We start from the raw sequence: 121,896 nt of genomic DNA on the forward strand, positions 1-121,896 counted from the left end.
ATTTTAAAAATAAATTGAATCCAAATCCATTTTGTTCGAATCTTGGTGAATGTCTATATTTTTTTTCCTCGCAGAGCCTCGGTGTGGTGCTCTATGTGCTGGTGTGTGGCTCCCTTCCCTTCGACGGTCCCAGCCTTCCTGCACTCAAGCAAAGAGTCACTGAGGGGCGCTTCAGAATCCCCTTCTTCATGTCCCAAGGTAGCTTTTAATCACCACCACCACAGTGAAATTAGTGCAAATCAGTTCTTTGTCCTTGGTGTTAAACAAAAAAACTCACATCATTCCCAAACAATTTCCTCCAGACTGCGAAAACCTCATCCGCAAGATGCTGGTAGTGGACCCGGCGAAACGGATCAGCGTGGCCCAGATCAAGCAGCACCGTTGGATGCTGGCGGACCCAACGGCAGCCCACCAAACCCTGAGCCACACACTGACAGATTACAACTCCAACCTCGGGGACTATAGTGAACCTGTGCTGGGGATCATGAACACCCTGGGAATCGACCGCCAAAGGACCATCGAAGTGAGCAATCAAAAACTATCTTTGCGGCGGCAGCACGAGATTTAGAACATTGCACAATATGCCACCAAATGTGTCTGCATTTAAAGACTGGACTCGTAATCAATTCAAGAAGAATAAATGAATGCATTTCCATCACCCTACACCAGGGGTGTCAAACTAATTTTTGTCACGGGCCAGATTTTAGCTAGCTTCCCTTGGAGGGCCGTTAGGACTGTAACCATATGAAGTCAATAAGTTTATTCATGCTTACAGTATCACTCTTATTTATTACAAACGAGAATTCGAAATTTTGGTAGAAATTTTAGCAAGCATCATTAAAGTTGCTATCTTTGATTTGCTTTTGCGGGCCACATAAAATGATGTGGCGGGCCAGATCTGGCCCCCGGCCCTTGAGTTTGACCTCCTGTGCTGTACACAATGGACAGTTTCGATTCAGAGTTTATCAAGGTGTTGCGGTTGACGCTAACTTTACCATTTCGTCTTCAGTCTTTGCAGAGCAGCAGCTACAATCACTTCTCGGCCATCTACTACCTGCTTCTGGAGAGGGTCAAAGAGCATCGCAACCAGCAGCTGAGCCGTCAGTGCGGAAGCTGGAACCAACGGCAGAGGAGCATCTCTGACACCACAGGAGCAGAGGTGAGCTCTCTCCTCCTGCTCTGCGAAGAAACAAATGACTCTCATCCAAGTCACCGATGACGATTCTCCCCATTTGCAGCAAATCATCATGAAGGCAAACAACTTCAGAACGGCGGTCTTCCCCATTCCAAGCAAAAATGTTCCACCCATCTACTCGGAGATGGAGTGCGACCAAGGTGGATTGTTCCAGGTAAATGTCGTAAAAAGAAGGCACCAAACATGATCGCCATCCAACTTGAATGCCTTTCTAAACCGTGCTTCCCCTTCTCCAGCGCGTGGTCTTCCCGGTGGAGGCCAGCTTCAACAGGCTGCTGTGGAACCGCTCCATTTCGCCCAACAGCCTGCTGGAGACGAGCATCAGCGAGGAGGTGCGGCCCCACGACCTGGAGGAGGAGGAGGCGGCGCAAAGCGTGGGTCCGCTGCGGCCCCCCACCACCACCTCACGTCGGCACACCCTGGCCGAGGTGTCCGCACGGTTTCACCAGTGCAACCCTCCGTGTAAGTAGTCCACTACATTATGCCTCTTCTGCCTACTCACTCTAGGGACCCCCCCAACCCCCACACACACACAAAAAAATAAAATATATACTGTATATATGTAGCAATTATTACTTTTAGTACATACTGTATATATTGCAATTATTATTTTTAATATATACCTATTGCAATTATTATTATTATTAAATATAAATGAATAATACCTAATACCATTGGAATTAAATGAAATACATCAAAATTGAAGTATGAATAAATATATAATCGAATACTATTCGGTATATTTAACAAATAAACAAAATGAAATACATTTAATTATTTTAAATATAAAATATGATGAAATGAACTTTTATCATATAAAAATACAATTTCTTGAAATAAAGAATAATTGTGGGGAAAAAAATCATCCTAAAAAGTGAATAGAAAAAAGATGTTTTAATCAAGAACAAAAACAAGAAAATGTCTAAAAATAAAATCATAAAATCATAATAAAATACGCTTTTTCTCCAAAAAGAAAATGTATGTCAAAGTTAAAAATGTACACGTTAATCTGTTGTTGTCTAATCTTCTACAAGAAATGGTAAATATTTAGTGGCACATTTTTAACAGTCAAATAAGGCTCTGAAGCAAACTGCCGGGCCAAAAAAGGCAATGATGTCATGGCATTGCCGAAAGATCCGAACCAACCACAATATCTCACGTCATTCCCCTATGCAGCCCTTAGGGGACATATTTCTGGGGGATTGATATTTTTAACCAGCCCTTCAACTCCGGAGTTTTCCTTCTTTGGCATTTTGACTCACCAACTGCATTCATATGCAATGATTGATACGGACAGTCGAGGATTTAATGGACATTGACCTCAAAAGTCAGGAAATGACAGCGCACGATGTAAATAGAAATCGCGCAGTCGAAGAATACATGCAGAATGAAGTCACTCTTTCAATAGGAATTAGCCAACCAGTTCTCCGGCATGTATTTCTTTGCCATTTTTGACTCCTAAGCAATTTTGTCATTCATTCGAACAAATTCTCCCTTTTTCCTTGCAGGTATAGTTGTCAGTCCCTCTGACGGCGCCTCTTCTGACAGCTGCCTCAAGTCGTCCTCCAGTCCCACCACCACTCTGCAGGCTCCCACGGGTGGCGACGTGTCAACACCCCCAACCTGCGGTGCTAAAGAGGGGGGCCTCCTGCCCGCTGGCGCCCCCCTGGCCCTCTCCTCCCACCTCCTGCCCCAGATCCAGGGGAGCCTTCCTGCGGCCAGTTTCCAGGAGGGTCGCAGAGCCTCTGACACATCCCTCACCCAAGGTACCGTAACAGAACATTCAAACGGGGTCATTTACCCTCCACCCCCACCTCTTCTCTGAACCTGATTTTCGCTGCTCTCTCATGCCTGAACCTTGTCGGATCACAAGATGGTATTGTGTAACACATTCCCTTGCCTCACTGCAGGCCTCAAAGCTTTCCGGCAGCAGCTGAGGAAAAACACTCGCACCAAAGGGCTCCTGGGATTGAACAAGATCAAGGGTCTGACGAGGCCGGTGGCGTCGCCCCCGTCCTCCAACCGGGGCAGCCGTGGCTCTCTGGGCCCCGCCCTCTCCGAGCACCGCAGCATGCTGGAGGAGGTGCTGCACCAGCAACGGTGAGACGTGGAAAAAAAAAAGTTCTATTTGTCAGATTTCGAATTACATTCGCCAGACCAAATCGCAATCCGTAAAAACAATCCCAATATAGAGAGATGACTTTAAACAGTTAAACCTCATCAACATTTTCAATGTATTTGAACAAAGTATTCTGTAAAAAGCGAAAACAACAAAAAAAAAGGCAGTTAACTAATGGAAATAATCTCTCGTCATCAACCTTTCTGAACTGTACAGGCAATGTTTTAAGTAACATTTTAACATTCTTAGCTGTCCTACCAAGTATTAAAAAATATTTTTAAAAAACTGACCATTCGAAAAAAAAATGAAAATGGGTGGTTACTTATCTCCGGCAATTTAGAGGCAGATTCATCCAGGATATTTTTTGTTTCTTCTCCCTAAAGTACATCGCTAATTTCTTCTTTCTAATTTGACTCTTGTATTTTATTTTTTATATTCATGATTTTTCTTGGGGGGGCATGTTATTTGTGAATAGAGAGAGAGAAACATTAATCTCATGAGTGCAGATTATTGAGGGGCATTTTATTTATTATTATTATTATTATTTTATAAGTGTTTTGATTTTTCATGATAGTTTTTATTTCATTTTGACATTGTATTTTAAATGTAGATCATTTCAATCAGTTTTAAGTATAGATTTGTTCTTGTAGATTTTTTTTTTCGTGGACGGAGGCTTAGTTTTAATTTAGCCTTAATTGAGTTAAGGACATTTTTGCTATAAATATAGTTAGCCTTAGCTAATTTTATACATGTAAAATGTAGTTTCAATTAATGTTTTTTCAAATGCACACTTGTTTTTTCCAAATTAAATTGTTGGCTTTTGTTAACTATGATAACCTTGTTCCCACAGTGTCATCAGAACTCATTCAAACTGCGTTTTTTTTCCTTGATTTTTTTATTCTTTGTTTCGATTAGGATGCTCCAAATCCAGCACCAGCCACACCAAGCTCAGGTCCAGAATGCTCTGCCAGGACCCAGCCAGAATGCTCTGCTGTTTCTGTCCCAGCAGCAGCCGCCCTCTACTCCGCCTACTTCAGTATTCGCCCCTTCTACTTTGTTCGAGGCGCCCTGCCTCCTTCACAACAAGCCTCAGCACCCCATGCCGCCCCCTCAGCCGCTGGGCCTGCCTCACGGTCTCTGGCAGCACGGCCTGGAGACCGTCTCCACCTCTTTATCTCCCGTGGCCTCCGCCGCTTACCTCCTGGAGGCCCGTCTGCACATCAGCTCGCACGCCCAACACCACCACCACCACCACTACCCGGCAATGCAGCAACAGCCAGACGCCACGCACTTCGCCGGCAAACCCGCCGCCTGGGCCATGGTCTCGCCATCCGGAGCCGAGCCCGACATGCAGGAGCTGGTTCTGACCGGTCAGACGCCGCTGAGCAGCTGCGTGATGGTCAAGTAGAAAGAGTCGATGCAAAAAAAAAAAACAAAAAAAATGACGCAAGCTTCCTGCGTGCGCTTTTGTTATGATATAAGCTAAATGAGCAATAACCAAACTGTGCACAAGGTGATACGAGAAGCAATAACAGGCCGTTTTCAAAGAAAACGAAAACAGGAAGACAACGATCAGACACATGACTGGAGCGAGGACCAAAACATTTCACTTCCTTATGATGCGCTTCCCACTAGTCACCTTTTTTTTTTACCCTCTCCAGACACACTCTTCAATCAACGTACAACAATTATTATGTTGGATGAAAGAGATTTTTCTTTTTTGATATATTGAAGCTGTGCTAATGCTTTTTTTTTTGTTGTTTTTTGTTTTATCCTCATCAGCCTACAGTGAAGGAAAATTGTCTTTTTTGAGTGAGACAAGCACAACTATGTACCTTGCATCCAGTTTTTTTTTTTTGTCCCTTCAGCCTCAACAATAGCACTATGTGGACTAAAGTCTACCATCTAATGGGACACCCCTTCAGTTCTTCTCTGAATCTTAAAAAAAAATTCTGGGAGCATTTTGGGGGAGGCCCCTTTTCTGTTCACCCGATGCACAAAGCAAGGTTCGTTGGTATGGAAAACCCCAATCTAAGTCACACACCAGCTCCTATTTTTTGTTTGTTTGTTTCATTTAGCACATAGGAAAAGTTAGCAATACTAATACGCCATTGAGGCGATGTGGAAGAAGACCAACATAGGAGACTATTCTGCTCAATACTCCACTTGAGATGGAAGCAGGAGTTTAGAACATTCAGAAAGATTCTGACATCTCATCAAGGAAATTTCAGGCCATCCCCAAATGGCGGGAACAGTGCAATAGCTTCATGGGCACATTTACAGGTACTAGCTATGTAACCGAGTTACAACAAAAGTTGTTTGTTTTTTTTAGCTACCAAAGAGCCTGGCTAGAATCAGTGCTAGACACACTACTGAGTTGTCCACATGTAGCATGTTGCTCAGCCAAAATGAAGTAAGCTGGGGTCGCCACCAAATCCTAATGCTGCTTGTTGTAATAGCTTCTCCAGGTACGTTCACAGTCTAGCAATCTACTGTATACTGTACCCGGCAACAATGTTTAGAAGCAAGTGAATCATACTGTGTTAAAAAAAAAAAAAAAATGAATACGTTTTTATTTCTACTTCCATGTTGGAAAAAAAACATTGTAGTGTTAATGCCGCGGGTTGTTTTGCACTCACTACCAACACGTGTGCCTTTTTACATGAACAAACGTGCAATGTTTGAGCTCTTTGACCTTGCTGTGTAAGCAAAAGCAGCATTGCACATATTTCCTATTGCTGAAATCGGTCGAAGTTGCATTTGTTGTGCAAAAAAGGAACGGTCTCGAGCGAGCGAAACACTATGACTCTCGATGCAACATGACCCTTTTTTGATAACAATTTTGGAGAATAAGAAGTATTTCATGTCGATTTTTTTCCTGATTTGTTACTTGACTGACCGTGTGTGTGTTTGAGTGTATGAGAATGAGGAAAGATGTCTTTATTTATGTGCTATTTATTTAAATAAAGTTCACTTCCTAAATGACCTCTGGTTGGAATTGATTTCTCATCAACACAGTCATATGATGCATCGGCTGTGTGGTGCATTTGATTACATTTGTAGCCCCAAGACTTTTTCATTCGACTTTGAATAGAGGGAGAGCCAGGGGCAAACAATGTCTTATTTCCGTGATCCATTTTTTTTTAATAGTTAGATCAATATCAGTATGAAGTTGTGTGTTCCCACCTTTTCATCAAGTGGTGTGGCTGACAGATGTTTGTATTTATTAGCTCCGTGCATCTAGCATGAGAGCACGCAGCTTCATTTTCAATTGGGAGACATTTTAAAACTGCCAGGCAACCCAAGTTCAAACTTGACAGCGCGTGTTGGCAAACACATTCCACCGCCGTGATCTCATCCATCAGCCTATTTACATAACTTCTTTGGGAATGCATGAAAATGCGGCGATGTCTAGAAGTCATGAGATGCCACGGCGCGAGACATTTACATAACCAGTGAAGGTATCATTGAACACAGTGCAAGGTTCCGTATTTGAATGAAACGCCAAATAGGATGCATGGTGTACACAGAAAACAATGTATCTATTGCAATGCCTGTACACATGGCTGAAAAAGTGTGTCTGCAACTGTGACTCTCCTTTCCCACATGGTAAGTACAGTGAACCCCGCGTAACTACAATTCGATATTTGCACATTCACCGCTTCCTGGATTGTATTAATCATCTGTTACTAGCTTTGAAATATTTGCTGTTTTGTACTTTGGCCAAGGCAATAAAGGTATTACTTTGGCACCATCTTATGGCATCTCGGTGCCAAGGAACTACATTGAAGTGAGTTGAGGAGTTTCATTTGTAACATCTACAGGCAGTTATAAGGCCGCATATCCAATATGATTGTGTTTATACTGACCGGACACAAAACACAGCTAGCATCTGCTCAAAATTGCATTGGAATAACTCCACAAGTGTCAACATGGGAAGCAACAACAGAAGTAATCATACCTTGGAGAGCTGTTGCACACGTTTTAAAGGGAAAGTCAACTCTTTTTTTTTTTTTTGTAACAATAATATGTTCCATCTGGGCCCATGAGTCAAAATACGCTATTCTGAATAATATTTTTTATTGTGGGATATGAATTAAGCAGCAAATTCCATCCGGTTTTAGCCATCTCAGGGGCCGGCCATAATTTGAAGATATGGGGCTGCATGTTCAGGTAAAGGGACTATGGCTGTCATTACATCTTTAAAATACGCAAAAGTTTAGGTTGACTTTTTTTGGACTAGTTTGGACACTTCTTACTTAAAAAGTCACTTCAGAATATGACCACAATATTGAAATGGTGCTATTTCCTGAGCTGTGTGAACCGAATGTCCTGCTGAGCTTGTTTGTTGACTTTGCTGCGGCCTTCTGCGCGCGGCATTCATTCTCTTCCTGTCAAAGAGCTCCATTATGCGGCTTGACGCATGTGTCTCCTTCCCCCCTCATGTACGCTCAATTAGCGGCGCGCTTATCTCACACAGCTCTACGGCCGGCTTCCTGACAATTCTGCTTGTGTGTGTTTGTGTTTACAGCTGATGTTGCGTCATTGTTTTCTTTAAGGATACATACTACACCCTTTTTTCACATTTAAAATATATCTCCTAAGTGTCTTGATAAGATGTCTGTGGCATGCTCGAAACACGCAAACGATCAAGAATGAAGACATATCGTGATAGCTTGACTTACAAGCTGATTTTTGCACTGTGATGAATTTCATTTACTTGGATGTCAAATGAAATGAACTGAAGTACCATTAACCGGATTCAGATGCCCAAAAAAACACCACAAATTTGCTTCAGGCCATTTATCTCAGTTGAAGGTTACAAAAAAGAAAAGAAAAAGAGAGAATTTCATTTTGCATATTGAAAACAAACACATAGCCTCCGTTACCTTAATGCTAACATACAATGAGAAACACCTGTGACTTTGGCTTGCTTGCTCACGCGCAAGATCATGGGATTGGTCGTTACATCATTTTTAGTTGAGAGCAAGTGGCAGAATGTGTGGCAACAACCAAATAAAAGGAAAGCCCAAAGGGCCAAAAAAATTACTGTGAAATGTAAACCAAACTACTATCAGTCACAATCCACGATGCTGAGATACTATACTCAGAGTGGTCAATACAAACAGTGAAGTTCGCTCTCGACCCTCGTGAGAATAAGCGGATAAGAACATGGATGGATGGAGGAAGGAACATTGTGAAGAACAGTTGCGATTTGACTTCCCCTTCAAGAAATTGTTGGTAGTTCAGGAGAGCGGGCCTATCTGTCAAGCACGGTGCTCGTTGCAGAAAAAACAAATCAATCATTTCAGGGGGCTTTTTGCGTTCCCATCTGTCACAAAGTAGTCAACCCACACTTTGGGATGAAGTGCCTTCACCGACTTGTAATTAGCACGCTGCATACATCAGCTCACTGTAGCACAGTAATGAGACATGTAGGACAGCAGAGCACACACACACACACACACACACACACACACACACACACACACCGGGGCTGTCATCTGTGAGCGCTATGACGCACGTCGGGCCTCTGTTAATATTGCACAGCAGCTCCATGAGCATTCCATGACAGGCATTCCTTTCCATTATGGCTAGTGCCCACTCAGCCGAGCAGCTGCGTGCCAATATAGCTTCCCTTTGCAGATTGTCTTTCTGCGCTCTTGTTCGTGCGCCTCACCTTTCAGACGCGTAACTCAAACCGCCGGCAGGCAGCTGCGTTTTTAACACACCGCCGACTACTGCCAGCTCACACTGGGAGAAAATGCTTGTCAAAAGCTTCAAACCATTCCGCCTTCAAACGGTTCATCTTATTCAGGACATTTTCTATCTACCTATCCATCCATCTACATATACACACACATACATACTACAGATTCTTCAAATGCTCACATTTTCATGGTGACCGACTTAAATGAAGAGATATTTCAGTGTGCTGGAGCTTTTCCCAGCCGTCTTCGGGCAGTAGGCGGGGTACACCCTGCACTGGTTGCCAGCCACTTCTTGAGCATTATTTTAATTGTATTTAGTCTAATGTAGTCTGTATCTTTGACATGTTCATATTTTTCAAAATGCTTATTTTTTGTATGAATTCATCATTATTATTTATTTAAAAACATATTCAACACGTCAAAATGTAATTATGTATGTATTTTTGATGCCGTTTTTTGTTTTCTTAGCACATCCGCCTCTGTGTACAGAGGTCGTGGGTTTGAATTTGATGTATTTGATATATTTCATGAACAGATGATTTTATTTTGTGCAACCACTTGACAAAATCAGTTGACCCGCATTGGCTGGAAACCAGACTGTGACGTAATGTTGCATTCGGATGAGCACCGAGTGTCATACTGGCTGCAGGTTAGAGGTCTGTGCGAGGGTCTCATACTAAAGTGAGGGAGAATGCAAAGTCCTTTGGATCGACTAAATACCTAATACCTGAAACACATTTTAATCATGCCCAGCTGAAACTCCCCCAGTGGCTTTGTTTACCTGCATCGCATCGTACAAGGTCATCCTGACGTCATACGCGCAAGTGTGCAGGATGTCCATGTTGAATTGGTTTTGTTCCCCCCTAAGTGGGTCATGTGTCATGCTGGCACAACGACCCGGGGGGGACAAAATGAGTATTGGCAGCAGTCGAGATGAGTGGTTTGAGCTGGAACAGCCCATCATGGCGGCTCTTTTCGGATTTGTCGAGGTAAATTAAGCAGTCTGCGTCCAGAGATTGGAGTCTATTTTCTCCTGTTTATTTTCATTTTGTCACTTTTCCAATCAGCTCGTTGTGTTAAAGCTTCACCCTCCTGAGTTATTAACTTCCCCTTTGCACACTCCAAAAGTCCTCCAACTTGGAGTTTTTTCAAAATCTCACAAAACTGTCACAGTTTGGTCAATGTCATACATTTTCACAATCTATGCTATTGGTCAGTCCTCACGTGCGAATATACAGTACATTTTTTCTCTTACAAATTTTTGATTTAAAGGGCTTGCACTCAAATGACAAATAACAAAAACTTCAAATTAAGGGTATGTCCTTGCCTTTCTGCCCTTTATGGAGAATTTGATCATCGATGGCTAAAGAAAAAGAAAATGGCTTACGCTCTTTGACAATGTGAATCTATATATGCAACTAATAATTATTTTTAGTATAATCTGTGAATTATATTATTGATTAATTGATGAATTGGATATTTTAAAAAACAGGTTTTAATTTCCATCCCTTTATTCAAAAACAGGACATGATTTCTCATTAGCAGTGCAGAAAATCTACATATGGGAATGAATTATGATTCGATTATGAGTTTAGTCGCTCGTTCCTACCAACTGCTGTCAGGCTGCTGAATAAAAAATAGCAACAATAATATTATTAATAATAATTAAATGATGTGGAAAACAACTGTAAATAGCACTGCGATTTATCCATTTTGTATTTATATTGCACTTAATTGAACGGTGTTTGTTTGTTTTTTCTTTTTCTTTCTGCCTACATTCTTGCTGCTGGAGGCTGTGAATTTCCCCAGTGCGGGACAAATAAAGGATATCTTATCTTATCTTATAATTGTTGATTGTTGTTTTTCCAATGTAAAAGCCCATGTCGCAAATGGTTGCCAATGTCTTATTTTGAAAAAACACAAAGCTAATCATTCGGCTTTTATAGAGTACTACAGAAATCAGAGAATTACAAGTTCAAGTTTAACAACACCTTTAAATGATTAATCCCTTCACAAAAATAATGATCTACTAATTTAATTTTCATTTAGTAGTTAATCGATTAAACCTTGCACCTCTAATATAGATCACTGATTGTTCAGGACTGCTAATATAGCTCACCAAACAAGCCGGTGGAGTCAAAGCACCATTGGCTAAAGCCAAACGGCTGCAGGGTTGATTTGCTTGAATGCTCGCTTAAGTGACCAAACATGGTTCCTTTGCTGTATAAAGATTAAAATCGGTTTCTTATCACTTGTCTGCTTTGTTTTAAACACACTGCAGACAAACCCTATGATCATGCAGGCTGCAATCATGAGCCTGTAAAAAGCGAGCCAGTGAGCACGGCTGGATGGCCGCAGCTCTCACGGGGCTTTGAGCAGGAAAACCCGGTGACCCAGCTGTCTGCATGCATTGACGTAGGAGGTGGAAAAAAAAAAGGCTAATGGGGAAGATAGGGGCTCTCGGGATGGAAAATCCTGAGTCACCATAACAATTCTCCCAACACACAAACATGTGACCCTGCAAGGCTTTGGAAGGAGAGACATTTATGTGACAGTCATAAAACTCCACAATTGCTCCTAATTTATGCTCTGTCCTGCTCCTAATTTATGCGCCGACGCTGAATCTCCAGATAACTTCTGTATGCCGGTGTTGATGAACAAGCACGTTTTCCTAGAAACACACTTTTGCGATGCAATCGCTTGCTGTGGGGTCACTTTCATTCTTTATTGTGTTGTCCTTGTATTGTCTTATGTCCTTTTAAGTTCTGTCCAGCCCCCGGGGGCGTAGATCTGATTTTGGAACTGCAAGGGGGGGGGGCGGGGGGGGCAAGCTTACAAAAATAACAGTGGTCAATTTTTACAACATTTCTCATCAGAGATCATGGAAGAAATCTTGTCTTCCTGTTTTTATATGTTCCGTAAAGCTCTTTGTTACAGCTGCAGCTGTTGTGAAAGCGCTACACAAATAAAGACGTTTTGTATTGTTTACTAATAGTTTATGTTAGATAGGAATATTTTCAGTAGCATTTACAAATTAAGGGTAAGGTTCACCAACAGGTGGAATTTTTTTTTCTGAAATTCTATTCACGCATGAGCAACCGGTCAATTCTTTCCTGTCGTTCTCTGCCATGCCTTGTCCTGTTTTGTCCAATACTTTCAGTCATTTTCTGTCCGATCCTCTCTCCTGTCCTGTTTTGTCATGGATATGCTTGTCATGCTCTAACCGCTCCTTTTCTGTCCTATCCTCAATTGCTTATACGCTCCACTGTTATTTCCGGTCCTGTGCCACCCTGTCCTATTTGCTGCAAAAAAATGTCCCTTCTTCACAGAGTGCGGCGCCGCCTTCCCAGTCCACTGCCGCTGTTGTTTCTTTTGCTCTATTTTTCCTCCAGTGACTCTTTTTCCTCTGTCTGTCCCTTCTCAGACCTCATTCGGTCTGTCTGCATTTCCACGAAATATTCATACTCAATACAAAGTGGATCTCAAAATGTACTGTTACACAGCAAAACTGTTGCGGCATGAAAAAGCCTACCAATCCACCACCCAAAGCAATGAAGCGGTTGAACAGGACATGTTTAAAAACTTTAACATCAATTTTTAACATGAAAACTTATTTTATTATAAATGTTTCATGAATTTAGAATTGAGGTCGTTTGTGTGCTGTATGTGTTGAGTCGCAGTGGACTCCTCGGTCATCACAGCTCTGCGAATGTTGCGTAAGCTGGAGCTGTGCAAGGTCACCAACGAAGTGGGGGGGGGGGGTGGAGGGGAACCACACTGCAGACGTCAATAACCGGCAAAAATTGCAGATGAGAGAGAAAAGAGGCAGGCTGCAAAGAGAAAGAGAAATTTGAATGGCAGCCTTGACACCGGTTAATTTCTTCTTTGGATTTGTTTCTCCCACACAGCATCATGCTGCGCTAGCATCTCATCAAGTATTTATTAAGCCGCACTGGCTGCTGAACTTTAGCTTTCATCAACAGGAAAGCTTAAAAGTTCCCCTCAGAGACACCTTCAGGCGCCTAGTACAGGGGATGGAAATCATTTCTATGTTTACAAATAAAATAACTTTGAGGACCGGCTCTACAAAGCACGATAAACACATCCTTTTTATTATATTTGACGTTATAAAACTGAAATGGGTCCTTAAAGGTAGACTGGAGCTCTCCAACACGACGATGATTGAAAAACCCACTGCCAACACAACAAAGGACCTTAACCCAATTCAGTATGCATTTTTACCGCCTGAAGAGGAGACTGAAGGGAGAAACCCCCAGAAACTAACACGAACTGAAAAAGGCTGCTGTAAAGGCCCCGGAAAAGCATTTCAAACGAAGAATGCAACAGTCTGGTTCAGTCAATGGGTTGCAGGTGTAATGCAGTAACAAGTATGCCACCAAATGTGAAATGTTATTCACTTCAAGCTAATTTAATAATGTATGTTCCAATACTTTTGCTCACTTGAAAACCGGTTGGCTTCAAACAAAAGTTGCTCTGTCATCTTGATGTAAATGCCATGAAATAAAAGCGGGACTTCTGAATTTTTGTCTCATCTTCATATTCGATCGGGAAACCCAAATATCTTCAGAATACAACAAAAGCAAAGAAGTTGACCTTTCCATTCTAAATCTTTTGGGAGGGGACTGTATGCCCCCCGAATGTTGGTTTTCACTCAGCCGGGAATGTTTGTCAGCCTCCCACCCCATCCCACGTTCTTTTTCCGAACAATCCCATTTGCAAGCTACAAGCCATCTGTGAGGAGGACAAGAAATGTGAGAAAAGTAAGGAACAATAAACACAGTTAAAAGGTTATATTCAGATGGCTGGCACTCCCCTGAAGGAAATTCGTGTGACGCATGAAGACAGAATTCACACCAACACAACAATCACATTGTCTTGCATGTGTCCTTTTTATTAGTTGTTGTTGTTTTTGTTTTGTTTTTTGCTTTTATCTACATCTGTAATTCAATATGATTCTCCTGCGGGCTGTGTTTCGCTGCCTTTGATCTATACATGTTATTAAAAAAAAAAAATAAGCACATTATCTGTTGTCTCAATCTGCTGTGCTACAGGCCCTGAGAGAAGCTGTGACAGGGACACTTGATTTGTTTTGTCACAGAAATGTGACGTGTATGGGGTCTTCCCCTTGCCTGACTCCTCTATGTAGCCCTCCTTAATGAAGAATTCCTTATCTAGGATGAGCAACGATGTCAAGCTTGCAAGGTTTGTAGGCTAATGTGGTTTTTAAAGTTGAAAATGTCCAAAGCTCAGGACGGTTCATCTGCACTTGATCAAAATGGAAGCTCTCATTTTCCTTGAGTGAAAATTCGTTGGTCAGAAAAGAAAGACAAAAGACAAACTGGAGCTTTTTCAGATCAGGTTCGAGGGATTAAGGTTCAAGTTCAACTTTATTGTCAAATGTGCTCTATGTGCAACGTACAGCACAGATGAAATTTCTTTCCTCTCAACCACAGGAGAGAGAGGAGCCGCTGAATCTGGCACAGGGTGTCTTGATATTGAATGTTAGTGAAAGAACAAGGGCTCTATTGACAACGCTTTTGTACATAGCTAACATACCATTTCGATAAACGCAACAAAAGAATCAATGCCAACTGTCGCGCTGAGCATCATCTCTTGGTATGCGACGGGACGAAAATGATCATTTAATTCGCTTACCGTTTTCTCAATTGCCCCGCCTCGATCCAATAAAATATAACGCTACGTGTACTAGTGCTGCAATGGGAGTTGGCATGCTCCTTATATAGGGCCCTTTAAAGTAATTTCGAACACAGTCTTTGTATTGTTATTTCCAGCCAGCCAGACAAAAAGAGAGAAAGAAAGAGAGAGAGAGAGAGAGAGAGAGAGAGAGAGAGAGAGAGAGAGAGAGAGAGAGAGTGGAGCTATTTTCACCTTCTATTGAGCGACCCCCTCCACTAATGGACGTGACAATCAAGCTGCTATCAGAGCCGCCTCCGTGTGACGCAAGCTCCCAGACGCGGGGTCGTGACTGCAGGTGCCACGACTGCATGACGCCCCTCCTCCTCATCACCCACCCTAGCCGTCAATGATTTGGATAATGATGGCCTGAGGGCTGTGGGCATGTGGGGTTGGTGGGGGGCCGTGATAGGACAGTGGGACAAGAGGCCTGGGTGACATAAGCACCGGCAACAGAGCGCTGACGAACTTCCTGCTCGGAGCCGAGTGCCGTGTGAATGCCAAGGTGACGTTTGTGTCACTCGCGTGGACGTGTCACTCACACCCAAGTGCGAATGTGTGCGGTGTGAATGGATCACGTATCCCTGTGTCCTTGGTCCGATTAGAAACACAGTCAACCCATTTACATAGCACCACTGAAAGCAACACTATGTCACAACTCCTGATGACAATGACTTGAGGAATTCGGAGGAAGTCAAGGAAAGCAATTAACCCAGAATATACTGTATAACGTAGATTCATAACCTTGCAGCTTCTTATAGTAATTGCTGCAGTGGCGGGCCGTGCATTTCAACCGTAGGCCTTCAATGACGTCACATACATTAACACAATATAGGCTCGTCAGGCAGCACTTAATTTCAGGAGCATTTTACAACCATCAAGTATGCATTCACAATAAAGAGCAGGAAACTAAATTTACAGATATTGTCAAAAATAAAAAGATGATTTAAAAATATGCGCAATGTCGCAGTTTCATATAAGAAACCAACCACACAATAACAAACGATTCTTTGAAAATAAAATGAACAGATCATTTGCATTTTGAGAATAGGCTATACAACAACAAATAATTGAAAATGTTGAGCAGCTGAGATTGAACGAATTTTAGTGCACGAAGCTGACTACAATGAGCCATTATAAATTGCAGGTGAGCTGATTTTTTTGATACATTTTTGTATCTTTGTCATTTTATTTCGTGACCATTAATACTAACGAAATAAAATAACAAGAAGAAATCCATCCATCCATCCATTTTCCGAACCGCTTGATCCTCACCAGGGTCGCGGGGGGTGCTGGAGCCTATCCCAGCCGTCTTCGGGCAGTAGGCGGGGGACACCCTGAATCAGTTGCCAGCCAATCGCAGGGCACACAGAGACGAACAACCATCCACGCCCACACTCACACCTAGGGACAATTTAGAGCGTCCAATCAAGAAATGTAAAATAAAATTCATTTACTCACCAATGTAGTGCCTGTTCACTGAGCTGTAGATCTACGCGAGTGTCCCCAAACGTTTTTAAACGCACCGTAGCTTGTAAGTGCCCAGCCGAGCTCTGATGTTTCATTGCTGCCTTGGTAAAACAACTTCAATTGGTAAATCCAGTGGAAGGTCCGTCTTGAAAATTGTGTGGAAAGTAGTCCTGTAACCAATTCAACGTCTTCTCCTTCGGCCATTTTGGGTCAAAATGCAGCAACAGCTTCCTCTAGCAGGTGCTAATGCAATCACCAAACGCACACGTCCAGTGTCGACGTAAACCCTTCGAGCTGGCCCTGGTACGCAGACTCGTGATCTGATTGGCTATTGCAAACTGACTCTGCCCGTTCATTTACAGCGCACTGGGGCCTGCTCTGTTTAATCTGAAGGCCCCGAGCAAGTATAGTTTACCTGGCAACACAAGCTATCTGAAATATGATTGGTTAAAAACTCTACCATAATAAATAAGTTATTTATAGATTTAGCAGTCTGTGCTCCAGCATTATTGCTGGAGAGGCCTGGGTGACATAAGCACCGGCAACCTAGCATTATTGCTGGAGCACAGACTCGCACCCAAATACTACATTTGCATTTCTCATTCAATTATATGGGAGTGGAGCATACACCGGCGCGTTGACGCAGCATATCAACCCAAATGAACGTTTTTTTTCTTGAGTTTAAAAGGATTTATTTTAACCACCAGAATCCGGCGCTGTACCCTAGCCAACGGCAGAACCTAGGATAATTGTTTTGTCCTCTTTAGTCTAATTTTAAAAGGAATAATGCGAGCAGCTAAACACAACCAAACCTTGCACAAGCTCCATTGTAAATATTGGTGGAGGAAAAGGAATTTGAGCAGCTCAACTCAAAACACACTGTTCGAGCCGGCATGGTTTTGAGGACATTTGACCAGGCCCTACACATGCATCACATGCTCTGAAAAGTACTTTTTGTTTTCAGCCCTCACGAGACTCTTGGCTCCGAGGCGACAACTGAACTGCCGGTTTCTGCAATTATTCGCAGCAGGCACAGGAGTGCGTGAAAGGCCGGGAGGGAAGTGGACATGCGTCATCTGTCTGAATTCACATACGCTATTCATCACCACACACACACACACACAGACACGGGTTTGTGGTCATCGAATGATGGCACGTGTCTGTTCTCTTCTGCTTTTTTTGAGGGCGTCAAAGCAGAGACGGAAAGTAAATGAGGGAGGAAGGGTGGAAAATTAAACTCAAATCATGATCACATTCACTGACAATCACTTGTCATGGTTTGATAAGTATTTCGGCAAACATCTAATTATCGGATTGCGGGATGCCGTGTCACTGTGTGAAAGCACACATTTGTGTCCATAGGCTGGGTCATTTGTTACAGCGACAGGTGGAGAAGGTGGGAATTACTCTGTCTTAACACGACAGAAGCATATAAAAAGGTGCAAACGAAAGATATCACTCAATGGAAGTGCTGATTATCACAATTATAGAGCTTGTTCTGACCAACCAGAGGAAGGGAAAATGCTGACGTTATTCGAGGAGCAGTGAGCTGACCCTGTCGGGCAAAGTGTCACTTACCAGCAATTTACGGCTTACTTTCTAAACAGGATGTCAAGGTAGGAAAGGGGAATAAGAAATTCATTCTCATCTTTCATTCCACATTTTCTACCACTCGTGTGTCACCCAATATCATACAGAGAAAACCTTGGTACATATTTTTTTTCTTTATCACAAGGTTTTGTTTTTATGTAAGTATCCATAATATACACAAACACGATGTCATTGCCTTACATATGTTTACCAACTCCGTGATTTTCATTCCTGATCCCAATTTTGCTTTGTGGGGGTACAGCATTGTGAGTTTGATGCAGTTCAGATCAACAGTACGGTATATCAGGTATATGTGAATTGTGGTAATTTAAACTCTATGGATGAGTCGATAAGAACATCAGCATCACCAAAAAGCCCTTTGCGAGTCCCTAAACCAGCATAGCTCGTTAGAACGCCCTTCTCACCGCACTTGATAGCACCCTGCTCAAATGGGTCTCCAACAGTGAGTGTTCAAAAGTATAATTGGATATATGTCATAAATTCAATATGAGAGTGTTAATGTCATATTAAAACTGACACCAGATAAGGCCTAAAAAGTTACATAGACAAATTACTGACATCACACATCGTTACATAAAAATTTTAATGGGGTGAAAGTCATTTCAGAACATAACAAGTTACTTATAGCCGTCACAGCTTCAACATCTGGCACCACTCAATTCTTCCTACAATATAAGCGGGAGGGTACAAACTTTTAAAAAAATTTAAAAAAAAGAAGAAAAAAAGAGAGAGGCAAAAACAACAATTGGTGAGAATGGTACAAGGAAGCAAGTTGTCGTGGCTTGTGGTTCAGAAACGTCCCGAGCGCTCTCTATCCCTGGAGCGGCGTCTATCGTGGTCGCGGCCGCCCCCTCGGCCTCCTCTGTCCCGGTCCCTTGAACGGGATCGCCGGTCTCTGGAGCGTGACCGGGACCTGTGACGGCTACACGGAGAAGGAAGAGCAAATTAGCAATCACTTCTAAATGCAAATGAATTTGGACTGACCAACCGTGGTCTTGCAGCAACACAAAAATCAGCAAAGCATCAACACTGCGTAGCTTGCATGTGCACAATCACAAAAGCCTGCTACACGATTTTGGGACATTTGTAACACTCTCATGATTTACTAGACAAGCATCTGTGTAAACGTACCCTCCCTTCCGGCGACGTCCATACAACTCTCTCCTCAGCTCACGAGAGATGGGCTTCAGATGCATGAAATTGCAGAAGCCACCTCGAGTGCATTCCCTGTGGAAGGAGGAACACTCAGAGCACAGAAAGCATACAAGCTAACAGGAGGAGAGTAATTTCAGACACTTGAAATGTATCGCCGAGATTATCGGCGCTGGAGGATTACTGACCCCCCAAGAAAAAAAAAAACCCCAAAACAAAACAATTATTTTGATTGAGATTTAAATCACGGTTGGTAAAACAATTATTCATTGATTTCAAAGTTAGTATTTATTCTACTAGTCCATTCAAGGTCATGTTGTGTTGCCACAACAGGTTCAAGAAATACATATTTCTTAATTTAGGTCCATAGGTGTCAAACTCAGGTCCCGGAGGGCCCCTGCCCCGCATGTTTTTCCAAGTCTCCCTGTTGCAACACACCTTATTCAAATGAACAGGTTCAATGTCGGGCTTGCGCAGAGCTTGCTGATGATCTGATCATTTGAATCAGGTGTGTTGCAACAGGGAGACTTGGAAAACATGCAGGGCAGCGGCCCTCCAGGACCTGAGTTTGACACCTATGATTTAGGTAAACTAGTCCGCTGATGACAGTTCTAAGTAATGAAAGCGAACGAAATATACTAACTGAATTTGAAAACCAAAAATTAAAACAAAATAAAAAGCTAACTACAAATACAAATAAAAACGATTAAAACCCTGATGCTGACTGAACAGGCTCAAGAATTATTTTTTTCGAGAAAGTTTGAGGTGTACTTGAAAGTTCAGTCCAAAATAATGAATGGGACAAAAATAAATTCAAAAGAATTTAAAGTTGCACAACATTTTCAGAGTTTAAATTTCAGTCCGGGGATTAAAACACTGTGGGTGTTTTTTGTCACAATGATTCCAAAGACGGAAGTCCATCATAAACCGAAGATGACTTTGTACTTGAGTTTGTCAGCTTGTGCGTTTAAAAATGAAAGTGTTTGAAGGTTACCCAGCAGTCTCTTTCATCGTACAAATCCCAGCTGAACTTGAGGATCATGAGGGCGATCAGCAAAGCCTCAGGGGCGCGCACACGCACGCACACACACACACTCACCCCATTTCATACTGGCGACAGCAAGCTTCCCTGAAGTCTGTGACAGGAGAAAGCTCAGCATGGATGGGCTGCCCGTTGAACCAGCGATTGTTCAGGTCGATCACGGCTTTCTCGGCATCCTCCTCACAACGGAACTACAAGGGAACAATCACAACATTTAAAAAAGTAATAATAATAATGAGTAAATAGAAAAGAGAGACACCGGACACCCACCTTAACATATACGTTCCCCACAAGGTGGTCTCCCAGGTTGTCACACACATTCATTTCCTCCACCTCGCCATACTTCTCCTCCATTTCTGTGAAGACCTCCTAAGAGCGCAGTGGGGGAACAATCAGGCGTCATCTTATCTGTGTCCTGAAAGAAACGGATGCTTTGGAAAGTATCAATGTACAAGAAAGCTTACCTCGAAAAACTCATCATAGTGCTCCTGCATTTCCATGTCACTGATGGCACCTGGTGGACACAACGGAGAACGACAATGAGGCACACGCCAGTACTTGTGATATCAGTGCATTTATTCCAACGACATATTAAGATGCTTACAGGTGAGGCCGTCAGCAGACTGGGCGCTGTTCTGAGGGTTGCGGTAAATATTCAGAAGGGCGATGGTCTGAAAGCCAATGTGCAGAAAATTCAGGAGGCTTTCTAATGAGTTGAAATGGAAGCGGCCCGACAACTTCAATTCTGTACCCTCCGACAGAGCAGTTATATACTCGGTGGACATTAGGAACACCGGTACAATCTCATGAGAACCAATAGAATCACTCAATGAAATATTTTTTCCACTAATTTTATAACAATATGTCTATTATTTTGTTTGGAGAGTTTTCATACAGAGAGAATCGCAAAATTTCGACCCTTACGTGACGCCAAATTGCTTGTCTATAACACTGCAACTACAAAGATAATAAACATTTCAAATCACATCAGTCCTCAGTGAAAATGCATCTTACCTCATTAATTTTATATAGGTAGTATCTGATGCGATATTTAACATGTAGGATACAAAAAGCTTCATTTACCTGGCTGAAAGTGGGTTTATTGTGTAATCTGGAACAGCGGTCACCATGTCGACAGGCACCAATTTTAAAATAAAAGGAGCAATTTACTCTGGAGAGGGAAGCACAAGAGAGAGTCCAAAGTACAGTTGAGCTAAAGACTTGTAAAGAATAGAGCAGGGCGTCTCAAAACTCCGAGGAATGTTGAAGTCATCATTTGAAAATGTGGACACTTGTAAAGATGATGCATTATGTTTATACACTGCCCTTCATCATTTTTGGCAGCCCTGATCAAGAGGTGGTCTTATTTTCTAAACAAATTATTCCCCCCCTAAATATTATGGGAACTAAATAGAGGGGAAAAAAGAACGACCAACCTTTGATTCAAGTGCATTTACATAGCAGGCAGAAAAAAATATTCGTTTACCTCAAATCATGTGTGCCTCAATTATTAAACACTCCTGATGTTAATATTTTGTACAACGCCAACAAAACAGCACTTAACCTTGTCGTAAAATGTTTCACATGTGAAGACACTGAACTTGTTAATGATTTTTCACAATAATTATGTTGTAAAAGAACTTCAAAACAAAAGTGTAAAAATAATTATAACAATAATTAATTAGATAAAACTAGAATCTACCGAGAATGTAAAACGGGAATACTGCTCATGAAAGTGAGTACCGGCAAGAAGGCTAATGTATTTTAATGCTGAAGCTAAATAATAATAGTAAGATTCTGATCCAATTTAAATCCGTATCGGGGTTTACATGTGTCTAATGTGCTACTGTGCTGCGATAAGAATGTGGTCGAGATGCTACATAGCATGCTACCCATCGTTTTCATTCAAACAAAGACTTGACTTGAATGCAACCATTTATGCGCCTAATCCATAAAAACACCACTCCCAGTGACTCAACCCATTAAACCATTGTATTTTTAATAAGCAACGGTAACTTGTAGGAGTATTCCAGAACTATTTGGCAGGTTGACGTTGCAGGCCAAGAAATGTAAGCAGCGCGGCATTTTCTAGCTAGCCAGGTAGCTAACGCTACTTAGCGTTAGCCGCCAATAATGTAGCTCTTCAAAAGCTGTACCACAGCATGCTCACAAGAGCATGGGAGCACCTATGGACGTAAAACATACAGAATCGCTTTTACTAAACGACAAATTATTGATAAAATTGCTTACTTGTCTTTCTCTGTCCCAAAAATCGACGCCAAGTACTCCGCCATCTTGGCTAGCCTGTGCTCTACAAGCAACACCACGCTTTCCGTCCCACCCCTTCACAATAAAAGAAGTGCAGTTTCAGCCAACGGTGATTAGCGTTCTACGAGAAACAACGCTATTATCGGGAGCTAAATGTAATCCTTTCACCCATATTACTGTATTTTACTACCAGGTTGAAACACTTTCGAATGGAAAAGAAAACAATTTCATATTGACAAGAAGCGTCGCTATTCACTCATAAAGCATTTGTATCGCATGGTTCTCACGATTTGTCACAAACTGGGAAATGTACTCAAATGTTCAGACGATGCAACATAAGAAAAATCACTTTTATTTTGAAAGGGAAACACCTTTACCAAAAATGTACATCGCTGTGCATTTCAGTCTGGAATGGCTTTCAAAATAAGAGGTAGGGTGAGTATCTTTCAAGGACTGTGCTAAAATAATCTTCAGCATTTTTTCATAATTGCATTGATTTGTGTGGGCCTTAAATTGACGATAATCTTTGAATGAAATATATGTTTGACTGAATAGGCCCAATTGTAAATCGCTCCAGGAAAAAAAAAAGATTTCCAGTGCTGCGTCCCAATTTGTAGGCTACATCCTCCAAGGTATGCTCGCGATTGAGTCATTCGAAGGTTTCTCTTCATGGGCTGCATAAACCGTGGTGAATTTGGACAATCTTGAAGAAGAGGAGAGCAATGTGGGCTATAAAAGTGCGATCCAAAGCAGCCTTCCCTCAGGGGCCATCTCCATGGAAACAAAGGCCACATTCGAGGCCGTGAATGTAGAGAGCAGTGTGCAGTTGAGGTGCAAGGGGAAGTTAAGTCATGATGTCCTCAAATTCGGCGTTTGAAGGATGCGGCCAATAGATTTGGACACAGATTGTGTGGAGTTTTGTACATGTCCACTTATACACACCAATACACATCTTTTATCAATATAGGACAGATGTATCTTTAGTATCCAGTAAATGTCATTATTCCAACTCACAAATAAAATACAATATATGCAAATATATGTTGGGGTGTAGAGGGATTTACTATTTAATTAGTTGCAAGTTTTCCTAGTTTCTAAAAAGTAATTGAATTGCATTATAGAGTTTGATACAGATGCACAGGAGAGCAAAGAGAAATATGTTTATTTAGCTGATTTATCTCTTTACACTTGAACTCAACAGAGAAAAGGTGTGACGTTTGTATTTTGTCCATCTTGTGTGAACTTCCTCTCACATCGCCAAAACATGTTAAGATTCATTGAAGACACGAAATTATCCACCGATGTGAACGTGAGTGGGAATGGTCATTTGTCAAAGCTGGGGTCACCAACTCAGGTCCTCGAGGGCCAGAGTTGGTAACCCCTGTGAAGGGTGTACGTTGTCGAACTCACACACAACCCAAATGGATGATTATGAATGGATGGTACCCAAAATGTACTTGGTACAATCATGCCTATGGTGGTAGAGAATTATTTATGGAGGTCAGTTCAGGGTTACAAAGTGTGATAGACACACAAGAGTGTAGTATACATACTGTAGTGGTGCTCATACTGTACGTTTACATACATGAACAGAATTTGTGAAATGGTGATGATGCTGATGCCGTGTCATTATTTTATTTATTCTTGTTTTGTTCAATGATTGTGTTGTTCTGAAATGCCTTACCAGTAAATTAGAATCCCATTAAAAAAATCCGTTTTGCCAGATCATTCATGTTTTCATTGAAGGATGGTACTCAACTCAAATTTATAGAGCACTTTAAAAACAACTACAGCTGCATACAAACTGCTGAATTTAAAAGTTAAAAAAACAGAAACATGACAGTTAAACCAATAAATATTAACTTAAAACAACACTAAAACAATGCTAAAACAAAGCCCAAGGATAAAACACTGTTATAAATTTTAACCCATTTAATCCCACCGGTCACATTTGTGAAGGACAACAATGATTTAATTTACAGGGCTCTAAAATTTTTTATTACTGATTACTTAAAAGGGCTACCAATGACACCTGATTTTGACTTTTAAATATCTGGGAAAAATTTGGGATTAAATGGGTTAAATATTACAAATTCTGCTCGTTGATAAAACTGAACACAACTGTGAATTATGAAACAGCTAAACTAAATTGTTATGCAACTGTTTTATAGATGCAATTTTGTTACTGTTAGACATGCACATCCATGAACAATCATCTATATATCAAGACAAAACTGCTTTTTTTACAAGGTACGACGCGCTACAATGAAATACATTAAATTATGGCCAACCAACTTTAAAAATGTGCGCTTGTTTTCCCCATACAAGTTTTAAAGTAAGTTCAGTCATGCCAGTTAGTTAGTCCCCGCCCTCCGCTCTCTTGTGTTTGTACTGTGTTGTAGTAGTAGTAGTTGACCAAAAAGTTCGCCTCGACTGAGAGAATATAGTCAAGCCTACCACCTCGAATTGAACACATTTCCAGATTTTAAACCCAAGGCTCCACGTATAAGAGGTATGGTCGTTTCTGAATACACTAGAGTTGCTCCTAAACGAAGTAGAATAAAGTCCATTTTGTTAGCTCCGCTCGTGCTCGCTGTCTTCCCGCTGTTTTGCCACTAGCTTAGCGAGCTAGCAATCGTTAGCCTCGAGCGGTGGCCGCCTGCTCAGTCTTGAAAGGGAACGTCCCATTGTGTTTATACAAACGGCCAACAACCAATGTTCTCATCTTGAGGATATACACGAAGGTAAATGGCTGAACGACTTTTCTAGAAAGAAGTTAGCTGTGTCGCTAGCGGTGTTAGCCAAGCCCGCCCGCTGCCCGAAACAGTGCGTAGTACACGTCGTTAAGTGATATAGGGCGTTGTTCGATCCCCTCGTCGCATTATATCAACCGTTAGCGCCAAACCTAACGTATCATACAATAAAATACAAGAGTGGATCTCGATTTTCGTCTTTCCGCGGACTTAGTGGTGTCGCCGTAAACGCGTGTGCTACCCAGACTGCTGCTCTCGGAAGTCTATCAACGCAGTAAACCTTTGCCAGGATTTCCGGCTCCTTTCCATTTGCCCTATGCTGTTTTGTTTCCGTTTATTCCATTTCCGTTTCTCAAACTTTTCCCCCATTCAGAGTTCAAGTGCTATTAACGCTTGTCTTTTTGAAAAGTACGAAGCCGCGCGTGCGTTTCGGAAAATCGGGTCGCGTTTCTTGTGCTTACGGTGGAGCCGCGGTTGTGTAACGAGGGCTTGCCTCGCCCCACGCCAAGACTGACAGCGCCGCTTTGCAAATGTGTTGCTAACTTTGTTCACTCTCGGCGTCACCGAGTATCTTACTCGGCCTGACGTTTAGTTCGTGGTTTATTCATCTCCACTCTCGCAACGTTTACGTGTACTTTTTGGGGTGGGCACTTTTTCTTGTGCGCTGGCCTAGCGTTTGGCCTTAAGACGCCAAAGCCTCGCCCTCGAGTGTGCTAACGTTAGCCGTTAGCTGTCGACGGTCCCAGGCGGCATAGTACGATAGTGGAGGCTGACAGGGCCACCGCCACGAACACACACCACACCCATTTATAACATTCCCAGCATGCTATGAATACCCAAACCACCTTCCCTTACTTTAAGACCATTTTATGGATACTTCCCCAGTCATGACCTTCATAAAACACTATTGACAGTATCCTGTGATCAAAAAGGATTCAAGAGGTTGACCATTAATATTCGACGGGATAGCTTCCCTTTCAAAAGTGTCGTTTTCATATAATAAGATAAATAATATAACTTTAACTAACTCTTAAGTGTCTCCGATGCTGACACAGCCATACTTGGATGTCATATTTTGAAAATGTTCATGATTATGAATAATTTTAGGCCACAATAGTAAAGTGAAGGTAAATACAGTTGTTCCATGGCTGCCCAATGCAATTGTAATTTGATCAAAAAGATTTGTAAAACTTGCATGCGAACAATGATAAGGACCCACTGAAACACACTTGCATAAGTAAGGACAAAATGCATCATGATTAGAGTTGTCCCGATACGATGATCGTAAATCAGGGCCAACCACTCAGCTTATCGGTATCAGCTGAAAAATATCAATTTTAAAATGTTTATTTTCTAAAGTCAAAATTAAAATATAGTTCTTTACCCAATTTAAATGACTGCTGATTTACAGGAATATGGAAATGTATTATCTTGGGGTTCCTTATTTCAAAAGAAACAAAATAAATGTGATAGTTTAGACAATTTGGATGTGGTCTTGTTTTTCTTCTTCATTGCATTTTATTGCAGCGGGATTGATCAAAACTCTGTATCGGCAGATACTCAAAATCAAGTAACTTGCCCTCAGACTCCGGTCCCAAAAAATGTTATCAAGACATCCCTAATAATGATGGAGACAAACTTCATAGAAACCATGTCAGTTGTACAATTTAAATTTATTGCCCTTCAACCTCCGCTGAATACTGATTGATACAAGTGCATAGATGATCCGAACTACTCATTAAACCCATTACACTCACGTATTTATACATTCATAACAACGTTAAAGACATGTGATTGTTCTTATACTGGCGCAATTATACATACCTCAGAAATAACACTAATCTATTTTATCGCTTTTGTCGAAATGAAAAATGACTGCCATATCCTGGCACTTTGGATCTCAGGTTCTGCTGGTGTCTTGCAACAGCAACACGAGGCAGTATTTACTGGCATTAATGGGGGGGAAACAAACACCAGTATCAGGACCATTTGTAAAAGGACCAATACAACCAACTTTTCAAAAACTTAAAAAAAAAATGTTCATTTTCATGGAAGAGGCACATTGACTAATTGGAGAAAATCCAATGTATCAAAAAATGATCATCTTCAAAAATCATGTTGCAAAACATGACATTTCATTTTTGGACAGCAACGGGAAAGACTGTATTTTTGCCTTATGAGTATAAAAAAATGTCATTTCAGAACATTTTTTTCTTTGAAACAATGATGACCTTTTGAATAACAGCTCCCAATAAATGAAATACTCATATGACTATTTTCAAAATGACACGGGTGCATAAACAAGTGATCCTTTGGATGTAAAAAGCCTACACAGCTCTCTTCAAATGATATACAGGTGTGTGTATATATATATATATATACACACACACACACACACACATACATACATACATACACACACACACACATAAAAATGGGACCAAGATAAATCACTGAAAAACTTCGTCCAATACTAATATGACCTATAATCTATACAAATCACACCCCTGCTCCCACTGAAAATCTTCTCTGGAGGGGAAGTAAAACATAACAAAAATAATTTGAAAACTGGGGATGTAGCAGTGTTTAAACTCAACTAATCACATTCACAAAACAAGAGCGGATGCTCTTGAACTGGTTTTCGTGTGGCCAGGGTTCAGATGTTCCAATAAAATGTCCCTGTCCTTTTTTATAGTTTCATCTCACAGCACAACCATCGCCCACAGAGGGCTTCCATAGCCTCAGAGGGGCATTCATGACAAAGGCAGCCCTCAGGAGAAGAGTACAAAATAATTTGGACGGAAGGTGTGCATTCACCTCCCTTGGAGATTCACCCGCTTTGTCAGTGTTGCTGGAAACAACTATTTGTAAATATTCACATTGTTTCATGTCAAGGCTAAAACCATTTAGGGCATCATTCATTATTGACTGTGTCGAATGTAGTGTTGTGGTATTAAAATAAAGATGAGGTTACACTGAGCAATAGCGTGAAATTACCTCACAAAATGTTGAAATAAATCCCTTCAATGTCTCCCTTCCTGCAGCTCGCCACTCTTTTGAGAGACAATGTCCAAGGGTGGATCAGATGAAATGATAGAGATCGAGATTGACGAACGGGAAAAACAAGCATGCATCGAGGACGGGTGAGGACACTTGTATTTCTTTTCCATCACCTTCGTCCGTTGCTGTCGCGTCGCTTCGCGGTTCTAATATCCTGTCTTGTCTCGCCAGAAGCATGGAGGAACAGACCATCATGGCGGCAGATCTGATCCAGCAAGACATCGACATCAACGAGCCAGTCGGCAATTTGAAGAAGTTGTTGGAGCCTCGTCTCCAAATGTCACTGGATTCATTTGAAATATGCTTGCAGGACATTCAGGTAAAACCACATGTTTGAGTGTTCATTTTAGAAAGCTCGCTCTCGTGGCTGAAAGAGAGGATACACTTTTGTTATACCGCTGCCTCACTATTGTGAATAACATTGGAAGCCTAATACAGCGGAACCTCCTGAGTTGAACCCAGTCCGTTCTGTGATGTTGCATCTGCGTGGCAAAATTAATCTGCGTTATTCACCTGTTCATATTGGACCGGGCAGCAAGACCATTTCCTACTGTCAATCAAGTTCGATCTCCGATTCTATGTTTATCTCACTTTTCATATCATCACCGCTGTGGTGTGAAAAGGAAAAGAAAAGTTCGTTACGGGTGGCGGACAGTTGGAGTGGTTCTTGAAACCTTGATTATTTAAGATCATAGTTAACGGTCAGTCAACTAATCAGCCTGTTGTGAAAGGGGTCGCCTGTTCTGTTCTTGTTTGTAGTTACACCCAGATCACAGCCTCTTTGATCAGGGTGTCAAAACAGATGGCACGGTGCAGCTCAGCCTGCAGCTCATCACCAAACCAGGTAAGGATGAGACCACAATCTTACAAGTCTCGAAGAGCCAAATTTGCATTCTCTACTTTTGCGCCGTAATCCAGGCGACGAGAAGCTGAACATCTTGGAGATCGTGAAGCCCGTCGAGACAGTGGAAGTGGTGATCGACCCGGATGCGGCGGGGGAGGAGGGCTCGCTGGTGGACGAGGGACAGCTTATCGCCGTGGAGCGATCCGGCCTGTCCGACGAGACCTCCGAGCAGGTGACGCGCTGGGCCGCTGCACTGGAAGGGTACCGCAAGGAGCAAGTCCGGCTCGGCATCCCATATGGTGAGGAATGAGAGCACCCCGGGGAAGGCAAGCCTCTCCCAAGGCCAAACAATTAACATCTGCCTGTGGTCGATTACATCTTTTCGAGTTTAGCAGCCAATGTCATGCTGCTTAGGTTGTGAGACGGAAGAGGAAATTGTTAGCTTTCGTTTGCTTTGGTTAAAGACAAATGTCCAATAGAAATGTATTTATAGCGCAAAAATTATTTTTGTTTGTGCTCAAATGTTGCATGGTGTTTAACATTCTTTCATGTTGTTGGTGCAGATGTTCCAAAGTCTTTGAAAATGTTCAAAATCAGGGTACGGTAGCCTAATATTTAGAAGTAACACATATACATGAATTTTAGATTTGTTTTGTCAGTTTTTATTTTATTTTTTATTTTGCCGTGGTATCGAGGTACTTTTTGCAGGTATAGTACTGAAGTCAGAATTTTAGTATTGTGACAAGCCTTGTACGCCCCCCCCCCCCCCTCTCTTTTTAGACCCCGTTCTGTGGACGGCCGACCAGGCGATCCACTGGGCTGTGTGGGTGATGAAAGAATTCAACATTGATGAAATGGAAATCGGGAGCATTCACATCCCCGGTCGAAACCTTTGTGCCTTCAGTCAAGAAGAGTTCCTCCAGAAAGTGCCAAACGGAGAGATCCTTTGGAGCCACCTGGAACTCTTACGCAAATGTAAGTCATTTCAATGCTTCTGTTCATTTGGCTGGGAACAAATCCTCACGTTCGGGTTTTGAATTTCAGATGTTTTGGCAAGCCAGGACCAGTCCGGGGGGGACGCCACTGTCACCATTGATCAACGTAAGACAAGACTTTACCTCAAACCAATTATTCCACTGTTGCTTTGTTCTGACAAGCGTTCGATCTTATCCGTGACTGTCCAGCTGTGCAGATAATACCGGCTCAAGTCAACACGCCCACGGCCATTAAAGTATTGAAGCAGAACCGCGGACCCCGAACGCCTCGCATTTCCGGAGAGGAGCGCAGTTCTCCCGGCAACCGCACAGGTAGGGTCAACCCCACACAAGCATTGTACAGAGCACACAATACTAATCTTCTACTTCTCTTCAGCAAGCAACACTTACCTCCTGAAACGCTAGGGCATAGCTGAATTGCCATACAAATGTAAAATGGAGTTAGTCACTGTGTTGTTAAAACAAATAAATAAGTAGGATGTAAGAAGTTGTTGAATGGGCAGAAGGCGGACAGTTGTTTCACGTTTAGGCCAAACACAATTGAGTTTGTGGTGTGTCTTAATGATGTCAGCCAGGACAGAGACACAAGTACTGTTTTAGTCACCACTTTTGTGATGGCATCATTCACACACACACAAAAAATGCATCGATTGCTCAGAGCAGAAAAAGAAGAATTGAAAGCGACGCAGAGGCCATGAAACGAATAAAAGCAATGAGCTGCTCCTCTGGTGACAGGCAACAACGGTCAAATCCAGCTTTGGCAGTTCCTGCTGGAGCTGCTGACAGACAAAGACGCCAGGGACTGCATTTCCTGGGTGGGCGAGGAGGGCGAGTTCAAGCTCAACCAGCCCGAGCTGGTGGCACAAAAGTGGGGCCAGCGGAAGAACAAGCCCACAATGAATTACGAGAAACTCAGCAGAGCCCTCAGGTATGCTTGGACGGTATTTCAACACTGTGTGCGCTCATATGATACAAGTGTACTCCAATGTGCAACAATTTGGAATCTGAGAACCAGTTTTGGGAAAATATGCTCCAAAAAAGATGGGGCAGAATCTTCACTCACCGCATCTTCTTGCAGGTATTACTATGACGGTGACATGATCAGCAAGGTGCAGGGCAAGCGCTTCGTGTACAAGTTTGTGTGCGACCTGCGGACCCTGATCGGATACAGCGCCGCCGAACTCAACAGCCTGGTGGCGGAATGCGAGCAGAAGAAGATGTCGCGAGTGCAGGTGCACGGGATCGGGCAGCCCATCACCACAGTGACGTTGGCCACCACGCTAGACAAGGACAGCTGAAGGAGGAGAAGGGAGGCTTGAACTCTCGAACTCCCCCGATGAACCCTGCTGCCACAGCCGAGTGGATGAACACTTTATTTCGGCATTTTTTTCAAAACCACGAAAGAGGTGGACAGCGATTCCAAATGAGACGTGGCAACACGTGAACGCTTTGAATGTGACTGAAATAATGTCTTCCTTGTCTGTAGTGACGATCATTGTGTACATATGTACACTAATACAACACACAAACACATCGTATTTTTCGGACTATAAATCATTCCGGGATATAAATTGGACCAGTCAAAACACGCACACGCACACCTAGAAGTAGCACTGTTGAATTGAGGGGGGGGGGGGGGTTTCTTTTGACAAAAAACAAGACCAAAACAGAAAAAGCACCCAAGATAAAATTATATTTTTAGCTCAAAATACATTGTTGGTGACTCAAATTAAGACAAGAATTGGCTGTAAAACTCTGAATGCCAGATTAGAATTTAAAAAAAATTCAGAATCCTAATAAACCATTGAATATTGTATTCGCTGGTCGAAAGAGGCGGTAATGCACCAAAAGTATTTGCCAAGCGCCAAGAGTTAGAAGTAGCCATGGCATCTACCGTGTGCCGTTGTGTCAAACAAATAAAGAGACCATCTCCCCAGCACGTTTGCTAGTTTGGAATACAGCATCCACAAGAATTTACATTAAGATGCACCTGAGTACAAGTTGCAGGACCAGCCAAACTAAGAAAAAAGTGTAACTTGTAGTCCGAAAAATATGGTACACCGACACACACGTTTCATGTTTTTGATAGCCGTGCCACAGCCCGTGTATTTTCATATTTTCCTTTTATAGAAGAACCTTTTTGTATTTTTATTTTAGTCTATGTTCCCTTCAATTTTGGACCCAGTTTTTTTGTCCATAAGGGGAATAAAGTGGCAAATAATTGTTCTGTTTTATTTATTTACTGAGTTGCTTTTTGCAAACGGTTGACATTTCGGTTCCTAAGGTCAAATATGACCTGAATGAGACGATGATGCTGCATGGGAGAAGACCGGCATCTGCCTCACAGCTCTTAAGGCTTGACACTCACGTCGGCTTTCTCCCAACTTGCCGAAAGTCCAGACCAGACCAGTCCATGGTTTTGCCCCGTCTTTTACTCCATGACACATGACCGAAACAATAACCAGTCAAGAAAAGGATAGACAAAGAATCAGTGTTAGGAATATCCATCAATTCATTTTCCAATTCCCTTCTTCCTCACAAGGGTCATGGGGGGTGCTGGAGCCGATCCCAGCCGTCTTCGGGCAGTACGCAGGGCGACACACTGAACCAGTTGCCAGCCAATCGCAGGGCACACACGGACGAACAACCATCTGCGCTAACGCTCACTTTCAGCAATCAGAGTCGGGCAATGGTATATGTACATTCAAAATTTTATTCATGGTATGGTGGCAATAGAAACTGTTAAGCAAATGGTTCATGTCACTACAAAACACATACTTATTTTTGAAACATTCACCTGAACAAGAGCTTCAGTTCACATGTCCATGTTTGGGATATGATATGTTCATGTTAGGGAGGGATCGGTTGAATGGACAAGATGTGGATAATGATGACTACGGACCGACCACATGATGGACGAGACACAGTGGTGCATTGAAAAAACAAAACAGCGAGACAGTATCAAGAAGGGGGCATTAAAAAAAAAGGGGTGGGGGGTCTTATATACTATATATCAAATATTAACCAGTCACTATTAAAGCTGGATGGGGGCGGCAGTCACGGAAAACAGGCCTAGTTTGCCCAAACATCTGATTTACAATCAATTACGGAATGATTCGACAGGAATGATTTGGAAATAAGCCTCGAGCTCCACTCTAAGTGGTTCTGTTGAAAGGTTCAATATGTATTTTTAACCGTAAAGTCTGCATTGAGGGCTAATACAGTGGAACCCCGTGAAGGGAAACACATTCACGCAGGTTGACTTCCGAGCTTTTGTAATTCCAAAGCCATTTTCCTATTGGATATAATGTAACATGAATTCATCTGATTCAGTATCAAACTTGTAGTACAAGTGCAATGAGAGCATAATGGATGTAATAATAAAATTGATAAAAACAAAAATACTTAATCCAATGAAGAAAAGACTAGTGTATTTACTGATATTGAGCAGACGGTCCCTTTCCTCCACTTTTCCTCTTTGCTATCACTCGTATCCTTCGCACAAAAAATGTGACGACAAAGCGTAACACTTGTTCCACTTGGGAAGTTCCACTGTACTTAGTGAGAATCAGACATTCTCCAAAATGACAAAGAGAGTGCATAAAACGCAAACTGTAACACAATCATCTTCCTTTCGGATACTATTACACTTCATATATTACATATAGTATTTGAGTTTGTTTTGTTATTTTATTTATTTTTGCCCATGCAGCTAACACAACAGTGAAGCATGGTGAGGAGCGTTTAAAAAAAAAAAAAAGTCAAAGCTTTCGGACTATTTTTTTTTGTTCTTCTTCATATCGCACAAGATCACAAAGAAGATGCCATGAAATGTACAATCCCGCTAAAATATCTAAAAAGTCAACGAGTAGGACCTAGTTGGATTGCATCCGTCGATATGGCCATGCACTACATAGACGTACAGCTAATCTCCTTCATATATTACACACAAAAAATGAAAATATTCCTTCTTGAAACAAACCTGAAATGTTTTCGGCTGCATGGTTTAAATGGCTGGGTAGCACAGTGCAGCGATGATAATAATATTCATATATATACAGTATATATACTGTATATATACACCGTATAGCTATGGCCAGTTGACAAGTTCATAGAGTACAAACACTGCAAAGGGGTGTTGCGTGATTGGCTTAAATGTGCAGGTGACACAGGGTACCCTTGTCTCACTCCGTTAGTGTTACTTTGTGCAATTGAGGGAGTTCACAAGGCTTTGTTCCACGTCTGCTTCCTTTGGCCCAAACAAACACACAAAAAAAATCTCTGGCTTTTAAAATGAGCGCGGTTTTTCAAATGTCAAATGGAAGCAGAGAGTGGAACAGCGCCTGTGGGTAGGGGGGAGACAGGGGGGGGTGCTCTTTTTAGTTGTGGATCTGCTCAAAGAACTTGTAGGTGGGATTCTCGTAGCCGTTCTGCTGCATCTTTGCCAGGTGACGCTCCTCGGGCGTCACTGCAGCATCCACCTAAACGCCAAACACAACAACAAACCCTTAAAGTCTGAAGCCTCATTTTAAATACTTATCTTGTTGGGTTTTTTTTGTTTTTTTTTAACTTGTTCAGCGGTGCCGGAAGAGAAAAATTGGAAATCGGGTCTTTACCTCGATGACGCCATGGTGGATAGAAGTGTATTGCTTCTTCCTCAGCATCACCAAGGTGATGACGATGACCGTCGCTATGACAACACCTCCCACCATCAGCCCGATGATGGCCCCTTTGTTGGAGCCCACGTCCTCGGCAAAAAAGACCTGTCAATAAAAAGGTGTCAAGTGCATTGAGCCCCATTCATTGCCAGGGATTAAAATAAATCAATAAATGTATTAAAACACATTGTAAATTTACTTGAACACGATAATAATAATCCACAATAGAGCGGGGGTGAAAATGACTAAGTGGCGGAACCCCAAGCAGCCAACAGTCAAAACAACATCCGTCTAGGTGGTTGTCATTACCAATTTTTGATGGTGGACTTCATAACCAGCACTTTGCCTCTCGTGAGTCTCCAGATGCACTTGGGGCATCTCTTCTGGCTTCAGGGCAGACACTTAAAAAACAAAACAAAACAGAAAGCACGCCCAAACATTATAAAAAGATGCACGACAAACGATTCAGCCTTTTAACAAAGACGATACACACGGCGTCACACCGATATGTGTTCCTAATATTTTGTCCTCATGGAGGAAAAAGAAATGACATTTTTGCTGATCAAATTACCGTATTTTCCACACTATAAGGCGCTTCGGATTATAAGGCGCACCTTCAATGAATGGTCTATTTTGAAACTGTTTCCATATATAGGGCGCACCGCATTATAAGGCGCATAGAATAGAAGCTACAATAGTGGCTGAGGTGGCATTATGCATCCAGTAGGTGGAGCTACGTTAAAGAGGGTACAATACAATACTTTATTTTTCAAGCGCTTTCACAACTGCTGCAGCTGTAACAAAGCGCTTTACAGAACATTTAAAATACTACGTCCAAGAAATCAGAATATTGATCCATATATAAGACGCATCGGATTATAAGGGCCACTTGTCGGCTTTTGAGAAAATTGAATGCTTTCAGGTGCGTCTTATAGTACGAAAAATACGGTACTTGCAAGTTAACCAGCATCAAAGAATTCATGTTCGACAATTATTAAAGGAATACATACACTGCCTTGTCAATCAATTCAAAGTGAGCATTATTATCTTTGTAAAGGCGATGTGACATCACATCCAGCACATACCAGGCCGTGTGGGTAGTCCTCTATCAGGAAGTGGGCGGGCATCAACTGGCTCCACTGTGAAGAAATGCAAGCGTCCATCTGTCATTAGGTCCTACTCCAAGTCAGTGAATGTACTGTATGTACGGTAAGTATGTGTGTGTTACCGTGGTTCTCGGTGTTGGGCTGGTTGAAGCTCTCGGGGTGGATGAAGCCCAGCCTGTCGAGACTGGGATCCATCGGGGCCGAGCTATACGCCTGGTCGGGCATGAGGGCGTCGTTGCCGTAACTCATCCTGCCGTCCACCTGATTACGGAGACAGAGGATCTGTTAACGTCTGTTCGTGTGTGCCGAGCCGGTTCGCGGTGTGATCCGGTATTTAATCAGCATGTGCCGAAGAGCGGCTGGGTGCGACCCGACTCACCCTGTTGTCGCTCTGCAAGGAAGACACTTGTTGAGAAAGCTCGGACTGAACTCGCTGAACAATGACGGCTAGTGGAGCAAAAGACAGAATCAACCCCGGATATAAAACAATCTTACTCTGTGCAAAAGTCACAAGCCACCAACAGAAAAATGTGAATAGGTGACGTGGGGCTGAAAACGAATCATCCCCGGTGCACTTTTCATCACTGCACTGGAATAAGCACACCTTGAGATCTTGAGGATGGCAACCCCAAGTGGATAAAAATAATCCCTGCACCTAGCATGTATATTTTGCATTGGGATTGTGCAAAATCAATTTTGACACGATTCCTTATGTCGAATTATACAAAAAAAAAATAATATTGATCACTGAGGAGACATAATCTACACCTGTATTGAAGAAAGGAAGTCTTGATAACTTACAGACTTGGCTGTGGATTTCGTCGGCCACGTTGGGCACCTTGTAGAGCAAACCCAGCGACTGGTTCATCCTTTCATCAATCACGCGCAGGTGGGTCAAAACCTGCAGGAAGGAGACAGGAAGTCGCCTGCGTCAGCCAAAAAATGCTCACATTTCAGCCGACGAGAATTCCACTTGGAAGATGAGAAAACACGTTGCATATTTTTCTTCAATGTAATCTCTGTCTGGGGAGCCTATAGGCCTGTTTTGCGAGTGTCAGTTTCAGATTTTTTTTTTGTTTTTGTTTTTACTCGAGTCCTCTTATCCTCAAATAACAGTACTCTCGAGTCAAATTTTGCACTACTCTTCCCACCTCCGATTTTTTTTAGATGCTCACGTGTCATTTACTTGTCGAGAGTGTGTCACGTGGCGTACCTGAGGTCGAATCTGTGCCGCCTTCTTCGGGTCGACGGTTCGGACGTGCTCGTAATGTTTGACTGTGTGCTGGCGGTCCTTCTGCTCTGCCCGAACGTATTTCTTCAATAGACTCAACACCTGACGAGGCTGGTGAGGGGAATATTAACAGTGGCAATATTATTACCCCGAAGGACTCTTTTGAAATACTTGATTGCATTACCCGCGGAGGGTTGGTCTGCAGTGCACTGAGGTAGTTTTCCAGGGCCATGCGTCGGCGGCTGTTGAGCAGAGCCTCCACGCGGGCCATGTGGGTTTCCACCAGCTGTTGCCTCTCTCCGGCGGCCTCCTGCTCGAGGGCCTCCACCTTCTCCTGGAAATGCTGCGAGTGCATGCACATGCGGAAACGTCATTCTAAGAATCTCGCGAGAGAGCGCTACCAAAAAAAGTATTTTTTCACTTTGTGTAGGTATAATCACTAAGTGTTCCAATAGGACCTACTGCACCAGATTCACTTCCGCTTTGTGCGCATGCGTCACATCACGGAGGCGTTGCGTTCACAAAAGTCAAATTATTTTTTTAATGTGAACCGAGTTCATAAAAAAAAAAAAAAAAAAAAAGTTGAATTGGGAATCACGCCCTGCAGTGTGACTACAGCCTTACTGTCATTTTAATTTTTGAGATGAACACTGCTCCGGAGCACATGTGGAAATGTTACTCAAATGAAATCTAGGAGGCCTTCTGTAAATCGACCTCTGTGAAATGAGTCAAAGAAATGGCTTGTCACAAGTTCAATGGCTTTTCAATATGACCACATTCATCCTCAAGTTGGTTTCAATTTGCTGTTTACCTGTACACACCTGCAATTTCGTTACATTAAATGTAATATCAATAAAGGTTTCCTGTATGTATATTTTATATTTAATATGTGCTTGGAGAAAATTATAATGCAAAAGAACAATAAAATACATGTCACACATGACAAAAAAAAAAAGGCGTATTTGAGCCAGCGAGGGGCACGGCACAAGCACATGAGCCAATGATCAGCCTCAATTTGGGCCAGGAACCCCCCGCCCCCCCAGCTAATGTATTAAAATGGCTCTCTAATTCTTGCACGTTGCACATTTACCTGAATGACAGCTTTCTTGTCAGCACGTGGGAGATTCTTGGCCTTCCTCTCAGCCTCCTCCCATTCCTTCATCACCTGAGGATCAAGAGCCGTCATTCCGTGTACACAAAGTGCACGACAAGGGCGCAGTCAAAAGCATCACATCGCCTACCTGGGACAACTTTTCCCTGTGCTTAGCCTCCAGGCTTTCCTTCGCCCTCTGGAAGTCGCCGTGCTCGTTGTCATCGCCGGGTGACTCGAGGTATTGGTCCACGGCGTCTGGGGGGCTCGGCGCCAGAGTGGGCACTAGAAGGACGAGGAAGGACAACGGTAGCAGCGATCAAATGCAGAACGACATAAGTGGAGTTGATGGAAAAGTTGAGAGGAAAAATTGTCACAGTGGTTGTCATGCCTTGAGAACACAGGGACGCGGACATTTCAAACAATCACTGTTAAACAAACAAAAAAACCCAAACACTGTATTTCCTCAGTGGCCGGAGGTTTTTACTTACTCAAATGCAAACAACTAGGCATGAATTTTTGTTTATATTATAATTATTATTCCCAGAATATGCAGCGCACGCTTGAAAGTGGCTCAAGTCTACTTCTTTCTTATGTCAAATAAATCACCATTTTGAGGGCTTTCCCACAAAAAAAATTATTAAATTAAATTACATTTGAACAAAACTCTCACCAAATATTGCGGGTGCATTCTTCCTAGTAAAATTTTACATCAAGTCATGTTCACGTATGTGAACTCCAAAAATTGGGTGGGAGTTCCTCCAGAAATTTGCGAAAAACCGACCTATACTATAGCCGTGGTTTATTATAGCATACTCATGGCATGATATCATTATTATCATGATTGATTTTTTTTTTTTTTACTTAAAAGAAAAGGTTTAAGATGAGGCATTCATTCCTCTTATTAACTGTTGTCTTATAGAGGAGGCCACTATTCAAGGAAATACGCTAGCAGGTTAGAAACACATAAACACACTAGTAAACAAGACAACACAATGTTGTGAGGGAATGAAGGGCGATGAGTGTCCCAGTTCGAAATGTGTTCATATTCATACAGGAGCCTGGAGATAAGACGAGAAGTGCCGAGTCATGATAAAGACGGAGGCTTGATTCACTCACATCACACTCAAATGACCCCTGCCTCCACACCCTCGCACACACACAAACAGCTGCAAGAGTCAAGGCTTGAGACAAGGGCGATGAAAACATCTCAAGTCGAGGCACTGCCGCAGCAAGACATGCAAACACGTGCGGCAATTTGTTCCATCTTTTAAGCGCTTGCTGGTTCACATGCTGGGGTTAAGTATCAGCTGGTGTGACTGACCGCTTAGAAGACAATAAGACAAATGAGATGAGCCCCCGCGTGAGGTCATGATCAGATTAGCGTGAGTGTCGTACAAATAGTGAGCTACGGTACTGGACGTCTCTCCTACAGTTTTTAACTGTGCCAAGGAGGATGGGGTTTTTTTGTTTGTTTTTTTAATGACAAGAGTGAGTTTGGTTTGATCTGTCATTGTGATGAATCAATGAGTCTAGATTATTTTTAAGACTAAAATGGATGTAACAAAATGAATAATTTAAAAAACTAAATACAAAATAGAAGTTGATTTGTGAAATACATGATTCCATAAAATAAAAAAAAGAAATTAAACTGGGACTAAATATCATGAATAACAATAAAATACTTCTTGGAAATATTCATTGACGTTTCTATTAAATTAGCAGCAGAAGATATGAATGCTTCTTTTTTTCCATTCATAGCGTTTTGAATCAGATCTGATGTCGGCTGCACAAATAAAATGAATGCAAATCAATATGGAGAAATTTCAAGCTCTGTCAAAGTTTCTACGGGATATGTTGATGTATTAAGCCTTTTTAGTACTCTTGAATTCAAATTAAACCTCTTAGAGAAGCCTGTTACAGAAAGCATTCAATCCAAATGTCACCCCCCCCACCCCCCTGCCAGTCCTCAGACTGGTCAAGACTGAAAGGAAAGTGTGAGTACTCAAGAAAGAGAATCAGAGCAGTCAGGCTTCGGAGAGATGACGACAACCCCAGTTTGGGTCGCTTTTCCGTCCTGCCACTTACACGAGCTGCTGCAGACAGCGAGGCAGTATTCCTCGGAATCAAAGTTATTCCTGTTGCCCCCGCAACCCCCAAACAAGAAGGGGGCGCAGCGGGCCTTTTCAGGCATGAAGTACCAGCGCTCCAGCATATCGTGACACGGGCCTGACTCGGCGCGTGCCCAACAAGCGGCTGAGGCGCGCGCACACAGAGATGGCGACACAAAAACAAACAAACAAAATAAATACAGCAATATAGAATATAGTTCTCAGAAATGAACACAAATATGACTAAAAACAAGATAACCGTTTGTTACCTCGAACGACCTCCTCAATGGATTCTGTGGTGGTGGTGGTTGTCATGGCGACGTGAGCACTGCGCTCATCGCTATCCCGCTCGTTGGTCACGTCCTCGTCTTCCTCCTCCTCCTCCTCCACCTCCTCGTCAATTTCTTCATCGTCATTCTCATCCCTTTCAAAAGTGTCAGCCTCTTCATCATCTTCCTCATCCTCCTCCTCAGCAGCAGCCGGCTCCGAGTCGGTCTGCTGCGTCATGCTGGGGAGGAACAGTGTTCAAATACTTGGGGCACTGCACATCATGTCCAGGCTGTCTAAAAATTCTCTTTACAATTGAACAAATGCGTCAATTCATTTGCCTTTGTCGTGCGCAACCTAAAACAAAAGACGGATACCTGTTATCATTATTCTCAGGCTCAGCTCCGCCCCACCAGACGTCCGACTCTTCCCCATCGAGCCCTGCGCTATCGGACTCCTGCTCGGCTTCGATTGGGCAACACACAAACTCCACCCCGCGGTAAAGGTCAATGCCGCACGGCATCAGCAACCCGTAGTCATGGAGATTGGCGGCACGGTCTATGCAGGACTGACAAATGAAAAATGACAAAATTGTGACGTGGTGTGATAAGAACGTAGGAATGGGGAAGTTCTTAGTAATCAGAGCCGTAAAGGAAGATCTGGAAATTGCTGACAGAACACAATAAAGCGGAATATTGCCTGAACTTTCACGCAGCATCCCGCAATCGGATCATTCGAAGCGATCGTGAGTGTTTGCAAAATTGCTTTCCACGCAACAGCATGGCAGAAAACGTGAGTGAGAAGGTCAAACCGATCAAACCACAGTGCGAGATATTACCACAAGAGTCAATAAATTACTTTTTTTTTTTAAGAATGTTAATATATTTTGACATCTGAGACTAGTGACAGTTGTCAAAATCACGCTTCTCATGTGTTAGCACTTTTTCAGGAACTGAGAACAATTAGGGCCTCGTTTTTTTTAGATTCATAGATTTATTGCCTCGCAACACTTTAAGGAACCCCGGCAATCCTGATTAACATCTAATTCTCATTCATGATGGCTTTTCAGATCCTATAATTGAATAAAAATAAATAAATAGTATTTTGAATCGGCATCTTAAGAGCAACCAGATGGCAAAAGAGATAGAGCATAAGATTCACCACAGGGGGTTCAAAAATGACGCACCTCTTTGGCCACAGCGTGCCAGTGCAGATGGCTCTCACACTGGTCCATATACTCCTTGTGCAAGAACTTACACTTGTCAGGAACCAGCAAGGCATCACTCACAAACTCCCCAACTGAAAACACATTTTTTTTTTTAAATTAGGGGTATATTAAACATACACGTTTGCATACACTTGCAGTATTGGGGGGGGGGGGGCGTACCCAAGCAGCGGTAGGGCACCACGATGTAATTGTGACTGCGGCACTGTTTGCGGCCTGTTTTGCACCAGTTTTGGATGCTGACGGGCTGGTTGGCCTCCACGACATTAGTGATCTGAAGTTCTGGATACGCCTGGAGAAAACATCCTTTTTTTTTTAAAACAACATTTCTTGCCTTCGCATCTTCTTAACTGTTTTTTCCACTGCGCCCCACCTCTTGGCAGTAATTCAGGATGCCTTCTTTAGTGCTGATGCAGCTCTTGGAGCCTGAAGGGTCTGGCTCCCAGTTGCCAGTCTGCACATTGATGTGCATGTTGAGTTTGCCACAGAACATGGCCACCTGCGGCTCAGTCATCAAACCTTCGGAGTCATCAGTAGGTACCTGGATGAACAGAGGGGAACACGATTCAGTCCATCGTTATTGATGACTCCATTATTTAAGAATTCAGTTGATTGCGTGGAATTGGTTTTCGATTACCGCTAATCATGACTTGAAACCACAGGTAGTGCACAGCAAGCAGAGGCTGAACTAGTTTGCTGTTTAAGGAAGCACAAACAGCTAGCTAGCCAAATTGAGCAAGTCCAGGCAGCAATATTCTCAACATCACAATCAATCATTGGCACCCTTCTGTGGTGCTGTTTGAGTTTTGAGACTGCACTATCATATTTTACAATAAGAAATCATAACAGGTGCCACAGAAAACGGAGCAGCAGTTTTCCTCATCCTCAATGGAAATGACATGTCATCAAATTGGCATCTGTGCAATGAAGAAAGGCGATTAAAATGTAAGGATAAAGACAACATTGCGCTGGAACATTGTGCATTTAAGTCAGAACTATAAGCTTTAAGCATAATCCCGGAGATATACTGTACTACATTTTCTCCCTTTAATCTCTCAATGGACAAAGCTAAGCAAACGTCACAGGCCAGAATATGTCATATATGTAGTGTTTTTATTTCATCACCGTATTTCTACTTTAATTCCTACATAGACGGTAGATGGGAGAGAATGTGGAAGTAACTCCAATATAATTTGAATGATACATATCATGCTGGGCTTTTCTCTATGTCTAAGTACAGTATAGGATTTTTGGTGCATCACGCTGACACAGGGTCTGAAAATAACGGTGATCTCATGGCACAACCTGAGCAACTCAAAACAAATTTAATCTGCCAAAAATCTGGCACTCTTTCTTGCTATTTTTTTTATGTTTATCCCCATCTGCATGTTATTGTTATTGTTTGGTTTATGTTGTCCATATGTTTCTGAGCTCTTGCAACTGTTTTCCCATGTGGTGTGTTCACTAATGACATATAAATTGATTCTGATTCTAAATTTTAACTTCCCTTTCCTGTTGTATGGCAGAAAAGACCGTCCGTTTCCGTTTAGATGAAGCGACACAATGGCAAGAAACTTCTGGATGTGACAGGGAAAAAATAGGAAGCTCAGAAATTTATTAAATGTTCTAACGTTTAAATAAGGCCTGGTACGCACGTCAGGATTTTCCAAATCTTACAACAGCGCTTAGCTGCACTGCATCACAATGAGAACCTTTGTTGACTCTTTCGCAAAGTAGATATCCGAAAAATGAAAAGCCTGTTAGTATGATGCAATGCAGTTCTACACCTTTACAAATTACAACAACAATAATAATGAATTGATTGAGAAATTAAAAATCGGAAATTAGACTAAGGTTTTGATACAGCTGTCGTGACAAGGTTGCACGAAAAATCTGTCGTAACATGATACCTATTATTCATAATAAAATATATTTTAAAAATGTGGGAAATGTGTAACATTTGTGGACATCGTAGATTGCAGTGTAGGCTCCGTCCGTGTATTTTCAAGAGCGCCGCAGTAGTGTGTTTGATTCCCTGAGCCGAAGCCAAAAACCCGCAAACGTAAGGCGCCATCTTGCTTGTGTCGAAACTGCACATCGTTCTAAATTAGCTTAAATGGCTTCTGACAGGGGGTGCAAAATAGTGCTATGAAATACGTGGTAATTACGGACTTCATGTGGCAGGGACAGTTTTTACCACATCGATAGGTTTTTCTTTTGTTTTTGTCAGACGTGACTTGTGGCCTTTGCCTGATGCAACAATTACCCACAAATGCTAACAAGCGTTAGCTTCATAAACGTCAGTTTCCATGCCAAGATCGCTGGCCATTGAAAGGCCAAAACAAATTAGAGACGGAACAATCACTTTTTCGCCATGAAATCGAAACGTGTACTTTTAATAAACAATTTCAACGTATTTGGGCTTTGGGCCTTGTTAGCACTGCAATTTTAGCAGATGCTAATCGATGCGGAAAAAGAGCCGTGCTTTACATCGGTGCAGATTGCGCATCTACACACACTTTATTAACAGTCATGTAAGGAACCTAATTGTGGGTAAAATTTTACAAGGGCTTGGTTGACTTTAACCTTAATATGCAACGATACTGTTGTGGTCAAAGTATGATGTAGGGCCGTATTTTCCTCTCGATTTCGAAAAGAATGGCACCAAAACCTGCAGACGAGCAGCCCGGAAAAGGATTGCCGATACTCGGCCGCTGGCTTGTGTGGTGGGGATGATGACTGTGGTGGTAGGCTTCCTCCGTTTCGACACCGACTCACCTCGGATGAGAGCGTCAAGGTCGCCGCAAGTAAGAGCACAAACGCCGTGTGTCCGCCCATGCCGTCCTCACTATATCTAGAACAAGCAAAAGGTCCCCTTGGCGAGCTCCCTGTGTTAGATGGTGGCTTGTTATTGGAATAAATCGCGCGTTTGGCTTGACACGGACGTGGCGGATAAGCGATCCCTGATCCTGGTGATCCCTCCTCCCTGTTTTCCTTTCTCTGGAGTGACCGATGCAGGCTGGGTGTGTTTGGATGGGGGCGGGGGTGCCATAGGATGGAATCTGCGATTTACGGTACCGTAGATTTAAAGGGACGTAGGAAGTAGACTATGAATACCTTTTAACCATACTAAAGCAGATATTCAGGTTTTTACTTAGCATTTATTTGGACTACATTTATTCCCTGCTTTTGACAACAACAGGCTTGCTACTTCAGTCGAACAACACAAGTCAAAAGAGAAAATCAACCCTGTAAAGTGGATTAGAGATTTGTGTCCAAATGTATTGTATACGTCAACAAAGTTGTTGGCTTTGAAGGGTGCTTTCTCTAGATTGAAGGCCATTTAAGAGTAGATCAATGTTTTGCTATTTGCCAACCTTGGGTTCTTTTAGCTGTGTGTTTTTGGTCATCATGTTTCATCTCCCATGAAGTCAAATTAGCCCAAACGACAACAAATGCTGTGATCTGACACTGATGTACCTTCACCTTGGAATTAATCTTTAATTTATTTGGAGGTTGTTTGGGGCTCTTTTGGTACCATTTTTCAATTCCTCATCAGGTTTCAAAACGACAGAGTAATTGCATTGACTAATATACAACAATAGGTGTCACTAGTCCGCAGGCACAAACGCGTTCACGTGACATCTGGACCCGGAAGTGACACGGGCGGAGGACCAGCGTGCGCCAGACGGTTAAATGCGAACGAAAATGTTCACCACGGAGGGAGATACCCGTCGATTGTCAAGAATAAACAAGACAAAACGGTAAGGCAAGTTTGACCGACTCAAGTAAAACGTCAGCTTTTAGGTTAAATAGTTAGCTAATTGCTCATGTTCAAAGTAATACCTCTCGACTGTAAAATGTGAACGTTAATGAAAGGATATTTCTGGTTGTCATAACAGCTGACGTTTCTTACCATACAAGTACAATGGGCAACAGAAGAAGGGCAGCAGCTTTCAGTCATGCGACCCAAGCAGTATCTGGATCCACAGCAGAGACCATCAAAACTGCCGGGAGGAAGCACAGCATCTGCATGGTCTCTGACTTCTTCTACCCGAACATGGGAGGAGTGGAGAGTCACATTTACCTCTTGTCCCAATGTCTGATCGAGAAGGGACACAAGGTGGTGGTAGTCACGCACGCCTACGGCCACAGGAAGGGCCACAGGAAGAGCGTCAGGTACCTGACCAATGGCCTTAAGGTCTACTACCTGCCTCTGCTGGTGATGTACAACCAGTCCACCACCACCACCTTCTTCCACAGCATGCCACTCCTGCGCTGTGTGTTTGTCAGGGAGCGCATCACCGTGGTGCATTCGCACAGCTCGTTCTCTGCTATGGCTCACGATGCTTTGTTCCATGCAAAAACCATGGGCCTGAACACGGTATGTGGTCCTGAAGCAGTAGTGCCTTTTTAGTGTTCCTCAGTTTACCATGGTACCTCCATTATGGTGAAGGTGATGAAATGAACTTGTGTGTGCTACGGCATAAAAATACACCGTAACCCAGGAAAAGGAAGGCTCTCAGTTATTGCACTATATCCTGTTTCGGTTTATATAGTGTTGCCTTGAGATATGAGTGATATGACCTGGGAGATTTTTTAGATGTCTGATTTTTATTCTTTTTTTTTTTTTTGCGTCGATGTTACAGCAAAAAAATTAAATACAACCACTGTGTCATGAATTCAAGCTTACAACAAACAATTGAGCTATTCAGTTCACATCTGATATTAAATTAGATTTATCTGAACAATCTATATATGATTTCACAGGTGTTCACTGACCACTCACTCTTTGGCTTTGCTGATGTGAGCTCCGTACTGACCAACAAGCTCTTGACGGTGTCACTGTGCGATACCAACCACATCGTGTGCGTTTCCTACACCAGCAAAGAGAACACTGTGCTGCGTGCCGCGCTTGATCCTGAGATCGTGTCCGTCATTCCCAACGCGGTCGAGCACGGCGACTTCACGCCTGACCCGTCTCAGCGCAACGACGACAGGATCACCATCGTCGTGATCAGTCGCCTTGTCTACCGCAAAGGTACGAGCTTGGTGGTCTTTGTTTGTCATTGAAAGATGAAACTTCACCTGAAGCTTCCAACTTGTCAGGCATTGATCTTCTAAGTGGAATCATCCCAGAGCTCTGCCTCAAACATCCAGATCTCCATTTCCTCATTGGCGGAGAGGGGCCAAAGAGACTTGTGCTGGAGGAAGTGAGAGAGAAATACCAGCTACATGACAGGTACTTTTAGATGTTCTTGATGCACATTTGCCAGCTTTTCCTGCTTTACCGGCTGTCATTTTTCAAACAGTCAGATTGACTTTATCACAGGTCTCCATCTTTTGTCATAGACAAAAGACCACTCAAAGTAACTCGATGAATGCATTTAATATGTACTTTTTAATGTCATAAACTTAGAGCGTGTGCCCTTTAATTTTCTTCTTGCGGCCCTAAAATTTCAGTTTTAGGGCCCACTGTGCTCCTAGTTGAAAAAAAAAATCTGGAACCCTACTCTGAGAGGAATTTATGTTAATACAGGCCCTCTCTCAGGTTACCAACAGTGACTCCTCATCCTACAAATGGTAAAAAATAAATCCCACCGACACTTTCTTTTTAAGTGCAATGGCCATGCGTCCAAATAGTTTTGTCCTAAATAGCACATCAACCCTTGGCAGCGGTCCTGCTATTCATAATGTGTTTTGCGTGTTTATATGTTTGACTGAATTGCAATAACCGCAGGGTGCGCCTGTTGGGGCCTCTGGAGCACAGAGATGTCAGAGGAGTTCTGGTGCAGGGTCACATCTTCCTCAACACCTCACTCACTGAAGCTTTCTGCATGGCCATCGTGGAGGGAGCTAGTTGTGGATTGCAGGTGCGCTGCATTCCTTCATCCTATACACAGTACCGTGAAAAAGTATTTGCGCTTTTCTCAAATTTGTATTTATGACACAGTTTCCCCACTGTAATGTTTGAGCTAATCAAACAAATATGAAAATCAAACACAACCCAAATAAATGTAAAATGCAGCATATCTATCGAGTGAGAGTGTCAGTGTCATTTGTGTGTTTGTTTACTTCCTCAAAGGTTGTCAGCACTCGTGTGGGTGGGATTCCCGAGGTGCTACCCGAGGACCTGATCACGCTTTGTGAGCCAACTGTGCAGTCGCTGTGTGCTGGGCTGGAAACAGTCATAGCGCGGCAGCGTTCTGGCTCCGTCTCCACGCCCGCCTCCGTTCACGCACGGGTGCGGAACCTGTACACCTGGAGAAATGTTGCGGAGAGGACTGAAAAGGTGAGTTTCGCAGAACGCGTACCTTTGCACTTTGATTTCTGCAGGTAAACACAAACGTGCACTGTTGTGTGACAGTTAGCACCATTCAAGGTGAGAGATTAAGTAAAATTGACCTTTTTGTAGAAGCATGCATTTCATTTCAAGCGTAATTTAAAATATGGCACCAGTATTTTTTGCTTTTGTGACATCTCAAACATCTAAAAAGACTTTCCTTTTTTAGAAAAAAATAACAACACCACAAAAGGGCTTTTGATCGCAAAACTATTTATCAGCGCTCTATTGTTGATATAAACTATGAACAGAAGCAATTTATGCATCTTATTTTTGTATGATACAAAATGAAGCAATTGCCTTGATACAAGGGCACACAACACCGCATTCTGTTTCACTTTGTGAAGGTACCTTCACTCCGGTGTGGCTTTTGCATGAGGCGATGTTCGTGCACACGGAGCCCGTTACGATGGCTGCATGTTACTTTCGCTCGGACAAAAAAACCACCATCAACCCTCGTCATGGTGGAAGATTTTCTTCCCCAAAAGCAATCCTCACGGGTTATTTGTTTTGATTTCTCCATCGCTCCTGGCTTGAATGCGCCCTCTACTAACTACACGCAACTCTAGACGTTGCACTGGATGTTCAAGCCGAGCTCAATTAAGTAAAAATGTTTTCTCGCTCAGGTGTATGACAGAGTATGCGGCGAGGAGGTGCTTCCCCTTGATCGACGCCTTCGGAGGCTAAGGACTCACTGCGGCCCCGTGGCCGGCTCCATCTTCGCCTTTGTGGCGGTTCTAGATTTCCTCTTTCTGTTGTTCCTCCAGTGGTGGCTGCCTGATAGGCTCATGGACTTGGCCGTGGACGCTAGCGGTCCTCTCGGACTGTGGAGACAAGAAGCAAGTGAGAGTAAAGGTAAAGCTCCGTCGAAAAGAAGCGGCAAGCAAGCAGCCTCATCTCGCGTCTTCTCGGTTCTTGATGATGCCGTCGCGAGCTAAGAAAAGTTCAACTTTGTTTACATTATTAGGAAGGGGCATTTTTCAGGCTATTTATTTTGAGAGATCTCCTGGGACGTGGCTATAATGTGGTTTTATTTTTTATTTTTTTTCTTTGGTCCGTTTGTCTGAAAGACAAGACTTACCTGAGTGTTTTTCACCAAACATGCACGGTGCCACTGGCAAACAGTGGAGATGAAAAGTGAACCCCCCAGATGAAAAAAGCAGGGTTTTCTCTCTTTTAATGGGAGGTAGATTTCATCTCCTTTGTTCTGTACAAAATAAATGTAGACATGTTCACACTACCGCATTATTAAGGGCAGGCGTTGCGAAGGCTGTTTTGGAATAGCTGCGTATGCAATTCTTGTCAAATATAACATACGTTTATATATATTTCCATGAGATAATAATGTATATGATATTCATTTCAGGGATTCACTTTGAAAAGGGAGTGTGGGTTTCCATTCATTGCTACCTGCAGCTTTAATTATGCATTTTCATTTTTTTCCACCCTCAAAGGTTTCTGTTTGATTAGCAAAATAAATATTGCTTTATCATATCATATTTAAAATCATGCTATTTTATCAGAAATCTATCTGGTGACTTTCTGTGTTTCAAAGTGGCAAAACATTGGTGATTTTCTTTCCCCCAGTCACTTGCCGCTAATCAATTGTTCATCATCTTCTGGGTTAAATAGCATCGCTATGTATTTGATCATTTGTAATGTTTTTAAAAAAAATAATAATAATATTTAAATCAAGGCCGAAAGCCTTTTGTTGTCATTTTTTCCCTGCCAGGCTTTGACCTAAGTTTACCTCACATTGTGTCCTATTTATCAGAATGATCTTTTTCTCAGGACAGGTTAGTCGAGTTGATCTGGTAAAAGACAACCCCACCCCCTGCCCCCTCCCTTTCTATTGTATTCTTTTGCAAACATCACACACAGAAGATTAAATGGCAGGCAAAATAGGCCGCGGAAATGCGTCTGCTATCCAAGGCTAGTGGTGTTTGTTTGCATACTGTTGTGATGAGCACTTGAAACAATACACCGCAGTGATGCTTGGCTGGAAAATGTGAAATAAAAGTCTTTCACCGATTTGTGTTGTTCTGTCATTGGTGTTGTGCAGGGGTGTTCAAGTCCGGTCCTAAAATGATCAGGAACATGACCAGGTTTCATAGAGCTTGCTGGTCCGCTGATCATTTGAATCAGGTGCGTTAGAGGGAAACATCTAAAAGATGCAGGATAGTGACCCTTGAGGAACACTCTTGGAGTGGTATAAAGTACAACCTCCACAGTTCAACCACGACAGCAAATCTTGTTACACTAGGGCTCAGTGAGCATTTTATGAACTCTATTTATCCATCCATTTTCTAAAGCGCTTGCATTTTCTCATTAAGATCACGGCTGAACTCTTAGCTGATTTTGGGCAAAAGGCAGCGGCGTACACCCTGGACTGGTCGGCAGTTAATTACAGCGCACCTATGGGCAAACAATCACTCACACAAATGGACAAGTCAAAGTCCTCCCTGAACCGAACAGGCATTTTTGGAATAAGATTGGAAGCCAGAGAAGATACAAACAACACACAGGAAAGCAGGAGTCGATTTAAACAACGAACCTCAAAATTGTGAGGAAGAAATGCCAACTTCTGGGGCTACGTGCAGCGCAGTCCTTACTCGCTCCCCGAGCTGTGTCGTAAAAGTGTCCGGAGAAGTTTGGGAAGAGATCGGCTACACAAAGCCTCCAGCCTTTTACTCCCGGCAGCAGCGACTTTATACTACCTTTGTACTCTATGCCTACCACCTCCTCTGAGTCCTTGCAACTTTTAAAGTGGTCAACATTTTTCTACCTGTATGACACTTAAATATGTTGTAAAAAAAATCAGACAGCCAATGTTTGGCGACCGACATATTCATCATTTAACGTTTTATTGTACAACAATTATTGTCTTCGAAAGAACTGCGTGGGACCATGGAGGCTATATTTGTTTTGAAAAGAAAGTGAACGTTCTCACCACCAGGGGAAGCCAACAGACGCTGTCCATGGTGCTACAAAGGCGACTGGTCTTAATTGAAAAAAATAATCTCAACTGTAGCACATTAACTTTGATGAGCGGTGACAATACACACAGCAAAACTGATTCTTAAAAACGTTGATGACAAGTGACAATACACACTGCAAAACTAATTCTGAAGAGGATGAGAATTCTTTTTCAACATGCTGCTTAGTCACAGTGCAGCGATGTGTAGTGCTGTGTTCTGAAGGCGAATTTATAGAAAAGGAAAAAATAATTACGAGGGGGAAATCATTTTCATGAGTAATAATAATAATCATACATTTGATTTATAAGTAGTTATTGTCATTCATTTAACTCTTGAACAGGTGCCCCTTGCTTTACCTCTTCGACTCAGTAAAAAAAAAAAAAATTACGCCCACAAAAATACAGTAAAATTCTCTGAAGATAAATTCTTCCACTCTCCCTCTGCACGCCTCTGAGACTGGCATTATTGGATTGCATCTAATAAAGTGGCCGACCTGCTCTTATTTCAACAGGTACTTTTGGGATAACAGTCAGGACCATCATCCAATCTGAGCCCAAACCATCACTGGTGACGACCAATCAGGTCAGGGTTGAATTGGACCTATACAGTATTTTCTCTACCTTCCTCCCATCCTTGGATACCGCAGGCAGGCAGGCAAACAGTCCTCCGGTCGCCGCCGTATTCGGCCACTTCCTCCGGGGATGGAGAACAACCGTTGCTTCGCCAACCGCTTCTCGGACTACATAAAGAGCGCGCTGCTGCCCGACCACGGGGCCGAAACGGTGGTTCCGGCCGTGGTGGCAACGGTGGATAGAATCCTCGCAAAGGTCCCCATTTCAAGCGACGTGGATGACTGCGACCGCGGGCTTTACGACGGTCCGGCCGGCGTGGCGTATATGCTTTACCACGTCAGCGAGTGCCCGCTGTTCTCCGAGCGACGCGACGCCTACCTGAAGGCGGCCAAGCGCATCATCGACGTGTCGGTACGCTATGCGGACGCCGAGCCGGACAGAAGCATGCGCTCCGCCTTCCTGCTCGGCGGTGCGGGCGTGTACGCCGCGGCCGCGATGATCTACAAGTCGCTTGGTTTGGCCGACTTCGTCAAGCCGCTGACGAAATTTCGCAACCTGTGGGAGGTGTGCGCGCCCATCCATTTCTTGGAGTGCGGTTCTGATGAGCTGTTTGTGGGCCGGGCGGGCTACCTCTGCGGCGCCCTGGTCCTCAAACAGAAACTGGGCATTGAGGTGAGATTACTTTCCCACCAGTGGCCGTTTTAGATTGCATGTCACTGTGAGCTTCCCCCAACAATCAACACACAGTAAACGAGCATGGCCCGAGTGGGTAATCTGGTGATTTTCTAGTGGATCGGGCAAATGCTATACTCGAGCGGTTACTCCACCCTGCATATTACGTTTTCAGTTTCAGTTTGTTTTGAAGTTCCTGTATAGTGTATTTTTGTCATACAATGTGAACAGTACAATTCGTTTTTTTAATAGGACACTGGCAGGGGGCATGCTGGGAAGCAAATTCAGCCCGTCAATAAGTGTCGACGGCGGCCGGCACTTGCCAAAATAATAAGCATCGCAATATACTGAGATTCTGAAATACGAGAATGAAATACAAATTGCATCATATTCACCCTGCAGATTTTGAGCAAGGATCAAATCAAGTCAATCTGCCAGGCCATCATCGAGTCGGGAAAACAGTACGCTCGGAAAAAGCGAAAGCCTTTCCCGCTCATGTACTCCTACTACGGGACAGAATACCTTGGTAAGAACAAGTCGCGTTTGAGTGATGAGGAGGGAGTGTCGTAATCAGCGATGAAATGATTATGATTGATTCTGTGCAAATGCTTTTAATCCATTGTGTCCTGAAGCCATTGAGGCAAAACTGAAAGTACGACTTGGCACTTTGTGCGCAGCGATGGCTGTTTGAAAGTGCTCTATAAATACATTTGAGTTGAGTTGAGTTGGCTGCATCTTCGTTTGTGTAGTATGTTCCTTTATCTAAAACTGAAAATAAGAAGTGAAAAAAAAACCCCGGAAAACAAAATTAAGGGATCCATGCAATGCAATTGACTGTGTCGGCTTTGTTTTGACTAGAAATGAGAACGTACAGGTGCTGAGTTTGCATGGGTGCTCAAAAATGTCCAGTTCCAAAATGTACCCAACAGGGTAAAAACAAAAGCCCTCAAAATTCAACATTGAAAATATAACAATATTTGGAGTTTTAAAATATATTCTTTAAAAAAAAGTCACCATTGTATATTTGCATTGTAAATAAGCATGTAGTGTGTCTGGAATTTCTCTCTCACCGCAATGAGTTATTGGAGCGAGATCAGCATGTGTGAAGCTAACTGTCCTTTCCTTGATTTGCATCAGATGACGACACCCGAGCGCCTCAGTAACTATCACACCTACACACAGTTCATAGTAAGCCATTCTTGCATGAGGTCTTAACAACACCTGACACACTAATGACATCTTTTAACCCAGGATAATGATTCCGGACCTGGATGTGGTTATGATCCTGCTGCATGTACTGTATACTGTATACCAAAATGGATCTTGGATTGGATTTCATGGAAAAAAAATCTGACGGGAATTCACAGACAGATATCTTCCACCGTTTTTTTTTTAAAAAGAACTGTGTTTTTCCCTGCATGTTTTCAAAGTGAATGAGGAAGGAAAATGAACATCTTTCGTAAATGATTCTGCACCTCACAATTGACTTTTACTTCAGACACTCGTTGAGTTGAAAGTGCGTGTTGAAAGGTTGTGCAGAATCATCCGCTATCATCACCGATTTGCAAAAGTACAAAGGGCTACTTTTTATAATCTTCTACTCAATAAGCACACCCTCATAAACCTCAGCGTATGAAAATCAAAGTTTTGTGGAAATACGATATATCGTTCAGTATCTTTGAAACTACCAACCACGATTCCAGCGAAGTTGTGAAAGTTGAAAAATCTCATCAGGCATCCACACAAAATGCGGTTCGTCACGTTTACACATCCTGTCATCTCACGACCACTCTGAGTTGCCTGTGCCCCAAAACGCCTGCCGAGAACATAGTGTAAATGTAGCTTTTAACTGCAGTTCTGTACAATAATGATAAACAAAATAAATAATACACAGAGAGCACAAAAAAAAACCCCAATATAGACAGGAGCTTGCTCACAAAGTACATCTTTAGGTTTAACCCATAGTTACATCTAATTCCAGTGTACTGTAGGGTCCAAAAAGACAATAAATACGATAAAAATAAAAAATGTCATCATATCTGGGTGTCCAGTATACTTTGTGACAATGACCCCGTCTTTCAGTAGTCCTTTGTTAACATGCTTGCGTGCTGCAGGTCGTGTGCGCGTGTGCTCAGCATGGGACGATCCTGCATGCTTTGTTTTTGGTTGGCTTTTGCATGTTTGCCACCCCCCCTCCCCCTACTCCCACCTTTCGCTAGGCGCAGCCCACGGCTTGTCGTCGGTACTGCAGATGTTGCTGAGCTACCATGACCTGCTGAGCGGCGCAGACAAGGACCTGGTGTGGCAGAGCGTCGATTTCCTCATGACCCAGGAGCAGAACTGCAACTGGCCTGCCGAGCTGGGCGCCGTGATCGAGCGTGAGAACGAGCTGGTCCACTGGTGTCATGGAGCTCCGGGTACTCTTACCCTTCAATTCACTTCAAGGGTCGCAAGGGGTGCTGGGGCCTATCCCAGCTGTCTTCGGGCAGTAGGTGGGGGACACCCTGAACCGGTTGGCAGCCAATCGCAGGGCACACAGAGACGAACAACCATCCGCGCTCACACCGGCACTTTCCGCTTGACTGGTCGCAGTCTCCACGCCTCCAGTGGAGACTGCGACCTGAACGCAGCGCCTTAGACCGCTCGGCCATCCTGACATGCTGGTGCCTTGGTCATTTATTTTTTTTGGTCTCTTGCTCAAGTCATTGGTTCTCAAAATTGGTTCTTGAAGACATTCGTTGATCGATTGACAAAACCTTTGAGCAATCCCACGATGGTCACAAGAAAACAGATTGCTGTCAGAAGTGGGATTCAAACCCACGCCTCCAGTGGAGACTGCGACCTGAACGCAGCGCCTTAGACCGCTCGGCCATCCTGACATGCTGGTGCCTTGGTCATTTATTTTTTTTGGTCTCTTGCTCAAGTCATTGGTTTCTCTTAAAATTGGTTCTTGAAGACATTCGTTGATCGATTGACAAAAAATCTTTGATCAATTCCACTATGGTCACAAGAAAACAGATTCCTGTCAGAAGTGGGATTCGAACCAACGCCTCCAGTGGAGACTGCAACCTGAACGCAGCGCCTTAGACCGCTCGGCCATCCTGACATGCTGGTGCCATGGTCATTTATTTATTTTTGGTCTCTTTCTCAAGTCATTGGTTTTCTTGAAGACATTCTTTGATCGATTGACAAAAAATCTTTGATCAATTCCACTATGGTCACAAGAAAACAGACTCCTGTCAGAAGTGGGATTCGAACCCACGCCTCCAGTGGAGACTGCGACCTGAACGCAGCGCCTTAGACCGCTCGGCCATCCTGACATGCTGGTCCCTTGGTCATTTATTTTTTTTGGTCTCTTGCTCAAGTCATTGGTTCTCAAAATTGGTTCTTGAAGACATTCGTTGATCGATTGACAAAACCTTTGAGCAATCCCACGATGGTCACAAGAAAACAGATTGCTGTCAGAAGTGGGATTCGAACCCGCGCCTCCAGTGGAGACTGCGACCTGAACGCAGCGCCTTAGACCGCTCGGCCATCCTGACATGCTGGTCCCTTGGTTTTTCACTGTTCCAACTTGGCACCAATGCAAGTGGACTGAAAAGTTAAAAATAATAATAATTTAAAAAGATGCAACGTAATATCGAAACCTTGATTCAGATTCTCAGCTGTGACAAATTCTTGCTAAGGTTGTAGGAAATGTGTCTGCAAATCCTTGCTCGCCAATGCCTCCTGAAATGATATCGAATGCGTCTGTTTAATCCGCAGGTGTGGCCTTTCTTTTCGCTAAGGCCTACTTGATTAACAAGAAGCCACAATATTTGGACACATGCATCCGCAGCGGGGAGCTGGTGTGGCAGAAAGGTCTGCTGAAGAAAGGTCCTGGCATCTGCCACGGTGTAGCCGGCAGCGCTTACGTCTTCCTGTTGCTCTACCGCCTGACTGGCAACTCCAAATATATCTACCGAGCTCAGAGGCAAGAATCCCATCGCACACAACATCCAATACCAGAGCGCGACTGTTAATTTGCTTTCACAAGGAGATATGCAGTTCTTGAAGACATTCGTTGATCGATTGACAAAACCCACAATGGCCGTAACACAAGAGATTTAAGTCAGAAGTGGGATTTGAACCCACGCCTCCAGGGGAGACTGCGACCTGAACGCAGCGCCTTAGACCACTCGGCCATCCTGACATGCTGGTGCCTTGGTCATTTATTTATTTTTGGTCTCTTGCTCAAGTCATTGGTTCTCAAAATTGGTTCTTGAAGACATTCGTTGATCGATTGACAAAACCTTTGAGCAATCCCACGATGGTCACAAGAAAACAGATTGCTGTCAGAAGTGGGATTCGAACCCACGCCTCCAGTGGAGACTGTGACCTGAACGCAGCGCCTTAGACCGCTCGGCCATCCTGACATGCTGGTGCCTTGGTCATTTATTTTTTTTGGTCTCTTGCTCAAGTCATTGGTTCTTAAAATTGGTTCTTGAAGACATTCGTTGATCGATTGACAAAAAATCTTTGATCAATTCCACTATGGTCACAAGAAAACAGATTCCTGTCAGAAGTGGGATTCGAACCCACGCCTCCAGTGGAGACTGCGACCTGAACGCAGCGCCTTAGACCGCTCGGCCATCCTGACATGCTGTTGCTCTGGTCATTTATTTTTTTTGGTCTCTTGCTCAAGTCATTGGTTCTCAAAATTGGTTCTTGAAGACATTCGTTGATCGATTGACAAAACCTTTGAGCAATCCCACAATAAAACAGACCCCTGTCAGAAGTGGGATTCGAACCCACGCCTCCAGTGGAGACTGCGACCTGAACGCAGCGCCTTAGACCGCTCGGCCATCCTGACATGCTGGTCCCTTGGTCATTTATTTTTTTTGGTCTCTTGCTCAAGTCATTGGTTCTCAAAATTGGTTCTTGAAGACATTCGTTGATCGATTGAGAAAACCTTTGAGTAATCCCACGATGGTCACAAGAAAACAGATTGCTGTCAGAAGTGGGATTCGAACCCGCGCCTCCAGTGGAGACTGCGACCTGAACCCAGCGCCTTAGACCGCTCGGCCATCCTGACATGCTGGTCCCTTGGTCATTTATTTATTTTTGGTCTCTTGCTCAAGTCATTGGTTCTCAAAATTGGTTCTTGAAGACATTCGTTGATCGATTGAGAAAACCTTTGAGTAATCCCACGATGGTCACAAGAAAACAGATTGCTGTCAGAAGTGGGATTCGAACCCACGCCTCCAGTGGAGACTGCAACCTGAACGCAGCGCCTTCGACCGCTCGGCCATCCTGACATGCTGGTGCCTTGGTCATTTATTTTTTTTGGTCTCTTGCTCAAGTCATTGGTTCTCTTAAAATTGGTTCTTGAAGACATTCGTTGATCGATTGACAAAAAATCTTTGATCAATTCCACTATGGTCACAAGAAAACAGATTCCTGTCAGAAGTGGGATTCGAACCCACGCCTCCAGTGGAGACTGCGACCTGAACGCAGCACCTTAGACCGCTCGGCCATCCTGACATGCTGGTGCCCTGGTCATTTATTTTTTTTGGTCTCTTGCTCAAGTCATTGGTTCTCAAAATTGGTTCTTGAAGACATTCGTTGATCGATTGACAAAACCTTTGAGCAATCCCACAATAAAACAGACCCCTGTCAGAAGTGGGATTCGAACCCACGCCTCCAGTGGAGACTGCGACCTGAACACAGCGCCTTAGACCGCTCGGCCATCCTGACATGCTGGTCCCTTGGTCATTTATTTTTTTTGGTCTCTTGCTCAAGTCATTGGTTCTCAATATTGGTTCTTGAAGACATTCGTTGATCGATTGAGAAAACCTTTGAGTAATCCCACGATGGTCACAAGAAAACAGATTGCTGTCAGAAGTGGGATTCGAACCCGCGCCTCCAGTGGAGACTGCGACCTGAACCCAGCACCTTAGACCGCTCGGCCATCCTGACATGCTGGTGCCTTGGTCATTTATTTATTTTTGGTCTCTTGCTCAAGTCATTGGTTCTCAAAATTGGTTCTTGAAGACATTCGTTGATCGATTGACAAAAAATCTTTGATCAATTCCACTATGGTCACAAGAAAACAGATTCCTGTCAGAAGTGGGATTCGAACCCACGCCTCCAGTGGAGACTGCGACCTGAACGCAGCGCCTTAGACCGCTCGGCCATCCTGACATGCTGGTGCTCTGGTCATTTATTTTTTTTGGTCTCTTGCTCAAGTCATTGGTTCTCAAAATTGGTTCTTGAAGACATTCGTTGATCGATTGACAAAACCTTTGAGCAATCCCACAATAAAACAGACCCCTGTCAGAAGTGGGATTCGAACCCACGCCTCCAGTGGAGACTGCGACCTGAACGCAGCGCCTTAGACCGCTCGGCCATCCTGACATGCTGGTCCCTTGGTCATTTATTTTTTTTGGTCTCTTGCTCAAGTCATTGGTTCTCAAAATTGGTTCTTGAAGACATTCGTTGATCGATTGAGAAAACCTTTGAGTAATCCCACGATGGTCACAAGAAAACAGATTGCTGTCAGAAGTGGGATTCGAACCCGCGCCTCCAGTGGAGACTGCGACCTGAACGCAGCGCCTTAGACCGCTCGGCCATCCTGACATGCTGGTCCCTTGGTCATTTATTTATTTTTGGTCTCTTGCTCAAGTCATTGGTTCTCAAAATTGGTTCTTGAAGACATTCGTTGATCGATTGAGAAAACCTTTGAGTAATCCCACGATGGTCACAAGAAAACAGATTGCTGTCAGAAGTGGGATTCGAACCCACGCCTCCAGTGGAGACTGCGACCTGAACGCAGCGCCTTAGACCGCTCGGCCATCCTGACATGCTGGTCCCTTGGTCATTTATTTATTTTTGGTCTCTTGCTCAAGTCATTGGTTCTCAAAATTGGTTCTTGAAGACATTCGTTGATCGATTGACAAAAAATCTTTGATCAATTCCACTATGGTCACAAGAAAACAGACTACTGTCAGAAGTGGGATTCGAACCCACGCCTCCAGTGGAGACTGCGACCTGAACGCAGCGCCCTAGACTGCTCGGCCATCCTGACATGCTGGTGCCTTGGTCATTTATTTATTTTTGGTCTCTTGCTCAAGTCATTGGTTCTCAAAATTGGTTCTTGAAGACATTCGTTGATCGATTGACAAAAAATCTTTGATCAATTCCACTATGGTCACAAGAAAACAGACTCCTGTCAGAAGTGAGATTCGAACCCACGCCTCCAGTGGAGACTGCGACCTGAACGCAGCGCCTTCGACCGCTCGGCCATCCTGACATGCTGGTGCCTTGGTCATTTATTTTTTTTGGTCTCTTGCTCAAGTCATTGGTTTTAAAATTGGTTCTTGAAGACATTCGATCGATTGACAAAAAATCTTTGATCAATTCCACTATGGTCACAAGAAAACAGACTCCTGTCAGAAGTGGGATTCGAACCCACGCCTCCAGTGGAGACTGCGACCTGAACGCAGCGCCTTAGACCGCTCGGCCATCCTGACATGCTGGTCCCTTGGTCATTTATTTTTTTTGGTCTCTTGCTCAAGTCATTGGTTCTCAATATTGGTTCTTGAAGACATTCGTTGATCGATTGAGAAAACCTTTGAGTAATCCCACGATGGTCACAAGAAAACAGATTGCTGTCAGAAGTGGGATTCGAACCCGCGCCTCCAGTGGAGACTGCGACCTGAACCCAGCACCTTAGACCGCTCGGCCATCCTGACATGCTGGTGCCTTGGTCATTTATTTATTTTTGGTCTCTTGCTCAAGTCATTGGTTCTCAAAATTGGTTCTTGAAGACATTCGTTGATCGATTGACAAAAAATCTTTGATCAATTCCACTATGGTCACAAGAAAACAGATTCCTGTCAGAAGTGGGATTCGAACCCACGCCTCCAGTGGAGACTGCGACCTGAACGCAGCGCCTTAGACCGCTCGGCCATCCTGACATGCTGGTGCTCTGGTCATTTATTTTTTTTGGTCTCTTGCTCAAGTCATTGGTTCTCAAAATTGGTTCTTGAAGACATTCGTTGATCGATTGACAAAACCTTTGAGCAATCCCACAATAAAACAGACCCCTGTCAGAAGTGGGATTCGAACCCACGCCTCCAGTGGAGACTGCGACCTGAACACAGCGCCTTAGACCGCTCGGCCATCCTGACATGCTGGTCCCTTGGTCATTTATTTTTTTTGGTCTCTTGCTCAAGTCATTGGTTCTCAATATTGGTTCTTGAAGACATTCGTTGATCGATTGAGAAAACCTTTGAGTAATCCCACGATGGTCACAAGAAAACAGATTGCTGTCAGAAGTGGGATTCGAACCCGCGCCTCCAGTGGAGACTGCGACCTGAACGCAGCGCCTTAGACCGCTCGGCCATCCTGACATGCTGGTCCCTTGGTCATTTATTTATTTTTGGTCTCTTGCTCAAGTCATTGGTTCTCAAAATTGGTTCTTGAAGACATTCGTTGATCGATTGAGAAAACCTTTGAGTAATCCCACGATGGTCACAAGAAAACAGATTGCTGTCAGAAGTGGGATTCGAACCCACGCCTCCAGTGGAGACTGCGACCTGAACGCAGCGCCTTAGACCGCTCGGCCATCCTGACATGCTGGTCCCTTGGTCATTTATTTATTTTTGGTCTCTTGCTCAAGTCATTGGTTCTCAAAATTGGTTCTTGAAGACATTCGTTGATCGATTGACAAAAAATCTTTGATCAATTCCACTATGGTCACAAGAAAACAGACTACTGTCAGAAGTGGGATTCGAACCCACGCCTCCAGTGGAGACTGCGACCTGAACGCAGCGCCCTAGACTGCTCGGCCATCCTGACATGCTGGTGCCTTGGTCATTTATTTATTTTTGGTCTCTTGCTCAAGTCATTGGTTCTCAAAATTGGTTCTTGAAGACATTCGTTGATCGATTGACAAAAAATCTTTGATCAATTCCACTATGGTCACAAGAAAACAGACTCCTGTCAGAAGTGAGATTCGAACCCACGCCTCCAGTGGAGACTGCGACCTGAACGCAGCGCCTTCGACCGCTCGGCCATCCTGACATGCTGGTGCCTTGGTCATTTATTTTTTTTGGTCTCTTGCTCAAGTCATTGGTTTTAAAATTGGTTCTTGAAGACATTCGATCGATTGACAAAAAATCTTTGATCAATTCCACTATGGTCACAAGAAAACAGACTCCTGTCAGAAGTGGGATTCGAACCCACGCCTCCAGTGGAGACTGCGACCTGAACGCAGCGCCTTAGACCGCTCGGCCATCCTGACATGCTGGTCCCTTGGTCATTTAATTATTTTTGGTCTCTTGCTCAAGTCATTGGTTCTCAAAATTGGTTCTTGAAGACATTCGTTGATCGATTGAGAAAACCTTTGAGTAATCCCACGATGGTCACAAGAAAACAGATTGCTGTCAGAAGTGGGATTCGAACCCACGCCTCCAGTGGAGACTGCGACCTGAACGCAGCGCCTCAGACCGCTCGGCCATCCTGACATGCTGGTCCCTTGGTCATTTATTTATTTTTGGTCTCTTGCTCAAGTCATTGGTTCTCAAAATTGGTTCTTGAAGACATTCGTTGATCGATTGACAAAAAATCTTTGATCAATTCCACTATGGTCACAAGAAAACAGACTCCTGTCAGAAGTGAGATTCGAACCCACGCCTCCAGTGGAGACTGCGACCTGAACGCAGCGCCTTCGACTGCTCGGCCATCCTGACATGCTGGTGCCTTGGTCATTTATTTTTTTTGGTCTCTTGCTCAAGTCATTGGTTTTAAAATTGGTTCTTGAAGACATTCGTTGATCGATTGACAAAAAATCTTTGATCAATTCCACAATGGTCACAAGAAAACAGATTCCTGTCAGAAGTGGGATTCGAACCCACGCCTCCAGTGGAGACTGCGACCTGAACGCAGCGCCTTAGACTGCTCGGCCATCCTGACATGCTGGTGCCTTGGTCATTTATTTTTTTTGGTCTCTTGCTCAAGTCATTGGTTTTAAAATTGGTTCTTGAAGACATTCGTTGATCGATTGACAAAAAATCTTTGATCAATTCCACTATGGTCACAAGAAAACAGACTCCTGTCAGAAGTGGGATTCGAACCCACACCTCCAGTGGAGACTGCAACCTGAACGCAGCGCCTTAGACTGCTCAGCCATCCTGACATGCTGGTGCCTTGGTCATTTATTTGCTTTTGGTCTCTTTCTCAAGTCATTGGTTCTCAAAATTGGTTCTTGAAGACATTCGTTGATCGATTGACAAAAAATCTTTGATCAATTCCACTATGGTCACAAGAAAACAGATTCCTTTCAGAAGTGGGATTCGAACCCACGCCTCCAGTGGAGACTGCAACCTGAACACAGCGCCGTAGACCGTTCGGCCATCCTGACCTACTTGTAGCACTCTTTTATCTTTCTGGTCTTTCGGTCAAGTCATTGATTTATGAAGCATTCACATCCACAGGTTGCTCTCTCTCCATTGCAACATTCTTTTTCAACCTTTGGCTTTCCCTCCGCAAAGGTTTGCAGAGTTCCTGTTCACGGAAGAGTTCAAGGCAGGCTCGCGCTCAGTCACCAGCGTGTACAGCCTCTTCGAAGGCCTGTCTGGGACCGTCTGCTTCCTGGTGGACCTGCTGCAACCCGAGCAGGCCGAATTCCCACTCTTCTGCGTCTTTGAGTGAAGGACAAAACCCACGAAGAGATTGAATACTTGGTGATATTGTCTTAAAGTGCGAGAATCAAGACGGTATTTGTTTTTCAAGTGCAGTAGAAACATATCTCTAGTTCAGATTGTTTATAACAGCTCTTGTGTTGGGTCTCATTCGATTGTGTAGGTCTAACCAACTGTGGAGATGCTTCACAAAAGTGAATTTGTACATTTGGTTTAAAAAAAGAAAAAAAATATCCCTGTGAATTCAGGAAACCAAAAGTGTTCTGATGCTAACTGTGCCTGTTTGGAGTGTCTGTGTGTTTTGCACATGTAACCCACAACAGAAGTGGAAATTCTGTTGATCAAGTGTTAGGCTGGAAATGCATGTTCAGTCTTTATTAAATGGGTCATATTTTTTTCTGAGTGTGTATGTTTCACTTATTTCAGTTTTCAGTGTGACACAGAAGTTGCATTGGGTTCCTAACAACTGTTCATCGATCATGAATTTAATACTTCATAAAGACAGTCATGTCTTTATGAAGTATTAAATTAATACATTGAAGGCAGATATGCCTTCAATGTATTACGCCAATCAACATCGAATATTGATGAAAGGTGGTTTTAGGTGTTTTACACATTTTATGCCAATTTGACAATTTTTTTGTTGTTGTTAAGTTTGACCTATAAAGCTTGCACAGTGGATTTTACCATGTGTTGCAATTTTTAGCTGTTTCAGAATATTTTTTACCTGTTGCTGAACCTAAGAGAAGATGCAGAATCAGCACCAAAAAAAATCTGGTTAAGTTTACTCTCTGATTCAGAAATTTTGTCAACTGTTGACCAGTATTATTCAACCATGTAGGTAATTATTATAAAATATTTTGTTCGTTTTTCCTCTATTTCCAATTTTGTACAATACTATCAATTAATTGCATACTAACTTTAATATCTGATGATTTGATTATCCATCCACCTATTTTTTCTAAAGAGCCTCATCGATGTTGGTGAGCTTGTGCGTTAGACGGTTGACTGCGCATAGTTTGAACGGAAATACAACCTAGCATCACAATATACTGTATTTGTGAAAATTAGGTCACATTTTTAAAATGCCACTTTGCCTGTGGCTGTGCTGATTTTATACTGACTATACCAGGTGTGTCAAACTCATTTCACATTGTGGGCCACATACAGCCTCGGTCGATGTCAAGTGGGCCGGACCATTAAAAATTATACCATACTCTGCTATAAATAACCAAAACAATATGTCTTTCCTTTGTTTTGTTCTAAAGGAGCACAAGAACACTCGGAAAATGTTGAAATTTAATGAACATATCTTTTACAAAACATTTCATGAAGCACCTAAGATTTTCTTTGACAAATGTGCAATTTACTTTTATCATTCAGATATATGCATTGCAACTGATCCCACTAACTGTACAAAGGCACACAATTTTAGTATTGTGTGCCTTTGTAGGCAGTAATTGTACTGAAAAAGTAATTGGTATTGAAAAATATAGTAATGCACTTTTAAGATTAAACGGGATTTATAAAGAAAGGAATTTTTAAACCATTTACACGAGCATATGAAATCGAAATGTAATCCCTGCCTACACCTTACAAACTAAGGAGAGTGCTATAATATGTGTAAAGAATAAAGTATTCACATGTCCTTGATAGCGTCTGCTGTGTTTGGTCTGTCTCTGTGACAGACTGAGGCTGCTGTTGTCTTCTTCTCTGATCAAAACAATGTTGTATTTTCCTCTGATCAACACAGTGTGTCCCCCTAGCAGATATTACATGAATTGCACCTTATTAAAAATATTCATTCCGTGTCTTTTATGCATTTTTTCACTTTTAAATTATCCTGCGGGCCTGATCAAACCTCCTTGTGGGCCGGTTCCGGCCCACGGGCCGTATGTTTGACTCCACTAGACTATACAATGATGACAGTTTCACAGCCCGGACTGGATTTCAGTGGACTCGAACAACAATTTGGCATTGAAGCAAAATGCGTTCGTAAAATATGTCTTATAAGGCAACCAAATTTCCGAACACTTGAGCTCTGTAGATCTTAGGCCATATTTTACTGTTCGCGCTTATCTTTTGTTTTGTTTTGTTTTACACGCGGAGGTTGCGCACTTGTTGGCAGATTATCTCGTCCAGACTTCTGACACTCCCACCGTGCGTAACCCGGAAGTTTGTGCGCAACCACCAGAGTTTGAAAACATCCATACGACAGCGTCTTTCATGAGAATTCGTGTCTTGTGATCTTCTTCGGATGGCGCACGTCACAAAGAGCCTCGTATTGAACGCGACTTGTCTGTCCCGGCAGTGCCGTCACCGTGTGACGCCGCAACGACCTGATAATCGACGCGTTGTACCTCGCACGATAGCGCCCTCTATCCGCGAGGCGGCCGCTGTCAGAATTACACCCGGGCTAGTGAAAACATCTTTGGCGGCGGTGACGGCGCGAATGGTCTGCGGTAGGTTGCGCGGTGCTCCACACCAGGGCGCCATCCGAGCCGCCGACGCCGAACCGACGCGCGTCCATCGGCTTGCCTCCTCCATGGCGGTGTGAGCGAGGATGCGACTGCCCTTCTCCATCTTTTTGTCGGTGTCCCTGTTCACGGCCGAGACCACTGCGGCGCTCTACCTGAGCTCCACGTACCATTCGGCGGGGGACAAGGTCTGGCAGCAGCTCACCTTGCTCTTCTCGCTGGTGCCGTCAATGCTGGTGCAGCTAGCCCTCATCTTTTTCCACCGGGACCTTGGCAGGGACCGGCCGTTCATCTTGCTCCTGCACATGCTGCAATTCGGACCCATCGTCAGGTCGGTGGTTTGGTTTATTTGCTTCTGTGATTAAAACACACACAAGGGGGGGGGGGCGTGCATGCGTGCACGTTAACGCGCGCGTGCATGCGGTCGTTTCCATTTGCTGATGCACTGATTTGTTTGCTGTAGCCAGCTGATCAATACTCACTCATTGGCGTGTTTTCCATGCCCTCGTTGCTGCTACCCATTGGGTCCACGAGCCATGGCCACACTAAAGTGGGGGGTTGGAAGGGGCAGGAATCCCTCCAGATCTATAATGCCTCTCCCCTCCCCACTTTCAACACACACATGTACACCTCAGGCTGCATATCTACAGTTAAATATGGCATTAGGTTTGTGCAACAAACATGAGTATGTGAAAAGAAATTGTGAGCGAAAATACCACCCTATTTTCTGTCCAATAAGTCCGGGAGAAGAACGACATATATATTTAATCGATGAGAATGTAATTATAAATTTTCTCTTTGAAGGTAAATTTCCGAGAGCTACTGAAAGATTTGTCTGCATCATGTTGTCAGAACCATGAGCGATGACATGAAAATGAAATCCATCAGAAAAATTTTTTGCTGTGAAATGTAAATCTAACCTCTGTCACGAATGATCGAAGCAAACAATGAAGTTGGTCCTTTAAGATCAGGCACCGATAACACTGTTATCAGTGAAAATATAACAAGTTGTCAGTAGCAGTGGCAACGCAAGATGGCTGCTCTGTGTTTGGAAAAACTGGATTACAGTTTTCGTAATTTTTTCTGCTAGTGGGCAGCACAGTGGTTGACTGCTTTAGCACATCTGCTTCAGAATTCTGAGGTCATGGCTTCAAATCCGGGCTCTGACCTTCGTGTGTGGACTTTGCTTGTTCTCTCTGTGCCATTCTGGGTTTTCTGCTTTCTACTTTCCTCCCGTCTACCAAACACGTGCATGGTAAATTATAATTCAAGATTTTAAATCAGGGGTCATCAGCCTTTTTTGAAACGGAGAGCCGTTTGCTCTTGGCCAAAATCTGCCCGGACGAACTCTGGCACACCCGCAGGCTGTCCAAAGGATAAGTGGTACACAGAATGGATGCATGGGTTATATAGCATTTTAAAACAAAACGTTAAATGATGTTATTATTTTAAATGCATGAATTGAATTCATTTTTGTTCCTTCAAGGCTAGGAGAAAAGGGATGGAAATCATATATTTCTGAATCCTTTTTTTTTTTGTTGCATTTTTTAAAAGTGTACAATCAGCACTACTTCTGTGCAAAGCTTCTTTATTCATGATTTCCCCACTGATGGGGAAATCTTAACTGCACATCACTTAGTGCGCAACAGCTGTGCACAAAAGTCTTACTTCTGGCCATCTGCCTCCCAAATTGGGAATGATTCTAATCCTCGCTTGATAAAGCCTTCCGAAACATATTGCGTGCACAGATATGTTGCGACTAAATGGAAAAAATGTGCACTTTGACCACTTGTGTCTTTTTTTATGTATACATTTCTTTCCTTTTCCTCCTCGAGTGTACACAAGTACACCGGCAAGGGGGATTGCATGCTTCCCGAGCGAAGAGCAGTTCTAAGAATAGCGTGTGACACCGTTGGCCTCCTTATCTTCTGACAACATGAGCTGAGAAGGGAAGCGGGCAGACGCATTTCCCCTTATCTGAGACACAAAAAAAACCTACTTCTGGAATGCATGTATGACTGCTGTTGATATACACGCGGAATGGTACACATTTAGTGTTTCTCAACCTTTATTGAGCCAAGGCACAAAGTTTACATTAGAGATTAAAAAAGAGGCACACCACGAAACAAAAATGGTACAAAATGGTTGATACGTCAGTAACTTATGAAGTGGAAGAGCATTTCGTTGGACTGCTTGTCACTGTACGTCCCAGGCATATCTGGTTGAACAGAAAGATACATTATTTCTGGTCAGTAAAAACATTTCTGAACAATGAGGTGAAAGTGGATAAATTCCTACCCGCCTATTTGAATCTTGAAAAGACTCTTTTGTTGATTGGATTGCTGCTGACATTGACGAAGATTTTATCAAACGTGTTATGTTCAAAAGATTGCTGTCAGAAGTGGGATTCGAACCCACGCCTCCAGTGGAGACTGCGACCTGAAAGCAGCGCTTCAGACCGCTCGGCCACCATGACCTGCTGTAGCATTTGTGATGTATTTTTTATTTATTTTTTGGTCTTTCGGTCAAGTGGTTTTTTTTATTTATTTGTTTTTTTTAAATTGGTTCTTGAAGACATTCGATGATCGATTGACAAAAAAACTTTGATCAATCCCATGATAAAACAGACACCTGTCAGAAGTGGGATTCAAACCCACGCCTCCAGTGGAGACTGCTACCTGAACGCAGCACCTTAGACCGCTCGGCCATCCTGACATGCTGGTGCCCTGGTCGTTTATTTTTTTTGGTCTCTTGCTCAAGTCATTGGTTCTATTTTAAAATTGGTTCTTGAAGACATTCGTTGATTGATAAAAAACCTTTGACCAATCCCATGATGGTCATGAGAAAACAGACTCCTGTCAGAAGTGGGATTTGAACCCACGCCTCCAGTGGAGACTGCGACCTGAGGGCAGCGCCTTAGACCGCTCGGCCATCCTGACATGCTGGTGCCTTGGTCATTTATTTATTTTTGGTCTCTTGCTCAAGTCATTGGTTCTCAAAATTGGTTCTTGAAGACATTCGTTGATCGATTGACAAAACCTTTGAGCAATCCCACAATGGTCACAAGAAAACAGATTCCTGTCAGAAGTGGGATTCGAACCCACGCCTCCAGTGGAGACTGCGACCTGAACGCAGCGCCTTAGACCGCTCGGCCATCCTGACCTGCTGGTCTCTTGTTTGATATATTTTTGCTTTTTTATCTTCGGTCAAGTGCCAGTTTGTGTCAAAATCGATATTGGTTCTTTTTTTACATTTGTTGATTTTTCTTTGGTTGGTGACTTGCGTCATTGAATCTTGAAAAGGCTCTTTTGCTGATTGGATTGCTGGCTCCATTGATAAACACTTGATCTAACTTATTTTGGTCAAAAGACTCCTGTCAGAAGTGGGATTCGAACCCACCCCGGTTTGATGTATTGATTCTTGAAGCCCCAGTCAATATATTGATTGGGGCTTGAGCACATTTTCTCTTATTTTTCTTCTCTCAGTTGCTGATTTGCGTCATTAATTCTTTAAAAGGCACTTATGTTGATTGGATTACTATTTTTTTTGTTCTTTTGAGGAGGATTACTGGTTACTCTGACAACATTTTTTCAGAATCCCGTTATGGTCCAAGGACTTGATGTTCCTTTTGACCTTTGTCTCTCAAAAGGTGTTTGGAGGCATTCTGGACCTACGGCAGCGTGGGCCGCGTTGAGGAATCCTATGTCAGCATCACCAGGAAGAAGCAGATGCCCCGGCGGGGCGAGCCAGAGGAGGTGGAGCGCCAGGTGGGCCAGGCCGAGGGCAAGTTGGTGACGCACCGGGCGGCCTTCGCGCGCACCGCCGTCATGCAAGCCTTCCTGGGCTCGGCCCCGCAGCTCACCCTGCAGCTCTACATCTGTGTGCTGCAGCGAGGCGTGTCTGTCGGAAGAGGTGAGACGGATGGGGGCGGACGCGGTCGGGGTCCGAGTCGCCGGCAAATGAGATGATCGCGGATGAATTTCAAAGTGTATCTCGCTGGATTTGTGTTTTTTGTCCAGGCACTTTGATGGCGATCTCCTTGCTGTCCATCGTGTACGGCGCCCTCCGCTGCAACATCCTGGCCATCAAGATCAAATACGATGAATACCAAGTGTCCATGAGTCCCTCGGCCTACCTGTGCATCTTCATGTGGCGCAGCTGCGAGATCGCCAGCCGTGTGGTGGTGCTGGTTCTGTTCAGCTCGGTCTTGAAAGTCTGGGTGCTTCCCGTGGTTGTGGTCAACTTCCTCGCCTTCTTCTTCTACCCGTGGATCCTATTCTGGAGGAGCCATTCGCCCTTCCCGCAGCACATCGAGAAGACTCTGACGCACGTGGGCACCGCCGTCGTGCTGTGTATGCTCACCTTCCTGTACGCCGGCATCAACATGTTCTGCTGGTCGGCCGTGCAGGTGAAGCTCAGCGACCCCGACCTGATCAACAAGTCCCAGAACTGGTACCGCATGGTGGTGTACTACATGGTGCGTTTCATCGAAAACGCCTCGCTGCTGCTGATCTGGTACATCTACAGGACGGACTTTTATGAGTTCATGTCGCCGCCGCTACTGATGCTGGAGCTACTGGGAGCCTATGGGGCCTGCATTTTTTTCATGCTGGTCTTTTACCAGTCCTGCCACCCGTGTCGTCGGCTTTTCATGTCCAGCATGAGCCAGGGCTTCGAGGACTGCTGTGCCCTCCTCTGCCTTTCGTGCGGCTCCGCTGAGTTGACCATCGACCCCCACAAGGAGGTTGGGCCCCGCGGCGAAGTCGGCACCTCTGCCGGCGCATGTTGCAACATTCCGAATGACCGGGGCCGAGAACCGTTGAATGGTGGCGGCCGCAGTGCTTGACCCTTAAGTGCCCCGCTGACTACTTAGCACGTTTACACTTCAATCCTTCATCAAATTGGACTCTTTTGCACCATTCTCATAGCACACGCGTCCTTAAACTTGCATTATGCCAGTTCATTTAAATTCAGGATGTCTTTTGATAGCCTACAGATAAACCATAAGATTGCTTTTATGGGGAAAAATTGTGAAAATACTAGTGGGGCTGAACGAATTTGAAAAAAAAAAATCGAAGTGCCATTTTTTTCTTGAAATGTGCGATTGCAATATAATGTGTTTATTTTTGTAAAGGTCCTCTTGCAATGTATTTTTTTTAGCAATAAATTAATATGGATCACAATAATCAACATCCAATTTACTATACATAAATATTTTGCTCTTACAGGTTAGGCTTATGCTAAAATAATGTAAAATGAACCATGAATGAATGTAAAATATCCATCCATGCATTTTCTAATCCGTTTATACCGACAAGGGTCGCGGGCGTGCTGGAACCTATCCAAGCCGACTTTGGGCAAGAATATTTGCATGTATGAGTTCATCCCAAATGGCTTTTGGTGGGGTTCCAAAACACACTCCAAAAAAAGTCTGTCGCAAGCCGGTGGACCATATTTGGCATGCATGTGTGTTTGCGCATGCATGAATTTAATGAAGGATACCCCCCACTATCCCCGGTTTTATGGCTTCCTGCATTGTCCCACCCCCCCTTTCTAACTAAGCTTTAAATGTGTTGCTGTTGTTGTATAATGTGCAGTATTTCAGACTAAAATCACCAAATACACGACTGTAACGCGCATTTATTTTGCACGTTTGTACAACCAAACCGAGATATTCCGTTTGCCTCCCTCCCGCTTCAGTCAGTCGGCGAGTTTACGTCTCAAGTGTGTGCGTGAACATTTTTACCAAGAGCACACGCACACGCACACACACACACACGCACGCACGCACACACACACACACACACACACGCATATATCCTTTATGTGGCAGTGTCAAGTGTTGTTTTTCTTATTACATATCAAACTGAAATGCATTTAAAAGATGAAATGCTACTTAAAAATGTAATAAATCTATATTTATACCTTGAGTTTTAGCTTTAATTCCGGCAACGTACCTTTTGGCCTGTGAAATATTGTAACGGCACTCTTCTGACCTCTAGCGGGAAAAACTATTTTTTTTCACACTGACAAGCCCAAGATGGCCGCCTGTGTGTTCGGCGACGCTCCTGCCATTTCGGGTTTTTTTTACTTTTCGCAATGCTTGTTACCTCCCTAACAGCGTCTCGGTTGGTTTATGATCGCCGATCGTTGTTATTGATTCAACAACACGTCGGCGATTCGGCCGCGTTTTGGCAAGACGGTGGTGAAAAGACGCTACCTCCGTTCTTGGCTAACCTGCCGGCTAATCTCTTCCGCGTTCGCTCCCCCCCCCTTCATAGAAGCGCCGCCGCCGTCGCCGCCGCCGCGACAAACGTAGCGGTCAGCTCGTGAAGCTAAAACGGGATCTGAGACACACTTCGATCGCTCCGGCATGGTGTGCCCTCGACCCCGTCGCCTCGTGCTTGCTAACAGTCGTTGGCTCTCCCACCGTGCCACGGCATTTCTGCCCTCCACGCCTTTCTCGGGGAGGAATCCAGCGATAGCTTTTGAGGGAATTTCCCCGGGCTCGGCGATCGGAAGAGGCAATCCCTCCCGTTGCTACTCCCGCAAGGATCGCGTTGTTAAACGCGCGGTCGCTGACGAACAAGACCCATATTCTGAGGGCGCATTTCCTTTCCAATGACTTGGATTTCCTGTGTCTGACGGAGACTTTGGCAGGTACTGGTGAGTACAACGCTTTGCTTGAATTGTTGCTACCTGACTGTGGTTTCCTCGATACCCCGAGGACATCAGGCCGTGGTGGAGGAACGGTGAGTATCTTTAAGAACAATTTCGAATGTAAACGGTGCACATTCACCACATCGGCCACCAGCTTTGAAGCAACCTTCTTTGAAGTCGGTCGTGTTCTCCCGGTGCTGTGTGCTGTCATTTACCGTCCTCCTAATTACAACAAAGACTTTTTAAGCGACTTTTCAACCTTTCTTGCGGAAATCAGGCTGAGATATGATCATATCCTCCTAATGGGGGATTTTAATATCCATGTGTGCTGTCCGGAAAAACCACTAGCAAAGGACTTCTTAAGACTTATCGACTCTTGTCAAATCTGGAAGTCCTTGAAAATGGGATTTCTGATCACATGGCAGTTTTATTTGACGTAGTCTTATCGCATGCTGCTGTGAAATCTGCCGCTCCTAGTTGTAAACGCCGAATTTTTAACCCTCGCACTGCTAGTCGTTTCTCTGATGCCTTTAATAACCTTTGCGTACCCTCGTCTAACACAGAGGAACTCACCTCTTGGTTCAACTCATCATGCCGTGCCATCCTGGATTTGGTGGCTCCTTCAAAAACTGTGCTCCCAAAACCTAAACCCGAGCCGTGGTTTAACGACATTACCCGCGCAGCTAGGCAGGGGTGTCGCAAAGCCGAACGCAAGTGGAAAAAAGACAAATTGCATGTCTCTTATCAAATTTGGAAAGACTGCTGGCGTAACTACCAGCTCACAGTAGTTGAGCTACTTACTGGTACTCGTAAGAGGGAGCACATAACTCCTACTCTGGCATCCCTTCACTGGCTCCCCATACATTTTAGAGTTATTTTCAAGATCCTCTTATTTGTTTTCAAATCTCTGAATAATCTCGCGCCACCTTACCTCTCTGAGCTCATCCGCCCCTACACACCTGCCCGGCGCCTCAGGTCTGTGGACCAGACATTATTAGAAGTAAGAAGAACTAAACTGAGGCTCAGAGGGGATCGTGCCTTTTCTGTTGCTGGTCCCTCTCTCTGGAATGACCTCCCACTGAACATTCGGCAAGCCTCCTCGCTGCCCATCTTCAAAACCCTCCTCAAAACTCACTTGTATTCTTTGGCATTTGACTCAGCATGACTTAGATTTATTTGTTCTTGGTTTTACTGGTTGTTGCTTTCTACCGTCTTTATTACCGATTTGTCTTACTCTTTATTGTGCATGTTAAATTGCTCCATGTACAGCACTTTGTATGCAGCGATGGCTGTTTGAAAGTGCTCTATAAATACAGTTGACTTGACTTGACTCATTCCTGGAGTTAAATGCTCCGGAGCGCCCAAGGGGATAGGAAACAAAACGCTTTGCATTGCAACGTTTTGCGAGGGAATGTAAAACTTTGCGAGGGAATGCAAAGATTGCGAGACCTCGCAATCTTTTTTTAAATGACGTTGATGTACTTCCGGGTCATCGTCCGGGTAACTGAAAGAGGCTCCGTTAGAATGCTGGGTTTTGATCAGCGAAGGCTTTGCGTCTCTAAACCGATTCTTGACATTTATTTTTTAAATCCTTTTTTTCCTAGGACATTAGGATCTAGATTTAAATCTATATATTAAAGTTTGAAAGATAATACTGATTTTACCATACGTTTGGGGTTTATATCTATGATGTCACACTAAAAAAACTCCACCTGTTGCTGAACCTAACCATGAATTCATAAATATCATATAATAAATATGTGTGGTGTTCATGCATCTATTTTCAAGATTGTTTTTTTTTTTCTTCATTATGGTTGGAAGTGAGCTCGAGCCTATCTCCGCTGTTGCGGGTGTGAGGCCAATTGCACCACTTTCAGACTATTTTTAAACCTTGAACAGTAAAAATAAACCATTTTGAACATATTTGTCATGGTCTCATTTTTTTTCGAAAACAAAAACTTGAATTTAAATAAACCCTAACAAGAAAAAGGCACAATTTACAACAAACCTTTAAAATATCTTTTAATTCAGAACAAAACGAGACACTTGAAAGAAATATTTCTTGAACATATTTGGACCAAACACGTAATAAATAACAAATCGTTGCTTTGTGCATATTAATACTGTCAGGACAGGCCTACTTCAGAACATAACAATGGAGATGCCGCAATGCCTGGAAAGAGCTGTGCGGTCACTACATGTGCTCAATTTGCATTGAGTAAGCTCCTCAATGCGTCGGAATGATCAGGTACTGTATAACGACACGTCTGACTCATCGTGGCATCCCAAACATCATGACAGGATTCCTTTCAGTCCCAGGCGGTTTGATTGCTGGGATCAATACTGGAAGCTAGCAAGAAGCATCGTCATGGTCCCGGCAAGGTTTCGCTGCCGTTATATTGCCACGGCAAAAACGCTGACCACACAATACATGGTGCGGTTCTCCCATCGCACTGTGCAGCTTCCTGAAAAACACGTTTAAGTTAGTGCTGAACTTGTTTTGAACCATATGTAGAACAAAGTAACAGAAAATGTAAGAAAAATTATAATCAATAGGTCTCATCAAGTGTAATCATGACTGTACGCTCTGGAGTATGTGTGTGTGTTGGATGTGGGCCTTTAAGGGGCATGGCCTCGTGAGTCAGATCTTTTAGTCAGTGTGTGATCATCTGAGCCTGCGCTGTGGCCTATAGCAGCTTGTTGCGAGTGTTCTCATTTTATATATGTGTGTTTGACATTTTGTCCCATTCAAAAAAACTGTTGAAAGTGCATCGCAAGTGTGGCTCTCCTTTCCCGCATGTGATGGCGTTACGGTCCTTTAATTGCTCCATTTTTTTCCACTTCTCAACCTGCAGCGTATCTGTGATGCAAATTGTGGCTCACCAAAACAAAATTAGCAAACGATGGCTGGGGCACTTATTAATAAGTCAAGGTATGATTATATTAGCAATCCAATGTGATGGATGATATCTCACCATCTGTGGTGTTGTCCCAGTAGCACGAATTTGCCGTGTGTAGACCGGCACCGCTCTTCTGCATGACGGTGCAGTGAACTGGCCCAACACCCCCCCCCCCCCAAAAAAACCCACACATGCGTCACATGCTACATTCAATCACTAAACACACATCCCGTACATCAGACATCGCTGGCTAGTCACCTATGTACTTGAACGGGCGTCCTTGTTTGACCAGGTGAGTGAGAGAATGCTCCACGATGCTAGCGCTCCACTGGTTCACTTTATTTTGACTGTAGTCCATGCCACCGATGACGCCCTCGATGCACTGTGACATCAACGCACACAAGCACAAAAACTGCACGGTCACTATCATCAATGGTAACACTGCCTGTAATCAGTGTGAGATGAGCCGTTCCACTGACCTCTTTAATGTTATTAGTGGCTTCATCAGCATTGAAGACCACCTACGGGAAGAACCAGTGGGATCATTCCGTTTGAAATTAAATTGAAATGTAAATGTCGCAAATTGTTTGATCGGATGGGAGAAACTAATGTCCAGTTGCCATTTTTGCAGGGCTGCAAGTCACAATAATTGATTATTCGGTCAATTTTTTTATGAATCTAATACAATCATGTTTTAATTTGCATCCTTTTATTCACAAACAGTTTATATTAAGTTTAGTTGAATTAAATTAAATGAAGTTAAGATGAGTTGAGTTAGTACGGCATAAAGCCAGAAAATGATGCCAAGATGATGCTAAAGCCCTGGCTAACGGTTGTCAAGTAATAATTGTTTAAAGGATGCTGATGAGCTACATCATGAGTGAGACACTAATATCTTTGTACATCGGGTAAGAGCTGAGTTTAGTCTGGGTTGTTAGCGGACGTTACGGAAAACCCACCGTGTATGTTTTCCCTCTGCTGGGTTACTGTGGAAAAGCTTGGTGCAGATGTTCAAACTAAAACCATCTGGAGCCATTTAATTTATAATGCTAATGTTGTAAAAACACAGAAATGATGTGCAACGCAGACAAGAGACATTCCGCTCAGACTCTTTGAACGAAGGAATGACTCTTGCAGCAGTGTTGTTGTTTGAAGGAACGGCGTCTGATACAAGCCACTGTTCCCTGTACTCTAAGCAACATACGTACACAGTACATATATTTTTGGGAGCTTTTGCACGAAAAGATCAAATGTATTTCCTTTCTTCCCATGCCCCACCCACACTTGCGAACGCAATCGCCCTTTCGCTCCTCGACCTGACCGGCCCGTGACAAATCCAAGCCAGCTAGTACTTCCATCTCAACGACGTGCGTCAAAATGTGACGGGTAATATATTAACATAGAATTTATACCTCGTCGCCATTGTTATACTCCTCCATTTGTGCGCGGGCTTGCTGCTGTCACTGCCTCAGAGTCGGTAGGTTTTACGACTGTTCCTCTTTTGCGCATGCGTCAACCAACGAGCGCAGGAAAGAGAAACGTTTCGTCACCCAGTCAGCTCTTTGGCGCCCCATGCTGGCCGTATGCAAACACTACTTCAATGACCTTAATTGAGAAAATGACATGCACGACAACGTGAACTGTTGACCACAGTTGGCTAAAGTACTCACACGCTGAGCTTCGGACAAAGGGTAAAAAGTACAGATATATAAAATATAAATTTACTTAAATAAAACGTAAAAACTAACATACCAATTTTAATAGCTTGGTACAACGACAATAATCCAATGACATTACCTGTCACGTTTTGTTGTTTCACAGGTGGCTCGACTTTATGCTATCAATACAACTTGTCACCATGCCGTTGCTTGCATTGTGGACGAAGTAAAAACGGCTTACTTAGGTAATAATCTCAAATATATAATAAATTGATGATTAATATAGTCCTTACAATAATATATCACAAGGAAAATATATAATATAGCATGTTATATTATTGTTATCCATCCATCCGTCAATTTTCTAATCCACGTAGTCTCACATGGGTCGCGGGCATGCTGGAGCCGATCTCAGCAGTCTTCGGGCATTAAGTGGAGTACACCCTGAACTGGTTGCTAGCCAATCGCAGGGCATTATTATTATTATTATTATTATTAATTCATTCATTCATTTTCTGAACCGCTTGATCCTCACAAGGGACGCGGGGTGCTGGAGCCTATCCCAGTTGTCTTCAGGCAGTGGGCGGGGGACACCCTGAACCGGTTGCCAGCCAATCGCAGCGAATTATTATTATTATTGTTATTTTATATTTTGGTTTTTTCCTCGTATTTTATTATTTGTAACTTTTATTTTCATTGCAAAACACTCTCGCGCACGCAAACCTGCACACTCTCTCACTAACACGCAGTCGACGCACACACACATGCACGCAACAAGCGCACACACACATGCTTACACCACGCCCCCTCATCTCGAACCACCCTGCCTGTGGATGTGTCTTCTCACACACAGTGCGTGCCGAGAAGACGAAACCCCCACACGGTCACCGACACCCGGACGAGCCGGATAGTGTCGCCGGCCCTCGGAGCAACACTGCTGTTTGCGTCTCCACCCCCTCCCTGTCCCTCCCAGGTAAGACGTGTCTCTCCCGGCGGGCAAACGGCGCGCGAGGCACACGCACACAAAACAGGCTGGTGTTTTGTCACTGACATATGGCAGCCGCTTTTTACTTGTTCCTCTCGCGATTGTGTGTATGTGTGTCTGTGGAGGGGGGGGGGGGAATTTCAAAAGGTAGGTGGGCGAGAGGAGGGGCGCGATCACGACCGCAGAGGTTCAACCAGTCACTAGTGGGACCGTGGAAAGTTCGGCGGTTGCACATGTAGGTGCAATGCAGCAAAGAGACCATTTTCTCGCCACGGCCGCTGCTGCATCCACATCAGCAGCAAGTGCTGATGTGGATGATTCTAGACAAGACTATCGTGTCAACTCTTTGCACCGTCAAATAAATTCATTTCGGATTATTGTTGTCAAACTGAAGCAGATCCAAAGCACCCAGAAGCCTTTGCAGGCTATCATAGCGTGTTCAACCAGTGAACTGCTGAGTTCAAGTGGATCAAGAGTTGCAGTCATTAGTTCCATGTGTGACTGTGTGATGCTGCTGCACTTCTATGGACGAGGCATGCAACGTTTATTGGGTGTTAGCTTTTATTTTGAAAATCCACAATTCGTCAATGTCACTGTATATTGCCTTTGGTGCGCAAAGGCATTTTCATGTCTAGCGTGTTGAATTTGATCAATGGTCTGTATAGTCTTGAAATCCAGTCCTTTGGTGCGCTTGTCAGAATCACTCAGTCATCGAGAAAATGTAGCGGAATAATGAAACTCTGAGGTCTGATTACAAGCGGCCAAACACTTGCACACACCAGTCCAGTAACTCTTCTCAAGATCGTAGGCTGTATTTTGAAGATTGCCGGAGCTTGATCAAAATGCATTTCTAACAGCCCTCGACGTCATACAATAAATATGAAGTTCAATGGAGAATGTCACAATTTTGTTTACGCTATTTAACTTTTCAACATTTTATTTAAAATAATTTAGATTCATGTTTTATTGAAAAATCTCGACAGTGTTGTTTCGGCAAACCTCCCTCATTGCGGTGTGGCATCTCAGCTCCACGCTGCTGCTCTCGAGTAACGATAATAAATATAAAATTATATCAAACGTTAAGTTTCAGTGTAGGAAACCGAACCAACCCCCCTGAGTTCATTTCACCTGGGCACAATATTGTGCCACAATGGCTGGTTTGCAGGCTGTTTGATGCGGAGCAGGGGGGTGCGATGAATGTAATGCCGTGTAACCATGAGGACAACTGCATGTGGAGCACGCGCCAGGCTGGCGAGGGAATAAAGGGATGAATAATGCAGGGGAAAAGCCTGCAGGGGACTCCCTCGTTTCTTGACTGAGGACGTAGGGGTTGACTAGAGGTCAGTGCATCATCACAATAGTTGGCATGCCCGTCAAACGCTCGCACATACGCACGCGCGCGCTCTACGGGGAATCTGCTGCACTGAAAACGTCTTCTGATGTTATATAGTGCGGGGTTCCCCTCCCTCCCACACACCCGTGCCTCCCCGTTCGCTTGGTATGCAGCCCCAAACCTCCTGCAGCCTCAGCCAGACAGCGTGTCTCCCCCTCATTCATCCAGCCCGTGAATGAATGCAGATCCGCGACGGGTATGATGAATGTATGGTTTGATCAATTGCTATTATTTTCATGTCTAGCGTGTTGAATTTGATCAATGGTCTGTATAGTCTTGAAATCCAGGAATGGGTTGCACTACTGAGCAGCAGCGTCATAGATTAATTTTGAGGCTCGAGCAGTTTGCCGCCTCGACAGGTTGCGCAAGAAATGGAAACGGGAAGGAGGACGTTGATTTTTAAGACGTAAAGATGATTCCTACTCTGTTCTCTCTGTTGACTGCCAAGCTTGCAGATACAGACCATTTGTTGCAATACCACCAGAAATTATGGGGGCAGTGTTGCGATTCACAGTGACTCATTTTCAGAAATGTCAAATATCAATTATGATCGAATTAGATGAAGAATAATCCGACAAAGGGTTGACAGTTTGACAGTCCCTAAATACATGGTTAATCGAGATGCGCAGCAGGTACCCATATTGAAGGGAAACCCCTCCTCCGCCACCCGCTAGAGACACACAAAATCAGAATCATAACAGCCAGTGAGTAAATACTGAAGCGCTAACTATTGTTGTCAGGGGTTTGCCACCGGCACTTGCCACCCAAGAGCATCGTCACCATTTTATATTACCCTTGCGCTCTGCTGTGCAGTCAAAAGTTCAGTGTTTTACACGAGACTTCACCGCTTCACGAATTCTTCATCATCTATGTTGTCAGGTTGTACAGTGTGTACGTGACTTGTCGTGCGGTGGCCCGAGGCGATGCCTCCGTCATTGGTCAGTCGGGAGTGAGATGGCCGCAGCTAGCCGCAGTAAAACACACAAAGGTGGGGGAAATGCGGCCATCGTCGTGATATTTATTCAACAGCGGCGTCGGCGTTTTGACTGTGCAGAAAAGTCAACACGACCGGGTATCTTTCATGCATTAGGTTTGCGATTAATAAATGTGTTGGCGGGCGTCACAAGCAGGATGCAGTGGTGAGTGGCACACTCTCAAAAATATTTGACTAGTGAATTCGATTTTTGGTGTTCAATGAAGTGAACTTGAAGACTTTATTACGCACTCTCACTTTCTGATTTTCATGCAAAAAAAAGTAGTTGTTGTTTTTTAAAGATTGACTTTCGTCGCCGATTTTAGGAGAAAAAAAAACGTTCCCATAAAATCCCGACTGTTTTGCAACAAACATGCTAGATTAGTGTTATTGACTTTTTATGTAGAAATTATATATATTTTTTCTTACTTTTTCTCATAACGTTGTACTCTTAACGCAGTGAAATCAAATGTTATTTTGGTAACATTATGCCACCTTTTTCCTTTTTGGGGAAACCCAACCCTACTGCATTTTCTTGAAACATTCCATCTTTTTGAAAAACAATTTTTTATTGGTAATGTTACATATTTTTCATAAATATTAAATATTATGAGAAAAAATAACAGCAAAAAACATTCATTCTAACTTTTTAATCATACTTTTGACTTTTCTTGATGACACGTTACATTTATATCATTACCACAAAACAACAACAACAACTTTAGTAAGATTGGAAGATTTTTTTTTTAATAAAAAAAAACATTCTGACTGGATTCTTGAAGTTTTCCACTGATTCCTCAGACAAAAAATGATGGCGATCAATGGCATTGAAATTATTCTACAAATGCAAATTATTTATTTGACTACTTTCTGTACACTGATAACTTTCCAATCTTTCCTTTGAAAATATGACGTTATTTTGGGAAAAATTGGGGCATTAAAAAAAAAGAAAAGACAATTATGACTCTTTTAATATCCTTGCCACTTTTTCTTGGAACATTGTGGCTTTGTCAACATCCTTTTTTTTTTCTAGAAAATTAAAACTTGAGTTTAGTCACATGGCAACATTTTCTAGAGATTACCACTTGATTTTCGGAACTTTTCAGTGATTCCGAGAAAACTCTTCGTCTTTGTAGTAGTATGACTCTACTTTGGCTTTTCTTCTAGAATAATACAGCATGATTTTATTTTCATATCATTTCGACATTTTTCTCGTAATATTGTCACTTTCCAGTTTGAACTTTCAACTTTTTTTTTTCTGTAGAAAACAAATCTGACTTTTTTTTTCTTCTAGCAATGCATCTTATCACGTCTAATAATGACTTTGCAACTTTCTCTAGGACAAGTTATCCAACTTTATTCCCACATGACTGAATCTTTTCTGGGGAAAAAATAAAATTTAAAAATATATATATAAAATTATATATATATATATATATATATAATAAATATTGAATTATATATATATATATATATATATATATATATATATATATATATATATTCTTTTCTGTTATCTCATTGGCGTCTGACAATACCGTCCTTATGAAAAGTGCATTGAATGACTGGCGTCATGTAATAAAAACCGAATTGAAGAGATCGACTGCCTTAATGTCGAAATTAGACCGATGAGCGAGGGTGCAGGCGCCCGTCCGTCGAGGTCAACGCAATACTGTCTGAATAAAGATCGCAGATGCAGCGGTTGCCTAGACGATGTAAACTGTTTAGCGCACCGAGATGAGGATCAAGTGGAGCACCTCTCGACCTCTTTGTTGAAGAACACGGCGGCACGAATGCGGCGCCGTGATCTACGAAAGGGGAAATGCATTGTTATCGTGGCCGCTTTGGCCGTCTTCCGCCAGATGTTAGCGTCAGACACGAGAACGTGCGCAAGCATATGCATCTGTCACTTTTATGCCATCCGGCGTGCCACTTCTTGTCCAACTGTGCGAATATGAGCAATCCAAATCTGTTTGGGTGACGGCAATTTTTTTTTTCTGATTGACTTCACAAGCAGCGCAGCCGTTGTCGCAGTTTGGATACCGAGAAGTTGTGATCCTCTTGCCTTCTTTTCGTGAAAGACGAATGTGAAGTTTATCGAACCAACATCCTGTGCTAGTCCTTCCTGGAATACAGTGAATTGTTTGATTTGTAAACGAAAACCCAATGAATTATTACAACAGCAAAGAGCAAATTCAAACTTTTCTGCTTGGGTAAACATTTAAACAAGTCTTCATGCAGCCGGTTTGACCTGCATTCATGCTACTCTGTTTCAGCATAAAGAATAAATGAAGACACATATAACCTTATTCATAATGAAGGCGTTTTGTGTGTCCCGATGATTCTCGGGGCTAAGTTGTCTGGGGGCTTTGGAACTTTGGAAGATGTTTTTGCCAGGATGCAGATCCCAGGGGCTGCCTTCAGGAATCAGGCCTGGAGTTTGGGCACCATGGCGAGCGCCTGATGGCCGATGAGGCTATGTGGGTCGCCCCGCCCATGGGCTCACGACCTGTGGGTGGGGCCAACGCTCAGAAAAATGAAAATGAAGTTGGGACGTTAAGTTAAACATAAATGAAAACAGAATACGATAATTGGCAAATCATGCTCAACCTCTATTTGTAAATATATTTCTATCTCAACTTAAAAGAACAACCAGGAAATACATAAGTAAAAAGTCAAATCAGTGCATTTTTCTTCCCTTACGTCAAGAACTACCAGGGGGCCCCCTCACGCGTTGCATTTGAAGGGAATGAGAGAAGCTGCTATGATTGGCGGCGACTCGACTGTGTTTGCGCCCACAATGGCAAAAACCAGCCTTGTTTAAAATGTGCTGGCTTGCACGCATCTACAAAAATACCAACACTCGGTCTAATCCACCTCCGTGCAGATTTAGGCTGCTCGTTGTGCCAGACCTGGTCCTGAAAATAGAGCCCTTAATGTTAGGCAGATTGACTTTTCTAGGGGGAAAAAAAAATCTCCTAGTTTCTGACTTTTTTTTTCTCATCATATTTCATTTCTTATCATCTACTTCATTTTCATCGTATCTTGACTATTTTTTATTTTGACATACAGTATTTGAACTCTTTCTTATCCCAATGCTTCTGTTTTGATTTTCTTGTCGGGGTCCCATTACGAATACTAACTGGAAAACGGACTCGAAAGCTTTTAAATTGTTCAGCCTTTTTGTCCGACCAGGTTTTTCTACGCAACACATGCACAGCCACTACATTAGGTACAACTATACACTTTTGTCCCTTTTCCGAAATAATAATGCCCACTTTTGATTGACAGCGTCGGTGAAGCATTCATCTAAAAATTTGTTTGTTATTGTAGCTGTTATTCACAATGAGGTACAACCTCACAGCATCATCCTGGCAGTTTTTCCACATGAGTGAGAGAAACTCAAGGCACCACCATTTCCGTGTTATCACTTGTACAGCATTGATAATTGATGACCAATCAAATAGCAGTATGACACTTTTAAAAGCTGCAATATATTCCAGTTATCACATCTGGAAGCAATGAACCGGACAGATTGCTCACACTTTTCCCTCCCTCTCCCCATGACTGTAATGATTATTAGGGTCATTATCTTCATCTCGTTTATTGTTTGAGGTCGGAGATACAAGCCCACAAGTAGCACGTGAGCCATGATGCGTTTACGGCTACCGTGTTTTGAAAGACGCGTAGCCGGCTTATCCGTGACGGCGAATGCGTACAGCATAGACAGGAAGGAGCCCCAATTAATATTCAAGCGTGAGCGCATTGCTTATCAAGGCGAGGTTGCGAAATTGGGTTAATAACATCCAAACCTGCTCCCAGAAAAAAAAAAAACCTCCCCAAACATGCACACTGGAAGCAAAAAGGCTCCTCTAGTGGTCCGCAAGCAACAACTTCGATTGTGAGAGATGCGTGTCATTAACCAGAGTATATTAATTGTTGTGATTTTTGTTGCGAAGTCCCGACGGAGTGACTATTCAATATATTAAAATGTTTGAAGGTGTTTCTTGAAAATGTTCTTATTTTGAAACGAAGGCATTCAACTGCTTTTGTGACTGAAATCCTTTCCAAGGTCGCAGCACTGACTCATGTTTCCAAGTCAATGTGGAGCATACTTGGCCCCCCCCTTATTTCGACCGCCCCCCCCACGCCCTCCTCTTATGTTGATCACATCAACACAGCTCACTAAACCAATCATCTATTTTCCTTCCTGTGGCCCCCGCCTCTCCTTCTGCAGCTCATTTTGGGAGGAGTGGCACTCATTTCCTGAGCCAACGCCACCCTCTCTTTGCTTTTAATTAGTGGCCAAAAGGACACAAACAAGCCATTAAGGGGACGAGGTTCAAGCAGGTTGACGTGAGGGCGCTGAAATTGAAGACGTGTTGACACAGCAACAACCACGAAACAAAACTTTCGTCCTTGGGGTTTAAAAAAAAAAAAAAAAAAAAAAAAAAGAAGACAAATGCTTGTTCAGAAAAATCACAGAAAAGGGTGGAATACGCATTTCAGCGAGTGGCACTGGCGATGTCACTCTTTTTGAAAGCACAAGTACACCAAAGTAGCCTAAATTAAGCTAATTGAATTTCAAAGTGTGACTTATCGAAGTAGAGAAAACAGAGATGGCAGAAAAAGCACACAGCGTGCTGGAGTAATGATGACTTTGTCTCAATTTACTCAATGTGAAATTTGGCCTTGTTTAGTTGAAAACAAGGTTATCGGGGTTAAGATATTTAATTGCCGATACCACAAGGTGATAGGAAAGCACTACTTTTGTCTGAATGACTCACTCCTCTACTCACACCAGTGTAGTTCCTCAGCAACGCAAGGCACTAGCTTTGTCAAAATGAAACTCCTCAACTCGCTTCACCATAGTTCCTTGCCACCATGATGGCACAAGATGGTGCAGAAGCAATATTTTTAACATGCTGACTTGCGGGTGACATGGTGGTCGACTGCTTAGCACATCCGCCTCACAGTGCAGAGGTGTGGGGTTGGACTCCTCTGTGGAGCTTGCATTTTCTCTCCGGGCTTGCGTGGGTTTTCTCCGGGTACTCCGGTTTCCTTCCACATTCCGCCTGCTTATCCTCACAAGGGTCGCGAGGTATGCTGGAGCATCTCCCAGCCGTCTTCGGTCAGCAGGCTTGGTACACCTTGAACTGGTTCCCAGCCAATTGCAGGGCACACGTGGATGAACAATCATTCGTGCTCACAATCACACCTTGGGACAATTTAGTGTTCCATTAACCTGCCATGCATGTTTTTGGAATATGGGAAGAAACCAGAATACCCGCAGAAAACCCACACAGGCACGGGGAGAACATGCAAACTCCACACAGGAGCCAGAATCGAACCCTGCACCTCTGCACTGTGAGGCGGATGTGTTAACCATAAGCGGTTAAACCCCCCCACACCCCCAAGTCAAAGTTTCAAGTATTTCATCAAACCTTGCTGCTAATTACAGAGCTTTATGTTTGGTCAAAACATTCCTCTTTTTTATTTTTTTATTTTTAACGTTATACAGTAAATGACTGTAAAATGTTTTTTTTTTTACTGTTGAAGTCAGGACATTGATTACTTCTGGCAGCTCTGCAAATTTCCAGTTATTTACAGTATAATGTTCGTCTTCAGCATTCGCATCCCCCATGCAGCGTGTTCCTGGAAACACAACACGGCTGCCGGGCGTCGTGGAGAATTGATTTAGCGGGGTGGGCCCTGAGAAGCATCTTAGAAACGGGGCATTATTGACCTCATGTTGATGCATTTTTAATGTTTTCAACACTTCGTCTCCCCTGTGTGCGTATATACGTGTGTGTACGATGTGTTTGGGTCGCTGACTGATGACCTGCTGGTTATTGGTCACCAATTCCTGCGTGAATTATTCAGGAGGAAGTCATTTGCGTCAGAGGGGTGTCAATTACCACACGACAGCTGCAATAAGTGCGATGTGTAATCTCTCATGGCAATCACACCTTATTAACACCGAAAAAGCGTCAATCGAATGAGATCACTGTGTGGAAAAAAAACCAAATCTGACTTTTACAAAGATAGCAACATTTACGTTTGATTGACGCAGTCAGATGTCGTCGTCACTCCACTGTTCAATTTGTTCCACGCCCAATCACTCTCAAATTAACTTTCCCCGTTGATTTTAATTCAACATAATCCCCGCAAAACCACCCCAAAATGTTTTTTGACATCTTTTTTTTAACAATACAGTACTCTACACTACTGCACTTGCTAGAAACACAGTAATAGGTTCATTAAATACAATGTGAATAACTAAACACTTTTCCCAACATTTTCTGCTTTCATTCACTCGGCATTGTGCTGCTCCTTCCGATGTTCGCACACAGGCTACCAGGGGGCAGCGTAGTCCATACGTACTGTGCATCCATACATTTTAAAACTATAGATCATAACCGATTACCTTTAGGGCTGCAACTGGCGATTATTTTAGAAATCGATTAATCCGTCACTTATTTTGTTGATTAGTGGATGAATCAAAATCAACAAATGTCTTTCTTGAGAATCTTGACAAATGTGATCATCGATTAGTTGTTTATGAATCGTTGCCCTTCGAATGACATTCCTCTCTGCCATCTGTGCGATGAAGTGCAACATGTATTATTTCTCGCGCGTACGCTCTTCATCATCGTGCCCTCCGCTTGCCTGCCAACGGCAACGCGGACACCTCTGCCGTTTGCATGTCAACATGGCTGATCTTACAACTTCCAAGGGGTCTCGCGCATGTGCCCCCGCAAAGGCTTCAAGTCGGTGACAAAGGACTCATAGGCAGTGAGAAAGAGAAAAAAAAAAAGAAAAAACGGGGTGAGTCACGCATTCCTCTGAGCAACGTTTTTATTGTGCGGCTCGCCGGCGCATTCATTGGGGCTGAAAAGCCAAACATTTCTGTCATCTTCTGTTTGCTCAAGAGCAGAGCCAATCGGAATACGTTGGGTGTGTGTACTCAGGGAGAGCACACGGGACATGACACCTTCTGTGACACACACACACACACTCACACACACTCACACACACACGTACACTAAACTGTGAGATTTTACTGCAGAACTCGGCACTTTTCAAGGACCACTGTGTGTTTGGGCCTTGATCAGAAGTACTTTAAATTTTGGTCATTTAGGGGGTAGTACTTTCAAAACATTCCCGGTAATCATTTTCATAAATGATTCCAGTAAACAATAAATGCAAGAATTTTCTGGGGCTAAAATTTTGAATGTGAGTGCCATAAAAGGGTCAAAAGTCCAAAGAAAGATTCATTATTTCCTACTTAGAATTAGTCCATTTCTTCATGTTTTTTTGAATCCCAGAAATGCAGGCACAGACAAAATGCGATAACAAAAATATGTATTGACAGAAAAGCGCACCGACAAAATTACAAACAGAAATTGCTGGTCACAAGGAGCCAGGAAAAACAATGCGAAAACAATTACACGAAACAAAATAAGAGCAAGATCAAAGACAAAAATAAAATCAATAATATCAACAAATGGGGAACTAGAGAGCAAAAACGACGACGATGAAATCGAGAAAACAACACTTGGGCATAAGCAGCTAACAAGGTCAATAATCCGACAGTGACTAGGCAGCCTGGCAGTCCTTAAATACGTGGCAGCAGGTGTGCGCGCTGGCTGGAAAGCCTTCCTCTGCCACCTGCTGGAGACACACAAGAAGAGAATCAAAATTCCCACCGTGGCGACTTAAAGGTGAAAGAAAATCTGCTCAATTGATTCGAGTGCAGCTGCAGCTTAGTTCAGGAGGCAGCAGCCCAATCGTTCCGTAATGAAGCTGCGCGGCTTCCCTAATTGGCGTGAAAGGGACGGGACGAGCGCACGGAAGAGGATGTCGCTGAAAGCGGAGGAAACCACGCAGGATGGAAAGGATTGGAGGGAATGAAAAGAAAGTGTTCTCATGTAATAGCAAAGCTGTTCGCAATCAAGTCAACATCCGCAAGGACGTTAGTGTGATGTTCTCGGAGATACAGTATTTTATTTCTACCACGGTCCCAGTTCTTTTGTCTGTATAGTGTTGAGGTTCAAATGCTGTTTGGCTCAAGGGCTACGGGTTCCCAACCCCTATTTGCAATTTGAGATTCTTATCTCGCCATGAACAAGAAAACGGCAGCCGATCGCTGAAAGTGTGCGTGAGCGTTGAAATTTCACCACCAATTAAATGTGACCTTACGACTCTGACAATCACCGTATTCCGAGATTGTGAAACCCGAAAATGCCAAACCCATTTTTTGAATTCTTGCAAGCATAATTTGACCGATTTTTAATTTTGTCTGCGTGCTGTACGGATTTCATCTCCAGAAGTTCGGACGACGATGTGAAGCTTCAACGATGACGATGCCAATGATGGAAACAAAGTCGTGTGATGAAGTAGAAGTCGGCAACTCACTGCATGCGGCGTCGCCGCTCGGCTGATTCCACCGGCTGCGCGTAGAGCCGAGGCAGTGATGGATGTGGCCGATGACCTGAACCTCTCCTTTCTGCTGGAGCACGAGCGAGATAGCATCCTGAAAGTGCTGCAGAAGGACGAGAAGCTGAGGAAGCGAGAGGAGAAGAGGATACGGTGAGAATGTCTCTTCACGGGCTTCAAGCTCTTATGAAATTAAACCAGTGAATGCAAGGGAGTCAAACATACGGCCCGTGGGCCAAAACCAGTAGAGGGTTTATCTGGCTCACAGGATGAATTTGTCATTGTGGTAGCAGGGATTGGTGAGAATTTGGCAAATGATTATGCTCATGTAGAAAATGGAGTGTAAATAATTTCTTGACTTTCATACATTAATCAAATTTATTGTGCAATATTGTGTTTTAAAAAAAATTTTTTTTTTTTTAGTCCCTTCATATAAAACTATTGTGGTCAGGTATGAATATACTGTATGTTACAAATTAGCAAGAACGAAAAGTTACTAAAACTCCAGTGTCTAAATTTTGTTCTGGGTTCAAGACCCTGCCAGAGGTAGAGAACTTCTGATAGGTCCTAGAACCCAGAACCTCTGTGGTGTTTCTCACATCTGATCGGCAGGTAACGGACAAACATTTCTAATGTACAGAATTTTCAGGAGAATTTACTTTTGATTGGCGGTGATTGGAGTTGGCCGAGTTCACGCCCACATCGGCGCAAATTGCCTTTTATTAAATAAACCAGCATGCGCATGTCTGCGAAAAATCTCCTCCTATGGTAACACGAAAATAGAGCCCATCGTCTCTTCAGCGTGCCCTGGTTGGAACACCTCACCTGGGAGGTGTCCAGGAGACATACCCAAGCCTCCTCATCTAGCGCCTCTAAATGCAGAAGAACAGCAGCTCTACTCTGAGCCCCTCCCGAATGACTCGGTCACACCCCAAGATACCTGAACTCTTTCACTTGAAACAGGATCTCAATGCTGACCACCATGGAGCAATCCATTTTTTTTCCAGCTGAGGAACATGTCCTTAGATTCGGAGATGCTGATTCGCATCATCAAATCTGACTGGAAAAGTTTAGCTCAAGACACTACAAGTACCAAAAATTCAAATTTATTGTAATTTGAGGTAACAGTTTAGCGCGGCTAAAATAGAGACTCCCTACTTCTGATTGGAGCTTTTCAGTGCTAGAAAATGCCAAGGGCCTTGCCAAAGGTTCATCAAACTTTAAGTCGAAATAGACAACACATGAATCACTATAAGGTGATGTCAGCGTGAGGAGAGAATGTTGGCTCATAGGCTTCATTTCTTTTTTTTTCTTCAAGCTCTCATGTCGGTGCGTTTTCCCCAACAGGAAGTTGAAAAATGAGCTGCTGGAGATCAAACGCAAAGGCTCCCGGCCACCGCGGGAGTCGGCTGAGCGCCAGTGCGCCCGCTGCATCAAGACGCTGGGCCTAATCTTTGACCGCGGCGAGCTATGTGACGAATGCCAGCTGCGCGTGTGCAGCGAGTGCCGCGTCTCCGCTCCAAAGCGGCGTCAGTGGAGGTGTAACGTGTGTGCTAAGATCTCGTAAGTGTCCGCTAGGTTACTGTGTGTCTGAAGAAGCTCACCCAACACGGTTGTTTTTTTTTTCTTTTTTGGTAGCTTGTAGGCTTTCATGTTCAGAAATCATAACACATGACCAAGGCGAGTGCTTTATTAATTGTGTCGCTGAGATGAAAAATGATTAGAAGTTAAAATAAGTTAACCACAATAGAAACGTAAACACAAAGACAACCCAATAAAAATGCAAAAGTGAGGTTTGGTGAGGTGTACAGGATGGTGTTGCCTCGCGTGAGGTCACCCATGATTGACTATTGATCTTAGTCGTAGATCTTTGCAGCTCATCGGTGTGCCGCTGGGCAGATCAGACTGTTTCCATTACGTGCGCAGGGAGTTGAAGGTGGTGACAGGCGAGTGGTTCCTGGAGGAGCGATCAAAGCGCTTTGAGCACAAACTGTTGAGCAGTGACGTGGTTAAGCAAACAATCCTGAGCAGTCCGACAGGTGAATTTCACTCACGCGCTCGTGCTTCTGGTCTCGCCGTTTCTAAACCGTGTCCATCCCTCATGTCTTTTATCCCAAGTCACAGAGGATAAAAAGTCCCCGGAGAACTTAACACTCCGTCCTGAGGGGGCGAGAGGCGATACGCCAAAATTCAGCAGGAGTTCCAAACATCTTGTTGATGGACTGAGAAAGAAAGGGTAAGACTGCGATTTTTTTTTTGTAAGAAGTGCTAATACAGTGTACGTTAAAAACAATGTTCACACACTTCTGAACCATCTTAGGAGATATATTAGCAAAAACTTTGCCAACTGCCTTAAAAGACTGACCACCTAACTGACCGACTGACAAATGACTGTTTGGCTCACTAATGAACTATCGTATTTTCCACACTAAAAGGCACACTGGATTATGAGGCGCACCTTCAATGAATGACCTATTTTGTAATTTTTTTCACATGTTGGATGCACCGTATTATAAGACGCAATCTACAATGCATCCACTAGATGGAGCTACGCTCAAGGAAACGCCGACAGAATGATCAGATGTCAGTGAAATTTATTTAAAACAGCAGCGACACAGTTCACTTAGCCAACAGCAAGTTATAACATTGACTCGTTAACGTTGAACTCTCTTGCCGCTGCTCTATTTCCGTGTTCAACTGCGAAACCGATCGCCTTAAGTTTGAACTCTGCGTTGTAAGCATGTCTCTAGCAAGGAGCTATTTTGGGGTCGACATATTACCGTAATGACCATACACAAGGTGCATCGGATTTTAAGGTGCGCCGTGAGCTTTTAAGAAAATGGAAGGCTTTTAGGTGCGCCTTTTAGTGCGGAAAATGCGATAATTTACTTCTCTAGTTGACGAATTGTAACCAACCAACTAACTGGGTAGCTAAGTGACTGACTAACTGACTGACTGATTGACCGACTGAGTAGCTAACTTTCTGACTGACTCAATGACTCACTGCCAAACAAACCGCCGACTAAATCGACTTACTGCCTAACTGACTAGCTGATCAAAATGGGATAGTAATGCTCAGTATTGTCTGAGCTTCCTGCAAACACAAATCTACCTTCGTTATGGATGTGTTTGTGTCTTTATGACAGGAGGATGAAAATGGATAAAGTGAACGGCAGGACCTTGAGGTCGGAGAACGGCATCGGTGGCCTCAAATCGGCCTCAGATGGAGACGCTCAGAGCGTGCGAAGCGTTTGCTCCGCTCCAAGTTATCCATCAAACAGGTGTCTGTTGAAAATGAAGTCAACTTCACCTTTGCGGATCCCAAAGCGCAAATATGTGGTTTTTACTGTACTAGTGTTCCTACCCATGAAGGTTTGACAATAAAAGTGGCAATTTACTACTTCCTCTGTGCTCTTGTCAGCGACTTCTCCGGGAAGCCGACAGTGCTCAACAATCGACGATCTAAAACTCCCGACAGATACTCCACTGCCAGCAGCAACCGGAGGGTCAGGGTTAGCCAACGCAGCACGCAGCACACGCACTCACGCACTATCCTCGTTCATTTATTTTAAATTCTACATTGTTTGCACGTAGCCGGACGGAGCAGAAAGTGTTTCCAGCTTCCACTCCAGCGGCAGCGTGCCTGAGAAGAAAGTGACAGGAAATGATGGGGGGGGCTACGGCGCTCCGACTATTTCCGTGTCCCAGGCTTCCGTGTCATCGGGTTGGTACTGTTGACTTATTTTAATGAGATCCCATTCAAGTTTTATATTACAAATGGCTCTAGTAAATAAACACGTTGTTAAACAGACACTCGGAAGCCTTTAACAGCTGCTGCGATGAAGTGTGCGCGGTTCCTAAGTAACTCCAGCTGCCTATAAAAGAGACTGTAAAGGGGCACATCGGTGTATATCACCAATTATATTTATAGCGCGCCAATTCTGCTCAAGCACCTAGCGTAGAGCCATCTTGCCAGAATGTCTCAAATGCGAACTGACGTTACATCGTGGTCAAATATGGATGCAGAACCAGATAACGCTGTTTTAGTTCATGCTCAATGTTTTCTTCCTTCCATGCCAAAGTCATTCAAGCAGTGTAAGGGGAAGAGAGGCACTTTCTGCTGGACTAAACATGACCAGAATCACTGATTTATAACTGACATTAAGAACCAAGCTTCTAATAATTGATCCATTCAACTTTATGAATTTATTCCCAACAGTTTTTTTTTCTCTCAGGTTAGTGTTTGTTTCCCTTGGCTTTCTTCTTTGTCCAATCAGATTTCAGCTTCTATGTGCTGTTATGTCAAACTAATCTGCCCAGGGCCTTCTGAATCAGTCTTGCTGAACAACATGATTGAATTAATTACAACGTCCGTGGACTCTTTCTTTAACCAATCAAATTTCCCGATTTCAATGACATCAGCAATTTTCTGTACTCCTATTGGTTGGTCAGAGCAAAATTTATTCAAGCCAAGTTCAACAAGTAAAACACGTCTGTAGGCATCTGCAACCGTTAATACTTTAAATAATCAGCATCTCTGCTTGACATTATGAATTTTAAAAATCTTTTTATCATCTTAGTAGATAAATATTGATTCCGAATGTTTCATTATGACGTGCGTGGCATTGGAACATAATCAACGATCGACACTTGTGCCATTATATTGGTGGTAGTTTTCTACTTAGGGCTCACTAACCAAATGAAGGACCCATCACGTCAAGGAATCATGCTATTCTGGACCCTAGAACAGAAGAAGGGGTTTAGGTCAACCACTGATTTAGTGATAAATTAATTGAAGAGGTGTGTTGTAATAGTTTTGGCTATTTGTGCATTTACATGTGTCTTGTTGATTTGTATTTGTTTTTTTTTTTTTAGAATGCCGCCGATTATTTTTTGCTGCTGTTCCCATTCACTTCTGTATAAGGCACCTCCGTATTATTTAGAGTTTGGCATTCACATCCGCATATAGGGTATTTGTTATTCATGTACAATTGCCATATACACCTTTGCAGCGCATTCTGCCCAATCTCATGTTGTAAATGTGGACATGGATATTTTGGGATATTTTCAGTATTTATCACGAAGGCCAATACAGTCAAACCTCAGTTTTCGTCCATAATCCGTTCCAGAAGGCTGTTCGATAACCAACATTGTTCAAAAACCGAAACCACGCTCTTTAAAAAAAAAATAAAAATAAATTATTGAACATGTCTGCTCACAATGGAAAGCGACCCGAGGAAGCGTCATTTCCTCGTGTAAGGAAGGCTGTAGGAGTCAAGTGGTGCATTCAAGTGCGCTCAGTTTGTTCGAGAGCCGAAATTTGTTGGTCACCCGAGGCATAAAAAACTCGAAATTTTTGGTCGAAAACCGAGACGTTCGAAAAACGAGGTTTGACTGTACTCTATTCCTCTCTTGTCAATCAGATCACAGTCGCTCCGAGATGGACCTATCGGCTGCAGGTTCAGAACTCAGTGATGACACCTTCAGCCTCAGAAGCCGCTCTGTGCCAGGTCTCACTGAGACGGTAAGTAGCCTAACTCATGGAACAGTAGCATGTGGGTCATCCTGCAGTCCAGACTTTTTGACCTTTTTTTTGGCTTTTCTACATCCAACATTTACATACACAATTAATGCAAAAATAAATTATCGTTGTGTGTATACTCATGGCTGACTTGATTTTTGTGGCCATGTTTTTCCATTTATGTGCAGCATAACAGCTCAATGCCGTTTCACCCTGTTTTAAAGCAAACATTAACAGTTTAGATTGTTCAACTCAGCTAAGATTTTGGAAGTGTTATTTATTTCGTTTTCAAACCTCGACACCTACTTATTGATTTTTTTAATTGATTTTTTTAAAAATGATTTTTCAACTGACGTGACCAGATGTGATTCATTGATGACAAATGAGGATTTTGCTCTCATTTGTTTTGTTTTGAAGGTAAGCGGAGCGTGTTTGGCCGATAGTTTAAGGCTTAGACACACTTAGGCTCTCAGCGGCTTACCGTAGTTGTCAAAGAGACCAAAAAAACGATCACACGCTGTTCTGACTCGTCTCATTGACTTTATGGAAGCTGTCTGTATGCGTGCGCACACGTACACACGGCACTGCAGCGACCAATCGCGTTAGGAGGGCCCCACCTCCGCCTGCCCTCACTTTCACCGTGATGATCCATAGGAGTTCTCCGACCAGGACGGCGAGGAAGACATCGACGCCCTGATGTCGGCCCACAGTCAGACGGCGGGACGCCACCTCAGCAACGCCGTGTCCACGGTAACGATGCGACCTCTTTTGAACCGCCACTAAGTGCACATGGCGGGGGAAAGCGTGAATATATGCAACCTTGTGGTGCAGTGCAAACATGCGCAACACCTGCTGTGTGTCTTGGCCGTGTAAATAGGCAGGGAGCTTGAAGGCATCGCAAACACTATCCTGCCGCTGCGCACACAGGGCGCCGAACTCAACAGTTTTGTTTTATGATATCATAACATTGATTGTGGCGTGCCTGAGAATTATATCCACCGTGCAGAACATTGATTGAGGGCGTGGGTGGAGGATGTGGTGTATCGTAACACACACAATGAACACACAGGATCTGCTATGAAGCAGACAAACAGTACCGGAGGCAAATTAAGTTGAAATGTTGTCAAGTTACATTATCAGACGGGGGAAAAAAAAAAAAAGATGTCTGAGCGTAAGGGACACGCAATCTAGTCCGGCGCTGCTTGAGCTCGAGAAGTGGTTCTCAAAATTTTTTACCCCAAGTACTGCTTCAGAATCATACGAAGCTCTCGCAGCACTTCCATCATGACCACCATAAAATACAGCTTTCTGACAATGTTCATAACGTTCATAAAGTCACATTGCTGCAAGAATACAGTCATTGTCTTATGAGATAAAAGTTGCGTCATTCCAACCAGTCCCTGTCTTAAAATTGTGATTAAAATGACAAAGTTATAAGAATGAAGCGTTAAAAATAAAATTGGATTTTATGAAGAAAAAGTCATATTTTTTTTTCCAGGAAAAAAAATATTGCAAGGAAAAGGTAGTTCAAGAAAAAGTCACAGCATCTTGAGGAAAAAAAAAGTGAGTGAATTGTGAGATTTTTTTTCCTCAGGAAATGAATTTAACCAGAGAAACTCGTGTTAAAAAATATCGCTTCCTAAATCACCTATTTAATGAAATTAAATCTTAATTCGACATTTGTATATTTATATAACCAAGTGACATCACTCGCTTTCAAACGGTCTCCCACCTGTTTGTTTTAGTTGAATATCAAATGTTTTCACTTGTGATTAAAATGTGAATAAGAAAATATTATCATCAGGTTTGGAACTGAACAAGTATTGTACTGTATTAGTGATGCCCAAAAAATATATAAAAATATTTTGGCTCCAATACTGATGGAATTTTAGTGTTCTCACATTCATATAGCGCACGTTGAGATTGTGAGGAACAGGTTATTGGCATTAGCACTGATGTAAGGCTATTGTGACTCAAGCCTAGTGTGATGTTAGCACTTTAAAAAAAAAAATCTTTACAAGTAATAGAAAGGCTATTCAAAAGAATTTACAGTCGCAGTATAAATATATAGATGTAATGTAATATGATGGGCAAAGCTGAGTGAATACAATGGAGGAAGGGGCCTTCAATTTGATTATGTGCGCTCGTGCTGATATCACGGCCAATTCCGGACGAGCTGTAATCTCTGTATCTTGGCTCTGATAATCGCTATGGTAACCAGTTTGATGTTGTTCTTGGATGTACTGCCGGCAATCTCTGCAGTCAGTCCTCTGGGTCCCCGCTGGTGGCGGGGCTTGCTTTGTGCTGAATTTCTGTCTCTTCTACTAACATGTCAAAAAGGCTTAGTTCCATTCTCTCTCTCTCTCTCTCTCTCTCTCTCTCTCTCTCGCTTTCTTTTTTATCCTCTTCTTAACTCTCCGCTAGTCTTCCACTCCTGCCTCAGAGAGGAGGTGGGCCTTCCTCAATGTCCCCGACTCAGACGCTGAGACAGTAAGACTCCCCGCTCCACTTTTTCTAATCCAAAGTGCAATGTGAAGCAAATATACAGTCGAGTGGTCATGTTTCTTAATTATGTAGTTCATAGAGGACAATTTCCAGTCAATTTCCAGGAGGTTTCTCGTAAATTCCCAGTGGGAAATTAAGTTAGGGGATTTTTGAAAATACATTGGCGCCTTGAGATATGAGCTGTCCTCCAGTCGTCTTTTTGCTTTGACTTGTGGGCAAAATGTCGGCAGTGTAGTTTGATTGCCATTCTGTCGAACCGAACATGAAAAACAAAGAGTTAGATATGTATTCAAAACAACCACACAACTTTGCTTTAACATCTCCCAGTTCCGAATGCTAACACAAAGTGGGGAAACGGCATGGACGAGCTAACGGATAGCATCGACAATGCACAATATTTAATCAGCGCTCCTGATGGGGTGGGGGGGGGGGGGGGGGTTGCATGGGACACTTCCTTACCAGCAATGTCAGCCATCTAGTAGTGAATGGTGAGATTACAATTTCAAACTATGCAGTTGCACCCCCACCCCCCTCATTTTTTGAGAAGGGAAATTAATCGAGGCGTCACCCATAGCGTGGGTTGTCAGTTGGCCATCCCTGTGCTAGAGGAATAAAATTGTACTCTATTCGTTGCCGTCAAATGTAAACTGGTAAAACAATATAAAAGGGTTAAAAATAAGTTATTATAAAGTTTGGGAAATGGGTGTCCTCCCGACAAACTTTTCTTTCAACAAATTCACCTCACCTCCGCTCCTTCTGCTTTGTCGGCGTCCCCTTGGGCCATCATGGACCTGTGCCTCTCATGTCTGCGCCCACCAGAGTAGCATCAGCAGTATGATGAGCATGTACAGCGAGACGGGTGACTATGGCAACGCCCGCGTCAGTGGCGAGATCCTGTTGAACATCAGCTACAGCTACAAGACGGGCGCTCTCAACGTGCTGGTCAAAGAGTGCCACAACCTGGCCACGGGGGACGAGAGGAGGCAACGCACTGACGCGTGAGATGCGCGCACGCACGCACACACACACACACACACAAAAACCATCCAACGTGACCCAGCAACACTCGAGTATGTTTGTGTGAGTATGTGGCCATGAATGAGGGAATACTGAGGCACAAGCAAAACTTCTTCGTCTTAAAGGGACAGTTCGCCATTTTCAAACTTGTGGCATGGTTTGAAATTAGCCTCACTGCACTCCAAACCATGCACTCATGATTTTAATGGTTGATTTTTTTTTGTTTGTTTGTTTGTTTAGCTGCAACCCCAATTGCCTTAATTAAATAAAACACAGCAGGGCTTTTATGCAGGTTCACACTTTCACTTTTAGAGCGTCACAGTCTCATGAGATCATATTTCGGTACACACACACACACAAAAAAAAAAAATAACTAGTGACCGAGTGTGTTTTCTGACAGTTACGTGAAGACGTACCTGCTGCCGGACATGTCGCGCCAAAGCAAGAGGAAGACCAGCATCAAGGCCAACAGCATCAATCCTGTTTTTAATGAGAACCTAAGGGTGTGTGCATTTCATCAACATCTTTTTGGTTCAGCTCCAACTGATGCGTGTGTCTTCTTCTTTGGTCTAGTATGTGATCAGCCACTCGCAGCTGGAAACGCGTACATTGCAAGTGTCTGTGTGGCACCATGACCGCTTCGGACGCAACAGCTTCTTGGGAGAAGTAGAGCTGACCTTTGACTCCTGGGAGTTCGATTCCCAAATTGATGAGTGGTTCGGTCTGCAGCCCAAGGTAGCCACTCCGCTCTTGAAAACTTCTTACTTCGTAATGTGCCAAAACGCACTAGAGACGATATGTTTCTACAGCTGGAGAGTAGCGTAGACGCCGCCATGCAGTACAAGGGAGAACTGACTGTGGTTTTGAAGTACATTCCCGCAGAGAAGAACCTCATGCTGCCTCTAGACCAAGTACAAGGTATATTCACAACCGCAGCGGTCCCTTCGGATACAAGTTTCATTCGTTCCGTTGCCACGCTCTGAAATCAGAACACTCCATTCAGTGATGCTATTATTAGAGTCGAATGTAAAGAGTGAAACAGTTTGTGCGTTTTGATTTAATGCTGCCTTTCAATTCACTGTGCCGGGCAAATTGGTATTACGTCAATATGTCAACGTATCATGTATACTTCAGCTGCATTCATGGTTGTCCAACTTAAATTTCTTCAAATCATGGCGGACACAGCATTTGAATCGTTTTACAAAACCTCGGATTTTCTACCACACTGTATGGGTGCATGTCTTTGAAGATAAACATGCTGGCGAATCTTGTAAACTGACTTAAATTGGGGAAGAGCCCAGACCTAAATCCAGGCGAAAGTGTGTGGTGTGAATTGAAAGGGGGCTGTACACAAGAGATGCTTTGTGAGATGCACTGTGGCACATTTGAAGAATATTTGCACGAAGGTGTGTGCAAAATATTGTAAAATCAACACTGCATATCTAGTGAATAATGCTCATTTTGCGGGTGGGGAGGAATCGTCCCATATCAAGGGCAGATATTATAGAAGGGGCTTAAAAAACACATTGCTTCGATGTTTATCAGTACCTATGCAAGATTGTAAAAAGAAATAATTTTTTTTTTAAGTACCAAGGCACATTATACACTGGGTGCATGTTATTCACCGGATTCTACACTAGTTTTATTGTATCCGACCCTGGATAGATGGAAGACAGTGTTTTTTGGTGTGTTATTCTCCAAAAAGAAAAAAAACACTGTCTGCTTCTTTCAGTGAAGAAGGGCTTCCTGAAGGGCAAGAAGAAGAGCACCTTCACACCACCCAAAGGGGGCATGGTTGAGCTTCTTGTCAAGGGGGCCAAAAATTTAACTGCTGTCAAGTCTGGAGGAACGTCTGATCCTTTTGTCAAAGGGTGAGATAATAATCACACTTCATAAAATGAAGGTTGTCGAAATCAAGCAATGTGTTGGATCATACTGTGCGCAGTTACCTGCTCCCGGACAGCCAGAAGTCCACTAAGCACAAGACGGCGGTGGAGCGTCGCACGGTCAACCCGCATTGGAATCACACTTTCACCTACTGCGGTTTGCAGCCAGGAGACCTCAACAATGTGTGCCTGGAGCTCACCGTGTGGGACAAGGAGGCCCTGGCCAGCAATATCTTCCTGGGCGGAGTCAGGCTGGGGGCCGGTACAGGTGTGTGCAAGACTGCAATCGGACACCAGCACAATCAGAAGCAGGAGTAGGCAAAGTATAACCGTGCAGCTATGTAAGACGCAGTCCTTTTTTAAGTATTATATTACATCAATTACATGAAGTAAGATGTTTTCATTCAACCGCTTTATATTGTGGAAGATTCCATCGTGACTCAAATCGCGAAAAAAAAACAACCTCTTACTAAAGTAAAGAAATGAAGTAGATGAAAGAACCGAACCATTTATGATTGGGGCTGGGAAGAACGGTTCTATTTTGAATCAAACTGCAAAAAAAGTAAAATACTGTGTCACAAAATTGGAAAATGTCTTTGTTATGTACTATTGTCATTAAATCCACATGGAACTCTTCCAGGCTTATCGTTATTCCATGACTCTGGACAGATGTCCAGCTTGAATTTTTGTGTCGTTTCCAAAAAATATACTCTATCCAGGCCTAAAAATCTAATTCGAGTTTGACTGAGTTCATACCTTTGATCAATGGCCTGCTGTGTTGTAAGTTGTAAGTAACACAATAATAATGGGGGTTATTTTTCGCTACTTGTCCCCTCAAGGCACAAGTTACGGGAACCAAGTGGACTGGATGGACTCATACGGGGAGGAGCAGCGGCTGTGGCAGCGCATGATTGAAAATCCAGAAGTCCCCCAGGAGTGTACTCTCATGCTGAGGTCCAGCATGGGCAAGTGCACCACGTGCACCGCATGAGCCCGAATGGATTACAAGCATAAGACATGTTTCCACCAGGTAGTACAGCATAGCTTGGAAACCCATCTGGCTTGTTATTTGGACCGTGTTGTACAACTCGGAATCAAACTTGAGATGTCGCAACACACAACCCGCGGATGCCCTTTTTCACATCGACACCGCATCTTCCGATTGGATGAAAAAGTTGCAAAAAATTGGTCTTAAAAATAAGAAGAACCAACAAAAAGTAATGCAAAACAAAATTATTTGCCGATACAACAGGAAATTTTAGCTCGGTAAGATTTCCTTGTCGAGTGAATTCAGAGATATATTTCCAATGACATTATCTACTCAGTTTGAAGATGACAGGTCCTATTTTCAGGCCCAGAACAAGTCCAGCGCAAAGTGCAGTTCAACTGCGTAGATGGATGGAGTTGTCTTTCTTTTGGTATTCTCAAAGACTTTGCACAGGTAGAAGTAGGCGTAACGGGGCATTTGCGCCGTTGTGGGACGGAAAGTAGCTGACTCCCAGCCAGTCGTAGCAGCATTTGCATTAAAGTCAGGGCGGTCCAAGCTCACCTCAAAGAAGAAATAGACTTGCTGGGGTTGGTGCATGTTTTCGGCACACGCAAAGTGCGTTCATCCAAGTACATTGCAAGATCTCCCCTTGCGGATTATGTAGTGTGGTACCCAGAACTTGTGAAAGTGGAAACACCAAAAAGACATACCCTTCCTAATTGTACTGCTCGGTGGAAATGGGTCAAAAGAAGGAGCGATGGCAAGGGAAGAAGCACCAGAGACTTGACAAGAAAGGAGAGCATCTATTTCCAGTCTCACTTTTCCTCCCCCAGTATGGAACAACCGGCCATGCCTTACCCTCGGATCCAAATGTGCCCCACTGCCCTTTTACTCCTGCCAAAAAAAATCTCAATTTACTCTTCCAAACAGGAAACACAATGCAGCATTCTATCTAGTTTTAAGCACACCCAAATGGGATTCATGTACTCAAATCATTTTTAGCTTGTAGATAGCTATGGCTATCAGAGACTTTTTTTTTATAACAAGACATGAGTCAAAGCACTGATAAATTTGGTGGCGCCGCCCTTGTGAGCAAGCTAACTGCTGTGAAGCACATCCTTGCAAGTACAATGAGTGAAAGTGTCTGCTTCATCATAGCTTTGGAGTGAATTTTCCCCGTTTAGCTTGATAATGGCATTCTCTATTGATAAGCTAGCTTTCCATTTCTCAAAATCTCTTTAACACGATAGTAAAGTACCAACGGTTAATGCAAATACAGTTGTGCCTTGATTTAAGAGTGTCCTATCTTATGAATTTAGTTACGGGCTGTCGCTTAGTCCATTTTTTTTTCTTTTGCTTTGTACAAGCAAGCTTTAGATACTGCGCCACTCAAGCGAAGTGAAAGACAAAGTGTGATGCCCTCCCATGTGGTCAGGAGAGCCACAGTAAAGGATATTATTTCACCCGTTTATTGAACGGGACAACAAGTCAACTATACAAAAACATAATGAGAACAGGAGGAGCTTCTGTAGTCAACAACTAACATCCAGATGCTCACAAGTAGACTAACCTACTCCATCTTCTGTCACTTAAAGGCCACGCCCCTTATAGGCATACATCCAACAATCTAATACTACATTACATAAAGTAATTATTGTTGATTAAAAAAAACATTACAGTAATTTCTTTCCATTCTCTTTTTGTTTATTTTATTGTGTTGTTTAGCCTTTGCCACAACAAAATTGTGGTGGTTTTTTTGGGGGTGTGGGAGTGGCTAGATTCATGACTAGTAAGTCAAGGTACAATTGTAAAATGTTTGGTACCAAAGTTATTGACAAGTTAGACCATCAGTGGACGTGTCGTCGTCATCTTAGCATGCTAATGTTAGCATTTAGCTCAAAGCACCATCGTACCTGTTACACACAAGCTTACGCAGCACAGTCTCGCTAGCATGATTTAGCCTTGTCTTGACCATTAAATTGAGTACGGTAGTTAGTAATTCGTTGATTAAATATTTCTTTGACAACATTCCATGCCTGCTTTGAAAAAAAATATCTGGCAAAAGGAAGTACTGTAAGTAAGTACTTGACATCCAGCTTTGATGTAAATGTAGATAACACTGTATCAGTGTGATGCCTTAGCCGCATGCTCGTAGAGGGAAATACGAACAAAAAAAACCCAGGAAGTTTAGCACTGATAAACACACCATTGGTTGACTTTAATAGTGGCGCTTCAATCCGAGGGGCTCACAACTCACAAAAACATGTCGCCAAATAAAAGCTGGTTGAGCATTTTCCGATAATAATGAATGCTAGCGTATGCTTGTGTCATAGTATAGCATTCCTGCACTACTACGACTACTAATACATGCACAACATGATTTTTGATCACAAGCTTGTGCAATACCCGCCTACTGATTTTTGATGAATAGCATGTTATCTTGTATGTCATGTTTCCAAAGTGTCCAAACTATTTCATCTCGTTGAAAAAATATTTTGAAAATAAAAAACTTCACACAGATTGATTGGTTAACTGCGTGTGATTTGACAAAATGAAATCTTGCCCATTTTAATGCTTCTTAAGTGGCATTGCCATTCTTATTGTAATAGAAATCACTTAAAGGACAAAATGTGTGTCTTGTTTGAGATGTGTGAACTATTTAGTTTCACAACATAAACATCAACCAAAGCGGAAATGTTATGAAATATTGCGTTCCCAGCCTAAAAAAGGCATATTTTATATATTTATTTTTTAGACATACTTGTACTAGCATGGAAAGAGGAGGTTGATAAAAAATAAAAGTTGCCATTTATTTGATTGATGGTTTTCCCCCTTTCTAATTAATTAGTTTAGTTAGTTAGTCGTTATCCAATGAGATACATTATGGTTGGCCCCCTCCATGCATTTCTTCAGTTGTCAATTTGGGCAAGTCTTTCTCCTGTTGTCTGAATCAGAATCCATCAAAATATGTCGTGTAAATGTTAATGGTCATGTAAACATTCATTACAGCTACTTCCCTTCTCGGTTTAATGTCACGCTGTTGCGACATCCTGGAATATGTTCAACAGAGTTTTGTTAACATTGGCTTCCTGCATTCTATTTAAAGTGAATGCGTGTGTACTGAGACCAGAGGTTCTGACATTGGATTCTGGGAAAAGTTTCAAAAATGTGTTGTTGATGATAGCGAGAGAGAAAGAGACAAAGAGACAGAGACTCAAGGGGAAAATAAGCAAAAGCACAACACAATACAGGATGAAAATTTCAATATCATAAATATTTATTATTTCTAAAGTAAAAGTGTTTCGGTCTCTCAACATATTCAAACTCTATCAAATGAGTGTCTTGTTTGGTACACGTGAGCTATTTAATTTTTCATATCAAACATGACTCATAGCTTCACAAAATGATGCCATGGCATGGATTTGAGCACCCAGTCAGGTTTTTATGTTCAGACTTAACTGTTTCGAGGTATTTTTCATGATTATCTAATGCATTTTTTAATATTAATTTATTTGTGACAGAAAAATCTTTTGTTTGGAATATTCTAAAATTACTTCACAGTTGACCTTTAAGTACACAAAGAGCTTGTTATAAACACTGGTCACTTAAATGTCTGCAGGCCTTATGTATTTATCCCAACCCACTATTGTTCGTATGCCCCCCCCATAGTCCGTGGTTCTTTTAAAAATTGTACTAATAAACATAATAATCCACGCATACCGGCAAAGCTTTAGTTGTACTTTGGAGGTTCCACTGTATTTGATCCAGAGAGTGTACACAACATTCTGAAACACATTATAATCCAAAGAGTGTAAGAATACATTATTATTAACTCATTCACTCCCAAAGACGTTTTTAAACGTCTTTTCAGACTTGGTCCAGAATTGGCTGGTACTGAATGAGTTAAGGAAGTGGGACATAAATAGTATAGTTTTCCACTCGATACAGTAAAACCTTTTTTTGTACTAAACATACTTACATACGTTTTGAAAAACAATTATTTTTTAAAAATGCATACCAGTAGGCAAGACACAGGAATCAATATGATTGTCGTGACATGTGACTTGAACGGCTTAAAAAAAATCTTTCAGATGAGTGGCATGGCAGAGAACTGTTGTTTCAAACACACGCACCCACACACACGAGGATGGTGTGTCATGATCATACAGCATGTGTTGTAACTCGGGGGAAGCCACTGGATCAAGAATGGCTGCAAGTCCCAGGGTAGGGGGGATATGAGCATGGGCCATTATGACTGACAGGTCTGTCCGGCTGCCTGCTGCATCAGCATCTCGTCCTTGCGTAGAGGAAAGGTGTCAACGGTGGTGAACAGCTCGGCCGCCGTAATCGGGAACGGGTAGCGTTGCTTGTCCGTGCCCTGCTTGTCCACTAGAACCATTTGGAAGGACCTTTGTGGGATCTGGAGCAGTAACCTTGGTAACGCAGAGGACACAGTAAGTAACATCATGTGTGATGATATCGCACAAAAAAGAAAGTGTGTGTGTGTGTGCGTGTGTGTGTGTGTGTGTGAATACCTGAGTTGCAAGGCTAGCATGGGAGGGAGGAGCCTGTGTCGAATGCGGCCGATTTGGGCTGGGTAATTCCCGACCAGCTCAATGACGGTTATGTGCCGTAGGTCCAGTCCACACTGGGCGTGCTGTTGGGCCCACAGATATACAAGTTTAAAAGTCTGACACGTAATATACAAGATATCCAGTCAAAGTTTGTATTCGTATTTTAGTCTTTGTCCTTTCGACAAAAAATATGTTTTGATCATCTCGATGGGCCCTCTTATCATTCCCAGCGCAAGTATCGTGCAATGCTAAGTCTAACAACGCATGGATGGAGTATTTTTATTTATTTATTTTTTGGGGTATTTTCATAGATGGGCGAAGGTAGAAAAGGACGCTTGCTTCTCATCGTGCACCAATGAAATCACAGGGAGTGGGAACAAAACCCATGCGTTTGCATCAGAGAAAGGCAAGTGTACCACTACAATACTTGGAAATCCATTATCCTCCAGTTATCCAGGTCCAGGTTGTCATGGTATGAGCAGGACGTGTACACCCTGGTGGAGCCAGCTCCTTCAGCTCCACAGAGAGGACACTAGATGGATTTATGGGTTGCAGACTCCCAGCCAAAATATTTTACATTCAATTGAGCCTTATTTAGTCCAGTTCAATCACACCCCGAAAGGTCTTCTTTACACACTGACATCTTTCCATGGCTCAGGTCATCCTGGAGTTGCCCCTGGGGATCTCAGCTGACGAGCCATCGGTCTTGAACAGGTCAAACATTTATAGGCAATGTGACTTGGTCGCTTGTGACAAGGCCCTCAGAATAGCCTAATTAGAAGGGGTGTCAGTCATCACTTTGATGTGTACTGACCCACGGGTTAGCCGCTAGATACACAAACAGACATTTACAGTATACTCACAACGCTCTCTCTCTCTCTCTCTCTCACACACTCACCTGCAGATTGGTCATCTGGAAGCGATAATTATGATTGGCAGCCGTCGGGGCGGAGATAATGAGGAGTCGTCGCTTCTCGTAGAACTGATCGAGCAGCGCCGCGGCCCTGCGCACCCCCACGTTAATGTTCATGGCTGTGACGGACAAAAGAATGCATGGATGACGGAAGGGAGCGTGCAATGAATGGAATTAGATTCAACGGAACACACTTAGTGGGCTCCCTTCCCGCTCCCGTCAGGCTCACAGGAAGTGAAATAGCACGCCAAAGGGAAAAGCACATAAATGAGCAGCATGAATAATAGAAGAGCAAAACTTGAATGCATCATAACGGTTATGTTTTCGACTTCATTTGTAATTCTATGTGCGTGTGGACTAAGGAGGCAGTACATTTGGGCCCGATTTCATTTCATCACAAAACAGCATCAAGTGCAAAGCTCTCAAGAGTGCTCCTGGAATAATTACAAGAATTATGTGCCAATCTGTCATATTACATAATAATTGACCACAGTGGAAAAAAACAAAGTATGTGTAAATACAATTTGTATCAGTATTATACACTGTGTACAATACTCTCTCACATACTGTACCTTCGTGTACATATAACTAGAGGAATGGATGGATGGGAGATAGATAGATAGATAGATAGATAGATAGATAGATAGACCACTCTTAAAGCAGTTGGGTAATTTCATTGCCTTAGTTTTCAGATTGTTTGTGTTGGGTCAATATTCTGGGTTATTTCTTGAATGAACCAATCAATTCTGACCGGCGGCCATGACAGCCTTCGACTTCCGGTTCATACGCCTCCACGCTCAGCACCTGTTTGTGTTGGGTCAATATTCTGGGTTATTTCTTATGACAGTAATCAAATTATTGGTTCAAATGAAATATTTTTGCCTTATATGCCTATAATGTTTTTGTTGGGTCAAAAATGAACCAATCAATTCTGACCGGCGGCCATGACAGCCTTCAACTTCCTGTTCATACGTCTCCACGCTCAGCACCAAGTCGACACTATAGGCATTTGGATTTCTTCATTTATCGCTGTTTTAGGAAGCGCTTCACCCGTTTAAATCTTTTGCAAACCGCCACGTTGCCTTTTCACCTCGTGTGTGTTAGACAGGGCGAGTGTAGTAATCATAAGAAAAGCTCAAACACCTCGCGATGGGAAGGCATTGTGATCTTTTTTTCTGAATTCGATTGGCCAGGAACAGAGACGTTAAGGTAAGATTTAGAGAAGTTAGTCTCCATAATTATCCATCACACTCTTTATATCTTATTAACGTCTTTTCGATGTGTGAATGTCGTTGACAAAAGTACTTTGGCGCAGTATTTTTTTAAACGCCGTGTGCTTGTGAGAAAGTCAAAACTACAAACTCAATGGCTACGGGTGACGAGTGGCTATTTTGCAACTCGCCACTCACGGCTAACCTACTCATTCCTGCATATGTAATTATTATTAGTATCTTTTTTTCCAACCGCAAAATATATACAGTATATTTTTTATTTCATGGCCGAAACCTGTGGCTACATGTGTCACACAAAAGCAACCAAAGTGAGAAAAAAAACCCACGTCGTATGCTTGTTATTAGTGAGTTTCCATTGTTAACATGCTCTCCACCAGGTTTGATTTATACTATGAAATAGAAGTTCTTTTCTAACCTTGTTGTTGTTCCCCCCCCCCCCCCCCCAGGCTCCATGGACAATTAATTATTCAACAAGGGGCAGCTACCAGAACTTGCAGATGTTTTTCATGGTGAGTATTTTTTTATCCAAAATGTGTCTGTGTGCATTGGTATTTTGTACATCTCGGTTTTTGATCTCACAGGACTTTCTAGATTTTTATAATGAGGCCAAACACCAAAACGTCTTGAGAAATGGTAGCCCCACCATGCAGAAAAGGTTTTGCATATTGCAGGGCAAGATGGGGAAACTCCCACATCAAAATTGAAGTTTTGTGTTGCAGAATAAGTAAATTCTTTTTTTTTTTTTTTCTATATGTACTATTATTGTAAATTTTGCTGAATCTGGTTCATTATTAATGATAATATGCCAATACTGGCAGGATGTTGGCTTACAGATACCAAAGAGGAACTGCCCTCCCCCCTCGCTGCTGCCCATCATGTTACCACAGGCAGTTTATCGGATGAACAGAAAGGCTGTCAGGCCCACCATTGCCGAGGTCCAGTCAGCTTTTATTAACTTCATGCCTGTAAGTACAATTTTGCATTCTTTCAGGAAATATGATTTGAAAACTGCATTTCATTTGTCATTCTAATATAATTTATATAAATATTTGACCTCAAACTCGTATTTGTCAAAATGAAATTTTAATTTCAGATTAATCACTGACCAGGGTATTCATTTCAGTGAATAATTGATTGAAAAGAGGCTGTTTAGTCCTCCACCGAGATTGGTGTGATACATACGTGCACAGTTGGTGTCGCTACCGGACCAGGTGAGTCCGTACTGGCACACTCTAGCAGCGCTGCCCTGCAGATCAGCGCCGCCCGTGCAAGTAAATTCACAGGTGGCGCCGTAGTTGTCGCCGTCGCTGTCGCATTTCATGTAGCCATTGTCGGGGGGAGACAGTGGAGTGCAGCGTCGCACTAGAGAAGCAGACAGTGGTCATGGGCAACATGGTAATGTCATATACAGCAGCGGTTCTCGTTATACGTTTTCCATCCATTGGAGGGGCTGCGAGGCACAGCTCGGGGATCCCGAAAGAGATTTGCAACAAAAAGTGCTTGCCAACAAATGGGGCACCATTGCCAGTAAAACAAATATAATTACAGCAATTACTCCTAACTAACTTATATCTGTGCCAATTAAACACTGCGATGTCGTGGAAAATTACCTTTTATATTTTATCCCAAGCATGCAAGAATATCCCGATTTACTGTTGTTTATGTGGATATATCACAATAACATCAGACACCCACGGTAAATCAAAGAGTTCTATTCCTTTTTCAAAATCCAACCTCGCACTCTGACAGTGAAGCGACAGGATCCTTGGTTGCCCGCACGATCCAGCACAGTGTAGGACATCTTGTGAAGACCTTCGGGGAAGTCCGATTTGGGAGCTTTCCCTTTCAGGATTACGCTGCAAAAGATCAAGTCCGAGGTTGGATGAGCCACTGTGATGCCCTCGTCTGTCTTGGTGGGAGGACCGAGCAGAAGGAAGAAAGGGGGAAGAAGGAGAAACGGGAGCACGCACTCTGTAAGGATGCCGTCGGCCGTGTCCACGCCTTCGGGCGTGTCCCAGGTCACCCTGGCCGTGAGCTTGCCTGGTTCTGCCCACTTGTCCTTCACATGAGGACACTTGATCTTTGGAGGCTCCTCGTCTGGAGCAAATGCAAACAACAATGAAGAGAAATCCTTTAAAGAAAAGGACATTTTCACTCAATCGTGTGTCATGTACAACACATGAAGGTTAAATGTGTGTGGGTGAGTGCAGAAAGTAGAACCATGAACAATGCCTCAAGTCTATTCAGTTATCGAAACAAGTACATCGGTGAAGGCCTTGAAGGCAATGGAGAGGAACTTATTGCCCCCACGTCATTATTTGTCCCGGTAATAAATAGTAGTTCAAATGCTGCATCACATTTTTTGATACTTTCACGTATCGGCAAAAGCTTACCGACGCAAGTGGGGACGGCGGCGCTCCAGGCTTTGTTGAACTGGCAGGTTGCCGTCTTGGAGCCCTTCAGGATGAATCCCGGAGAGCAGAAGAACTCGCAGCGAGAGTTGTAGTAGGAGCCGTCTGAGCACTTGTAGCCGCCGTTCATGGGCATGTTCGTCTTGGGACAGCGGATCTCTGCCAAAGACAGAGAGAGAACACCATTCTCATAATTGAATTGAAGGGGTCGGTCAGAACAAGACACACGAAGACATACGCTCTGATCAATGGAGGATAATCAGGTTCTTCTGTATTTACTTCATCGAGGTAAGGGACCCCCCACCCCCTCACCGTCGCCTCCTAGAAATCCTTGTTCTCACCTCGACATGCATAGTTGGAAGACCAATGTTTGCTGGCCATGCACACCACCTCGGTGCTTTGGGACTCGTATCCTTGTTTGCAGCGGATTTTACAGCGCGCCCCCATGGCGTTCTTGGAGTGGTGACCCCGCGGCGTGCGGCAGCTCACGTCTCCGTGTTTCAGCTTAATTGGCGCACACCACGCGGACCCTAAAAAGTGTGTCAAGTCAATCTGTCGGTTCCATGTTTTACAGCATGTCCCTTTGTTCGATAATAACAAGTGAAGGTCTGCGATAAAGCGGCCGGACGAAAAAGATGTTAGTTTGACGCAAAACCCGTCTTAAAACACCTTTCTTATACGGGTTGCAAATGTATTTGAGCACAACAAACTGATGAATTGCAACAAACTAGATGAACAAACGTCATTAAGTGGCACTTACCAGATGATTTTTGAAGACGGTAGTACTTTGTAGTATTCTTCCTATTACCCTTATAGGAAAGTGCCCAACCACATCCAGCAGAGGGTGATGTTTTTATTTACAGTGGCATCTCACCTTAAAGTGTACAATTCGCAATTTCGCTGTGAAAACACTGTTTCATCGTATTGAATTGAGGTTGATTGCGGTGAACTTGAGTGAACTTCTTTTTACATTTTAGATTCATCATCACATTATGCAAGCATCTTTAGATTTTTCTTTGCCATTTTTCCAACACTTATTCCGAATGAAGAAATGGCATCAACAAGGGGTGTTACGAAGCCTCATCACTTCATCACAAAAAGAAAATGCTTCGTACAAAAATATGCAGCGACAGACATGAACAGCAAAACGCAGCTTTGAATTTCTAGTGCTCGTGCACCGGCGATGTGCACCCCTGCCTATTATCTTCATTTTATAGTATATGAACCCAGATTCCTTTTAGGAGCTCATCCAAAATTGGACTACTCTGCAATTGCTTGAGATTTCCTCTTTGCAACATTTTAAGCAGTCCAAGTTACCATGTCAACCACCGTCATGACAGAGAGAACTTAACTCACAGCGAGTTCTCGGAAGTTCAAAAACAAAAAAAACATGTCTCCTTGTTTCTTCCCAAGTTGGATACATGCCTACAACGCTTGCAGGAATACATTCTTGCCGAGTGGTTTCTCATCTGACTTGCAATCTGCATCTTATTTTCTGCTGGCTCAGGACAAACACCCACGCACAGCTAATTCCCCGAATGAGGAGTATCCATTGCAGGGGAGAAGAAAGAATAGACATTGTTTTTGAGGATTTTTTTTATCGCTCCGTGACTGAACACTTTGATGCAATTGTTCTCACAGCGCACCGCAACAATGTAAAGAGTGACGTCACCTTTGAATGCATGAGAATACCACTCCTCATCATCTCCGTAGGCCTGCTGTCCTGACCCTGGAGAGGCAAGCAAAAGATAAAAAGAAAAGAAAAAGAAGGCAACTAATAAGCAGGGGAAAGATGGCGCCTAAGATGTTAGGCAATGTTTTTAATACTCTCCCGGGATTTGTGCAACAAAACGGCTCCGGGATCAAGTTTAAAAAATTGCTTTGACATCAGAAACGCACTCAACAAAAGAGAGAGCGCGGCTGTTGGGGGCATGTGTTTCTGCGGATCTTTTGGGTTGAAGTCATGCAGAAGGAGTGAACCTCAAATGATCCATTTTGTTCCATTCTCTTTGCACTTCTTTTGGCCTAGGGGGAATAAGTGGTGATTTTTGTCTCAAGGGCAATAGTTCAACAGTGATTTGCTAGGTATAAAAAAATAAAATAAAAGTGCTGATTTTGTATAAATTCACTCGCTTATTATCACTCCCCAAATTCTCCCTGTCATTTTTCTGATGTGACCAGGAAGATGAATCCGAGCACTTATTTATTTTAAATACAATTCTCAACTTTTGTTGCGATTTGTTGTGGCAATGTGACACATTGCATTTGAAACCCAAATTGGAATAATAAGCAAGACTATGATGGACACCCGTCCTCCCCCAAAACCGTGCAGTTTGGTATTAGCCCCCAAAATACATCTCGAAAGTCAAAAATTCAAAGCGCCGTCACGCATGACGTCACAAAGACATCGTGTAGCTTCAGCTCAACGAGACTTTTCGAATACTGCTTTTCTTTGGCGCTCTGTATTCTTTCTTTTTTTTTTTTTTGTATTTAATGCCAACGCAGTAGGGTGCCATGAAATCTCTGACAGCCGTCGATTTTAAATTTTATTTTGCCGTGAAAAAGCAACATGTGCATCTCTCTCCTGGCAGATCTGTACGATATTGCGACAATAATTTGTATGAATTAATCTTTGTATGACAACTGCACATCTTAAAATGTTACTTTGAACATTAGAGTTCACAATGATAGTGACATCATTCATCGTATTTCCTATCGAAAAAAATGAATGTGTAAGCCTAAGACGACCGCAGAGGTTTTACTGTTTTTGAGTTTTCTTGGGTATGTATTACACATCAGTTGGGGGGGAAAAAAAAAAAAAACACCACCCAGAGTACATAAAGTGCATTTGGAAAACTCTTGTTCCAAAATTGCTCCCCAACAAGCATACTTACCACAGGCCTCGATTCCTCTTTAGCCAATTTAAACAGCAGTTGATGTAAAACAGAAGCGACTACAGCAGCGGAGGGATTTTCAAAGTGTGTCACAAAGATGTTCCCCCAAGACAGCTCAACCTCATACTGTAAATGTTTTTCGCAAATACTGAAGCTTAAAAAAAGAAATAAATAAAACTTTGTTACATTTCATTTTTCTCAAGCTGCTACCCTTTATGCCCCACACTTTGAAAATCATCAAAATGAGGAGAAAGTCAGGTTGGATTTACTTTTTCCAATTAGGGACAGCATTGATAATTTTCTGACTGGTCTTTTTGAGTACATTTCAAGTGACACTTGTTGGATATGACGGAACACATGAAACACGGCCTTATGGATAATGCCGCTGAATCATTGGCGCGAGAAATGAAGCCGCGGGCGGGCCATTTTACGTTGCCACTCACTACGCCCTCCTAATTTGAATACCGGTACATCAATTTCTATGCTGCATTTTCACATTCTTTTCTGAGACTGTTTTTTCTTTCCATACAAGCACCCTATCATAAAACATGCACTGACAACAGTGTTTTTAGTCAAAAAAGTTGTCACTGATTGTAGCAACATAAGATGGCTGCCATCTGGCTTCAGCCGCAAAGCGCCATTTGTTTGTCAATTCGTCGAGAAATCTGTTAATCGAGTCATCTATGCTGCGGTCGATATTCGATTTTGTAGGCTTCATTTTCATCTTAGATGATACACTTCCGGGGTTTTACTTTTGGTCCTGTATTTGGGGGTCACATAATTGACTTTGAGGTATTTTGCGAATTTTCTTGGATGGCTTTCCATTTTCCATTCTCCATAGGGAACATATGATGATTGTTTATCATCATTTTCTGAAGAAGATTTTTGGGAGGGTTTGGAACACACACACACACATAAAATACACTGCTGTGCCGTATATTCCAAATAGTGTCACTTGAGAGCAAACAAATCTGAATTGTGTCACTTTCAATCGAGCCATGTAAATCTCTCCTAAGAGGTGAAAAGCAAGGTGAAAAGTAATGTGTGAGCGAAGAGAAAGTATTGGGGGGGGGGGGGGGGGGGTTAAACTTGCTCCACTTTGGCCTCTGCACGGTGGTGAATACGGGGCTCTTGTCACAAGTCCAGGAGCTGTGTTCCGTCTTCCTCCAGCCTTCGCATTGTCAGTCTTCTGGTCAGTGACGTTAGCCATCGAGCCACATTTCTCATCATGCCCCCCCTCACCCAATATTGGCTAACGCACGCGCGCGTTCACACGCGCAAAGCCGCGACCGAAAACCCAGCGCTGAGGTTTTCACTGACACACGATGACACATCATCACTGGGAAAGAGCTCAACGCTCACGCTGAGTTTCGCTGGCTCAGAGGAAAACTTATGATTGCGCTTGTCGAAGAGGAGAAAAGACGAGGTTGATGTATGGAAAATGGATCGCAGAAAATAAGACATCTGAGTCTGTTCCTTTGATGACTTGGGGGATTTATAGAGGAAATTTTCTTTGCGGAGGTGCATATCGTGCCAACGAACATTCACCGTCACGCAACCTCCCAAGTGGTAGAATTTAGAATTCAACCTAGGGCAGGGTGATATGGCCCAAAATTCATGTCACGGTATCAATTGCATCACTTCATGGTATGGATTACGGCAACATCACTACTTAGCCATTACCTATTAAATATCTTGGTGTTTTGCTATTCGAAGCTAGTTACTAACGCGGCTCCAGCCAGACCTACGTGACAAGTGCATGGTAGCGCACAAGCACGGTGTTTTGCGAAGGCACGAAGGACAGCATGCTACTTAACAGAAGCGGAACTTTTTTTTTTCGCTGCAGTGTCGACGATGTCACTTACTGACTTATGTCATTTCATTTTAATTTTACCATCGATGGATAACTGCCACTATGTCCAGTGTTGTTAACATCATCCATCCCGCCGTCTTCTCTGCAGCTTATCCTGTTCAATGCTACATGGAGATAAAGCCTATACCATCCGAATCCGGGCAAAAGGACAGACTCCAAACTTGTTGAGTTTTGAAGGACTGCCGTTTGGTTATGTTCTTTTCTGAGTTTATTCAAGTCATTAGTCAACTTGCTGCCTGCCTCCGCAGATTGGCCTTCTGACATCATTCATCAATCGTCCCTTTTGCTACCAATTACAGCTTTCCTCACTGCATCTTTTATGAAGTCTGAAGTTTCGCCGTCTCTGTTTGACACACGTGTCTGCCAAGTTTGGTTGAGGACACAGCGGTTATTCAGGTGCTTTACTTGGGCCACGTCTCAACAAATCGACTTTATGCTGCTGTTTTTTTTCTCAGGGGGGGAGGGGGGTGGTTGGTGTGTGTGGACCAGAACGTTCACTGCTTCCAAATCTCTTAATTGTCTGTATCATCGTTGAAATCCTGCAAAAGAGCAGCTTTTGTTTCATTTGCCTGATCAGAGGCCATCCAAGGAGATTTACTACAGCGTGAAGCTCTATTTATTTTCGCGCACAACGTACTGGAGGACAATGGCCAAGTTCAACAAAACTGCTTAACCGTAGCCAGAACTCATCACTCTGCAGCCATTTTTATTGCGCAAGCAGGCAGCGCGTGAAGGCCACATAAACTGGGGGCTAATAAAAGAAGACAATGTTTTTGGATTATATACAAGCCAGAGGTAATTACAACCCTACCATGATTTACGACGAGTGACCTGAGGATTCTTTTGTCTTGAGTTGTGAGAAAAAGAAAAAAAACCTCAAGTTACAAGAGCTAGATAGTGGCATAGAATCTCACAACAAGCAGTTTGGCAGGGAGTGAACAAAAGAGGCCAATACTTTGCTTGAAGCTGTTTTTTTTTTTAATCACTAACCTTTAACGTTTATTTCTAATCTGACCATAAAACCAACACAAATCCTCATTGTGTATTTGAATATGCGACATAACTTTGTCTTGTGAAACTAGTCATAAACGGGCTATGGAAACTAGCATCAATGTGTCAGTTTTGCAACTGCAACAGATGTCTGAACACAAGTGGTGCAGCAACACATGTGGACTGACAATACAAGTAATCATATGCATTTCCTTTTTATCTCCTACAGAAAACAATTAATAGTATTCCAGTTTACTGAACTGTCTTTTTTATGTTTATATGTACAGGTATATATCAGGCATGCACATCATAGCAGCACAATGAATTAAAATTAAATCAATTTAATTCTTTACATTCTTGTGAATGATGCTATTCCTATTAATTGTTTTCATAAAGTACTGGTATCTTTACCGACAAATTTTAGCTGCTGGTAAAAAATTGGGGGTGGACCTGGGGGCTCGGCGGACGGGGGTGAATTATTGTCACATGGATATAAATATCTAAAAGTAAACGTATCGTATCTGTGCTGTCCTTCACTACGGATTCAAATTAAAATGTATTGATTGATCCATGACAATTCTGTTGATTTGGTGGCATTGATAGTCAATTATATCTTCCATCCATTTTCTGTAGTACCTCCCCTCACTCGAGTTGCTGGTGAGCCGGAGCCTATCCCCAGCTCACTTTGGTCGCCAGTCAATTGCATGGCACATATAGACAGAGGAACATTCTCACTCACAGTCATACAAGGGGCCAATTTAAAGTCTTGGAATGTGGGAGGAGAAAACCCTTGCAAGTACATGGAGAACACACACCCACACGCACACCCAGTAAGGGCTTGAGCCAAGGTTTGGACCAAAAACCCCTCGTTTGTGAGGCACATCTGCTAACCACGACAACACCGCTGCCCTATTGATTGACAATCGAGTCAAAATGATGTGCACGACTTGGCTATTAATGTGACATTAGCTCTGGGAAGTGAAGCCATATATCCACCAACCTGACATGAAAGCAGGAGCTCAAAACAATCAGAGGAATTATTTAAAAGCAGCTAAAACCATGACTTAGTGGTTCATTTGCCACATCATTGATGTAAGGAAATGAGGACAAATTCGTAGCCCTGATTCCTCACAGTCTTGATCCGAAGAAGAGATGATGAAGTGCGAATGTTTAGTAAGCGAGCGGTGATTGAGAGGAGGTCGATATAGCAGCAGTCGCACGCTTATGATTCACCCTGACTTGCACGTGAAAATATGTCCGTCGAGACATATGACACATCTCACAGCTAATGAGCGCGTCAGCGTATTCAAGTCAGGTCTGCTCGGCTGTGGCACCGTTTGATATTTTAAATTCTACTTCACCTCAGGGCTGCTTCCATTTCCCAGAAAGACGGTGGGGGGGGGAAAAAAGTCTAAAGTGCGAGCGGTGGAGGCGGTTTGAAAGCTCATCTTCCCAGCAAACCTTGGGGAATGACTAAAACTTTCAATTACCAAGGCTGATTTGCAATTAGCTTCTCTCCGTAGGCTCGCAACATCAACTGCCATGAAGCGAATACTCTCGTCCTCCAAATGTCGACGTGCAGTCGTGGCTTACGACTGAGAAGAATTTTCCTTCGTTATCAATTTTGACTGAGGTCACTGTCTCATTTTCAACCGTACGCTAAGTATATGAACAATAAGATTATTGTTTAATGAACAAACATTTGGCCTGACAAGTGCATTTTTAGAAAAATGAAGCATAAATGTTTTTGCTACTCAAAGCAGAGCAAGCCAGTTATTTCGTTACCCATTCAAAACATCGGACAATGGAAACACAAGGGGCGCTAGTTTATTGCCCAGCGCAAGTCTATTGGAAAACGTGGTCCCTTTGTGGGTGGGTGGTTTTTTTTGTTCTGGTATTTTTGCAGGCAAGCGCAATAGCAAAGTGCCATTTGCGCCATTGTGGGCATAAGCACACCCAGCCTGCTTCCCAGACAATGGAAGCGGCTCATTTTGATTTTGCATCATTCAACAACAAAATGTGCACGTGATGTGCAGGTACAATTGGTGTCCATTTGGGGTCTCCCTTTTCACATTCCACATGACTGGGTGTTTGTGTCTTTGAAAAGTGGGCTCTGTCCTGACGTGGGAGTCAGAGTTGTGAGCTGTTGTGAACTCACTTTAGCACCTGGCTGCTAACTGGCTAACTGTTAGCCAGTCTGCATACTGTCGAGTGCCTGGGTGGTCAATTGTGGCCGGAGCAGCTTGTGTATGAAGGTGCTTATTCCATGTTTATTTTGTTACTGTCTGTTCAATATAGAGATTGATTGTGCACTGGCGGCTGTGCCTGTTCTTGAGCACTTGTGGGGGCATTACCATATGCTTTAAGTAGCGGTGGTAGGCTGTCCGTTAGTTAAGTTTTGCAGTGGACACATTGTACTTTATCTTGTTTTTTTTAATGACAAATTAAAATTGCCAAAAAAACGTATACGTTCTCTCCCTGTGGCTCTTATTTCTTCATGGAGTCGTGCGTCAACGGAAGTTAGTATTCTATTAATATCGATATTACTCAGAGTGAAAGAAATTATACCTCCAGAGCTTTGAGGCAGAAATTTTGATCCGACTTTTCTTTCATCAAATTATTTGAATCGTTCGATTAATCGTTTCAGCCCCGGTGCCGACAATAACTTTCAACAATGAAAACGTCAGTGTTCCAATACGAACCATTTTGATGCCCATTTTAAGTGCAAGTGTTCCAAAGGGTGGTACGGTACCAATCACAGTGCAACAGCTATTGGAGCTTTTCGGCACATTTTAAAACTTAGCCTGCATTCAATATACATATACCAGTTTTCCAAAAACCACCTGGGCAAACACAAACAAACACCCCCCCCCCCTGTAAAATAAACTGCAGAAACACACTCGCCCAACAGAGCAGTCTTCTTGACATTTTCAGTGTGAATGTGTAACGCTTGTGTTCATGTTTCAGCATGCGTGATTGCCATGTACAGTATGCGTCACTCTGAAATCAGTCCAGCTGCACACCGCCTGGCTCCAAAAGCCAGTCTGGCCTCATTAAATACTCTAAAGTGTCAGTGTGTGTGCTGTGTTAGTGTGTAGACATGCAATAAGTGGCCATTAATGCTGGCCTCACAGGCGGACTTAATCTACTTTGTAAAAAGGGGAAGAACGCCGAGCTGTGCAAGTCCCCCCGCATGCACACTGCACTCCCCTTGTTCCACAGCCCCTCCACGTCCACGCAAAAAAAAAAAAAAAAAAAGTGGCTTGACCCACAAATCCAGGGCACAACATCTAACAGCCTTTGACGTGAGAGAATCCAACCTATTAACACAAGCCATCCCGTCCCTAGAGACGAGACAGCAGCGGCGGGGTTGTCTTTGGAGCACAAAAAAAAAAAAAGTAGGGCAAGGATTGAGGGGTAGGGTGGGGGGGTGGAGGGGGGTTAGGGTTAGTTCTTACCTTCATATGCAGAGCAGAAGCAGATGTGGATGCACAGCGGCAGCAGCAGAGACCACATGTCCATGCTGAGAAGGGAGACGAGGGGGGACAGGATAGGAAAGACGTTCCTCAACTTGTGAAGGTCTCCTGCAGGAAAACTTCCAGCGCATTCCTCCTTTTCCCAAAGAAAAAAAAAAAAGGCCCGCCTCTTTGCTCCGCAAACAAGGGAACACAGTGTGGCTCACCCCGAGAGAGCCTTAAACTAACATGGACTCTTCATCACCTTTTGAAGTAGACCAGGCCAACCTTTTTCCTATCCGGGAGCCATTTTAAATTTTATCACGTCCTTCGAGGGGCATATACTGTCGATTTTTTTATTTTTATTTTTTAAATGATGGGACAAAGTATTATATGCGATGCGCATTCCTGTGTGGCTTTTTCAAACACTGTGACGATAAATTAATTGACCCTTTCATGTAAGAGAATTTTTATTCCCCTGATTTCATCAGGGGAAATTTGTTAAAATGGAACTTCAAATGTTGCCAGTTCCGTTGTTCACACGTTGACTCCAAAACTGTTGGCAAATTTTCCCCAAATGAGTGTCCCTCAACGTCCCACAAGAGACGGCATTTTGGCCCCAGATGTTCAACAGCTTCGATTGTATTTTAAGCAGTGTCTGGGGATTGCTCTGATGTGTTGTGATGTCATCGTCATCTCAATTCATTCCCTGTTGTAGCATTTTGGACCACTACGGTTTACAGTATCTACTCCTGTTCCGTGTGTTTCCCTCCTTCCTCAGTCCTTACCCGCCCCCCCATGAGCGGATGGTTGACCAAAACCCCACTGTTGCCGTCGGTCAGAGTCAGCGGTCACCTTCCTCTCCCGCAGTGGACTTGACAGGCAACCTCTCACTTTAGAGATCTTCATAACAGTGGTTGCGCATTGTGGAGGTTTTTATTTAGTTTCCCACATCCTGGCCCACTGTCACGTCATTGTGTGAGTCTTTTATTACAGGCGAGAGCTCGGTTTGTGTGGTTCCATGGGAATTTTGATTTCTCCTGCAACTGTCTTTCCAGTCAACCTCACTCTCATCATATCTTTTTTTTTCTATTCTGGTTTGAGTTTGAATTAGGTTATATACATCTGTTCTTTTAACACTTTTGGACCAAAGGTATCACCGCAAGAAAATATTGGAACCACCAAAGTGGAACACAATCCATATGAATGCCGGTGAACATCCAAGTTGATGTCATTTCAAAACCGTAGCCCTCGCGACTTATATTGATGAGCCACCACTATATAATAATAATAAATATAAGATATACTGTACATATTTGCCATTGCTGTATTCTCATTTGTTTGTCCTTCGTTATACTGTTGGTGTTCAGCCGTAATCACTTATGTCAATTTGGTCAATTTAATATTTTTCACAAATATATACGATTGGTCAGTCCACACGTGTGCATTATTATTATTATAATTTTGCTCTCTTGGACGATGCAATGTTAATGGTTGAACAAACACGACATTTTGAAGTTATCCTGAAAAGGGGTTATTTTGGAGGTTCAAGTATTCGACCCGACAGCAGTGATATTTAAAAATGTGTGAGTGTGTGTTTTTCATTGGAGTGAAGAGGGGCAGATGGGGGTGTCACGCAGGGCGCCTTACAACTGCCACTGTGTATGCAGTTGATAAATCATATTATAGCTCCTGCCATTAGAGTGGAATTGTGGTTAGCAGTTTTGTCTCACAGGCAAAAGTGCTTTTGTGTGTTTGATCCATTTTCCTCCCACATTCCAAACAAGATGGCCGCTCATCTCAAGGGGGCTCTACATACATCAAATTGAAATTGTCCGAATTTGTTCTGAGTGTGAATTCTTGTTTGTCTTTATCTGTACGTGACCTTATGACTGGCTCAGGCTAGCGAATAGTCCACGGTAGAGCAAAATCAAATCCGGATAGGAAGTATACAGGGAGCCAAGAGCTTTGCCGAATATTGTAGTTAACAGTTGCTCATTGGGATATTGTGCAACGTTTTTAATTTCTCCAAGTGATCCCTCGAAGAATAAAACGTTTCTTTGCAATATCCCAAAATCTCGTTTGTATGCAGACAAATGGGCTTGTTTAACAGCACAGAGAGGTCATGCGGGTTTACTGAAGGTCATACTGTGACACAACCGGAGACGCTTTCACAGCCTGACTCATCCCGAGTGAGCGTGCAAACTGACGAGAGGTGGCATGACTCCAGATGATTTCCAGTGTCGTGTGTGTGTGTGTGTGTGTGTGTGTGTGTGTGTGTGTGTGTGTGTGCAACTGTGCATGCGCATGTCCTAATCTCTGAATCTTGGCCGAAGGAAGGAGCAAGAACATGAGGCTGACAAGACCTAATTGAATTCAAGCAAAGCATTACGGGAGTGGAAAAAGCTATGAAGTACGTACTGTATGCTGAGGAATGCGCGTTTCCGGGAAAACTCTCTCTTGTGAGCGTTTACTGTTCTAGCTTCCTGCACTGAAAAACACAAAATGTTTGATTTTTTGTTTTAAAACAGTGGAACTTACAAAGTTGAACGCAGTCTATTTTGTCACACTATACAATTGAAATACAGCAGTGAGGCCACACGAAGAGGAAAAATTGGAAATTGACACCCACCCCAAAAGGTTGTCAATTGCCCTCAGATGCCATAAGATGGTGGCAAAGCACTTTTTTTCCTCTAAGGCTAAAAGGTAGCTCCTGCCCCCACTTCAACAAGGTTCCTTGTCTACAAGTTAGCCCCAAAGCGATATTTTTACATTAGACGTGGTTTAGGCCCGAGCAGCCCCCATGCTACCCCGCCCTCTGCAAAAAAAAAAAAAAAAAACAGGTGGGTTTTTTAATGAAAGACGGCCAATAGGTTAGCCCCCCCCCCCAAAAAAAAAAATCTGTGAATATTTAGGTAACTTCACGAATGATGAACCACAAATACTCAATGTATACTGTGATCTGTTACAGTGAAAAACTGCTGTGGTTAGCAAAAACAAAACAAAAGAGCAACAAGCAAATTTGAAACATCATTTCGAGAAACATTCCAATGTTCTTAATTGTCATACAAGTGTAAAAAGAAGTTAGCCACCGCAAAACGTAAAACAGTCTTGCCTAACGTTAGGTTTTCTTTGGGTTTTTTTCCCTGAGTTGAACAATTTCAGGCTTGTTTTGGTTGAGAGGTTCCCCTATCATAAGACTCTGTGGGCTCAATGAAAAAAAAAATAACAGCTCTGGCAGACTTCTTAAGTGCTCCCTTCATGAGGTCTGATGATAAA

At 43.2% G+C, this 121,896-nt stretch overlaps 10 protein-coding genes and 35 non-coding genes across 57 annotated transcripts in view; 6 read left to right on the forward strand and 39 right to left on the reverse strand.

Annotated features, from left to right (window-relative positions):
* Positions 1-6,299, forward strand: part of sik1 (salt-inducible kinase 1) — an 11,563-nt gene extending 5,264 nt beyond the window's left edge. For both annotated transcript variants that reach the window (XM_086123902.1, XM_086123901.1), the window contains exons 7-14: positions 75-198; positions 303-523; positions 1,010-1,159; positions 1,239-1,349; positions 1,432-1,657; positions 2,704-2,961; positions 3,106-3,295; positions 4,230-6,299. In XM_086123902.1, the coding sequence (XP_085980028.1) occupies positions 75-198; positions 303-523; positions 1,010-1,159; positions 1,239-1,349; positions 1,432-1,657; positions 2,704-2,961; positions 3,106-3,295; positions 4,230-4,722 (1,773 nt within the window). In that variant the 3' untranslated portion in view covers positions 4,723-6,299. The remainder of the gene's footprint in view (positions 1-74; positions 199-302; positions 524-1,009; positions 1,160-1,238; positions 1,350-1,431; positions 1,658-2,703; positions 2,962-3,105; positions 3,296-4,229) is intronic.
* Positions 6,300-18,387: 12,088 nt separating this feature from the next.
* Positions 18,388-22,350, reverse strand: u2af1 (U2 small nuclear RNA auxiliary factor 1). Its single transcript, XM_086124464.1, has 8 exons — positions 22,266-22,350; positions 21,099-21,186; positions 20,620-20,686; positions 20,480-20,529; positions 20,286-20,384; positions 20,073-20,206; positions 18,953-19,048; positions 18,388-18,743 (listed from the first exon to the last, which is right to left on the reverse strand). The coding sequence occupies exons 1-8, from the start codon at positions 22,307-22,309 to the stop codon at positions 18,611-18,613; spliced, it is 711 nt and encodes a 236-aa protein (XP_085980590.1). The 5' UTR covers positions 22,310-22,350; the 3' UTR covers positions 18,388-18,610.
* Positions 22,351-24,657: 2,307 nt separating this feature from the next.
* On the forward strand, positions 24,658-32,158 carry gabpa (GA binding protein transcription factor subunit alpha). 4 transcript variants are annotated; one of them, XM_086123910.1, is made up of 11 exons: positions 24,671-24,795; positions 27,732-27,841; positions 28,081-28,179; positions 28,268-28,415; positions 28,856-28,940; positions 29,015-29,239; positions 29,721-29,915; positions 29,985-30,041; positions 30,125-30,247; positions 30,671-30,863; positions 31,014-32,158. In XM_086123910.1, exons 3-11 carry the CDS (start codon positions 28,103-28,105, stop codon positions 31,231-31,233), a joined length of 1,323 nt encoding a protein of 440 aa, XP_085980036.1. In that variant the 5' UTR covers positions 24,671-24,795; positions 27,732-27,841; positions 28,081-28,102; the 3' UTR covers positions 31,234-32,158. The 4 variants fall into 4 exon arrangements, with proteins under 4 accessions (XP_085980037.1, XP_085980039.1, XP_085980036.1 ...); XM_086123912.1 differs by having other exon boundaries at positions 28,271-28,415; XM_086123911.1 differs by lacking the exon at positions 27,732-27,841 and having other exon boundaries at positions 24,658-24,795.
* Positions 32,159-32,630: 472 nt separating this feature from the next.
* appb (amyloid beta (A4) precursor protein b) lies at positions 32,631-44,613 on the reverse strand. Of its 2 annotated transcripts, XM_086123903.1 has the most exons (18): positions 44,402-44,613; positions 41,997-42,164; positions 41,786-41,915; positions 41,585-41,697; positions 40,776-40,966; positions 40,401-40,639; positions 40,109-40,276; positions 38,172-38,305; positions 38,021-38,095; positions 37,115-37,273; positions 36,913-37,041; positions 36,501-36,600; positions 36,079-36,146; positions 35,822-35,960; positions 35,679-35,732; positions 34,903-34,994; positions 34,552-34,698; positions 32,631-34,416 (listed from the first exon to the last, which is right to left on the reverse strand). In XM_086123903.1, the coding sequence occupies exons 1-18, from the start codon at positions 44,459-44,461 to the stop codon at positions 34,315-34,317; spliced, it is 2,268 nt and encodes a 755-aa protein (XP_085980029.1). In that variant the 5' UTR covers positions 44,462-44,613; the 3' UTR covers positions 32,631-34,314. The 2 variants fall into 2 exon arrangements, with proteins under 2 accessions (XP_085980029.1, XP_085980030.1); XM_086123904.1 differs by lacking the exon at positions 40,109-40,276.
* Positions 44,614-44,635: 22 nt separating this feature from the next.
* piga (phosphatidylinositol glycan anchor biosynthesis, class A) lies at positions 44,636-49,997 on the forward strand. 3 transcript variants are annotated; one of them, XM_086123908.1, is made up of 8 exons: positions 44,636-45,387; positions 45,526-46,007; positions 46,394-46,664; positions 46,733-46,865; positions 47,364-47,496; positions 47,709-47,915; positions 48,593-48,619; positions 48,734-49,997. In XM_086123908.1, exons 2-8 carry the CDS (start codon positions 45,552-45,554, stop codon positions 48,902-48,904), a joined length of 1,398 nt encoding a protein of 465 aa, XP_085980034.1. In that variant the 5' UTR covers positions 44,636-45,387; positions 45,526-45,551; the 3' UTR covers positions 48,905-49,997. The 3 variants fall into 3 exon arrangements, with proteins under 3 accessions (XP_085980034.1, XP_085980031.1, XP_085980035.1); XM_086123905.1 differs by having other exon boundaries at positions 48,593-49,997; XM_086123909.1 differs by lacking the exon at positions 48,593-48,619.
* A 1,418-nt stretch (positions 49,998-51,415) lies between these two features.
* On the forward strand, positions 51,416-63,272 carry LOC147198182 (lanC-like protein 3). Its single transcript, XM_086123914.1, has 5 exons — positions 51,416-52,188; positions 52,591-52,714; positions 54,408-54,605; positions 55,954-56,161; positions 62,724-63,272. Exons 1-5 carry the CDS (start codon positions 51,646-51,648, stop codon positions 62,881-62,883), a joined length of 1,233 nt encoding a protein of 410 aa, XP_085980040.1. The 5' UTR covers positions 51,416-51,645; the 3' UTR covers positions 62,884-63,272.
* On the reverse strand, positions 54,985-55,067 carry trnal-cag (transfer RNA leucine (anticodon CAG)). Its single transcript has one exon. It is a non-coding gene; the product is annotated as a tRNA-Leu (tRNA).
* trnal-cag (transfer RNA leucine (anticodon CAG)) lies at positions 55,212-55,294 on the reverse strand. Its single transcript has one exon. It is a non-coding gene; the product is annotated as a tRNA-Leu (tRNA).
* trnal-cag (transfer RNA leucine (anticodon CAG)) lies at positions 55,426-55,508 on the reverse strand. Its single transcript has one exon. It is a non-coding gene; the product is annotated as a tRNA-Leu (tRNA).
* Positions 55,648-55,730, reverse strand: trnal-cag (transfer RNA leucine (anticodon CAG)). Its single transcript has one exon. It is a non-coding gene; the product is annotated as a tRNA-Leu (tRNA).
* On the reverse strand, positions 56,298-56,380 carry trnal-cag (transfer RNA leucine (anticodon CAG)). The gene has a single exon. It is a non-coding gene; the product is annotated as a tRNA-Leu (tRNA).
* trnal-cag (transfer RNA leucine (anticodon CAG)) lies at positions 56,521-56,603 on the reverse strand. Its single transcript has one exon. It is a non-coding gene; the product is annotated as a tRNA-Leu (tRNA).
* trnal-cag (transfer RNA leucine (anticodon CAG)) lies at positions 56,745-56,827 on the reverse strand. The gene has a single exon. It is a non-coding gene; the product is annotated as a tRNA-Leu (tRNA).
* trnal-cag (transfer RNA leucine (anticodon CAG)) lies at positions 56,958-57,040 on the reverse strand. Its single transcript has one exon. It is a non-coding gene; the product is annotated as a tRNA-Leu (tRNA).
* Positions 57,180-57,262, reverse strand: trnal-cag (transfer RNA leucine (anticodon CAG)). The gene has a single exon. It is a non-coding gene; the product is annotated as a tRNA-Leu (tRNA).
* trnal-cag (transfer RNA leucine (anticodon CAG)) lies at positions 57,403-57,485 on the reverse strand. Its single transcript has one exon. It is a non-coding gene; the product is annotated as a tRNA-Leu (tRNA).
* On the reverse strand, positions 57,629-57,711 carry trnal-cag (transfer RNA leucine (anticodon CAG)). Its single transcript has one exon. It is a non-coding gene; the product is annotated as a tRNA-Leu (tRNA).
* Positions 57,842-57,924, reverse strand: trnal-cag (transfer RNA leucine (anticodon CAG)). The gene has a single exon. It is a non-coding gene; the product is annotated as a tRNA-Leu (tRNA).
* On the reverse strand, positions 58,064-58,146 carry trnal-cag (transfer RNA leucine (anticodon CAG)). Its single transcript has one exon. It is a non-coding gene; the product is annotated as a tRNA-Leu (tRNA).
* On the reverse strand, positions 58,289-58,371 carry trnal-cag (transfer RNA leucine (anticodon CAG)). The gene has a single exon. It is a non-coding gene; the product is annotated as a tRNA-Leu (tRNA).
* On the reverse strand, positions 58,502-58,584 carry trnal-cag (transfer RNA leucine (anticodon CAG)). The gene has a single exon. It is a non-coding gene; the product is annotated as a tRNA-Leu (tRNA).
* Positions 58,724-58,806, reverse strand: trnal-cag (transfer RNA leucine (anticodon CAG)). Its single transcript has one exon. It is a non-coding gene; the product is annotated as a tRNA-Leu (tRNA).
* trnal-cag (transfer RNA leucine (anticodon CAG)) lies at positions 58,947-59,029 on the reverse strand. Its single transcript has one exon. It is a non-coding gene; the product is annotated as a tRNA-Leu (tRNA).
* trnal-cag (transfer RNA leucine (anticodon CAG)) lies at positions 59,172-59,254 on the reverse strand. Its single transcript has one exon. It is a non-coding gene; the product is annotated as a tRNA-Leu (tRNA).
* Positions 59,397-59,479, reverse strand: trnal-cag (transfer RNA leucine (anticodon CAG)). Its single transcript has one exon. It is a non-coding gene; the product is annotated as a tRNA-Leu (tRNA).
* On the reverse strand, positions 59,617-59,699 carry trnal-cag (transfer RNA leucine (anticodon CAG)). The gene has a single exon. It is a non-coding gene; the product is annotated as a tRNA-Leu (tRNA).
* trnal-cag (transfer RNA leucine (anticodon CAG)) lies at positions 59,839-59,921 on the reverse strand. Its single transcript has one exon. It is a non-coding gene; the product is annotated as a tRNA-Leu (tRNA).
* trnal-cag (transfer RNA leucine (anticodon CAG)) lies at positions 60,064-60,146 on the reverse strand. The gene has a single exon. It is a non-coding gene; the product is annotated as a tRNA-Leu (tRNA).
* trnal-cag (transfer RNA leucine (anticodon CAG)) lies at positions 60,277-60,359 on the reverse strand. Its single transcript has one exon. It is a non-coding gene; the product is annotated as a tRNA-Leu (tRNA).
* On the reverse strand, positions 60,499-60,581 carry trnal-cag (transfer RNA leucine (anticodon CAG)). The gene has a single exon. It is a non-coding gene; the product is annotated as a tRNA-Leu (tRNA).
* trnal-cag (transfer RNA leucine (anticodon CAG)) lies at positions 60,722-60,804 on the reverse strand. The gene has a single exon. It is a non-coding gene; the product is annotated as a tRNA-Leu (tRNA).
* Positions 60,947-61,029, reverse strand: trnal-cag (transfer RNA leucine (anticodon CAG)). The gene has a single exon. It is a non-coding gene; the product is annotated as a tRNA-Leu (tRNA).
* Positions 61,172-61,254, reverse strand: trnal-cag (transfer RNA leucine (anticodon CAG)). The gene has a single exon. It is a non-coding gene; the product is annotated as a tRNA-Leu (tRNA).
* trnal-cag (transfer RNA leucine (anticodon CAG)) lies at positions 61,392-61,474 on the reverse strand. The gene has a single exon. It is a non-coding gene; the product is annotated as a tRNA-Leu (tRNA).
* trnal-cag (transfer RNA leucine (anticodon CAG)) lies at positions 61,615-61,697 on the reverse strand. The gene has a single exon. It is a non-coding gene; the product is annotated as a tRNA-Leu (tRNA).
* Positions 61,840-61,922, reverse strand: trnal-cag (transfer RNA leucine (anticodon CAG)). The gene has a single exon. It is a non-coding gene; the product is annotated as a tRNA-Leu (tRNA).
* On the reverse strand, positions 62,063-62,145 carry trnal-cag (transfer RNA leucine (anticodon CAG)). Its single transcript has one exon. It is a non-coding gene; the product is annotated as a tRNA-Leu (tRNA).
* trnal-cag (transfer RNA leucine (anticodon CAG)) lies at positions 62,286-62,368 on the reverse strand. Its single transcript has one exon. It is a non-coding gene; the product is annotated as a tRNA-Leu (tRNA).
* Positions 63,273-65,086: 1,814 nt separating the features above from the next.
* On the forward strand, positions 65,087-71,280 carry xk (X-linked Kx blood group antigen, Kell and VPS13A binding protein). 2 transcript variants are annotated; one of them, XM_086124417.1, is made up of 4 exons: positions 65,087-65,681; positions 69,000-69,262; positions 69,370-69,680; positions 69,759-71,280. In XM_086124417.1, exons 1-4 carry the CDS (start codon positions 65,437-65,439, stop codon positions 70,194-70,196), a joined length of 1,257 nt encoding a protein of 418 aa, XP_085980543.1. In that variant the 5' UTR covers positions 65,087-65,436; the 3' UTR covers positions 70,197-71,280. The 2 variants fall into 2 exon arrangements, with proteins under 2 accessions (XP_085980543.1, XP_085980542.1); XM_086124416.1 differs by having other exon boundaries at positions 65,090-65,681; positions 69,370-71,280.
* Positions 67,983-68,065, reverse strand: trnal-cag (transfer RNA leucine (anticodon CAG)). Its single transcript has one exon. It is a non-coding gene; the product is annotated as a tRNA-Leu (tRNA).
* trnal-cag (transfer RNA leucine (anticodon CAG)) lies at positions 68,207-68,289 on the reverse strand. Its single transcript has one exon. It is a non-coding gene; the product is annotated as a tRNA-Leu (tRNA).
* Positions 68,430-68,512, reverse strand: trnal-cag (transfer RNA leucine (anticodon CAG)). Its single transcript has one exon. It is a non-coding gene; the product is annotated as a tRNA-Leu (tRNA).
* Positions 71,281-74,015: 2,735 nt separating the features above from the next.
* Positions 74,016-76,450, reverse strand: LOC147198219 (dynein light chain Tctex-type 3-like). Its single transcript, XM_086124498.1, has 5 exons — positions 76,323-76,450; positions 75,390-75,431; positions 75,169-75,292; positions 74,986-75,063; positions 74,016-74,475 (listed from the first exon to the last, which is right to left on the reverse strand). The coding sequence occupies exons 1-5, from the start codon at positions 76,347-76,349 to the stop codon at positions 74,405-74,407; spliced, it is 342 nt and encodes a 113-aa protein (XP_085980624.1). The 5' UTR covers positions 76,350-76,450; the 3' UTR covers positions 74,016-74,404.
* A 957-nt stretch (positions 76,451-77,407) lies between these two features.
* Positions 77,408-102,795, forward strand: sytl5 (synaptotagmin-like 5). 3 transcript variants are annotated; one of them, XM_086123538.1, is made up of 18 exons: positions 77,408-77,541; positions 88,250-88,511; positions 89,706-89,921; positions 90,285-90,397; positions 90,477-90,594; positions 91,505-91,639; positions 91,780-91,870; positions 91,953-92,082; positions 93,782-93,882; positions 94,534-94,629; positions 96,304-96,369; positions 97,204-97,382; positions 97,802-97,904; positions 97,975-98,136; positions 98,211-98,319; positions 99,134-99,272; positions 99,347-99,555; positions 100,127-102,795. In XM_086123538.1, exons 2-18 carry the CDS (start codon positions 88,396-88,398, stop codon positions 100,276-100,278), a joined length of 2,235 nt encoding a protein of 744 aa, XP_085979664.1. In that variant the 5' UTR covers positions 77,408-77,541; positions 88,250-88,395; the 3' UTR covers positions 100,279-102,795. The 3 variants fall into 3 exon arrangements, with proteins under 3 accessions (XP_085979664.1, XP_085979665.1, XP_085979667.1); XM_086123539.1 differs by having other exon boundaries at positions 91,780-91,864; XM_086123541.1 differs by lacking the exon at positions 96,304-96,369.
* Positions 102,796-103,528: 733 nt separating this feature from the next.
* On the reverse strand, positions 103,529-118,881 carry srpx (sushi-repeat containing protein X-linked). Of its 3 annotated transcripts, XM_086123542.1 has the most exons (10): positions 118,621-118,880; positions 111,078-111,134; positions 109,747-109,935; positions 109,388-109,564; positions 108,965-109,091; positions 108,729-108,850; positions 108,177-108,356; positions 105,748-105,881; positions 104,811-104,932; positions 103,529-104,708 (listed from the first exon to the last, which is right to left on the reverse strand). In XM_086123542.1, the coding sequence occupies exons 1-10, from the start codon at positions 118,682-118,684 to the stop codon at positions 104,525-104,527; spliced, it is 1,356 nt and encodes a 451-aa protein (XP_085979668.1). In that variant the 5' UTR covers positions 118,685-118,880; the 3' UTR covers positions 103,529-104,524. The 3 variants fall into 3 exon arrangements, with proteins under 3 accessions (XP_085979668.1, XP_085979669.1, XP_085979670.1); XM_086123543.1 differs by lacking the exon at positions 111,078-111,134 and having other exon boundaries at positions 118,621-118,881; XM_086123544.1 differs by lacking the exons at positions 111,078-111,134; positions 118,621-118,880 and adding an exon at positions 110,166-111,064.
* Between the last annotated feature and the right edge of the window lie 3,015 nt (positions 118,882-121,896).

The sequence above is a fragment of the Hippocampus guttulatus genome, chromosome 11 (assembly GCF_054856545.1).
Source record: "Hippocampus guttulatus isolate MCC_2025c chromosome 11, RoL_Hgut_1.0, whole genome shotgun sequence".
NCBI classification, from domain to species: Eukaryota; Metazoa; Chordata; class Actinopteri; order Syngnathiformes; family Syngnathidae; genus Hippocampus; species Hippocampus guttulatus.

Excerpts from the sequence above, each read along its gene's own strand:
- u2af1 (XM_086124464.1), bottom strand. The coding sequence starts at position 22,309 with ATGGCGGAGTACTTGGCGTCGATTTTTGGGACAGAGAAAGACAA. Across the intron at positions 20,207-20,285 it reads TGGGGAACGTATATGTTAAG|TTCCGTTGTGAGGAGGATGC; the intron begins GTGGGTGTCCGG and ends GTTCCCTTGTAG. Across the intron at positions 18,744-18,952 it reads GGACGTCGCCGGAAGGGAGG|CCGTCACAGGTCCCGGTCAC; the intron begins GTACGTTTACAC and ends TTCTCCGTGTAG.
- gabpa (XM_086123911.1), top strand. The coding sequence starts at position 28,103 with ATGTCCAAGGGTGGATCAGATGAAATGATAGAGATCGAGATTGACGAA. Across the intron at positions 29,916-29,984 it reads CCTGGAACTCTTACGCAAAT|ATGTTTTGGCAAGCCAGGAC; the intron begins GTAAGTCATTTC and ends TTTGAATTTCAG. Across the intron at positions 30,042-30,124 it reads CACTGTCACCATTGATCAAC|CTGTGCAGATAATACCGGCT; the intron begins GTAAGACAAGAC and ends GTGACTGTCCAG.
- appb (XM_086123903.1), bottom strand. The coding sequence starts at position 44,461 with ATGGGCGGACACACGGCGTTTGTGCTCTTACTTGCGGCGACCTTGACG. Across the intron at positions 37,042-37,114 it reads TGCAGACCAACCCTCCGCGG|CCTCGTCAGGTGTTGAGTCT; the intron begins GTAATGCAATCA and ends TCCCCTCACCAG. Across the intron at positions 34,417-34,551 it reads TCCACCATGGCGTCATCGAG|GTGGATGCTGCAGTGACGCC; the intron begins GTAAAGACCCGA and ends TTTGGCGTTTAG.
- piga (XM_086123905.1), top strand. The coding sequence starts at position 45,552 with ATGGGCAACAGAAGAAGGGCAGCAGCTTTCAGTCATGCGACCCAAGCA. Across the intron at positions 46,866-47,363 it reads AAATACCAGCTACATGACAG|GGTGCGCCTGTTGGGGCCTC; the intron begins GTACTTTTAGAT and ends CAATAACCGCAG. Across the intron at positions 47,916-48,592 it reads TTGCGGAGAGGACTGAAAAG|GTGTATGACAGAGTATGCGG; the intron begins GTGAGTTTCGCA and ends TTTCTCGCTCAG.
- LOC147198182 (XM_086123914.1), top strand. The coding sequence starts at position 51,646 with ATGGAGAACAACCGTTGCTTCGCCAACCGCTTCTCGGACTACATAAAG. Across the intron at positions 52,189-52,590 it reads AACAGAAACTGGGCATTGAG|ATTTTGAGCAAGGATCAAAT; the intron begins GTGAGATTACTT and ends TTCACCCTGCAG. Across the intron at positions 56,162-62,723 it reads TATATCTACCGAGCTCAGAG|GTTTGCAGAGTTCCTGTTCA; the intron begins GCAAGAATCCCA and ends CCCTCCGCAAAG.
- xk (XM_086124416.1), top strand. The coding sequence starts at position 65,437 with ATGCGACTGCCCTTCTCCATCTTTTTGTCGGTGTCCCTGTTCACGGCC. Across the intron at positions 65,682-68,999 it reads CAATTCGGACCCATCGTCAG|GTGTTTGGAGGCATTCTGGA; the intron begins GTCGGTGGTTTG and ends GTCTCTCAAAAG. Across the intron at positions 69,263-69,369 it reads AGGCGTGTCTGTCGGAAGAG|GCACTTTGATGGCGATCTCC; the intron begins GTGAGACGGATG and ends TTTTTTGTCCAG.
- LOC147198219 (XM_086124498.1), bottom strand. The coding sequence starts at position 76,349 with ATGGAGGAGTATAACAATGGCGACGAG. Across the intron at positions 75,064-75,168 it reads ACGCCCGTTCAAGTACATAG|TTCACTGCACCGTCATGCAG; the intron begins GTGACTAGCCAG and ends GTGTTGGGCCAG. Across the intron at positions 74,476-74,985 it reads CTGGGACAACACCACAGATG|GAAGCTGCACAGTGCGATGG; the intron begins GTGAGATATCAT and ends CGTGTTTTTCAG.
- sytl5 (XM_086123538.1), top strand. The coding sequence starts at position 88,396 with ATGGATGTGGCCGATGACCTGAACCTCTCCTTTCTGCTGGAGCACGAG. Across the intron at positions 91,640-91,779 it reads CCAAGTTATCCATCAAACAG|CGACTTCTCCGGGAAGCCGA; the intron begins GTGTCTGTTGAA and ends TGCTCTTGTCAG. Across the intron at positions 91,871-91,952 it reads GCAGCAACCGGAGGGTCAGG|CCGGACGGAGCAGAAAGTGT; the intron begins GTTAGCCAACGC and ends GTTTGCACGTAG.
- srpx (XM_086123542.1), bottom strand. The coding sequence starts at position 118,684 with ATGGACATGTGGTCTCTGCTGCTGCCGCTGTGCATCCACATCTGCTTC. Across the intron at positions 109,936-111,077 it reads GTATTCTCATGCATTCAAAG|GGTCCGCGTGGTGTGCGCCA; the intron begins GTGACGTCACTC and ends CACACTTTTTAG. Across the intron at positions 108,851-108,964 it reads GCCGACGGCATCCTTACAGA|CGTAATCCTGAAAGGGAAAG; the intron begins GTGCGTGCTCCC and ends GATCTTTTGCAG.